The 117,184-nt window shown below is 37.3% G+C and overlaps 2 protein-coding genes and 1 pseudogene across 5 annotated transcripts; 1 reads left to right on the plus strand and 2 right to left on the minus strand.

Annotated features, from left to right (window-relative positions):
* Window positions 1-3,776: 3,776 nt before the first annotated feature.
* On the minus strand, window positions 3,777-111,477 carry Fife (regulating synaptic membrane exocytosis protein fife). Of its 4 annotated transcripts, none has more exons than XM_028321983.1 (22): window positions 111,370-111,477; window positions 96,054-96,087; window positions 40,971-41,191; window positions 23,479-23,593; window positions 20,351-20,459; window positions 19,932-20,085; window positions 17,781-18,014; window positions 16,879-17,048; window positions 16,453-16,602; window positions 15,978-16,222; window positions 15,698-15,822; window positions 15,174-15,342; window positions 14,431-14,496; window positions 14,200-14,258; window positions 10,830-11,020; window positions 10,383-10,557; window positions 9,361-9,463; window positions 7,528-7,701; window positions 4,602-4,795; window positions 4,360-4,518; window positions 3,951-4,213; window positions 3,777-3,869 (listed from the first exon to the last, which is right to left on the minus strand). In XM_028321983.1, the coding sequence occupies exons 3-21, from the start codon at window positions 41,004-41,006 to the stop codon at window positions 4,028-4,030; spliced, it is 2,814 nt and encodes a 937-aa protein (XP_028177784.1). In that variant the 5' UTR covers window positions 41,007-41,191; window positions 96,054-96,087; window positions 111,370-111,477; the 3' UTR covers window positions 3,777-3,869; window positions 3,951-4,027. The 4 variants fall into 4 exon arrangements, with proteins under 4 accessions (XP_028177784.1, XP_028177709.1, XP_028177635.1 ...); XM_028321908.1 differs by having other exon boundaries at window positions 7,528-7,710; XM_028321834.1 differs by having other exon boundaries at window positions 9,310-9,463.
* TfIIA-L (transcription factor IIA L) lies at window positions 46,349-48,827 on the minus strand. Its single transcript, XM_028322156.1, has one exon. It carries the CDS (start codon window positions 48,454-48,456, stop codon window positions 47,464-47,466), a length of 993 nt encoding a protein of 330 aa, XP_028177957.1. The 5' UTR covers window positions 48,457-48,827; the 3' UTR covers window positions 46,349-47,463.
* Window positions 105,278-106,697, plus strand: LOC114365612 (uncharacterized; annotated as a pseudogene).
* Window positions 111,478-117,184: the final 5,707 nt, after the last annotated feature.

The raw sequence follows: 117,184 nt of genomic DNA on the forward strand, positions 1-117,184 counted from the left end.
ATTTTATGCGCACATTGAATGCGCACGAACCTATCCTGTTTTCAATTATATTTTGCTATTAAAACAAAATATATTATTATCTATTTACTTCTTTAAAATTCTACATTTTCATTAGGAATCTAAGGTTTTCAATAATAAAACGACCAGTGAATGTTAGTATCGCTATAATAAACTCATTTATTATCACATTTATTTAATAATATACTTTGACACAGACATTTTTTACGTACTAGGATTTGTAGAGTTCTACTCCATTTTATTGACAAATACCAAGACTATATCTTTAAAATATATTTTTATAGATTATTGGATAGGAAAAATATGTTTATGTTTAGTATTTATTGGATTATCCACAAATTGCTGATACGATTCTAAAAATATATTCTGATACTATTGAATATTTTATTGCAAGGTAAAGATATCGTTACTTTCTCAGTATTCACCAATAAAAGGAAATTTAGAAATTTGTAACTAGGAAGAAACGACGTTAGTAACACTAAGGTAAGAAAATTTAGGTACATATTATGATATCCGATACCATTATCACATTGATTCGTCATTCACGCTACAGAGTGAAGGTTCGTAGGCGCGGGACGCTCAGCGGTCACCGACGACAGATATGTGTAGGCTAAGTCGTATATCATACTGCTACAGACACCGATATGTTTATAAATGTCTGCTTCGTACAGATAAATATTAATTTGAATCGAATTCAGATATGTGTAAAGAGTAGGTATGCGTGTGAATGACAGTGAGAGACTCGCGAGTCGGAGTGGATGAAGGCTGCGTGGGTAGTTAGCGGTATCGGGGGTCATCGAGGCACAATATGTTAATATACGAGTAATAAATGGATTTACATTTGTCACTTACGTAAGAATATTATTTTTGTTTATACTAATATATCAAGATAATAAGCGTAAGTTAGACAATTTCCACCGTTCGGTTGGAAATGTCATATTTTACATTATCAAATATCTATAATAGAATTCATTGATAAATATATACTTGAATTTATTATGTATAATTTGTTTTCAACGTAATAAATAAAAATTATAGTGTAAAAGTACACTCAACACCAGATATATATTTTGGCATTGGAAAATATGAGTATTTTAATATAATTGTAAAATCTAATAATGGAATATTATAGATTTAGATAAGTATTAAAATTTCTCTCTCTTAGGAAATATACAACCATTTGAAATGATCTACTAGAGTCGCTCGAGCGACGCACTAGTGCAGGTGACGCGAGCGAGCGAGTGGTCGACGAGTGAAGTATTGTCAGGTGAGCCACTAAGCTATGAGAGCGATTGGAAGAACACAGATTTTGATGAGGCATTATATTACAATACAATTGCGTAAGATATGTAATTTGTATCTAAACATCGACAGTCAAAATATCATTCATTCCACAAATATTATTTAATCTACTTAAGTTCGAAATTGTATGCTACATGTGAGCTACGTAGGCCGGCGGGCGCGCTCTCGGCCGTCTATTCTATGATCTTCTACTGAAGGTATACAAGTTCTGCTGTGACTGAGTGTTTCAATGCAATATTTAGATAACTAAACACATCAATGAGTATTCTATTGTATTCAAGTAACTTATTTATCTATTACATGTCTATAATCGGAATACTATCAAATATTGTATTTGTCAGAGAGTGAACATTCATGTGTCTACAGATTATAAAAAGTTTTAATTATAATACCGCTATTACGAAGGTAGTTGTGCGTAGAATATTTTGAAAAATAATATTACCATATTATGTACAGTTTATAAAGAGCTACATGAAAGGAAGGAATTCCCATGACATGGGAGAATTTATGCGATGTATGTATACAAATGAATTAGTGGGTATACGTTAGGGGAAATTCACTAAAGCACAACCTTGGAAGAATAGTACCTAGATGCACTTACTCACTAGAATATCTTTAGAAGTTTATTAATCATATAAGGCAAAGTGTCAAAGTTGGGGTTATTTTGAGACGAAATATATCTTAAGTGTTATTTATAGAGTCGGTACAAATACCCTAGTTAGTTACGTTAGGAATGTATACAAGTTCACTACTATTGAAATTGTCTCAAAACGACAAACTAGGTACGAGTAAATGCTATAAATATGGCAAATGTAGTGAATGAGTAACTTATGAAACTCAAGGTAATCTATAAATATTATAAAATTAAAAGTAAATAGCTACCAACAAAATGTTACAAATGTCTATTAAATGTAAAAAAGTTATTTATGTAATATTTTCGGCTACAAAATTTTGAAGAGTAGAGTACAATATTTTCTGCCTAATACGCAATACTTATTCTTACATAAATATACATTACACAACATACAAAATCGCTACAGTTAAATACATAGGTAGACGTAAACATAAATCGCTCGTAAAAGGCTTTTCATTACGTAATGATCAGTAGTACTCGACAAAGTATCTATGGGCAAGTACTTCATTTATGAGCGATTCAAAGTTTACGTCTGACGCGAGAGTAGTTTTAAGAATCGAAGCAATCTTCTATAAGCTCCTCTTCTACTTCCTATATAATGGTGTTTCCGGCAATACGCGGGTCCTGCCCTCATACTAACATCAATAACATCAATGGATATAACGAGTGAATGTAATATTTACAAATCTTTGAATTAATTCAAAATGTCAATGCTCAAAAAGAAAACTACAATCGGAGGGTTGACATTAGAGATGAAACGGATAGTTGTTTGGCCGGATACCGGATACCGGATATCCGGCGAGCTGCTAGGCCGGATAGCCGGATATCCGGCGGCCGGATAGTTGTCCCATTGTCATGTTGCATGTCGTAACGAGTTTAGCGCTGCACAGGTGCTTCGAACGCGATCAGTAGGTCTAGTAGACTAGACAAGTCACACTTTTCGAAAATCGAATTCGTTCGAATAGGATGTCAGATTTTGCCACTCGTCTAAGGGGCAGATCAATTCGGGCGATTTCGGTTGCCATCGTGAGCATGTGATTGAATAGCGAAAATTCAATTAGTTTACTTGCTGCGTAATCTGAATGAACTGCATTATACAGGGTGACTTTGAAATCGTTGGCATTCTTTTTAAAATAAGACTCTACTCATGATTCCCCAAATATGAGTCATATCAAATGAATTAAAATTTAAATATTTGAATTTGAATCAATCTTCATATTGTGGCATCTTATTTCAATGTATTAAGTGTTATTTTGCAACAAAATGTATAGGATGATGTGCTGTTGACTGTACAATAGTTTTAAACTCTTTTTAAGAGCACTAATACAAATACATAGTTAAAATAATGACAAAAAATCTCATTAAAGTTGTCTCATATTTGGGGAATGCACCATGTATCATGAGTAGTCTTATATTAAAAGGATGCCAACGATTTCAAAGTCTCCCTGTATGTCATCAGACAATCAGTGAAAAAAAAGCTCGCCTATTTTATTTGGCAATATTTCGACATTAAAATATATTTACTATTTATGTTCGTCATTAGAGTGAATAGCCCAGAAAATAAATTAGTTTTTTGAAAGGCCCTAATATGGCTTTTTTGTAACTTTTTGGACTTTAGATAAAAACCGTCATTATTTTAAGCCATTTTATTGATATTTGACTCAAAGATTAATGTGTTTCATTTTATTATAGGAAATTTTCGTAGTTTTTTTAATATCCGGTATCCGGCCGGATAGTAAGCTACTATCCGGTATCCGGCCGGATAGTAAATTTAGGCCGGATATCCGGCCTACCGGATAGTTGCCGGATATCCGTTTCATCTCTAGTTGACATCTAGTATTAAAATTATTTACAATCATTACGTTGGGACTGATGACGGAGCGCAGTGCAGCATCGTGGGCGCAAAACGAGTTAGCTGAAACAAAATTTATAGTAATAATAGGTAAGCTGTGCGTTTAAAATTTTACTTATTTGTAAAATATGTTTGGAGCCTTACGGTATAGGGGCAGCATCGCATCGTGAGCCGTCGTGGAGGCGCTAGTATTCGCGGCGCTCCGGCGACGGCTCGCGCGATCAGTCGGGCGACTCGTCGGCCGCCAGAGACGTGGCGGGGAACAGCGGGTACCAGCCGTACGTGCGCTGCGGCAGCGTCAGGTTGTCGAGGCAGATCTCCGCGCCGCCCAGAGCGAGGTTGTGCTCGAAGCCGCCGCAGCGCTGCCACAGCATCACGACTAGCGTGCGGCCGAGTGCTTCACTCGCCTGGAATCACAAAGACGAAATTAGTATGTAGCCACTAAATAAATAAATATCCTTGGACATTTTACACTACGCTTCTAGTCCCAAACTAAGCAAAGCTTGAGATGATTTACTATAAAAAATAAATCATCCTATCGAACTCTATTTACCTGGTACTTCAGTGTTTGCTTAAAGTGTGGCTCCGTAGTGCGACGCACCACGCGCGTCTTGCGCTTGTGGAGCCACTTATCGCCGTCCCGCAGGTAGCACTTCACGTACGAATCTGGGACCTCGCCGTTGACCCCGTACACGCGTCGCGCATGTGATACCTAACGATCATAGGGGGTTGAGGTGTGAATTTTATTACATGATGGTTTAAAATCTACAAAAAGGTGTAACGTTAATGACTGACCTCTAGTTCGAGCTGCCCCTTGATCATGAGGATGCTGATGTTGATCTCGGCGTGCAGCGGCGGCAGGCTGGCGTTGCGCGGCGGCAGCTGGCCGGGCCCCAGCGGCACCTGGTCCTCCTCGTCCGCCGTCATGGCCTCGTGGCCCGCCGCCGGCACGGCCGCCCACATGCTGCCCTTGCGCCCCGTCGCCGTCCCTGCGCACGTCACCACAGATACCACCCGCACGGACCTCACCCTCACATTCACTACGAACACTACTCAAATTTCAAAGACTCATTAGACAATAACAGTGACAACAAAAAACGTTCATTTCGTCTGTGGTCAAAATCTAAATTTTCTCTTTTAAAAACATTCATATAAAAAATAACACAAAGTATAAAATAGTAAACCATTCAATCGAACACTGAGAAATGATCAAAATAAACATTACATAAAATAAGCACGTCAAACAGCTTCGTGCTAATGTATACAGTTTGTTAAACATAGACTCGGATCGTCCCGTTCCTAAATACACAAATGGAAGAGAAAGCGTCTCAACGTGTGCAGCCAAGAGTGTAGTCGAGATTCTAATAGTTGCCTGAAGCATTCTTGAACTTGTTAGTATGGTAAGCATTCCGTGTTATGAACAGCCATTAGTAGTCGGAGTGAACGCGTCTGCGCAGGTGGCACATGCGCCCGCGGCGCGCTCGCATGCGACCGCGACCTACTCGAGTGCGATTCACTCGATTGCATTAATTTACATTCAGTCATTCCCTACTCAGAAAATTGAAATTAAACGTATTCGGTAAAACTGTAAAATATTCAACTACGGCCTAGTTTAAATATAATTATGTACAAGAAATCTAATAGAATGCGCATCGTAACAATGAGTGACATTCGCAGAGATAATGAAGTCCATAACATCCTAGGCGACACAATGCCATCGAGATGAACGTAGACGGGCAGCCGAACAGACTTTTACACAGAGACAGATGAAGTGAGCGTGATCGCCCGCGGCCGGGCATGCGTCAGGACAGTACAGTACAGACACAGTGAAGTGATGAGAAGCGTCGGGCGCAGCCACATTCAACGGTGCGTGCGCGCGGCCGCCGCGCAAGCGATGTATGACCCATGCTACTACGTGGCCTTCCCTCCGCCGGTCCTCGGCTCACCATCTCTGCGACTGGCATTCCAACTCGTATGTGCAGCACACATTATGAGGAGAAGTGCGCGGTATCGCAGCGATTTGTGAGCGAGAATCAGAGGAGAGGGGCTGGCGGCCGTCGGACGTCACAAGGGATCGTACACCGACACCGCGCACGAACCAACCCTGTAGGGGAGCACGCGCGGGTGCGGGCACTGGTAGTCGCTTACCGAGGGTCTAACGGTCCGTCGCTGCTGACCAAACAAGCACAACACAGTACAAGTCAGTACTACCCATAATGTTCGTCAAGTTTTATGGTTGCTGGTAGACACGGTTAGGGCTCAATCTGGAGGCAGTGATTACGGTTACTTGGATAGCGTTAGGTTTTCGCTATGAATATAAGGTATCAGTGGAATGTGGTCAATAACATAATATTTACCAGGGATCAGTGATCTTAAAAGGCTTAATTGAACAAGAAATAATTGTGCTGATTGTGAAACTGAAGAAAAATTCGATAACTTGGTAAAATAATGTTTAAAAGACGTGATTACTTACTCTCCTTAAGTTTATCGACTGAAAATAATTTAATTATACCTACTCCTAACGCACGTTTTAAGGACAGTATCTATTCAATACCTAGATTACATAAATGGTAAATATGATACAGGGTTTCTTGTTATTGATGCATAACTGCCTATTTAGTAGGAATGCATTGTTTGTATTATTTCGATTGAGTAAGTAGTCTTCAAATAATATCAAGTTGAAATGACTAAAAAGGGGCATGTTTGTTAATTTGATCGCCTCCTGCAATAAAGTCGTTCTACGAGTATATCTAGTCTAGTTACCCTGTATATTATTTTTATTTAACTTTATCAAACATTATTATGATGCTTATTTTGTACTTGAATCAAGATTTCAGTATCTCGATTTCCAGCATCGATGTTCATAAACAATGATAACTAAACGGCGAAGGCCTGCCTACCTATCGTAAACGCGACATAAGTGTAGTGAGTACAGAAAAAGAAGTGAAAGAGAGACAGAGACGGAGTGAGAGCAACACTTACGCCTGGCGGTGGAGCCGGACAGCGAGAGCGTCCGCCCGAGCTCGCCTTTGACCGCTCGCAGCGAGCGCAGGATGTCGTCGGGGTCGCGGCGCACGCACGACGAGCGGCGGCGCTCGTTGCGGCGCCCGCCCGCCGCGCTGCCGGCCGCCGCCTCGCCGCCGCCCTCTGCGTACACCACATGCACACTACATCTACGCAGTGTTGCCAACTCGGATTTTGAAAAAGTCGTAGAACAGATTAGAAAATTACGTAGAAATGTTACAATTTCCATAGAGAAAATACGTAGATCTACGTAAAAATACGTAGAGTTGGCAACCCTGCATCTATGCGCGCCAGTCGCAGTGACGCTACAAACCTTGCCGCAGTCACACTGGTGAGTAGTACAACTTGTTAGTACAGTTTGCTTTTATGTGATTACTTACCTGATTTTCCTTGGCATGAAAAGATAACCCTTTTAACGTTAAAATGAATCGCCTAGTCTATTCGTGAGTGATTAGGAGAACATAAAGTGAATGGTGTTTCGTGATTTGTTTTGGGTGACACTGATATTAGTGTGAAAGGAAGTTAGTTTAGAGTTTCTGTGGCAGGTTCTAATAGGTTTGCGTGTAAAATAATCATAATGGGAAATTTTGCTTCAGTGCAAGTGACGTAACACTTGTATAGTTATTGTAACAAATTCAAAAACATAAATCGACACATCACATATTTACACATAGGGCGTGTGTTCGCTGGTAGTTACCCTTCTCCTGCTGCTGGAAGGAGGAGCGGCGGGAGCCGGGCAGCGAGCGCGAGAAGTCCTTGCCGAGCTGGTACACCTCGACCTCCAGGGTCTCGGACTGCGAGGAGCCGCGGCGCGAGCCCCCCACCCACGCGTGGTCCGGGTGCAGCAGCGACGCACACTCCCCGATTGAATCTACGTCATCTGATTGAGAACATATCTGTTACACAAATTGAGACGAGACATGGAACAACGACGGGGTTCTAACAGATTCTCTGCCAGCAGCCGCATTATTATAATAACGGACTAAAGTTAATAATTTCCACTCGCTATCAGTCTGATCTGCAATTGTTTTCAATATTTAGTTCAAAATTGTATGTGCGGCTGAGAATTTGTTAAAACAACAGATTTCTTATAACATTTAATTCTAAAACATTTAAAATGTGATAATGGAATATAAAGTAGGTATGTCATATGAATACTTTTTGTATTTACCTGGCAATCCAGGATATTATTAAAGACCTGGAAACTTTGTTATGTCTCACAAAGTTACACAAAATAGCATTTAGGTTTAGACTTATTATAAGCAGTTAACCATGGGTTGATATTTAATTTGAATGGGTTTTATAAATTTTGATTTGGGACAAAATTTTGACTAGGGAAATAATTTAATTATTAGCTATTTAATCATATGTATTAGTTAAATGTATTATTAATTCTATTCAACTACTTTAATTATCGTGAGCTACTCTCACACGTCCGCTCACCTTGTACGGTCAGCAACGAAAACTCCTATATGGCTACAAATATTTGAAATTTAGTAATAGTTTCCAATTCTGGGAATATAAAAAGATCACAACACCAATTAAGTCAATTAAATAAGAGGAAGCCGAGACAAGGTACACTATTTAGTTCTTTTTCGGATTAAATTCCATGTGTCACCAATATTTAGCCAACATCTTTTAAAATAAGTGTTTATTTTCATCATATTGATTAACCGATCATCTTTTTTCATACAGTAGCATCTCGATGACTATCCAAGTAGATTGCTACAAAAATAATGTAAGTACATAGAACATTTACACATAGCATACATTTATCGCATGAGTTCGAGAAGTGAGTGAAGTAGCACATGAAAACACAATACCGGTAACAAGTAATCGTATAATCCAGAAAAAGCTACACCAGTGCTCTATCCATCGACATGTTGACCACTGATTATGTTTCAGCCCTCCTTCTGTTAACACCTCAATCTTAAGAGAACCAGAATCATCTGAATTCATCCTCTACCACCAGAGTTTTAATAAAGCTCACTATACAGGGTGTTAGCTAAATGGGTTTATAAGCCGACACTAGCCCACGTTGACATATAAATGGTATGGTGAAGTCAGTTTGATATCATCATTTTTTTTAAATTATTTTCATACAAAATAAAATTTATAAAATCAGATTTGTATGAAAATTAAAATAATTAAAATGATGATATCAATTTCCTGACTTCTCCATACCATTTATATGCACATGTTAACATGTCGGCTTATTTATAAACTCATTTACCTAACACCCTGTATAATTATTCAATTGCGAACAATGACGTGATCATTATGTAGAATGAAATGAATTAACAGCCTGAGTTGCTTTAAGCTTCTCCTATTGAAGCTATAAATAATTCTCACTTGCGGATAAAGGTAGAACAGAAATGGAGCTGACAATCACCCAGGGTTCAACACGCCAAACTACAAGCTGACAGAGAGTCTGCGAAGACACGAACAGAGAGTGGGAGTTATCCGTTGCTGGCCGTACCAGAGACGGAGCGCTGCGAGGCGAAGTCGCCGCGGCGCAGCGCGCGCGCACCCGTGAGCGAGCCGCGCGGCGACGCGCTGGCCGAGCGAGTGCCGCGCTCCTCTAGCGTCCACCACACCGCGCGTTCTTCTGCGAATGCCTTTTCTAGCTCCATCTGCAATTGAAAAATGTACATTAGGCATTTATAAATAAATACTACTAAATATCTCTGTTTTGCTCAAGGTCAGCTGGTAGAGAATGACGTATGGCATTAAGCTCGCCTTTTTGTACAGAACATTGTTGTGTGTGCAATAAAGTCTTTAAATAAATAAATAAACAATTTATAATATGGGTGTTTTCTATGTATAATATGTATGTATTTACAAAAAAATATATTTAGTATGTTTATATCCGTTGTCTAGTACCCATAGTACAAGCTTTGCTTAGTTTGGGACTAGAAGCGCAGTGTAAAATGTAAAAAAAAAAAACTCTTAGAGTAGGCGCACACCGTTGATTTTTAGTTGGCCGTCAGTTGTGCCCGATTTTAAATTGTATGAAAAATCGGCCAAATCGGCCCATACATGCCCATACTGATCAACTGCCCGACTAAACTATCGGCCGACGAAAAATCAACGGTGTACGCCTACTCTTAACTTTCAAGATTTGCATTGACATTCGCAGTTTGGTTATTGAGTTTAGTTCACTAATGTCGCAGCTTTTATGAGCTTTCGTAGCACCAGTAGGGTTGCCAGATGTCCGGCATTTAAACGTACAGTCCGGTATTTTTGAGGCCTGTCTGGTAAAAAAATAAATGGTCATACCGGAAAGAACAATTTCCGGTATTTTGAAGTAAGTCGGTACTACTGGTCACAAGCGCCTGGCAACCCTAAGCACGAGGGTGGGCGTTAACTTTGCTTATAACTTTGCAAGTATATTTTCTGTTATTTAATCCGTTCTCATTAAAAACACTTTACGATCTTTTTTGAACCATACAAGTTCAGGGAGAGATCCTAAAGTTCCAAGGCGTTACAGAAATTGTGCAGGGCAGGATTCGACAGTACGATAATTATCCATTGAGTTATTTCTGTACATACAGTGCATTCGCCAATGAGCACGGGGTCGATGCCCGGGCAGGCGTCCCACAGCGTGAGCTCGAGCGCGCGGCCCGCCAGCAGGTCGGCCGTCAGCCCGCCGAAGCCCAGCGTGGCGTTCCACACCGGGCTGCACGACGCCGACGCCGGGTCCGTCTCCACTGGGGGGCAGCTCTCACTGAAACAATTATTAAAACACGTTTCAAATATACCAGTATCTTTACTTATCCGGGCCTTTTCAAGGCGAGAGTGAATAGGCACTTACAGGGCAGATATGCACCATCCTAGACTGCATCTCACTTAACACCGGGTGCTATTGCGGTCAAATACCTGCCTTGTCAGGCATAAAAAATTACCAGCTCCCTGACAGTTTACTTGTCAAGTGTTATTTTTTGCTTTATTTAGTTAAGTCATTAACAACCAAGAAGATTTGGAGTAGTTAATAATTACAGAGAGGGCAGCAGGCGTATCCTCGCGAAGGCCTCCGGCTCGTCGCCGTAGCCGAGCGTGTGGTCGCGCGGCGGCAGGTCGTCGGCGGCGATGAGCACCACCACGAGCTTGCGCAGCTCGCCCTCGAACCACACTTGAAGCTGCGCGCGCGCCGCCGGCCTCTCCCGCGCCCGCTCCGCGCGCTCCTGCTCCTACACACACCCGCCGTCTCAACAAAAACCCCGCCACCCACGCACAACTATCAAGCAAATGCAGTGCCAATAGTGAATCGACTAATCAACTCTAAACATCGTCCGTTCTACTAGTGGCATTGCAAACATTAAGATTCCCATCACACATCTCTACAGAAACAGTAACATGTCGTGTGAACGGTAGGCCAAACAAAAAAATACGAAATATACTTTAAAAATCGCCGAATGCAATGTCTAATTCGGTGTATACGTCCGGGGAATGCATCGTACGTCATCGAGTAACATGCAGCAACCATCAGCTATTCCATTTCTTTATCAAATATAGAAATAAATTGTTACGACTCTCATTCAAGTGTGCAAGTTACAGCAATGCATTGACATCGCCATCGAATAAAACTTAGTCACGTGTTCATCGTCAAGTTGACTTGCAAAATATTTCATTAAAGTAACATGCTTCGGGCTGAGGCATTTCTATTCAAAACACAAATCAAGAATGAAAAATCGGACGCTGTCATCCGCCATGCAGTAAGCGGTATCATGCTGATACTGGTCGAGAAGCTGCATGTACCTAGAGTCCTAGGATGTAACTGGAGCTTAGGTTAGACAAACTCTAGAGGATTGTGTTTTATTAAATCGCCTATTCGTATTAGGTACCTAAGGTTTTTCTAATTGTAGTTGTTACATTGCAAGAAAATTTTAACAAAACTGACTGGCTATCATTATAATCTACATTTAGCGTAGGAAAAACTTACAGGTGTGTCTACATTGTCTCTATTTGCATTTGATACTGAGTGTTAAAGGTAACTTTGGAACAATAGGTGTTTTATTAAAGGTTACCTAGAGTAAAGCAATACAACATTTGTATGAAGCGATTTACAACTTACTTGAGGATGATTTTTTACGAAACTTCAAAGTTTCTTTGATTGAGATGTAGAGTGTACCTATTGTGGAGCATGATGGTATGTTTAGCTTTTATATCACATCAATATATTAATAAATCCTATAATGTGCCTAAATATACAATAATATTATGAAGCAGTAACGATACACATTTAATATAACTTCACCATAACAAAAACTGCATACATTACAGTAAAACATTTCATTTGTTTAAAACACATTATAATCAAAAGTCGTGTTACACTCAGATGCTTCACGTCCTATAGGGTGCTTGCATTAACCAATATGCACATATCCATATTGTGCAACTTCATGCAGATCTTAACGACTCGGAACAATCAACTACTTGAACAAGAGCGGAGCAGTTATGTACATCGTGTCTGTGTGGTGTCGGTCGCATCACGTGACGGAAGCTTCGTGCGCGCCTGTCGCTCAAGGTGTTCCGCGGGCGGCGGCCGGGCTGCCACCGCTCCAAGCCCTAGGGACTATCGCTGCGAGCGCCTCGATACAAGTGCGGCATCACACTACGCTAATCAACAGCAATATCGGTAACAGACACTCGATGCGCAAGACATGAGACGGTACAAACGGTGCGTCCGGCGCCTCCTCACCTCGCCGGCTGCCTGCAGACGCTGCTCCGAGTCGGCTCACGTCATTGCTCCAATCGTCACTTATATAACCACTTGTGTCTTCCCTTTATGTCGTGTATGAAGTGAACTGTTTGTGCCGGTAAGTATTGCTAGCGCACTTGTGAATTTACAGAGGTACTGAAACTGACGTCTTTTGCTAAGCTTAAAGCGGCGGCGGTTCTAGCTGACTACGTCTTTAACGGTACTGTCTGCTGTTAATCAACTAGTCATCCACGGGTATCCTATAGATGAAAACAATCGATATCGGGACTTTTCCCCTAATCTACCAACGAACACTAGGACTTTGATTAGCGTCTCTCTAAACTTACTTAGGCTTAGGATTCGTCATTATTGTGACTATGCCGATCGGTCCCTAACAGACAACTCCGCCCGGCGCCGTTGGCGACTTTACGAAATTGGTCAGGTGATAGAAAAAATAAAAATCTGAAAATAAGTAGGTAGCATTTTTTCACACACTTCACTTAGGATAATCATTATATAAACGATAACGTATATAACGAATATAGATAACAAATAAAGTTAAAATGTACGTAGGTATATAAATATATCGAGTAAACAAACAGAGTATCCCTTTCTCTATATAGTAAAGGTTAACAAAGTTAATAGTACATCTACGATCGTAAATAGAAATACTAATCTTACAAGTCTATTCTAACGTGGAAGATGTTCGACTGATTAGTGCTACATTATCACAGCAGATCAACGGAGACCAGCATCTGCGCTCCATTTCTTTATCCAACCGTAAATGGTTACTTAAATTTTTAATGCTTTTTTTAGCTGTCCTTTAACTTTAAATCTACAATTAGAGGCCTATTTCTGCCTATATACGAAAATGGCTCGTGTCTATGTTGGACAAAGAACTGAACCGTGTCAGAGCTGTTAGGTACCGCGCCAGGGTAACACGGTCGTAGATATGACTATGGCATGAGAATTAGAAGAGATGACACCAAAAAGACACCAATATCTCTTCTCAATAATTTAAGATACACTAAAGATGTGGTCAGTACCTCGATCAAACATCGTGCGGATTACACACAAAAAATTTAAACAACAGTCTTGATGTCGATGATGCTGGCCCCTCTTTAGTTGTCCTCACATAAATCAACATCTATCAAATAATGAATTTCACTTCAAGCTAGTTAGTGGATCATACTTCATCAATTCAATTACGCGGCGAGGAGAATCGAGCACAACAATCTGTGATCTATTTACGGATGTAATCAGATGGATAGAAGGTAATTGTATTAAAGTTTCGCTCTGAAGTTGCGATAAGTTGGTAAACACAAAGATGTTATTGAGTTGTAGAGCAAACGTACAATGTACCTACATAAATGTTATTGTTACACAATAAGTAGGTTTGAAACTGTATTTTGTCACGCAATTTTATGAAAAATATTTGTAAGCGTTTATTAAGGTAACCATGAGAATGATCCAGTAACTATGCGTTTGACAAAGGATGTTTGTTAAGACCACAACATGTATCAGATGGGTGATCCAAGAAGCGCGGAGGAATAGGCACCGAGGGACAGTCTCTACGAGAGTTTATGAAGAGCGACGAGTGTCGGCTCAGTGTCTCATGGGTTCACAACACATATCGTTACAATTAAAGCCTATGTATGGATATTATACCGGGGTTTTCGGCAATTTCCGTCGGGTCGGCGACGATGGCGATTTGTCGGTATCCGGTTCTGTGAACCAAAATAATGTGCATTACACTACTACAAATCCTAGTGGTTGATGTTGGATGACGTTCAACTAAATTGTGAAAAGAATATTAAAAGCCTGACTTATATCATGTGTAAATAGACTTAAATAATATAAGATATACCTAGGTAATAGTAGTAAAATAAAATATACTACCGTCGTATCGTAGGTCTTGATGAAGAGAAAGACTTGAAAGAATGATGGTGCAGCAGGTAATTAATACTTGAAAGTGTCATATAAACAAAGCATAATATCATAAATAAGTAGAATAGGAAGATTTAATAAATTAAAATCAAAGTAGTGCGAAGTCAACAGCGTCGGTCATTTACAATAATAGAGGAAGTATGTGAACGAGAGAGAAGAAAACATAAGTGTGTTTGTAAATTCTAAGAAGACACCAGAATAAAATGCTAAGTAATATAATACAGGTTACATAATATATTATATAGAAATAGCCAGTTTGATCACTTGGCTAAATAAGTTATTAGACTAACAATTACGCGTTAAATACGGAAGTATGTAGTTAAAATTGAAGGCAATCAAAAATAGTTAAAGGTCAATTTTAAATGAAATCAGTGAATATTAGTTCAGTCTCATATTGAACATTCATCACTATCAATCCTGATTTACTTTTCAATCTTTCCCTCAGCATTGATGAGCTTTTAGTAAGTGCTGTATAAAGCCTCGTATTGACTATAAGACAGGATATAATTTCCCGTGAAAATCGCGGAATAGTTCCACGATTTTCTTGTAACACGTTACATGACTGAAAGTTCGGTAAACGTTGCACGATTAGTGAATATGAGGCTTAAGTCTAAAAATACACCAGTTCTAGAGCTAGTGTACTTATATAGATGGGAGTTTAGATCTAATGTACACAGACACTAGGGCTATATTACCGTAGAGCGCGTGGTGGTGGTGCTGCGTGGGCGCGGGCGGCGCGGGCGCGTCGTCGTGCGCCGGCGCCGGCTCCACGAGCAGCTCCACGCTGTCGCCGCCGCGCTCCAGCACCGCGCAAACCTCTTCGAAGCTGCGCTCTGTTAGGGGGACCCCGCCCCATTCTAAAACCTGGAGTATAATATAGGTGTCAGTATGAAAACTGTTTCTGTAGAGCTCACAGAGCACATGTCATGCCGTTTACGCAAGTCTTTTCATACAATGCAAAGAAAAAAGAAAGCAGTTACTGTACTGCGGACTGTCCTCAAAACATTAAACTTTGTGGTAAGAATCACGTTCAAATAGCAAGCAAGCTCTATTAAAATCTGTGACTGAAATTCAAACAATCACAGACATAATATTCGAGTTTCAGTCTGTAGTGGTTCAGAAGTCTTTGCTTCTATTTAGATGTATGGGTTTTTAATCAAAATTGTCAGACGTAAACTATGATAGTACATTCATTTGAGTCCCTTTAAAAAGATTTTACCTTGTCTCCCTGTTGTAATCCGGCAATATCGGCGGGTCCCCCAGGCACAGTCCACACTATAACAGCCTCACGACGGCCGCTGGCGTCTGGTTTGCCGCCTACCACTCTCATTCCAAAACCTCTAGCTACATTCAAAACAAAGGTTAATGAAACAATTTTCACAATTAGATTAATAGAAATAAACTCGTGAATCATGGTTGAGCAAAACAAAAAGAAGAAAACATTTCAAGATGTAGAGTATAAAATGATTTTTCAATCATTGATCAATGAAAATACATACATCTGTGACCCTTATCATTAGGATCGCGTCGTAGCGACACGCGCCTGGGCGAGCGGTCATCTACGTCATGGATGACGATCTTGATCGCTTCGGCGTCGACGGACATCTGCCGGGCGGCGGCGGCGGCAGCAGCGGCGGCAGCGGCTGCAGCGGCGGAAGGCTCGGAGCTGTCGGAACCGCGCGATGCTAGAGCCGCCATGGCACTTAGAGCACCCGTACGTTGTTGTAATGCGGCTATATCTGGCCTAAATTAGACATAACCATAGTTTTAACATAGCATTGCTAAGTACTAAAACTTTTTCTGCAAGATGTACAAAAGCCGGAATAAGCGATAGATTTGTATAAAATGACGCAATTTCACTAACGCGATTTCGGGGTCTCAATAAAACTTGTTGTATATGAGCATCTAAAGCTGGGTAAAGCCCTAAGGGTCGCTCCGTTTTCTTGAATAACATTGTAATAAATCAGGACTTACAATTGACTGCCCCTACGCCTGATAGGCCGATCTTCGTCGACGCTGAGGCCAGTGATTTGTGGCGCCGAGCCGTCCTTTTTCTCGGCGTCATCTGTCCTGTATGATCCGCGCCGCGACTGTGCTCCGGCTACAACGTCTACAGCAGACGCTCTGTAGAAACATGTCATAGAGGTAATTTATGGTTAGTAGAGTAACACCATACGGCAAATCAGTATAACAACTCCAAATATTTATTATAGCATTTTAGTGAGGTAGTTAATGGGAACCAAATACATACATATTATATAGGTACCTACATAACGAGGCCTCATGACCGACGGTTAATGATCTTTCCTAGATATAGTATGGATGAAATAAAGGAGAATAAAGGTGATGTTTGGAACAGTGCTCATATCAAGCGCGTACTTTTTATCAGTTTATGATTACCTCCTAGAGATGGGTGGCGGAGCAGCAGCCAGGCCCTGCTGGCCGGGCGCAGGCTGGTCCTCGTCGCAGGAGCGCTGGCGCGGCGCGCGCACGGAGCGCCTTCGCGCCGGCGTCACCGTGCTGGGCCGCCGTGAACCGACCTCTGGCGTCGTGCTGCCACCGCCCTTTAACTGCCGCCGCGGGCAGCGTGGTTACAAACAATGAAGTTAGGAACATTTACATGCAAAGCGTCCGACGTGCACATTGTGGAAACAGCATACGGTCACTAGGTAGACGGCACAGGTGATGTTACACAAGTTGCAATGAGTATTTTCATTCGCAGGCATGTTTCGTTACTCTGGAAAAGGCTGCAGAAAAGATCAAGGTGTATCGATGTTTATAGTCACACATTTTTTATGACACAATTAGGTACTCATCTATGTTAATGAAATGATTCGGAAATTCAGACATATCAAAGCATGGTAGGGCTTGGATCATGACACAGAAAATGGATGGCTACAGATGTAATTTAGTGCCCAGCAATAACAACATAAGCATGACCTGTCGATGCGAGGGCAGCCATTAATTTTCCAACCCAACAAAATAACAAGGACCCCCCGAGTACCCAGTTATTTGTTCACTATGTTCGGGCGAAGCGTGTCGGGATTATTGCTAAAACAGTTCGGGCTTTGTGTACACTAAAAGCTGCCTATGTATGTAGCACATCCAACATCATTATGTTATTTTACGAAGCGGGAACTACATTTTTATTTTTCTAAACAATTCAGGATTGTGATCGCTCTTAGGTACTTATTTGGTGTTCATAACCCATTTTCCAGGTTTGGTTTTCATGCCATGCTTTGCCTTTACCCGTCCAGTGGGTTGCAGCGTAGCCTCTATGTTGCAACCGAGACAAACATTACCTTTTCTAGTTCTTTTAGTGACGCGGGCGACACGTCAGAGTGCCTACGGAGCTCGGGCGAGCGAGGCGGCGCGAGGCCGGCGCTGGAGCCCCCGCTGCCGAGCCGGGCCTCCGAGTGCCGCCTCTGCAGTGCGTCCAGCACCGGCACCTCGAGCAGAGAGTCCGTGCTGTCCTGCGCCGCCGGAGGCAGCCGTGGTCCCGCTTTGCGGCGGCAGACGGAGCATCGCCATGAACTCTGATTCAATTATAACGGTGTATTGAGATTCTTCACCAAGATTCGTATGGTTATTCCTATTTGATACTCGAGATGACAATTAGACACATAAAATAAGTCAATATACAATTTTATAATAACAAAATGTCTCTTCGTGGACTTGTTTTCGAATGACACGCTGCGGTTTAAAGTTAAAACTAAGGTTTAAACTTATTTTATGATGACTCACTGCACTGGTTTATGATTTTGATTAAACAAGTTTGGAATAACGACTTTTCCAAGCGATGGTAGAAGTGAACGTGATCAACTAAAAAGCTTGTCGAATATCAGCCCAAGATGGTCCAAGATCGTAAGATGTGAAGGTAGGTAATAGGTAGGTACAGCACGCAAAAGAGCTATTCGCTCGGCAGCACGTAGATGCACAGTAAGCAAAAGTAGTCGAATGACTTGCCGGGAAACTCCAATTTACTATCATACTCGTAGCTTTCCTACAAATATAGGTACACATGCTCGTACTAAAGTAAGTAAGCATGTTAGGTATATTATATACATATTATTATACATGGTTATCTTCCTTTATGTACACTGTAACGACACATTCGAATACATTTTATGTTACTGATAAAAACTGCATATCTGGATATATTCAAGAACTATGTATACTTACTTATGCGGTTCCCAAGTTATTAAACTTAATTATTATGAAACCATCGTTAATGAATAAGAATTTCAGTTGCAAACGAAGGCTAGTTAGTGATGGAATACCTTCATCATTTAACAAAGCTTTATTTGTTAATTGAAATGCTTTTAAGCCATGATTGATTGATTGTTGACGTGTCCTACTCTAGACCTACACGTCCATTCTAGTTTTGTCATTATGCTCGTAAATTGTTGTTTCACTATAAGTTATTTTTCATTTCCTAAGCTATTTTATTTAGAAGAATAATAATATAGTGCTTCGAAAGTAACCAAGGGTTTGTGACAGAAAGATCGTGAAATAGGTATCTTGAGATTTGATGAACTTTGAAATAAGGGAAGTACTCGTATCTACGAGTATTTTAAATGCACAGCTTCAATATTTGTCGATTGTGTGAATCGACCTTGGGTATCAAATAGAGGACAAAAAGAAGTAACTGTTAAATCTTTGATTAAACTTTGTGCATAATACAAAATAATAGTCTGCCATTACCATTACCAACTCTTTATGATCATATAATGACGTTTTATATAATTTCTCTAACTTAATAATGAGTAAGTTTGCCTGGGTGGGAGCGCTGTCTTCTCAACTTTAATGATAAAACTCACCTCCATAAATCAGAGAAAATCTGCAATTAATTACGACACTAATGTGGGGGCTTAACGAAACGATTTATGTTTTGCACCCGCGGGCGTGTAAAGTCGGTTAACTCAACCTTCCATCTTAAATTCGTTTTGAAAATTAGTTGTGACTGCTGTAACGTAAGTAATACATTATTCAACGTAAGATATCATTTCAGTTTTAGTTGCGCAAAAGAAATAGCAGGTGCTCATGTGATATATTACACTTATAAAAGCCGTGACTAGTTCGCTTGTAGAGAGCCTTTTGCATATCTGTTTAGGAGTAAAATGAAAAATATTTTTACATGAGAATGACTTCACATAGCCGAGTTCTATTCAGTTAATTCGATTATATCATTCGATTAAACCGATTCTGACTGAATAATTTTTCGATAGATAGTATTATTGATAGAGCCGCGCGAAGACCGCTGCCGCGGCGCCGCCGCTCCGCAGTCGCGCCACCGCTGCGCCGCTGGCGAAATTATGCTTTGACGGCGCGGTGGCGGCGCGGCGGCGGTTTTACTCGGCGCGTATGAACAGTGTAAGGGCGCGGTAGCGGCGCGGTGGCGGCGTCGTGTGCAGGAGCGCTAACTAATGCTAGTAGATGGTGAGGCGACTCACCGCCTCCTCGTCACTGGCCGGCTTGGAGTAGGAGGAGCAGTCCTCGCAGACGCGGTGCTGGCAGCCGTTGCAGGTGTGGAACACCTCGCCCGGCTTCAATGCCTTCAGGCACACGCGGCATGCTCCAGCCCTCGACGGGGCTTTGCCTGCTTCTCTGTAATAGTATGCATTATAGAGGATCACATGAAGATTCTGACATTTTAAGCTTAACATGGGCTGATCGTTGCTTGGTGTACCTTCTTTTTTATGGAAATGACTTAGATTTTGGAAACCATGATTTCCTTGTATAGCAAAAACGGCTTGTTGGAGAAGCAATTAAAAGTATTTGACATGCCTCTCACTTGTAGACAGATGACAGCAAGAGCTACAATTAAGATCTAAGTCCTACTTATATTTATAGGTACAGAAATTCTAAATACCGTTCAGTCTTTGCTGGTTGTGTGGGGGGTGGCGGTTGCGCGGGTGGCGGCGCCGGCGCGGGCTCCGGGGCGTTCTCTGTCGCCCCCTGCCTTGGCCCAAGCTTTGTGACTATAAAAAAGATACTCTTGAATTCTTAATATTTCTTAAAATATAGCTAGTCAACTAGCAGCATACCTACTAAACTTTACCGGTTGAAATTCATAAAAGATTTTAAATGATAAAAGTATTGAAATAATTACCAATGTAACAAATGGGTTACCTACACTCAAAGTTAAAAGAAAATGAAGAAAGTGAAGCATAATTTAATAAATGGTTGGCGTGAAAGAATGAGTTGTACGAATAAAGAAAAACAATAAGCCAAGTATAAGACTGGCCTTTTACTCGAGATGTAATTGTTTTTGAGTTATGAAGAAATTTTTCTTTCTCGGTAGCAAGGATCCACCTTACCTATTAGTTATAATACTGAAAATATTCCTTCTGATAATATTTTGATCACCAGTGATTCAAAGTAGATAATTACTACGCATTCCCAATCCGGATTTGGAATAACGCTAATAAAAGGATCTCATAAAATTACATTGAAGTTGAGAGTGCGAATGGAATTATTGATCGCTTATGAAATAAACCCGAAGCTATTCAGACTCAAATTACATTCAGTTCATTGTTATGAGATACTGAATTGGAACGAAACGAAGGGAATTCAAATAAGTCCGCAGTTTGTGTCTACCTCCAGAGAGGAATCCACTAACAATGCGTGCCAGACGTTCGCGTGGCTTCCCTAACTTCTGATATTTCGCTATGAATATTGAGAAATGATCATGGATGCCTTTGCGAACTTCACAGCTTCCATCAAATACTTCGGCGCCTACTTCACATTTTTGTCAGACATAAGTCACTAGATTATTACTGCACGAACTGGTTTTAGACCAAACAAAATAAATAAAATTGTTTATAAACTGATACTATCAAACTTTTATTTTAATGAAAAAGGATATATTTCCTAACTTTACGACTTCCATTTTACGTCGACGACGTACGTGCAGACATAAAATGATAAATCGGTAGCTTCACTAGCAATTACCACTAGTCAATAAAACTGCGATTAGTGTTTAACTTTATTTTCCGAACAAGTAGGTTAGGTAAGTTAGGTACCTAAGCTTTACTGCTTTTAATACTGAAGAAGATTTTTGACATTATTTATAACTAAATCCACAACTTGGTAAATGAAACCGCACTCTGCGATCTCCAAACTCGGAGATACACAGATAGTTCGCGAAGTGGAGAATGATTGCGCCTTATCTTGATACACCAACGTACAAAATTATTTTACACGTGTGGGCGTGTTTTATCTCTCGAAACTTTGTTGTGGTCATACAAAGTTTCTCCCAGCGTAATCATGACTACGTGATATTTTGGCTTTTTCACGTTGAAGGGTGGAATTCGGTCTGTGATAAATGTGTATAGTGTAGCTTTTTTAAGGGTAAAATGCGTAAATGCGTTGTTTAAGTCTGCCGGAGTGTGCTGCTGGAATGTTGATTTTCCGCCGCGTGCTTTCTGGTATGCGGCTCCCTTACCCTCGACTTTTAATAATGTATTGTTAAAAGATCGATAGGAGTTATTTACAGTTGAGAACACGTTTATGTAAAAGTTGCTTATGTGAGCTAAAATCAATAATCCGCGATGTTGCTTCGTTTATTAAGCTTCAAATTACCGTAAATATGCCTTGTGCCAATTTTGCAGTAGCTAAGTTCATACACGCAACTTTGTTCGTGTTTGAGTTAATAAGCAACACAAAGAGCGGGCAACAATGCGCGGCAGGGCGCCATCCACTCCAGTGGTAAATAGTTTGTCAGCTTAATAAGTCTGTTACCTAACAAATGAATTGGAAACAAACGATTTACTCAGAAACATAATTTTGTTTTAGAGCAATAACAAAGTTTGTGCGGGTTTAATTAAGAGTGAGATTAACATAATTGCACGGTCAAGTTTCAGATGGAGACGCTTTACAAACGTTGAATTGATGGAGTTAGTGAATCCGCTCTCGGGATCCACTACTCAATTAAAGAGTATTTACGAGCCATTGAGCGGTGGGATCCTTTGAAAATTAATATTTATCTTTGCTTCATAAATCACTGGCTATGAAAATGGTTCTAGAGCTTTGAAAATGAATGATTTGCCTATCTAAGATCTCTGAGTTTGCTCTGAAATTAACTTAGTTTAACGTTCGGTAGGTAACAACTTCATATCTGTACAAATATGTAGGTATACTATTGATTAAATCTTTAGATTTCAAAACATTGACTTATAAAATGCGTAAATTTTGCACGTAATATTATGTAGTATAATATTTAGCACGCGCTACGGCGCCGTGATGATAAGCTATTATTACAAACCCACGGCCCTCCGCGGAACTTCGCGTGAACTCCTGCCATTACCCGCCATTTATTACGTTTACTACAATGTTAATAAGCCTTATACTGTGTAATTGTTACAAGTGAGCTTTTCCGCTAATTAAACCCTGTTTAAGCATGTTTAATGGTGTGAAAAACGCCGTTAAGTTACCCTTAACATTCAAGGAAATGGTTTAATCTTACTTTATAGATTAAAAGCAATTATAGTTCCAATGTACGAGTTTATAATTTATTTCCGACCAAGCCTATCTCAAAAGTCAAAACCTATAATTCAAGCTCGTTATTATAACAAAAATATTGGTAAGAAATTCAAAGCTTAAAAAAGTACCTCAGTAGTAATCAAGAGTTCTGTACCTCCAGCATGAACAACTTTCGTCTTCGAATCGTTTGCGTATTCGACAAAATTCGATACTCAACTTTCGAATTAAACGTTAACGTGACAGTTTTGATTGACAAAATAAGTTTCGTGCAACCATTTATCAACTAAGTTCACTTTACGACACGTTCACAAGGGCGCTGTTTTAGTTTTCGTACTAAATCTTTAAATGGCGATTCTAATACGCAAACGATTCGTAATCGAAAGTTTTTCGTGCTAGAGGTAGGTACTGAATAGGTATTTACTAATAATGAAAATAATATTTTTAGCAACATCTACAAAAGTATTGTTTGGTTTAACTGTGATATATCAACCAGTTTAAGTTATTATAAGAGTATACCTTTGTCTTGAGCGGTGAGTAGCGACGAGGAGAGGGTCTGGCGCAGCTTCCCGAATGTTCCCGGCGTGTCTATTTGTCCCGTGACGGCGTTCGGGGTCTCATCCGTCGCCACCATCTAAAAACACGAGTATGTTATACTACGAATATCAACATCCCATAAACCACACAATACAACGTATAAAAAGAAAAACACACTAAAGTTTAGTAAGTAGAGGATCACGATGTGTTGTTATAACGATAAAACGAATTAGTGATCTCAATAAAAATATTTGGCGCTAAAGAAAAACTCATGTTGTGGAAAGCGACGGTGCGGGGCGATAAAACTCTTCATACAAAAATAACGACTCAGTAATACTGTCGTAAATTTTATGGAGAGCAACAGATGGAGAATGAAATACATCAGAGCCGGGAAAATCAATATTCTCGTCTCCCGAACTCGACAGAGGAGCGTTTTTATTGCTTTGCTCGCGAGTCATCTCAAACTTTTTGTTCAATATCATTGCGGCGAAATCTTATTGCTACTCAAAAACACGGAATATGGAACGTATTGGCTGTTCCTAAAAGGAGGTCCATATCCATCATACTCGTATACGATATAGGTATGTTGGCACATAGTACAGTTCTGAATCTCGTTCTATTTAATATCATAGAAAAGTAACCCCTAATGACGGCCCGTCGTAACGGCCAGCTCGCTGTACAAAATAAGCGCTCGAAGATGTGGCACAGGAAAGTCAGGAAGGAAGGCGCTCGTAGCGCCGTAGATCTATAAGCTGCTTTAGGAAGCCGCCGGGAAACACGAAATTATCGTTTATCCGCAATTTTTATGCTCAGCGCTGTTTGGTGGGAAAATGTAAAAGGAATACTCGGAACTTGTTTGAATGAATGGAGGTTAATTTTATGTGTGACCTTTCCAGTAAACAATGACGTTTGTTATAGTGGGTTCATGAATATTAAATCAACCGTGTAGCGGTTGCCTCTGCCAGGCCCTGTGGGACGGCCTGTTAGGCAGCGGGACGCGCTGACCTCAGGAGCCTTCCCTATCTGACGTTATTGGGTTTGTCAGCCATGTTCTTGCATTGGGTATTTCCGACCTAAATTACAATAAAGTTTGAAATAGCAATTAGGCACAACATTTTGCGAAAGGACACGCTCGTTCAGTCTTTGTGCAATTTTTTATCAGAGTTCTTTGGAAGAAACATGATCAGCCTCTCGCAAAACAATTACACCATTTGAAATAGGTACGTATGTTTATAACCGTTACGTGCGAAGGTAAAAAGTTACGCGACTTTGAGCAAACATTTTGTTACGTGAGTAATTAACGAATGTTGTTTAACTTCGCCTAAGTTTTGTTTTATCACTTTTGTATCTTCATTATTTGTGCTTGAAAACTTTTGCTTTAACAACTTGTAGGTATTTTTTTAACAACTTCCTACGTACGTAACAGCTACTACAATAAATGTTTTCAGTTCAACGACACGCAAAAAAGATGTTACGTACGAGATTGGCAATTACTTTTTTAGACAATTACTCTTAGATGCTTACTTAGGTATATCAGAAATATTATTTAAAAGAAGGAATGCTTTTACTAACTGGGATTCCATCCAAGACAATGAAAGAAAACTTTTTAGGGGAAAATAATATCTAGTATCTACCTATCCTTTTTTACATACTTAAACTGTACAGCTTTCGTATTTAGCTATGTTTCCTCTTTAAGACCAAGATTCTTAGATTATACGAATACGAGTCACTGGCTGTGTCCGCACTTCGTACCTACACGTGGAAATCGATTTCACGTGTAGAAGACCAATATTGACGTTAACATTGCCAGTCAACCAGACCTTTCATTTATATAGGACTGTGTATCGTAATAAAATAATTACACTGATAATATCAAACATATAAGCGATATAAAAAAAAACATAATAATACCTAGACCTACAATTAGTATTGTACTTATTAAGCTTTCCAGCTGAAAAGCTCAAAATGTGCGAGTATGTTTGTAATTATGAAATCACAAACTTACATGCTCAAAACATATTGTTGTGGTTCACTGACCCGAAATAAAACCCCGACTCTATTTTTTATTCTTCTCAATTACCTACTGAATCACACTTTCTTAAGTTTAACTTTAATAGAAGACAGTCACGCAACGCTAGTGTGTAACGTCACATATTTAGAAATGTTGAACACGAAATGTTTTCTGATATTAATTAAGTACATAATAATGATTTTCATGAAATTGCTATCAAAGTATTCAATGTTTTAGGCAGATAATGAATGTAGAGTTATAGAGCGCGAATAAGGTTCCAAATGTTATTTAGTCAGTCACATTATTGACTGTCATTAAAATCTAGCACACGATCGCGAGGCCGGCCGCGCATTTCGATTAACCTGTACCGGTAGAGATTTTTGAGATAAAGTAGGTCATGAACACCGCTTGTTCATGACCCACTACGGGGTAGCGGGGCGGGGGCGGCCCTGTTTGACCCACTTGTTGCCTCGGCTCGCTATTTACATTACAACTCTAATTGCTGTTGGCACACGGCAGGTGTAGGCCTTTACTTTATTACCACCTTAGGGTCAACCTTTCTTAATTTCGTAGTCAGTGCTACGAAGATTGAGAATGACGACATTATTAATTTAGGGCCGCTCGACACGATTAAGCTTTTGTGGCGGTCGGCCATTATTCTCTAGAGAGTTTTATCGCAATTTAACGTTCGCTTTAAAAAGTAATAAAATCAAATTTCATTCGAATTCAATAAATATTTATTACATAAATATAAAGGACATAAATATTAAACAATATACGCTTTTAATATGAGTTCCCACGAACTGCTTTGGGGTTCCTGGTATTCATTATTAAAATCAAATATTGCATTATTAGTACAGTTAACGGTACTAAATGCTGGTTTTAAGACGTGTACTAAAAATATAACAACATTAATTGGCATTTCAATTAACTCTTTCTAGAAATAGAAAACGTTGTACAGAAATAAATGCAACGTTGTTGTACAAACTAAAGGGGCTGTCATTTTATAATGAAGGCCTCTCCGCTCACGTGTGGGCCGCGCGACGCCCACGAGAGGGCTGAGGGCTCGGGCGGCACAACAAAGGAATGTAATTACGCGTCTCCGACATGCAACATGATTGCTCTTCTTTGCTTGTTTCATACCAACTAAAAAAGTTATTTCAGTCACTCGAAGCAATATTTACTCGAGCAAACAGTTTCTCTCTCACAAATAAGACTAAGAGCATGTCTAACGTTTTTAAATAAATAAGGAGACTAATTTGATTCTATGAAAACAATATTATGTCGGCGCGGTATAATATTTGCAAAGCATTTATGGATGACAAACATAATCGAAGAGGATTGATATTCGGCCATATATTTGGGTTGTTTATGGCATTGTAGTTTTACTTTAGTGTGGGCAGTTTCGATCTTGTATTTCATTGCTCTAATATAACCTTCTGAAAGTACTAGGGAGTTTAGTATACGAGGGTTGAGCCATGTAGAGTCAACACGCGTCGTGACATATTTCTATATAGGCCAGTAGAATTAAACACAAAAATTGATTAAATCGGAAATAATTCCTACAAAAGATTTTTTTGCTTTAATGGCTTCATTGGTTGCCCATTAAGACTCTCCTAAGTTTTCGACTTCGACGGAGCTGTGCTTAAGTGGTGGGGGCCCCCGAAAGGGGCGTTTTTTCGGTTTTCCGGTTATACCGCGTAAAGGACTTACCCTATCAAAAAGTGGTCTTCATGACGGTTAAAGGGCACTTAATCCTGCATTGAATAAGACCAAATTCATATGTTTTGGACAAACCGTTCTCGCGCTAAAGTTCGGCAAAGTAGAAGATATACGTATAATTAATGACCCTCTCCACGTCCAAGGCTTGTTACCCACATGCTTCCAAGCCTTGTAAAGGGTCGCCTTAACCAGTGTAACCCTAACAAGGCTCACGAATTTGATTCGCTTCTCCTTGTTCGTCCCAGCCGTTCCTTAACTGCGGTTGCTGCACCTCTTCCTGGCACTCTCCTGAACGACTCTGTGTTACCTAATGTGGCTGCCCCTCTTCCTTGTACCCTCCTGTACGATTTCATTGCTTAGCCATGTGCCTGGTCCAAGGTTCGACGCCACAAAATCAACTTCGTACGAGTGAAAATAGTTTAAATACTATTTCCCGTGCTTGCAACATTTTTCTTTACTGCTTCGCCTCTATTAGTCGTAGAGTGATTGTATATATCCTATAGCCTTCCTCAATGTATGAGCTATTCAACACAAAAATAATGATTTCAATCAAACTAGTAATTCTTAAGATTAGCGCGTTCAAACAAACAAACAAAAAACTCTTCAGCGTTTTAATATGAACTTGTTGTTGTTGATTTTTGGCGTCGAACCTTAGACCAGGCATACGGCTAGGCAACGTAGTCATGCAGGAGGATACAAGGAAGAGGGGCAGCCACAGTAGGTAACACAGAGTCGTTCAGGTGAGTGCCAGGAAGAGGTGCAGCAACCGCAGTTAAGGAACGGCTGGGACGAACAAGGATAGGCGCATCAAGCTCGTAAGCCTTGATAGGGTTACACTGGTTGAGGTGGCCCTTTTCAAGACTTGGAAGCCTGTGGGTAACAAACCATTGGACATGGAGAGGGTCATTAATTATACGTATATTTTCTACTTTGCCCAACTTTAGCGCGAGATCGGTTTGTCCAAAACATATGAATTTGGTCTTATTCAATGCAGGATTAAGTGCCCTTCAACCGTCATGAAGACCACTTTTTGATAGGGTAAGTCCTTTACGCGGTATAACCGGACAACCGAAAAAATGCCCCTTTCGGGGGCCCCCACCACTTAAGCACAACTCCGTCGAAGTCGAAAACTTACGAGAGTCTTAATGGGCAACCAATGAAGCCATTAAAAAAATAAAATCTTTTGTTGGAATTATTTTCGATTTAAAAGCTAATTCTACTGGACTAATACATATACATACATATTGTGATATTGACATATCTAACACGCTACGATAACGCGGAACAACAGGCGTTTTCGAGCGTGGCTTAAGTATGTGAATGTCACTGACATCGTTTTGTCTGGAAACATCTTGTAGGTTTACTCGAAACTACTATGTAAGTGTTATTTAAGTAATTAATCACGCTGTATTTCAATATCATCTAAAATCATGATGCACTTATAGCAGACACTAAGCAAATTATCTATACTCTATACTAATATTATAAATGCGAAAGTAACTCTGTCTGTCTGTCTGTCTTGCCTAAACCACTGAAGCGATTTTGATAAAATTTGGCATAGAGATAGTTTGAGTCCCGGGAAAGGACATAGGATAGTTTAATCCCGGTTTTTGAAACAGCGATGCGCACGATAAAGTTTTTCTGTGACAGACCAAATTCCACGCGGGCGAAGCCGCTGGCGGAAAGCTCGTTATCTATAAAATTAATTTGAAAATAGGGTGTTGTGACGTCACTGTTTTTCTATTTCAACTGAATAACATACTCGTAGTATAGGATCAACGGACGCAATTGAAATAAATCGAGAAAATTGAAATAAGTCCTGAGGGCTACTCCCAACAAAGTTTTATGAAACTATCCACCCTTTTCATTAAAAGCGAGATGCCAACGTGAGCGGTAGCGACAGTTACACAGAAAATACGGGAACACCATTAAGGGATGACCTTTTCGAGCTTGGTACGGCTGTGGGGTGACCCACTAAAACACGAAAACATCATTTAATCAGATAATCGGATCGATTCGATAGAGGTGTACAATTGTACTTACCTACTAATCAAACTGTGAATCAACACAAAGTGTGTTTATGCTGAGTGCATCGCTATTGCGACAAGGTGGCACTGCTCAGTACTTACATTCTTTTCTCTTTTTAATATTATCTTATGTAGAAAACCAAAACTGGACAAAATCCATTATAATAAATGTTTCCTTCATTCTTTCTTTGATTTCGATACGAAACGCAAATGCAAAAACAAGGTACTCGTACCTTATACCTAGTAAGAAAAATACAGGATTCAGAAGTTTTTACTCCTTGAAGCTTACTAACTTCAGTCTAAGTAAATATCCATTATCTTATAGCTCCACTCCAAATTAACTGGGATTTGAAATGGCGCAGACTTAATTGATATCGCCTTTGATTAGCTGGTTTAGTACCGAGCGGTCTTTTCAATTGATCGTAAGTACTTCGAGATGCGTTGCCGTCGGTATATTTAAAGGTAACAATTATAAATTATCATTACCATTATGTAGAAATTGTAAAACTGCTTAAATATGAAAAAAAAATTGTGACAGTGCATTTGTTGAAATAAAAAGTAAAAAAAATAACGTAAAATAAAGACTAGAAGTAATAAATTGATACTTATATTTGAAAGATGCTTGCATAAATTGGATTTACTTTGTGAAAACCTATACATTATGTTAAGCAACTTAGAATATGATGAAGCTTATAAAACTCATAAAAAACTCATTTATGTGCTTTAAAAAAACACTTTTACACTTAGCTTTAATTTTTGATGTACAAAAAAGAAATTAAATGAGACATGTACAAATAAAGAAAAGGTGTCGAATACACAAAGAGAAAAACTAATTTCAGAGATTTACTGCTTGGCGGAGGTTTTCATCCGAGACTTACGGGGCGCCCTTCAGAAATCACATTAAGGTAGTTTGAGCGCGGCCGGCCGGAACTACATTCGAATAAATCTAAATCAGCAGAGGTCCGAATGGCTGAGTCTACTTTAATCCGCCTCCTCACGCCCTAGAGCTCACGCGACATAACAGAGGCGGGCTGACGCTGCGACCGCTTACAATAAACTTAAGGTTTGACATGATCCGTGCACTGCCAACCCAATTACTCGGACCGTATTACACGGAGCGCCTGAACTCGCCTTTATAGCGTGGCTTGCTCAGGCAGCAATTTGCGAAGGCTTTCATTGAAGACTGTCGAGTGTCCTCTGCAGCCATTCACAATAGAGGAAATTATGTATTATTTTATTCAAGTTCAATTATAATAGAATATCAGCTAGAATAATAAGCTTTCATAATGTGAATATTAGCTCTTAATAACTCTATTGAAAAGATTATAACTTGTAGATTCGGCTATGTGTTACCAAGAATATATAAACATGCTAAGAAGTATCAATGTCATATCTTTTGTATTTTCATGATACCCTCTGATTGTGGGTAGATAAGTATTGGCCATAAATATCTTACTATCGCGGGGCCTTCTAGACCCACAAACTAGTCACGTAGGAAACTAAAATAGTAAGAAATCCGACTCAAGGATGGCTAAGAATATTATAGGAAGAAGCTAAATTGACTGGGACAACCATGACACTTACGTAATTTAGGAATCGGATCCGAGGAACGTGGATTCGTCCCCTGGACTATCGTGGTGAACCGACTCGTAACAAAACCATATAATTATCTTACCACGAGGGATTATAAAACCTTCCTTTAATAAATAATTCCTTTAGGCTAGGTATGCATTATCTTATAATAGGCCATTCATTGTCGAACAGGTGGCGTGAAAATAAAATTAGGACTAATAAAAACAATGTGTTACCCTTAAGGTCGGCCTCTACATACGAGTATGACTTTCACTTGTAACTTTACGGTCTTATAAGTTTATAGGCAATTCCAGTGCGTATTTTCTTTTATGCCGCTACTGTACCTAAAGGCAAATCTTTAGCCTGTGTTTGAGAGGCCTTCTATGTGAAATTGGATGTTTTGTTTGACGCCGGCCGCGGGCGCACGCCACATTGTGTACGACTACACGCGGAACACGTGCTCTCATAACAATGGACGCAGCTATATTTGGTTTAAGCAAGCTTTTGTTGCAGAGCGAATAAAACATTTGGGTTTTCCAGCAAAACATTCGACTGTTATGAACCTGCGACGATTTTCTTTGTTTTTCTTCATCAATGTACTAAGTACTATGTTTGTCTATATTACAAAACTTAAACATAACGTAGGTTTATGATAATGTGAGAAAGGAATAATATGATAATGAGCTGAGCACATAACACATCCTGTACCTAATATAAGATTTCATAACATCATCGTAGCTGCTCCCTAATGATGGTTGGTTTCCAAAGGAATACTGGTCGTATTTTCCTCGGTATTTAACATTAGGTATTCTTTATACCAGACAAAAATTCCCGGCGTAATCCTTTATAGCGGGGCGGGGAAGCCATAACGTCGGTAAGCCTTTCATCTGCCGGCGCCGACCACACGCCTCAAACGCATAATTTCACTCGGATACGCCGCCTCAGCTATATCTTCCCATCTAAACCCTTAACGCCCTAGTATTAAGCATGGAAATAACCTCGAATATCCTATGTCAGTAATGAGGGTATTACTGAGAAATATACGCACACATTTTTAACCGTTTCTCTTTTCAAAACATTCGTTTGTTTTGAGAATGATAAATCACTAAAAATTTGCTAGGCTGTGAAAGCCTGACGCTTTTATGGCTAACATTTGCGAACTCGTCGAAATTAGGTACTTAGGAAGTTTGGCCATTTAATATACCTACTCGTATTCAATAATAAAACAATGAAGTTGTAATTAGATGAATAAATTAAAAGAAAACTGTAAAATAAAAAATAATGGTACATAATGCGACGTCTCATATTAACGTAACTATGTATGTATAATCAGAGCATAAAGCTCGTAAAATTATAGCAAGTTCCCAAAATGTAGTTACTTAGTATTTTAACGTAAATTAGAGAATTGTGTCGAGGACTGCATAAATATTCACCGCTGCACACTGTGCGATGATGCAAATTGAAAAAGTTCCGGTAAAAGTTGAGAATGAACGGAATTAATTACGGACTGCGCGTTTGTTTACCTTTCCGAGTTTAGGATGCTTCCAAATGAGGTAAATTTATTGCACAGTCAGTAAAGTACACTGACAAAGTGTCAACATGGTTTTTGATGGGGTGTTCTTAATTGATATTCATTGAAAGATCTTTGGATAATATAATAAATAATAAAATAGGTACCATGTCTGAATTATTATTTATTGTAAAAGTATTACTTAAGCAGACATAAGTTAAGTACCTATATTAGTAAGATTGTAAGATTGTCAATGCGGTGGGTTAGTATATGTATAAAAAAGTATAATCATTAAAATTTCCACCTATTATAATGTTTCAATCTGATCTTAGTTGAGGGTAAATATCCATACTCTTATTCCTCGACATTTATTACATTAAATACTCAGGTATTTTCTGAGCTTAAAACACCTGTTTTCTTCTGTTTTCTATCGTTTTCTAAAAAATGCAACTTAGCTGAGCTGTAACGTACCAGTGTTTAAGTATAACATCCGGCGAGTATATACATAATTCTACAGCTTGTGTATACCGGACGCAATAACGCTTTGGCGGAGCTGTCGGTGGCCGGAGACTATTAAATTGTATTGAATCTGGACACGCAAATATAAAATACCACACCACTTTACTTTATTGAAAACGGTAATACCATTTTTAACACCAAGCGTGAAGAAACTCTTCTCCTTTATCTATAAAAACAGCGTACGATATCTTAACGATGTCATTAGGGGGCGTCCATTAATTACGTGAGACAATTTTGGCAATTTTTCAACCCCCCCGCCCCCCTTGGTGAGATTTGGTGAGATTTTTCTAGACCCCCTCCCCCTCCCCACAATCTCACGTGAGATTTCTTTAAATACATATTTGCAATGTAAGGGTTAGCTTCGATTAGGATTTAATTATAAAAAAATCGTTTCTTCTAATTTTTATATTGTTTAGACGACTCAGAATAAAAAAAAAAATTATCATTATCATCTTAAAATTATTTATTTTTTAATTAAAAATAACCCAGTTTTCTGACAATTTGACGCTTTTTCTTGCTGAAAAAAATTACGTGTTATTTGTTGAGACCCCCCTCTCCCCTACGTGAGATTTGGTGAGGTTTTTCTTGACCCCCTCCCTCCCCTAAACGCCTCACGTAATTAATGGACGCCCCCTTAGACGAATTCCCCCCTATTACAAAAAGTTAGACTCTGGTTGAACTCTGGTTTAAATTGATATTTAGCAAGGAAATGTCGTTTTAAGCCAGTGTTCGTCCCAGGTTTAACTTTTTTGTAATAAGGGGGATTCAGTTTAACTTTTTGCATTCGCATGATAGCTAGCTCTATAATAAGTAAGTATCTATTAATAAGTCAGCCAGTTGCAATAAAATCATCCGATTCCGAGGAGACAATGAGATAAGTATACCGTATGACTGTAGACTAGCAGAATTAATATTAATTTACTCGGAAACGGCACGAGAACGAGCCGAAACCGAATCAATACTCGTGCACGCCGGTTTATTATGAGGAGTATAATTTGTCGGAATCTGTGCCATCAGAAGAATCAAATACTCCACTTTGACACTAAGGTAGTTATAATAATACTTCTTCAATAAACATATTAGATTCACACAAGAGGAGATATCATGGTTCTATAGAGTTTTTATATAATGGAAAACATAGATGTGATAACCTCTATAATCGAACGACTATTTAAAAAAATGCAAGGATTTAGATGCTTTGAAGTAAATTAAAGACTTAAAATATCAATTTATATGTAATTGATCTTTTATGTTGTCTTTGCAAAGCTTGAAGCCTCAACCGAGTTATTACATACCTATTCTTTTATGTTTCAATGACATAATATAAAACATGAAACAATACGTTGATCAACAACCAGTTACATGGCGACCCAATTTTCTGCTCCGTGGAAACGAGAGTATACACGTAGGTATCGTATGAGTGACAAAGCCGTATTTATTTATACGCGACCATTTTATTCGCAGACGTGAAAGAACAATATCGTATTTAAAACGAATACAATAACAGATATACACCTATATTTTTATTTACAGCTTAACCTTTACAATTTTTTAAAAGTATTATTCAAGTTCATAACATCTATGAAATTGTATATAGCTTCGAAATGGGCCCCAAACGTAAATTATATTTGGAGTTTATAACAAAACTTGCAAATTAATGCTCGTGGTGCGCCGATGTTGCGCTGGGCGAGAAGCGGCGCGCAGTTCGTGCTGCGTGGGAAGATTCTATTTATGGATACCAAAGTTACAAATAGGACCCACAGACCCCACTACTTATCAATTTCACTATTGATAAGTATCTTAAAGGCATTATAATGTCTATTTATTAATGTTCTTGAATATATTTTTAGCGTAGAATCCGGCTGACCCAATAGTCAATCATTTAACCTTCGATGGCTTTAAGTGCCATTCGATGTCGATCTATTATGAAACTATTTTTAAAGAGAAAAAACACGAAATTGCATTTGGGTTTAGCTCTGAAATAGGCACAGTTATTAATATTATCGTGAAAGTCAATTTTGAACTTATTTTCAAAGGTTTGTTTGCATAGCTGGGCATTAACTCGTTAATCCGTTAATCGTTAATTAACGAAGTTAACATTTCTATTAACGGATTAACTTTGAAGTTAACTTTTAAAAATGTTAACGGACTCGTTAACTTCCGTTAAATTATCCTAAGTCCGTTAATCGTTAATCCAGTACCTACTATTTACCAAAAAGATACAGCAGGCACGCTGAAAAACGCTAGAAAAACGCGTTCTGACAACTACGCTCGGGCTTCCAGAACTTTCAGAACCCAAAACAACAGTTTTTGTAACCAGATCACTAACGCAACGATGCCAACGATATAAAAAATGCTATTTTTTTATTTATTTACAAGCTTTATATTGACTTCACTTGTGAGTATGTATGGGACAAATCTTGCAACTGAATATAAGAATTCCCTCAACCGATTGAGCTGAAAACAAGCTTTTATTCTGAAATGCAGTTGTCCTAAAACAAAAAAATAATTGTACTTATGCAAGGTTCAAATAATTTCGGAAGCTGGTAGCGCAAACATAAAAGAGGAATAAATTCCATGCGCGATACAAGCCTTCAAAATTATTTGAACCTTGCATACAATTATTTTTTTCGTTTTATTATCACCTGTTAACGGATTAACGATTAACGTTAACTTGCGTTAAATCTTCCGAAATATAACGTTTTAACGTTTAACGAAGTTAATTTTTTTAGTAACGGTTTAACGATTAACGAAGTTAACTATTTGATTAACGGTGCCCAGCTATGTTTGTTTGTTTATGTATATTAACAAAGTAGCTTACGATTTCGTAGCTAAGTTTTATTAAAACAAGCGTTAAATTGCTGTAGAATGTCTCTACATGTCAGTGAGAAGTTTCATTTGATGAGGGTTAAAATATCAATTACGGCGACGAGAGGCAACTGGGTCACGTGGATTGTGAGTTTATCCACTATAACGGCCGCTTAATATCATGATAATCTTGTTTGATGACGATTTAAACACTAACGATGGTTCATAAATGATCAATATAGCCAAAGGCAATCCAGCTGACGGGACGACCATTTAATAAGTCACCTTTTTCTTTAACGAAGCCAATTTTAGGAAATATTATCATTTTGGTAAAAGAAATTATGCGCAATAACTTTATCAAGTATGGAATTAAGCCCATAGGTATAATTAATAAAGTATGGTACCGATTTCTGTCACCAGAAAGTTTTAATGCGTGTTCTTGGCACTTTCGGAGGTAGGTAAGTGAACTTATATCGTTATTTTTAAGTATTTCCACTTTTAGTTTGTGGGGTGGTCCGGATAAGGCGGGTAGAGCCAGTTAGAGCACCTACAACAGGTTAAATATCTACGTTTGAAAAACATCTCTAATTTGAGTATAATCGTTCATCGATCTTCGGTTATCGACTACAAGTCGCGCCAAGTTCGTGCTTCGGTGTTTTTTGTGTATGTCACCTTGTCACGCACATCTTGTGGACAAAATAAGATAAAGTATCATTCGTTTCTAAGTATTGAAGTAAAACTTTAATCAAGCTGGCTAATCTTTATGAACCAGGCTTGTTGGTATTTTAAAATTCTAATCAGGAAAGGGGAAAAAGTTCTCCATCATAAAATATTCTATTAATAAAGTTGAAAACAAAGAGTTGGAAATGAAATAAAATGATTTCGCTTATTTAAATGCTTTTTTGTCGAAGGCGCAGGTCTCACCTTACATGAAATTGCCGCTCAAAAAAAAAAGAAATACCCATGAAACATTTATTTAGCAAGCGTTCCGTTCATTTCGAGTCCTTTGTTTTCTCTCGGTGCCGAGGAACGAAGTGAAATTGGTTTTAAAAAGTTCTTAAAGCTCAGAGTAAACATTTTTGCTCGATGATTCATTTTAGTCGGATAAATTACAACGGCATTTCTATTTCTACAGCTTTACTTTAGCCATCTTTGCAGTGCTTACACGAAAGACTTTGTAATAGCTTCAATTTTCTTTTAACATTTCTAAGACTAAGTTTAAGAATAAACAGTCTAAGTAAAGTCTAAATACAACTACAATTCTCAGACATTTTTTGTTCAGTTATTTTTGGTATCACGAATATTATTTGATTGCCATTTGGACAGCTATTAAAAATAAACCATTTCCATCAGCTAAAGAAAAAAAAGCGTATACTTATCTGGAAGTGAATTTTGTGAAAGTTGAAAACCGTAGCTTTAATATGCGCGCTTTGATAAAGCTGCACCTTTATACAGCCACTGTGCTAATAGAGCCCGCAGCGGAGCAGCTTTTCACTGGACCAAGCACTCGATTTTCTCTTGCTCCACACCATTTCTCGTTTTCAAAGACTATATTCAGATATGTTGCGACAAAATTTGTATATGCACAGGTCAGATGTTTCTATTTAGTTTTTTTAATACTTAATATGCGTGCGGTATTATTGGATCTAGAATATGCAAAATAGTCATGATTTTCATGTTAAAATCAATTGAAAAAAGATTTTTGTATAAGGTATCCCCATAGACTTAAATGAACATAAGGATGTCCCACAAATTCCCATAAAAATTTTCGTTAGCAAAATGATGTAATGGTAAATGGTTCGTAAATCGATCGTATTTAAAGTTGACTAATACCAACTAAAACATTAAACTTATTCATTATACTAGCGGCCGCCCGCGACTTCGTACGCGTGGATCCCGTTTTACCCCCTTCATCTATCTTACACGGTTTAGATTTTTTCATACAAATGTTTTTTCCGCTAACTCCCGTTCCCGTAGCAATTTTGCAATATCCTGTTGTAACTAAGCATTAAGTTTACTAAGGTACCTGCATGCCAAATTTCAAGCGTCTAACTTAAGCGGTTTAGATTTTTCATACAAAAGGATTTTCCCGCTAATTCCTGTTCCCGTGGGAATTCCTAAGTGTATACTTAGGAATTCCTTATAGAAACAAAAACTACTATAACCTGCCCGAGAGAGAATAAGAATAATTGTACCAAGTTTCGTTAAAATCGAGTAGTTTTTGTTTCTATAAGGAACATACAGACAGACAGACAGACAAAAAATTTACTGATTGCATTTTTGGCATCAGTATCGATCACTCATTACCCCCTGATAGTTACTTTGAAAATATATTTCATGTACAGAATTGACCTCTCTACAGATTTATTATAATTTAAGTATAGACAATAAATAGACAGCGGCAGCGTTGTATAGCCGTAACTCGTAGTATGAGTTGCTACGAAGCCTCGTAGTTCTCGTAGCAGGTGAAACCGCTACGAGCTATCGTTCCGTCCGACTACGACGCTGAACGTACGAGTGTGAAGGGGAGAATTCAAATGTACGTAAACGATGATATCGAGCTACTTCTATCTAAATTATGTATTTAATTTTGCAATTTGGATGGAAATTCCCCAAATCCCAACCATCAGATAGGATTTTTGTGTAATTCGAATTCTTAACGATCTCCATTACCAATAAACATCACTGTTATCGTTGAAAATCACCGTGAACGGGTCTAATCTAAGCATCCGATCCAAATTGTTCGTAATTATTAAGCTGATACTCGCTTGATGTACGTTTCACTTCTCCCTATAATTCATATCGCGGGTTTCATTTTCATGCCGTTTATTGTTGTTAAATATTATTAGCGTTTTATTCCTGACGATTGCTCGTAATTACTCAGATTTATCGTGTAGTATTCAATGAAAGTCAACAATTTGTTAATACGAACGGAATCTGCATAAATGTTATTCTCATTAAATGCATCTTTGTGTGATATTAAAGCAACTTGTACAAAGGAGTTGCCGCGAATATAGTTGCAGGTGAAGACAGACTTTTCCGCTTAGCGGAGCGTTAATTCATCAGCAGGAAGCCTCGCTGCCTCACTGGCTTGCGTATAAGGTGACGTCACACTCTGTGACGGATTCTTGTAAGAGGAAAATTATCCGTAGCTGTTTTCCCCTTACATGTAATATGATGAGACTACGATAAAAAGCTCTACTCTATTCATGAAATGTCATGAGATGACCTTTCAGAGATAGATACCTGTTCTGACCTTCGAAGAACGAACCTATATTTACTTTTGTGTGCTGTCAGGTCAATGTAAACAATTCAATGTTCTAAACAAGCTTTAATTTCTATAAATATCGTCCTTAATACCACATCTACCATACCTTACACATGAGTATAGGTACTATACATATGTGGCAAGTCCAACTCCCTACCTAACCAAAGCTATAGGCGGTAATATTCGACATTCGCAAATACCATTCCATACAACATAGTTAAGTAGGTACGAGCTTACCTCGAAATAGCACAATGGATCAAATAATGCTTTGTGCTAAAATATTTTGGGGCTTGCTATTTTAAGGGCTGATTTTTCAATCGTTGGTTAAGTTTTAACTGAAGAATAGAACTGTCATTTTGACTTATTTCCCATACTAAAACTGTCAATATGCCAAACTTATTCTTCAGTTAAAAGTTATCCAGCTATTGAAAAATCAGGCCTAAGCATAATAAAGAACGTTGGATATGGAATAACGGGAATAATGTAGGTTTTCGTTTAATACACATGTCTCAAATAATGTGATATTTTCGTTAATATTTTTGTAAAACTATGCTTCTATAAATAATGTCGTTCTGAGGGTGTAAACTTATTTTATAGTTTAATGAAGCTAATCTAGAAAGAGCACACAATGGGCTCTGGCAAAGCTCTCGTGGCGCTATTAACTCGTCTGTTTGCGGCTGTACCGTGCAATGAGCATTGCTTTGATGGCAGTCGGGTAGCCTGGAAATCAATAGTGAGTACGACAAATTGGCAGGCCAGCTGATGTTATAGATCTGTGGGATATTCAGTCGTGTTAATGGAAGCCGAAACAGTGGTAATTAAAAATATCGTTAGCAATACATTGAGTTCTTTAAGTCAGATTTTAGACTTTTTAGGCCTAATGAGATTAATAAATAAAGCAATTTATTCTTAGAATATGACTTTTTTTTAACCAAATTACAAATATAAGAAGGTACTATTTTACGTCAGATAAGAACCATTTCATTGGACACTTTGAATTTGTAAAGAAGAGAAAATGAATGTTTTATGTAGCGCTAAAATTTCATTTGAGAGCGGCGTCAACCACAAGGAATTTTAATTACGACGTAATAGCAATAAAATCATGGCAGCTCACCCCACGTCCAACCTCTTCATTGTGTCAACACACATTCCTTTCCTTTCGCTGGTTACGAACATAATAAAATAACTAATATAAGAAAAAGAAGCAACAATTGAAAGCTCAGTGCTCGCTTTGATTTATAGCTAAGTCAGTAAAAATGAATTTAGTATTAAGTAGTCATGGATCACCTCAAACTTGAATGGTAGTTGGTAGGTAACAATTCACTACTACTTCTCCGTATTCTATTTCCTTAAAATTTTGGCAATAATTTCACATTTGTTTGTACTTTTGGGGAGCAAGGGTGTGTTATTTTAAACAGTTACCATGACAATTAAAAGTTACTAGAAATAATAGTTTTTACTTTTTTCAATGACCTTACAAATAAACAATTATTCTATTCTATTCTATTCTATACAATCTGCAAATAGTGTGTTGGTTTCGAACTCGTAGCAGTTCTACGCAAATATCTTCAATTCAGAAAGACTACATCTAAATATTTAATTCGTAAGAAACATTTTTGAAACGAATCTAAAATTTCTTTCTTCGTTGGCAATCTCTTTGTGCCTGTTGGGTCTCAAAAGGTTTAAAAAGCTTTTCGTGTTGTCTCCATTTAGACGTTTGTACATCTTTATTTTTGACTTGAGTGGTCTTCAGGGCCTACCTGTGAAAGTGTTTTAATGTGTCTGCAGGTATACACTATTAAAAACAAATGTAGCTACCCAAATAACGTAGAAAGGATTCTAAAGTTGTAAAGTGCGCGTCGATTTAAAGTACGGGAAGAAAATTTACAACTTCAGATATATTTGAGATATACCTAAGTACCTACTACTAATTGGTATTCCTTTTTAACATTGCTTGCAATAACTAGGTAATACTTAATAACATAGCTATAACTTACACAGTAATAGACCACACGGGCTCTATTAAAGAGGACTTACCTTTTTCATGAAGGACATCACATTTGTAGGCAGCATGGTGGCGCTTTGTCTGTGTCCGCTGCACTTGCACTCACATCACTGCACCGCACACTACCGCTCTCCGCCGCGGATCAGTCCGGAATCAACACGCTGCCTCCGAAACACGACATTTGCACACTAAACTAGCACTTATGTTTTTGAAACCGCGACTGCACTGATTTTACACACGCGCCGTTACGGACCTGAAACAAACGAAAAACATTGATTAAGTTGTATAATTAAGACATCGCGATTGAGCTTGGAGGCAAAGGCTAAAAATAGCTGTATGTCGTGTAGACTAAAGTACGTGGTACCTCAAAGCCGACCGCCCCGGAGCACCGCCGAGACCGAATGAACGGGCGAGGACGATATAAGTGTTCAACAGGTCCCAGTTTGTTCATAGAGCTTCGTCTTCTGTAGATCACTTACCTATCTGCCTACTCCTAATTACATTTTGTGGAGCGTAGAGGGTTGAAAGGATGCGTAATTGTAGCTTATGAGGTGCCATTGCACAAAGATTAAAGAAGCTAGGACGTGACCTCATTTTTAATAGAGGTTGTGATGTTATTCGAGATATTTAATAAAGTGAAGGAGATACGAGACTAAACTACAAAAGAGATTACTGGGCCTATACTCGTAGTAAATGCCTATCCTCCTAAAGGTGCATGCATATGGGGGTTATTGTTTTTGTATAATTATGTAAGGTAAGATATGAATAAAGCCTATAATGTATACGTTTGGAATATATTTTGATTCTGAATAAATCTGCCGCCCCTTAAAATTTGCCGCTCTAGGCTTTAGCCTATTCAGCCTGCTGGTAAATCCACTGTAAACATATTTCAAAGTGTACAATATTTATCTTAATTGATTTATGTCGGCATAGATTTTGAGTTCTGGAGGAATGATACCTAGTCAAGTCTTTGAGCAGTGTGTGTTGCCAGTGATGGTATACGGATCTGAGACGTTGTCGCTTAGGTACTATGGGCCTCATAAGAAGGCTCAAGGTCACCCAAAGAGCGATGGAGCGTGCTATGCTCGGAGTTTCCCTGCGTGATCGAATCAGAAATGAGGAGATCCGTAGAAAAACCAGAGTGACTGACATAGCCCGCAGAATCGCTAAAATCAAGTGGCCTTTGTCCAGGACGTCTTTCGGCTGAAACGAACGAACGAACGATACCTACAGTTGTCACAAAAAATACCCTATGTATTAAATGAGTGAACATGTATTTTACAAGTCATACAAATGCCTACCCTTCAAAATTCGTACCACGGTCGACGGTCTGTACCTACATTGCTTGTCATCGAGAGAGCTAAGGCTATAAAATAGGCATTTACACTTTTTATGTTGGTGCTGTAACTGTAGTAAGACGCTACTAACGTGCCACACGCGTTGTAGTAAGTACTTACTACTTATCACAAAGTGTGTAGCACTAAGCCACTGTTAGTTCTACTACCTATACATAGGTACTACTAAGTGAATTTTGCGGTCTAGTATTTTGCGATTCAGACAAAACCTACGGGTGCGGGTTTGAATCCTTTGACCGCAATGAGTAAATGCAAAAGTTAATTATTGGAAATACATTAACAACATGTGGGATATGATGCTCAACCACAATAAGGAAGCTAGATGTTAGTGCTTCCTTCCGAGCGGGTGTTATGCTCGGGGACCAAGATCCAATTTACACCATCTTGGTTTGTCTATATATACTTGGCAGGATCTAAAACTCCGTCACCGCGATGCAGGTTTGTATGAGCGGCGGAGTGTGCCATAGTGTAGTAGTGACAGCGCCATCTGTTGGTCACTAGTTTGTAGTGGCGTCGCCACAAACATATTACTTATTTAAATAATAAATAATTAAAAACCCAACTAAAAACGTTAACAGTTTCACGAGTATTTTTTTTAAATAAAACTATTAAACGCAGCTACCTATTTTATCATTTTTAACTTGCATTCATATTCCTACTTTCTAAACTATGATAAAACTTTTAACCTACTAGTATTATTAACTTAAGTAAGTTCTGAATAGAAGTTATAAATAAATAAACTAAACGATAGCTTGCGACTTGCAACTGGATTTCCAGCACTGCTGTGACAGTTCGCAACTCTGATAAAATTCCAATCTGCTCTATTATGTAAAGCTTAGTATAAGCTTCCGCAAACGGTGCAAATTGAAAATTCATAGAACAAGTTGGAGGAAGGTTAGCTTCAGCTAACCTATGCTATAATAAACTGCTGGGTTTCTGTGGCACGTAAAGTATGTCGCCCGAAATGAGCCGGTCCGCCTGCCGCTACCTGGGAAGATTGCATCGTCGGATAAATCGATGATCGCTATCTCCAGTCGCCAATCCACCTAGATTTAGATGACATTTTAATAAAATACACCCTATTACGGAACGGTAGCATTTACATAATACGTTTTCATTACAGATTATTAAGAAGAAAAAAACTGGATTTTAGTAGATTTCAGCATTTTTTTTAGAAAATTAAATTTTATGAGACGATTTTTAGGTGGTTGGTTTTATTATAAAATATGTCATTGTAGTAAATAAATACAAAAAAAATAATAAATGAAGGAAAAAAGAGGCGGGCTTACTGCTCAAAAGAGATCTCTTCTTGATAAATGCGGTACCTAGGTATAGTTGTTTGAAAGGAGAAGCAGGTAGGTACGTACTTAAAATGTCTGCAACGGGTTAAAAATATATGTTCAGAATAGTATAAAATAAATAGTAGTCTTCTTTTACACGTAGGTACGCGTTGTAAGTTGTTTAACTAATCACTACACTAAGCTTACAAGCTTAATGAATGTTTGTGTATAAATACAAAATTATAAATCGAAAACCTGCGAATGGCAGCTGTAGAAACAAACCGGGTCGTATTTCCTATACACGAGGCGAAGCGGACGCGAGCTCGCGGATAAATTAAGCCGCTCTAGGCTGACCTCAAACGGCAGCAATTCTACGCCGATAGTTGCGGTTTCCTTCATTTCAATTTCGTTTGTACGCGGCACAACACAGCTGAAATCAATCAATACCATGCATTTTACTTGCACAAAACATACCTGCACAAAGAGTTTCTTTGTTTTAGTATATCTGTTACGGTTAATGTGATAAATTGAAAATTATTAATAATAACCGGTTATTATGAATAATTACCGACAGTCGCGGTAAAAGTGATAAATTAATGACATTTAACAGTGATTATTTAATAATTCAACCTTAGTAAGTACTAACAAATTTCTTAAAAGAGAACAACATCTTGTGTACGTGCTCGTGTACAGCCAAACTTTTGAACGTTTTGATATCATATATTAATATAATTTGGCATAATGAGTTTGGAATGTTTCTTGCATAATATTACTTTTCCATGATGCCTATAACATGTTTTGATTTAAAGTGAAAAATAGGTTAAGGTGCGGCGGGGGTGGCCCTTGGGCCACCCCTAAGCCGCCTATTTAGTTTTATACACACATAAACGACCTCATATTAATCACATTAACCAAATCATGCGGTAATTATTCATAATAACCGGCGATTATTCATAATTTTCACATTTATCACTTTGACCGTAACATATCGACAAAAATATCACACGCATTTGAGCTTAGATAGTGTAATTGCCACTTCGTAGTTCAAATAGAAATAGTTTTTTAAATAGACTAGAAATTCTCGGCACTGTAATGTGTAATAAGTACTTAATAATTACAAGTAGCTACTCACTACTGCTATATGTATATCTGAAATGTACCTACTTATTGAAAATGTGCCTGGAAGTCAGACTGACTTCAAGTCGGTTCAAGACCGGAGTCAACGAATATCTACCATTGCATTATTCCCTGAAAAACGTTTTTTTACTGACTCGATTGCCCTACTTAGTTCCCAACTATATGTATGTATTAGAGCTAAACTTAGATTAATTGGAAAGTTTAAGACTAATCGAAGGATTAGTGTTTATATCGGTTGTGTGGAAACATTCAAACTAATATGAAATGTGTAGATGTTATTGTCTTGACTGTTAGTTAGCTACAATGTGTACCTGATTATAATTAACGAAGTTTCTAGGTCTGGAAATAGGTACAGCAACATCAGTCGAGTAGTGGTATACAAAACAAAATGTCCTTCTATTATTTATTTTATTAAAAAACAACATAATGCAACATATTTATTATTACCATTTTCGTCATACTTTTTATTTAGGTGATTAAAACAAAACATAATGTAACTTACATTTAAATTTGAGAAGTAGCTAAATATAATTTACTGTTGTTTTATCAAAGAAAAAAATAGTTGGTATGCCTTATTTTAGATATTGGAAATTTTTTTTTTACAAATAAACATAATTACTACTAAGTATTCATATCACAATATTTTAATAACTTAGTGACGGAAGAAACAGATTTAAATAGCAACAATTAGCTTTTGAGCAAATAAGAAGACGAAAATACACTAAACAAGGCTCCTGCTGCCAATTGCTTCGGAGCAATGATATTATATAAAAACAAAAGCAGATATGTTATAAGCGCTCGCGCTGTGAATACTCAAATACGTCCCAATTGGGACGTCTTGTGTTTAGTTTAGTCTTCGTGTGGCCTGCGTCGTGCGCAATCGCGTGCGTACCACACCGTAAGTTCCTGTTCTTACCAAAATAAATAAAAAATGCCATCGTGTGTGTTTCGAAAGTGTACCAATTATGACTCTAAAGTAAACAAAATACAAGGGATCTCTTACCACATGTGATTATGCAAAATTATTTAGTATTTATATTTTCAATTATTTATGCAAACAATCAAGACGCCATGCGCCATGTTCAAGTTAAGAAAGAGAAAGCGATCTTGTTTTGACGTTAGAGCGATAAGGATGCGTGCGCTGCGGACATAGATTAGTTAGTGCAGAATCGTTAAAACTATAGCTATCTCTTTCATTTGCGTGCTATTTCGTATCTTTTGTTTCACTTATCAGTTACATTTGTCAATGTGTGCAATTTGGAATAGCTCGGCACGGATTCAAATCGTAATTTCTATGAACGTAACATATCTATAGTTCTTTAATATCATTGCTTCGGAGTAATTATGTCAAATAGTAATAAGCAGATTTGCTAAAATGAAAAAGGATTGTGAATGTTATTTAAAACTAAAATGCTTCAATTAAATTACAGATAGGTATCTATATCAATTGTATACTAAGAATGATAATTAATCAATTAATAATCTGATAAACCTACGAAAATATTCCATACACAACTAAATATTTCAGCAACAAAATTAATTAAAGTAGATGCAAATTAAATCTTAAAAGGACCGGGAAAATAGAATAAATTGTCTTGACAGATTCAGACTTACGACAATCACCAACACTTTGTTATATGCTATTCAGCTTCACCAAGTAACTATACAGATAACAGTTTGTTTCATGCTTCAGCTTACAATAGGGTAGTATGAATATGCAAGAATCATAAAGTGTTAACTCATCCTGTTAACATACATCATAGGCACAGAATAAATGAATAGATCATATTAATTAAACATGATAACTTATCATTCCAAAATTTCTTAGTTATTTTTGGGGTTTGGCATATGGCACAAGGTTCTATTTGTAGTTCCATTATTGGATAGTGAATGTCAGATAATACATTTAATATCAACTTAAGTGAAGCTAAAATAGCAAATCACATCAATACATACAGCAATTACACATACCCAATGATTTGTTATATCTAATATCAAAGGTTACAATATTTAACCATCACCAAAGTATGGTATTGTAAATAATTTTCTAGATGAAGCAATCCATATGTTGATTAAAGGCAGTTTTATCCATAAGGGAAAGCACAGGTAAATTCAACAACATAAATTGTTTCATATTTGTTACTACAAAACAATATTTTTGTTACTAATATGTTTCAATGGTATTATGTATTAGGTGCTATCATATGAAATTGCTGTTTTGTATACAAAGAAAGTTAAATAAAATCCATCAATTTAGAGTTTTTACTTGTTTTGTTTTTAAAATTAATTTAATACTTTGAGTTTGAATTTATCTGTAAACCAAAGACTAAAATCATCGAATACCTAGAAAAAGTTATCTTAAAAATGTGTATTTAATATTTGTGAATTCTGTAAAAAACACAGCAGTTAAATAGGTAGCACCTGATATCGCAAAATTGTTTGCATTACACAATTACGTAATTGAAAAATAAAAGTAAATGAACAATTTCTTTGTGTAAAAGATATTGTTAAAGCCTATTTTGAGTTCCATTACAATTGAATCACACAGTGTTCCATACCAATAATAATTCGTCTCTACATGTAAATTTGGTCAATGGGGACCAGGTGTAATTAATAACATAGATATAAGATAACATCATCTTTATGAATCTCTTTTAATTACACTCTAAATAACAGGCAAGAGACGTAATAACAAATTAATTACACCATTGATAGAAAAATACACACAATCGGTCTTTCATTTTGAGAAATATTCACCACTCTGCGTCGCCGTTTGCTTTTTGAAAGACATAGTCTTTCCCAGCTAAATTCATAATGCCATCTTTTAGGTAGAATTTCCACTTGTTACGACTACGAGTTATCTTGTCATATTGGCAGACAACCACATTATCAGTGTCAAACATGTCACCGGGTTCTTCATCTGACACGTCGTCACCAGAGTTGAGAGGCTCCTCCTCCGCGCCCCCGCTCTCGTCGCGCTCCTCCTCCTCCTCCTCCGCCCGCTCCTCCGCAGACTCCTCGTCCTCGTCATCGTCACCTGCACCATCTTCTGAACCATCCCCAACATTGGATCCTTCATCATCTGATGAATCCAGGGCTCCGTCTAATGAGAACGGAGCAGCACCACTACGACCACCCCCACCACCATCAAATTCGTTTTGCTGTCCGGCTAGCGCAGAGTTTATATGTTGTTGCAGAAGAGTGGCCGCTAGTGTTTGCGGCAAACTAATAGTTGCATTGATGATAGGTCCTGTGAGTACTTGATGTAGCTTGTTACCGTTGAGGGCCGAAGCTGGTATTTGAATTGTAAAGGAACGAGGCTGCGAGCCTGGCACTCCAGGCTGAGCGGGTAGCGTGAGCTGCACGGGCACTTTATTGTTCGGATCGAGTATGTGATGTGGATGTGTACCAGCGATGTTGGAGGATGGAGCACCATGTTCAACACCAGAGTTCTGACTTGTGCCTTGGGCCATATGAGAGTCGATGCTTCGTTTAGGAATAATATTACTTCCGTTAGCTTTTTGGAAATTTTGTAACACTGGCGGCGGAGGCATAGTTGGTTCTAGCGCCGGGGGGTCCATCGCGCCGCTGGCTTGTAATTTGGTTTTCCATAGTTGCTTTAGTTCCTGAAGCACCTGTTCATCTACACCATCATCCAAGAAACAGTCTCGAACGCCAGCTATCACGTCGTCCACTACTGTGTTGTACAGTTTCAACACTGATAACTGACTCATAGTACCAGTCATTTTGTGCTTTTGGTAAACTCTTTTGACAAACAGATACACAAATTTCTTTGAAGTCCAGTACGCTATTTTGCGTATCGGATAACTTTGGAAACGAGCAATGCGTATTGACTTCGTAGTTTCGTGTTCACATTTCAATTCAATGTCAAGTGACACTCGAGATTACACAGCCATTTAGTAGGAAATAATCTGCGCTTATTCGCGATCTCACTTCTCATTCACTGAACGACAACTTCACGTCCACTCCATGTCTAAGAACAATGAATAAATTCCAGGAAAATATTCAACATAAATTTTGACAATTTACCATTTTATAACATAACCTACAAACAAAAAAGATTTTGCCAGATTACAAAAATTGTCTTTGGTCACAGACCACAGTAAGTAATTGACAGGCAGACGACGCATGCGCGATATCAGCGCCACTCCAACTGGTGGGCGATAGCCTGCTTATTCCGCCTCGCGCGTATTGAGTTTGCGCTGTACGTTCAATGAAAATTGATTTTAAAAGACCAAAAATAACTTATTTTGCGCGTAAAAATATTCCGCAACAATTAAAATTTGTTTTTATTTACAATATTTTTTATTACGGCTAGCAACATTAAGTTGTCTATGGTTTTATCAAAGAAAATATTTTTCTACGTTCCATTTTACTCAACATTCAAATTAAACGTGAAAAAATAACTTGCAATCGTGAAGTTTAACAACTATAGAGTGGTCACTCAACTTAATTTTATTAGTTCGTGTTTTGTAAATTACCTGTAGTTACTATTTTATATGATTTTTTTTTAGATGTCTTGGGTCTCTACTGAGTTCAAGGTTCAAGTTCCTATTTTCTGTTGCGTTCGCGAGCGACACAGGGCAATACTTAGATTAATAAAATAATCTAAGGGGCAATACCAATACGATAGCCATAAATAAAAACCGGCCAAGTGCGAGTCGCACTCGCGCACAAAGGGTTCAGTTCAGTACAACTGTAAAGGTTAAAAATATTAATTTTATTATTTTCAACCGACTTCAAAAAAAAGGAGGAGGTTCTCAATTCGACCCATAAAGTTAATATTCCTTCGGAAGAATATTTACTTTATGATTCGACCCGTATGTTTTTTTTTCTATGTTTGTTACGCGGTAACTCCGCCAATTATGAACCGATTTGAACAAATTTTTTTTCGGCGTATAGGTAATACCTCAAGGGTGGTCCCATTTAAATTTAATAATAGAAAAAACAACCCCCAAGGGTGGAAAATTGGGGATGAACTTTTTTATACGCAATATTTTTAATTTTTAGATTTTTTTTGTGTTCACGCATTTGAAGTCGGTTTTATTTTTAAAAAAAGTTAATTATTAAGTAAATATACAACTACACTACACTGGGCACGGCTAACAAACGGTAATTTGATTAACATCGTTAATTCAAATAATTTATTTTAAACAACACACATAATCCATTGTTTTACTTTCACAGAAAATACCAATATTACAAGTATAATCGGAATAAGTACGAAGTTAACCTGTCGATCACCAAAGGTCGCACAGACTTCAAGTTTGTTAGAATGTAATACATGCAGCGAGCCCCGCTGGACTGACGGGAATTTGCGCTCGATCGATGCCAGGATGTCACTACCTCACCTGGCGGACGAACAAACTGTACATTCCACCAATTCCACTTTAGAATGAAATTGTTATGTAGGTATGTGTAAGGAAGAACTAAATAAAGATAGATACTAAGTATTAAGCCTAACACTTGTTTTTATTGTAGTTTATAGTAGGTAAATTATTATAAATTATAAAAAAATAAAGTAAAATATAGTAAAAAACAATCAAACAGTTTAGATATCCCATCAAAGAATTAAATTTTCTTTTATCATATTGTATATCCGAAATGGATAACTGTTGAAACCACTAAATTACATAATGTTACCACCTTTTGTACACAGCATTGACAATAAAATTATTATGATTATAATTATGGAGGCTGGTGGTGGAGGAATCGGAGCGGAATCGGATATAAGTAGCTAAGCTGTCAAGTCCCCGGGATCCGATAATTGTGTTCCATGACTTTTTATAAGAAAAAAGTAAAAGATAGAAACAAAGTAAGAGATACAACCAGGATTCTCTTCTTTAAAATATAATAAATAATTATTTTAATTTAGAGGCAGGACGAATAATCTTCCCTTAGGTACTGAAAATCTTGTCGAAGACTGACAGATTTGCTCATGAATGTCAAATTGCGTACCGTACCTACTAGGTACCTACATAACGTATTTCTACACCACACTTAAGCCCAAGTGTTTTGCTATTAGGGCGCACGCAATTTTGGAATATTACAAGTAGGTAGTATAATAATAATGATGCTGCCTAAATCACATTTTAATTATTTATGGAATAATAAATCTTACACAAAATAACAAGAAGCAAAACTTTTGGCTGAAAACTGAATCTACAAGATAAAGAGGCAAGGAGTTTGGATTTTATGAGCAAATCGTGTTAATTAATATAAATTAAAATAGTGTCAAAATCAGCTGTACCTACGTTTAATATTCTGTCAAAATTCACTGATTGTAATATTTTTTTTTATGAAAAACAAAACCCGCTACTAGTACCACCAGTTCTATGGTTGTAAAAGGAATCCGATTAGGTTCTAGATTACGAGAGTTATTCGTGCTCAGGGTACTGAATACGTTTTATAGTCCCATTGAGTCTTTGCCAGCGCTGCTTTGCGGCTAGTGGAGCTACTCATGCGCCGGACAAATAATCGCTAGCCTTAGGGCTATAATATGTATAGCTCGCTTAAATTTCTATTAGGTAAGTGCGGTGTAATTACACTGGCAGTCTAGCAAGTTACAGCGAAAATGTGTGAAATTTTTGTTGGTAATTAGTAGGTAACATTTGTGATGTGATGATGATAGGTACTTAAATTAAATTAGCACGGTAACTTGAACACAAGTTGGTTGTACCTACCTGAAGTAAAATGTGTTTTCTTTGTAAATACACTTTTTACAAGAACTTAAATTTAAGTAAGCATTGGAAGGATACGATCTTTGCGTAGTACCTATTGAAATACGCAACATGGACTGAATTCCCGATATTTCATTTTTTCAAGGTAACTGAAAGTAGATCGTGTAATGTCGAGGAATCCAGGGTGGCTTTGCGGAGGGTGCCGCGTCGCTCGAGCCACACCTGGGACGCTCGGCCTCCGCGTTGTGTACTCAGTAACCCCACACAAACTTATCTAGCTCTAAAAGGCTTTGGATTCGTGTTTGTTTTATCCAAAGGATAGATCGACTTTGCATCCTTTCCGTAACACGGAACCTTTTCAGTTACAAATTTTTCATTCGTTTGAATTTCATTATGACGTATAAAAACCCTTAATAAATTCGGGTTTTCCACGGCGGACGAAATTATAACGGTCATTTTATTATTCTTCTTATATCTGAGCGAACCATTATTCTGCGATGTGCTCTTTGTCTTTAAAGCCAACTAACTTTTTTGTGAACAATGAAATTGTAAATGGAACGTCTCACTCATTTTATAGTCAGAGCACTTTTAAGTATTTTAGGTCGGTTCATTCCTTACAAAAGATATGTTAAATTAAACCCATACTAACATTTCAATGCAAAAGTAACTCTGTTTGTCCATTTGTATATTACCTACGTTTCATAAAAAAAACACTAAACTATTAGTAGGCTAGGTACCTAATTCGGTATTCGGTACCTATTATTACGGTAGGTGGGATCGAGAAGGAAGGACATAAGTATTTCTCTTGAAAACTTTATGGGGTTGAAAGAGGTGGATGTGAAAGCTTGAATAGGAACTCATCATTGTTAAGTTTGTTAATCTACGCTTTTGGTAAAAACAGTGTTTGTGAACAACTAACGTAACGAAGTACTTACAGACTACTCGTAGTACTTATTAAAGAATATTTTATTTACTTTTTGATTGATCTCGGTCTTAAATTGACGTCGAGGAATAAGATAGGTATTGTTAAAATGTTAACTTTAACACAATAGATTAATTAATTTACTTGGGATTAAGTAAATCAGTAATTTGAATTGATAAATAAGTGATACTTAATGCAAATAGATACCGATTGTTAGGTAGGTATTCATTATTTTTGCTTCAGGGAAAACGCGAAATAATGATTCGCCTCGTTAAACACAATAATTTTATTATAAGTAGGTAGGTACCTAAGTCTTATCTCGATTACTGAAGTAGGTATTTATTAATTGGACGCATAAATTGTATTTTATCACTGTCCTGAATTTTATTGCTGCTAAGCAGAAATACCTACTACAGCTGCCGAGCTTGTCGTATAGGTAAGTAGGTAACGGACAGTTAGGAAAATCTTACAAGTGTCCAATTATGAATATTGTATTCTAGTTGTTACGATCATAATTAATTAACCTATTAATGATATGATTAATCTAATAACTATACCTAGGGTGACGGCACCAGTAATGGACACGGCACCAATTATGGACATTTTTTTCGTTGATCGAATTTATTAAGCAACTGTCGCAACATTTTGAACTGGCAACACTAAAATCACAATCAACAGACGTTTGGGCTATCATATTGACACACGTCACCAAAATCGGCCACTTTGTTTTAAGATAGCTGCGAAGTGAAATCTCGTTGCGCGCGGTGGTCATGAAAATCCGTTTTTACTATTGAAAACGTTAAGGAAGTGAGTACATATTTGTGCATGGTGCTATCTTGTGTTGTGTTATAATGAGATTTGATGTTATTTTCACTGAATAATAATAAATACCAAGTAAATTGAGCTAAGTTAAAAATGTCTTATCACAGCCATAAGTTTTTTCTGGGGTTTGTTCATTACTGGATTCGATATTTTATGAAATTCAGTAATGGACAAGTGTCCATGCTTAAGTTTTTAATTTATTTTTTAGTTTATTGTATTAAATTATTTAATTTGATGCACTAAACATTTGGGTTGAGTTGATTTTGTAATTGCTGTTTATTTTCCAATGATGGACGATGTCCATAACTGGGTATTTTTAGTTGTCCATAATTGGGTTCTTTGTTTTGTCTTAGATGGCACCAANATGAACCCAGCCGGATATTTAGTACCGACGGAAGCGCATTTTGTCACCAGATGGTTGATTGAAAGTCTGATACTTGAAAATCGAAGACTGATCATGTTGAAAGTTCAAATAGTAGTAATAAAAGTTGATTTGTGACATTATTTGTTTCATTCATGTGTTCAATACAAAAGTGTCCATTAATGGATGTTCATAATTGGGTCCATGTCCATGACTGGGTGTCCATTACTGGATTTTTGATGTCCATCAATGGTGATTTCGTAAATTTCAATATATATATTTTTTATTAATTATCTATTAAACATACATGATATTTGGTTTTGTTTAAATGTTCCTCATGTATTTGAGTGCCGAAAAAAAAATCACCACTTTTGTATCGTCAAAAAACATCCCCTTTTTAAACGAAATTCGAATTTAGTGCGCTTAACATGTCCATGATTGGTTCCGTCACCCTAGTTTCCTTTTATTTCAACGACAAAACCTTATAATCATTACCAAATAAAGTGGTAAGATGAAAATACCAATTTCAAGGAGAGTTTCACAATAATAATAACAAAAACCTTGTAAATGTAATGCGCTACGTGAGCATTTTGAGCGGAGAGGTAGAGAGATTGTTGTTTGTAAAATATTCTGATATTGTTTCTTACATTAAAGCATAACCATAATGGTTTTGGGTTAGGTAACAAATATTGAACAACTGTGCTATTTATGTGTTTGTACCTAAGCTGTACGAGTAGGTATGTTTTCAACAAATAACACAATGCTAACATTAGCGTAGTGTAATGAAACGAAATCCTTATCATGGCGGTGTTGACGGATACACATACGCACATAGAGATATCCCTCACGCGGTTTCATCACTTCGCAGTATTCCAGATGCGATCCGAGCGCCCGACCCGGGGGAGCTCCGCGTAAGTCCCATCATTCATCTTTACGCCCCAGTCCCTATTAAAATAAAAAGTCGTCGTATGTGATTTTCTTCACTACTAAATCCACCCTTCGACGGGAAACAACCAAAAATATGACGCCTACGAGCACTTTAGCAACGAAATGCAGATCTCAAGACAGAATGTAGCATAAATATTTTATTATAAGCTATTAACTTTCTGTTATCTTTCCATCTTCATATTTCTAGAAGAAGTTTTCCAATTAATAAGTTTTTAGTCTACAGAAACCTATAATTGACGGCATTTAATCCTAAATTCATGGCTTAGACCTTAGATAGGTAGGTAAAGAAAAACTAACGGTGTTTTCTTTCATCATTAATTCTAGACATTAAGCCGTAGTTTTTAAGTAAGTATTATTTAATGGTCTGGTAGATAACAGTGTTACGACACAGTCAAAGTAGAGAAGAAGATTAATTTTAGAAGCTTATTCATTAACGCTATTATAAATACACGAGCAAATCATTTATAATAATATTCTGTGTAAGTATAACAGTTAGGTAAACCAAACCGCACGTCAGTTGAAACTGTTGGCACAATACACAACGCTGGCAGCGCCCGGGTGGCTGATGTCGGTAGTGTAGTGATGCTCTCGTATCATTATTTTAAGACCTTAATGAAGTTAGAGCAAAATTAACAATCTTAGACTAGTAGACTAACTTAAACTAGTATGTATTTTTGTCCTAAAATTGCCTATACATACTAAATTTCATTTTCATTTAACCTGAGTCTCTACCTAAGCCTATAAGTCCTAAATTACTCGCGTACCTACCTAATTAATAACTATGTAGAAGTAAACTTGAACTTTTAAAGCTAGAGTCCTTTTGAAAAAAAAAACAAGTCTTTTAGTTTAGTAACGATAACGAACAAGAGAGCAGTATTTTCCTATAAGTATTTTTTATATTTTAAATTCTACCAATAACTAGCTTTTCGCCCGCGGCTTCGCCCGCGTGGAATTTTGTCTGTCACAGAAAAACAATATCGCGCGCGTATTTGCTCACCGTTTAGACCTACCCTGGACTACGACAAACATTTTAAAACCAAAATCAGCTCAATCGGCACAGCCGTTCTCGAGTTTTAATCAGACTAACGAACATCAATTCATTTTTATTTATATAGATAGATTAGGGAATTAAGTCCTTTTCAAAGGTTTAGGCTACCTAAATCTCTAGGCTGGCATCACTGATAGAGGTTGAAACTTCACGCCGCGTCAGCGAGGGACCACACAATGGAGCAGCCGTGTTGGCAGCGCGCGTTTAATGAGTCCGCCCGACGCCCGTCCGGCATCGTATAGCGTGAGTATGCGGGTGACGTACGGATACGAATATCCATTCACTAATGCCACACCCTCAGACATCGCCGTAATAGCCCTTGCCTCGAGCTTACTTCATTTGCACCAGGTCTACCGCGTATCGATCCGGGTACGCCATTGGAACTGGAATCCCTTAACTTTATAATTGATATACCTACATGGCCAGTTCTAGCAATAGTTAATAATTGCTTACTTGTTTAATACTTATTATAATCATAAACATAAGTACGGCAATTTACAAAATGTTTGAACTTACACCTGTGTGAAAGAACATTTAAATTACAAGAGTGGCATATAGATAAGTTTAATTAATTCCTTTGAACGCCTGTATTAGTAATTAGATGCAGAGTAGACACTTCGTTTTAGTTACGGGACGTTTTACGGGGCGCCTAATGATGTTTGCCTAACCGTTTGTCCCGCAACGTGGCAATCTTTGCAATTACGTACGCAACTAAAACAAATTGAACGAGCTCCGTTGTTTATTTATACGTAAGTAGTTTGAAAGTGGTAGGAACACGTATCAGTCCTGAATAAACTCAGTAATGGAGCTATTTAAGTCCTTCCACGTAGCGAAGCTTGGGCATGCCTTGAAGGTGCCTTAGATGCCAACTAATGCCAGCTACAGGTGGGGGAAGCCTCATCACACATAAACCGAGTGGGGCCATTTTACGACTGGCACATTTTCAACTTTATTTTCTCTGAGCTCAGAAGTTTTTCCTGCTTAAAGGTTAAGTAATTAATCCACGGGGAACTATAACACCTGTGTTATCTGAAATTAAATACTAAATTGATGCCGTTTTATTTTCCTCAATCTAGCGGAGAAAAATTGCGGTTGGGCATTTTCCTTTAAAATAGGAACAGTTAAGTAAAGGAAAATTGAACGAAATCTAACAGATTTCTTATCTGCTGAACGAAACACTGCTCTTTTAAAATAACATTTGCCTGCCGCTACAGACAGACTTTTTAACTGTGGTGATTCTTCGACTGGAAAAGTTTCAGCTTTTTCCTTCCAGGTAAAAAACTTTGAGATTACTTAAGTATTCATGAATCAACTGGGTAGCGCTGTTATTTTAATATCTCATTAAGTCTAATTGAATACTTACAATAAAAGCAATTTTGTTATTAATCGGTATCCAAACATAAAGTTAATGCCCGGATACCTCTACCCTTTGTCCGGAGCAGGTTGGCGATCTCAAACTGACATCCGCAACAATGTTTAATTTGAAGGTTGAAAGGTTCGCTAGAGGCTCGGAGACGGGTCGCAATTAACGCGATAAAGACATTCCGTATCCCCCGGATACCTGACAAACAAACCCTTCCCTAACAAAATTAATATTACATCATTAACAACGTAGACTGGGGGGTTCAGCTCGCTAGATATTCTTTTACAAAAGATAGAGGAATATATTATTCGATCAGCGAGCAATACTCTCAACGAGTTGGCACAGTGAGAGGGGAATAAATGACTTCATTAAATTGAGCTCTTTATATTCACCGTCTTTGGCGTGTAGTCTTGCTACGCAAATTGGCTGTTTATCGCGCTACGGGTGCGGAGGTTACGCAAAATGCGCTTGTTCACGACCCAATTTAAGCCGTTCTCCAGCAGTCCCGCTCCCGGACAAAGCTTTCGGCAAAACAAGAAATAAAATCGGTGTTGTGACGCTCCCTTTACGTTTATGGCACACACACTTATTATGCTCGAGCGCTGTATTTACATATTAGGTGACCCGAAAATCATTACAGCCCTGAAAGTGTTGTATAACTGCTATGATTTAATAAATAATAAATAATAATAATAAATAATGTCATGTTTCGGGTGAGAGCTATGATCTAGAGCCAAATCATTCAATATTTTAATAAAGAACAATTAAAATAATGAGCTATCGTTCCATGACATCGATTCGATCATACTGTATTTATCATGTCCATAAGGCACGATTGAGAGCAAGAAGCTTACTCAGATTGCCGTTACATTAACTAAAGTTCGGCGTGGAATACCAAAATAGCTGGCAATATGGGTCGAGCGAGGTGTCGCGTGGAGACAGAAGATGAGCGGAGGAAATGAAAGCCCGAGCACGTTAATTGCGCGCAATCGGGCGCGAGTAATTGCTAATCTGCCGGCGACACACTCGCTCATCTTTGTGCACCATCTGGAGGCGTATTTTTGAAACATTAGAATTTTAATTCGCATACGAATGCGACATTGTTTCAGAATTTGTCCAATTCGTAATCCTTCCATAATTCGTATTTTTAAACCATTTGATCGCGAAATTTTCTGACTTTACATGAAATAGCACGACCGTACATAGGAATTTCCAAAATATTTCAGTAAATTCTTTCCGTGAATTATGCAATGAGTCCCGCTAATTCTGTAAATTATCTCTAGCTGAAACTCGGAGCATTTATTTAGTCACGATAGAATTTCGTGCACGAATTTCACTTCCACGTTTCAAAAATACCTCACCTGTATGGGCGACTGACAACGCCCCGCGAATGCCGTGATGCACCGTTAAATTAGGTTTACTAATCAATGCCGCCATCCCACTTGTATGTGTGTATGCGCGGGCAAAATCCGCAGGGTAGTCGGCGTTGAATGCGAACTGTGCTCGGACACAATGGACTAATCTGGTTCATTGTTATAATAGGGTTGGGTCAGTCGTATTTTATCCGGTTTCTTTAATAATCGCATTAGTGCAATTGCAACTGTGCAGAGAAACCTAGGTCAAATGTTATTATACTCGACTCGTACATAAAGCCGTTAAAGTCTGTTTAGGTAAATCACAAAATTCGTAAATATTTACTTAACTGCTAAACAAAAAAGTATTGTCTAATATTTTATTTAAAATTCATAGAGATTTTAGAGCCTCTCAAATTTTATGTTGTTTGAATCTCCTAAAATATAGAACCCCTTCCCAAAATATTTCGTAACAACGGCGATCGAACCGCGATGAAATCTTTCAAGAAAATAAATAAAGTGCCAGTGGGATTTAGTACGATCTCTGAAGTTTAATTCTATTTTGGGTTATACAAAACTGTGACAAGGCGACCGGTAGGGGGCTTCAGTTAAGGATGTCGTTAAAGAAAAAGCCTGTCAGTCTGGGGCTTTTCATTGCAAAAATTCCTTTGTCGTTAGACAAAATTGTTCATCGCTTTGTAGCAGTGAAGCTGAATTAAATTGAGCTATTTTTCACACTTCAAATAACATTATTTAAATCTTTTACATATTGCCTCTTTGTAGAATGATAATGACAACGAGCTTTTATAACAGGCTTCGCTTTTAAACCATTTAAACAACTCAAAAATGTAAAGATGTTCACTTATTTTTTTTTTAAACTTCACATTTCATTATAACACGATAATGAACACACATAACAATGTGGTGTGAAAATGGATCCTTTTGTAAATTACGTTATATGGTATTTAGTTTAAAAAGTACGTTCAATTGCGCTTAAATTTCATCTAAGTATCTATTTGTACCTACTCACTCAATCACGCTGTGATGTGATACGACGTAGTGTAAATTCACTCTGCCTAACGCGAAGGATCACATTTCGAGACTGTAAATTACACAGAAGTCAGCGAGTCTACTTCAAAAATAGTCACGGTAAACCCAAACGTAATCATAATAAAATAAGATACCTTCCAAACGTGGATAAGAAAATACACCTCGTAATATTGGAAAAATATTTTCATCTTACAGGTTCATTGAAGCTTGATAGCTTCTACTTTTCAGCGTCCAGCAAATTGGATGCGTTAAACCTATTTTTATTTTAGCTTTCAAATGCTAACAAGATCATCAAAACCGGGATTATTCTAATCCCAACTAAAATGGATTTTAATAACTTAACAATGAACTTTATAAAAAAATGGAATATGGAGTTTGCTAATTTTATTTTTAAAACTTGATTTAATTTTTAACTTTGGACTTCTCAGTCACTTTCTGTTCAAAGCTTTTTATTGATCCTACTCGTACATTAGTTTAGTTGCTGTTATCCCTTGTACATGGGTTCTACTTAAGTATATGTAGGTACTTAAATATTTCCTTAACGAGTTCTCCTCATTTAAATTATGTCTGGCTAACACCTCCTATAGCTAAAAGCAAAATGTAATTGTAAATTTAAATAGGTACTATAACCATACACGTCCTCTCTGTTTTCCTTGAACGAAGCCTGGCCATTTTGTTGAGTAGAGTGATGTAGTACCCACGTTATTAGATTGTTATGTTAACGTTAAATGGGGTGTGGTGATGGATCCTGGCTAACTGACGAGAAAAATAACTCATCTTTTCATATCCCCTGTGATGTATTTACTGTGACAATGTCTGGTTTTGTGTTCTTTGCATCTTCACAATACCTTATTTTATTACTTAAGGCACTAATAGTTTAACCATTACGATAACAATAGAAAGTGGTGTACTTAAGATGTTTTTGAATAAAGCTTGTAAAAACCGCTCTTACCTACATAACCATAAAGAGAAAAAAATCTGTTAAGGCTGGGGCTGAAGAGCTTATCCGTTTAAGGTAAAATGAAAAGCTCAGATACCTAAGTCAAACCTCTAAAGGTCGTAACATTGTTGAGCGAAGGTCTAGTCTAAAGGGAATTCATTATGCATTAGTCTCAAAGTTCTAAACCTTCGATTAAGCCCACGTCATTAAGGTATAACAACAGTAGCCTCCAATGAAGGTCGAAGGTAGTATTTTATTAAGTCATTAAAACGAGGCTTCCATTTATTATGTAAAAACTTCCTTGAGGTAAAGCGGGTCACAAATCGTACTGAAAGATAACGGTTCGTTGCGCCGGGGCACGCGGCAGCGAGTGAACGAGCTGGCCAGGCCGTAACTTCCAGTCGCGATCGGAGATAAGTTTTTAGTGCTCGGTCGCGGGCAGTGGCAGTAGCCGCAGTGAAGGGTGGCTTCCGGGTCCACTTCTTAATTTTTAAATATGGTTGACAAAGGTTGTAAGAATCAGGTCATGGGGACCTTATCGTTCGCGCTGAAAAGGTTGTATGTTTAGTTAACCATATAAAAATAGCCACGATAGCCGAACGGTGAAGGGGTCGGAGTGGCCGACTCGAGATCCGAGGAACGCAGGTTCGAATCCCACCGCAGCTCGACTATTGTGGTGAGCCCACTCGTAACACAAGCTTATTAGTTTAAAAACGAGGGGCTAATGGGACTAGTAGTAATTTGGGCAATACAAATTGCTAATAATCTTTTTAAAAAAAAATCAACTACGAAAAAGGCTACCTTGATATTTCTTTTATATGAGCCTCGATCTGTCAATATTAATTAATGACCTACCTACAAAGAGATGTCTGTCAGAAGTTTTAAGTGACAATGTTAGCCCACTCTGAAGTGCACTGCCCTAGTGGCACAAAAAAACCTGGATGTCCTCGTTTCGTTGGAAACGAGTTCAGTTCCCGCTTTCAAACTAAACCTTTTCCTTTTGCACAGCCTCAGTTAAAACCGTAAGTTCTAAAACAGTGTTTCATGCATTGTTTGAGATTTATCTCCTCAGCGATCTGTTACAAGCCGAAACGCTAGAGAATTGCAATGGATCAGCTATACTGCGGGCCCTTTGTATGCGCGCTGTTGGCTGCACTCTTTGTTCCGGCCATTAATGCACTTCACAAATGTTTTCTACCTTAACAGAGCATGCTCGGTAGAGAGTACTATTGTAGTCTAGGGTTTAATTATGCAGCTAAATCCATTGAATCGGTATTGCTTTCGCTTAGCTTTTGTATCGAGAAAAGTAATTGTTACATGTGTTTTTTTTATTATTCTAGCTAGTTATTAAAATAATTTATTAAAAGAATTCTAATTTAGCGCTCGAGAAGCAATAGGTGCACTTAGTAGATGTCTATTAGATACTCGTATAACCTCAAAAATGAGTATAGAAATAGCGATACGGTAACAAGCTCCGGCATTATTTACCAGATGTACTTCTAAATTAATTAGTTTCCGTAATGATATAAGTCGTGCGTGGCCCATTATCGGTTTCTGATAAACGACAATACCATTATTATCATGAGATCGGGTAAATAATATCAGGTGGGTAATAATGACACTCATCACTGAGGAGCATGGACTCTTCTTTGATTTATTGTTATAGATTATAGTACTCTAGCTAAGCTTCTGAGAATATTTTGTCATTAAAGCTGAAGTTTATTGCTTTGCACTTGACGAACTACAAGCGATACAATTTCTTAGTACCTACCTAACAAATTCGATCCGGGAGCGTTGTAGCAAAAAGTTGGCGTTCGAATTTTAGGTTTTTATTGCTTGACGTCGCGTAGTGAGTGCGCAAACTCCATTTATCTGTACAATTTCAACGCTGCGTCGACTAAACGATCTTAATCCGTAGTTGTATCGTACCTAAGACAGTACAGCATACATAATAATAAAGAAATAATGTTTATTTTACCTATTTGATTTTTTCTCAGATCAGACTTTTAGCAAAATCAAGTTACGTAATTAATGTATTTTTTACACTAGTAAATCCCGCGACAAGTTTTTAATCTTTAAATTGAGTAAACTAATAAGTTGATGGGTTTGAAAGAATTTATGTTTTATTTTATTCTTTTTACAGCATCAAAAGCTTGTTTATGAAAAATATTTACTCAGAGGTAACTTTAAGATTTTTATCCATAGAGCAAAATTTATCTAATCGTGTTTTTAAACAGTTATCATATTAGGTACACATGCGTTCTGTAATACAAACCCATCAAAAACAATACTTGTCAAAAAACCAAGTCTCACTACTCAGTTGTTCTATGGTAAAAAGTTATGAGATCCATGTAATACCAAGTCCAGTCCAGGAAATCATTAACGTTTTACATAAATATATTGACTTGGCCATCGCATGAAAACACGTGTAAATTAAATTATTTAGTGCGAAATGAAACGAAATTTTGCATGCCTGTGTAGACATGCAAAATTTCAGCTCAATGGGAAAACGGGAAGTAAGTAAATTTTAAGTTGCAAGATTTTACAACTCCAGATGTCAAAGAAAATAAAAGCTTGTAGATAGCTTTACAAAGAAAAGAAAGATTTATGAAGAAAATAAAAAGTACTGTCTACGATACATTTGTTAGGCCGTGTTGCACCGTCTTACTTTAACATTGACATCAAAATTTTGGATGTCAAAAATCTGTCTAACATAAAACACCGGTTATTGTCAGTTAGGGTCAAAGTTAGGTGGTGCATCTCAGCCTTAGTGTATTTTAATTAAATTTAATACAAATAAGGATGACGAAAATAATCGATAAGTGATCTCACTCGAATATTTCTTATAGTAGGTATACAAGATGTCGAACAAATGGTTACTTACTGAAAAAGTGCTTCATGAGACCTAGCAAACGGCATCAATAATATGTTTAAGAACGAACTGAATCTATTCAAAAAACCTATATTTCCAGCTTTCATACATTTAATACAGTTACAAACAAACACGAAATCAATGGTTTCTGAGAATTCTGAGTGCCTTAATGCCGTCCCCTTTATCTGTTTATTTAGTATTTATTAATTAGTATCTCTTGATGATATTGTAGCAAGTTAAACCTAAAATCATGTTTTCCGTAAATAATTTAAATAAGAATGCAATTTACGAGTTTGTTGTTTGATTATTATATATTACTCAATTAAAAATTTAAATTTAAAAAATTAACACTTCTAATATGGTAGGTATGGCTGGCGGCATACATTTAGTATGAAATTCGGAAACATTGAATTTTCGCATAGATCCAGTTTATTCTTTGACCTATTTATTGTTATTGTTTTAAAGAGCTCATGAAGCACTTACAGGAACAGTAAACAGTTTCTCGATATCTTGTATAATTAAAAATCAAGTGAAATCACTTATCGTTTCCACCCTGTACCTATACTTTTAAAAATAAACTCATTTTATACGTTCATTTGTATAAGTATCTACAATACAAATACCTAACCAACTTAGTTGACGTTTTATAAAACTATTTGTCTAAGTGTCATCGAGCGACCGCTGGTGGATTTGCCATTTACCTGACCTACCCCTTTATTACTAAACGTTTAATATCAGATGAATAGTTACGCACCAATTTCTTTCATTCAGTCGTCAGTAATTGAACTTTCGGAAAAACATGACGAAGCGTTGTGTGACCATACAGACGCTATTCAACTTTTATTAGTAAGGAAGAGTATATTTTATGTTGGTAGAAACACAATAGCATAGACTAATGTTTTGACACCCTGTTAAAATTTTTATTAGTCATTTATTTTTTCCTGACCAAACAGATACCATAATAATATCTTTTATCTATTCTACCCATATTCTGTAAGTAAAATAATAAAAAGTTTGAAAAGAAAGAAATTACAAGTCCGATTTACCTAAACAAATAAATTAAAAATACTTGCGGATCAAAAGTACTCAATCATACTACAATTTACGAAAAAATCACGCGTGACGCATATACGTCAGTGGGCAGTCAACTGACATAGACCCGGCGTCTACGAGTGCCAAAGCACGACTGATTTATGCCATTTGATGCACCCGATTTTATAGTATTTTCAAATTAATTTTTCATTTGAAGATTGAAGATAGATATTTTTTCTTTTTCACACAATAATAGTACTATGTTTCTTCTTAAGTATAAAGTAGTTTATGTTGCCAAATGACTTTTAGATTATGAGATGTGACCTGTTTTCTTGCAGTAATTTTCTCGAATTTTGACTATCTTAGACATGATAAAAATGCATTTTAATGAATTAAACATCAAAATTTTCTCAATACACTTTCTTCTTCAGGGTATGCTTATTCTAATGAATACATTCTATCTTCTTACTTAGAAATAAATTTGTTGTAATATTAGTTCAAAGTTGTGCCTTCGCGAGTTACCTGGAAATCGGGCTTTCGAAATTCGCTGTTTTCGTAGGCAAAAATCCAATTTGAACGAGATTTTGTCAATAGACATTCCGTAAAAACGTATGATAATTACGATGATATAAGTCAAAAGAAGTTATAACAATAAATTATATGACTAAAATCATTTCGAAATCTGCCAAATTCTCGATTTCTGCATGAAAAATGTGACAACGCTCTTAAGTCAACAGGTTTGGTTGGGTATACAAAATTATATGCATACGGGACCAAACCTACATTTTTCACCAGGCAGTAATATCACTAAAATGACGCATGGAAACCGTGAAATAGAGCGAGGTGTCACGTCACCTAAGGAACAATTTCCGGGCATCAGTGGCAGCCACTCGCAAGTCACAAATTACATGGAAAACCCTAACTCATGAGGTGACTATCAGCTTAGCGTCAGCAAGAAATACAAATAATACTTATTCGCTTAGTACATGTTTACTAGTAGGTAATATAAAGTTATACCTGCTCGTATGACAAGTCGTAATTATGTCGATATTACGACTTGTCATACGAGCAGGTACTATGTATGTATGTAGCTATTCTTACTGTTAAAGAAGGCCGGCATCGGCAGGATGATCAGAAAGACTGACGACCAGGATATTTAATTTGTTTAACAAAACCTTTTAGCAATCAAATTAATACTTTATCGTAAAATAATATTGGAGAAATAATAACTACCCGGTAAATTTGGAATTTTATTTAATTTGCTTGTTAAAAGTAGATTCAATAAACCCTTCCCACGCGAGTAAAATCAGAGTGGGTGTTTATTTTTTGTGACCTGAAAAAGGAAAAACAACAACGAAATTTCAATATTGTTTTACAAATAAATATTAAATCTTTTGAAAGCTTTAAGCCTCCGAAAATAGAGGTAAACGAAACGAATTGTCCAATATAGCTACTCTAATCTTGTACATAAAAACTACAAGACTGCCCCAACGGTCCATAATATAGAGTAGTTGCACATATTTATGGATAAAGTGAAAGGGAAAACAGGTAAGTTTCTCATTTCCCTTGCCATTGTAGGTGTGAACCGCGCCTCGCCGCGTGGCGCGCGACGTGCGTCGATATCGAGCGCCGCCCGCTCTGCACAACTCTCCCGATTCCAAACGATTTTTACGTTATGATGTCGAATTTACATGTCCATTCACTCGCGTCGAGTTTGATGATAATAGCCAAAACTGAATTGGGCTTCATTCTCGGACAAAACTGTCGTAGAATTACAATATAGAATTACAGTATATCGGGATGAAATGTAGGTACAGTGCCTAAAGTCTTTTTAAGCATACATTATTGATTGATATGTTAATAGATGGAAATTATAGCATGGAATAAATCTTAAGAGGGATCATAATATGCGATTTAATAATCCACGGCCTTAAAAACTCCTCACTTCGCTAATTTGAAAGTGAACTTCAAATATAATCCTTTCAAATGAGAATGCATAAGACTTTAAGAGCTCAAAGCTTATTTAAACCTCAATTTATCAAAATGTTTCTTCTGAAAACATGGAGATTAGCAACATGTCAGTATCGCGGGATCGCTTAAATTGGAGACAGCAACATTCGTAAACATCGATTAGGAGGCAAGGAGGAGTGACGGAGGGTAACAAGTTAATTAAGAGGGCTGTCGTGTGGTAATCCGGCGGTCCTGCGCGAGTGCCATCGCTGCCGACGGATTTCACACCCACCCCTCAAATCCACATCTCGCAATATTTAACTGTATTTCATAAAATTATGTCATCCCTCGAAACGAATACTTTTTTACCCCGTGAAAAGGGATTGGTGTGATGTTTTTGTATTTATAAACGAGTAATAAACATCCATTCCCTCATTTTCATGTTTCTAATATTAGTAAGGTTACCTACCTACTCTACTCGTACTTACTACCTAGATAATCTTCTAACAAATGCGCGTGTATTACTCTTACTAGCCTATTTTGATTTCGACGAGGAACATCGGGTTAGTCATTGATTTTACCGTAGCCGTCTAGTCTATTAAACAATTACCTAAAGCACACTTTTATGTTACTGTTCTTAATCCGCTCACGGAAATTAAATTTCGAAGCTATCCAAAAATAGGGTTAGTCCCAACGACCCCGGTGGATCTGCCCCGTCAACGGGGTGGATGGGAAAAGGTGTTTCAACGACCCCGGTAGTCATAGCTATAGAGTATAGCTAAGACTATGACTACCGGGGTCGTTGAAACACTTTTTCCCATCCACCCCGTTGACGGGGCAGATCCACCGGGGCCGTTGGGACTAACCCCAAAAAGGAAATACGTTCACTGCTGTGGAAAATTAAGCATCATATTCCTAGTAAACATTTAGAGCGAACTGCTAGCATCTTGTATAATATACAGCAAGAAGAACAGCCAAGTGTGAGCCGCCTCTACGAATTAATTTTTTAAATGTTTGTTATTTATATTATTTTTAACAGCCATGCTTATATAGAGCATACATTTTATGGCTGATCTTTGATTTTGAACTTAATATTTTGGTCTTTACCCCTTACACGGGACCTCAAAAATGTGGCATACTGGCGCTAAGAACAGCGCCGTAAGTCAATAGCCATCTAACGGAATAATTTCTCATATTCAGCAGTTTATGCCCAAACGCGCTCGTAACCGTAAATGAAGCTGCTCTATAGAACTTCCTCCGGGGGCTCTTACAGCTGCTATAAAACAGCATCGAATCTCCATTGTACTTTTGTAGAGCGCTATTTGAAAAATAATGTAGATTGAACTCAAATCAAATGTAGCAACTAGGTTTATGTATACCGCTTAATTTTAATATTGCAATAGAAAAATGTTCATTTAATAGGTAATTATTATTCAATCACATCTAAATTATCTGAGTTGAGTTAGTTAACCTGTGCTTTCCTTTTTGGTTATATTTCATAAACAGTTTACATTTTCATCGTATTGCCATACAAAATACCAGCTATAAAATTCCCAATACACTTATGTTACAAGAAAAGAACAAAACAGTTTTGTTGAACGAATATTTGGGTAAGCGTGGCAACAACAGCGTTGTATTCTGAGAGTTTTAAAGCATTTTAAAAATAGTCCGTGCTACGTTCTTGTTACTGAAGCAGTTTGGGTATTTGCTTTGCTGTAAATAGCTGTAATTTCCATTTAAATACTAGAGCTTCTACAAAAGCAAAAAGAAAAAAAAGATGAATAAATTTCCTATTAATTAATCAACGCTAATAGATTTAAGAAACTTTGTAAACGAAGAACGATAGTAATGCTATTTAAACAGAAACTGTTTCAATGATCATGAAATTATTTGTCTTTGTAATCTAAGTTAGTTTCATGCATATCACTTACTGTCTGTCTACGCTAAACTGTTTTGTGATAATATTCTCAGATGTTACCTACCTACTCAGGTTTACATAAATGCAGAATGTGTTTGCTTTCATATCAAGATATTGAACAAATGGAAACAAAACTAGATATAGCGAGCGCATCAGAGTGCTGTGTAAAGTTGACACTCTACATTCAAAATAAAGGAGAAATAAGTATGCGTAATAATACAAACGCGAGAGAAGCGAACAGAAAAAGAATAAGTTTAGCTTGGCACCTTGAGCGACCTAAGAAACTCAACCCTAAAAGCTCACTCCGCAAACAAAGACAAAAAGTAGTGCAAGCAAGAACTTATGCACGTGCAACAAATAAGTTAGGGAAAGTCCCAAAGCGAGTTGGTAGAGTGGTTCCGGCTGATAAATATCTTCAAAATAGATATTTTATAATTTCTTGCTTTTCTGGATAACTTGCAATATTAACGCCCGTATTCACAAACATTACTATGAAGTCTCACAGTGCGCGTAGAAGCTCAGGGTCACACACGAACCAATCACAGAGCTCTATTCAACGCTGTGCGTTCGATTTGCTGCTTCACTTAAGCAAGCATTGTTTGTGAATACGGCTCTAAATCTATAACGTGGGTAAATGTAAATCGCCTGTATTAGATAAATGGAATTATCTAGGTCCAACCACAGCCGTTTATGGCGTTAAATTAAATTTTGCGGTGTTGCAATAACATATTGTGTTAAGTGCAGGAATGTTAACAAACCGCGACCACCAGAATGATCGCATGCTATTATCATAGTCAAAATTAGAGCGCTAAAACGAACTCCGAATAACGATGTTAATGGAAAAGCCTTAAGTAATTATAATACTCTGATATTTTTTGTTTGTGTTTTCTTTGTTATAAAATCACTTAAATTTTTATGTGATTTAAGTACTGGTGTTAAGATTTACTAGTGTTAGCTACGTCTCTAATTGATACAACACTTAAACCAAATATATGTATAGAACATATAATTCGAATGCATGTAAAACTTTATAATGGTTGGCAGTCAAGCACTGCATGCGAGGGAGGCAAGGGGGTGGGAGTCTCCAGCCCTCAGGTCGAACTCAAATTGCAACTCTTCACTCAGCTCGACCAGCATTGCCAAGTTATAAGCTGTACTATGTTGCGTAATTAAGAGTTCTAGTACCTTCCAAGTAATACCTACTTCGTTTACATAAGTATAATGTAATATAAAATATGGTTAAGAGACTATGCATCTTATTACAAGGCGCTTATTTATTTATTTGAGAACTACGTGGAAAATACTGCGCATAGATTTCGAGATCACGTTAAGTTTTATGGAATGAATACGAGAGCACCATAAACCGGAACGCTACACGTGGCTTAAACGTGTGTGTATTAAAAATTCCTGTAGTGCAACATTGCAAACGTTTTTGGCTAGGCATATTGGAATAGTTCGCGGCCCCACGCAGAGGATTTAACTTTTGAACATTATATTGTAGCCGAATAACACACCCTCGTGTTTGGAGTTATAAGGAAGTTTTATTAGGGTACGACGATATTTGATGTTATGGCATTTAACGCCTTTAGAAGTATTAGGTATTATTACCATTTTCAAGCTCAATTAGGAGGCATATTGGTTCGTTAAACTTAGTCCCATTGGGTATCTCAAATTAGACCTAACTAGATACTTATTAATGTTTTTGAATATACATATTAATAGTGTTTAACTGTGAGGACTCTATATTTAGTAGAGATATTTCACTCGTTAACAGTAGTTTATTAATTTATTAACACCAACAACAATAAATGAATAATTTTAATCAGTTACGTTATTCGAATTAAGATATAAGGAATATCAGATTTTGAATTCAACAGACAGATAAATCACCACCACGAAGCGTAGGTAGAGCTGTGAACTAACAAACTTGATCAACAATATCAAGTATCACATTTAGGTATTTGGTCGCTTCCTACTATTCTCAGAACAACCTAAAAAGGTAATAATTCTTAGCGAAACTTGCTGCCCTTAGCATTCTATTAGAAACCCATCTGGCGCCAGAATATCTAACTAGATATGATAATATGCACTATACATACAATACAAAGATTTGCTTCCTAAGATTGCGTGTTCTTTCAAAATTAACCGTGTCCGTAAGTGGCCGCTATACAAAGTTATCGCCAATATTACCCCAGCCCTTTTACGGGCTGTTCCTTTCCAATAGATGTTCTTATACGTAACTATACCTTATTAGCTTCTCTACACTCGTCAATAACAATAACGTCGAGCTCTTTTTAGTACGAGTGACTTGGCCCGAAGTGCCTTTTCCAGCATATAAATTCAATGCAGTTGACATCACGAATCGCCTCGTTGAAAATAAATAAGGCTCTCGTACTGGTTCTACAATTCTTGATACATGACTTCTGGTTTTATATTTCACCTTTACCTTTCCTTTCGTTAAAGTATTGTCTTTCTTTCACAGTGGATTCAGTACCTGAGGAGACTGTCACATTCGTTATAGATTGCGCATTGGAGGTAGCAGTTTTACTCTATTTGTTATATTTTATAGTGGCCTAGTTTGTTCACTTTTTTAACCTAGTTTTACTTATATTGATATTATAATACTTGTAATAATTTTAACATAAATTAAAGATAACGAGTGCCCCTTGTTAATTGAATAACCTGGAAAAAAATTAGGTATTATTTACCTCATCAACGTGGTTAGACTAGATAGTCCCCGTTGCCAAACATACTTTAAAACATTACATGCTTATAAGAACACATAAGTACCTCAGATTTGTTGTACTCGTATGGAAAATTCTTTATTCTATACCCAGTCGCAAGCTTAGCGCGAGATGTTCCGTATAATCTCTAAGCCGCGTCTTACATAGCGGAGGTAGTACAGTCAACAGCACATCGGAATATACAATTTTATTGCAAAACAGCACTTACTACCACTACATAAGAAGAAACATTGTTTATAGGTTTATGTGTCGTCTGTATTCTTGGCGCATATCTCCGGAGGGTGGCGCGAGGCGGCTCACATATCGCACAGTGCTGTCGCGGCCTTTGTTACATCCTCACCGAGCACAACGGCCCGTCTTCAATCGACGTCGCTGACAGACAGTAAACATCACAATGTAGCTGTATAGAGCCGTATTACAAATTAGAGCGCCCAACATCTGTGTAACTTAATTAGAGACAAACAAACCCCCATCGCCAGTCCAAAGGGTTATAATTTTACCCATTTCACAGCATTAAGTTTTTGGCAAAGCTTACCTAGGTAGGTACTCTGATATAGATAATAGGCAACTCTATCTATGAGTACATCACAAATTACAATATTCACACACAGTTTGAAGAAAAGTTAGTAGGTAGTCTATTAAATCAATCAGCTTTTCACTTCTGCTGAACACTGAACTGGACCAAGCTTCCCGTTATTTTGCAAAAATGTTGTGAATTTTTCTCCATAAAGCCGCTCCATTAACGAAAACAGACGCTGTTTTTCATTCGACATAAAATTTTATTCCGGAACTGTGAGCGACGCGGGGCTCCGAGAGCGCGTCAAGTGGATAGTCGGGACATAATTTAGCGATGACGGGCGCACTAAAGTGTACAGCCACGAGTGCCCGCCGGCCGCCGGCGCGCGTCGTGCCTAATCGCGGCAGGCTAAGTAAAAGTAATAAAACACACAGAGAGACATCTGGAGAATTCCCTCCCGAGTAAAGGAAATATTTTTTACGACAAAGTTCGTCAAAGAAATTCCGTTACTCAGAAATTGGGAGTGTAAAATGTGTCATCCCAAAAGTTTTCACTCCAGTCTTAAAACGAATTTTATTCGTTGCCTCGACGTAATGCGCCCTCGGCAAATACTGAAGCAATCGCGGGAGCCTATAGATAAACATTTATCCGTCCCACCCCTTAGTACGCTAAGGTGATTTGACGGGTAATCCCTCCTGTACATTAAAACAAAAGGGCTAGGGTTGAACGGACGCGTATCTACGCTATTTCAGTCAGTATGAGTAAGCCCGCTACCAAAATACATTATGCTATCTTGACATGAGTGTTAACAGCTGACCCAACCGCCATCCCAACGAGCTAGCTCAGTGACGTGCCGAACAAAATACTCGAGAAAAACATGAAAAAATAATGAGCCTAACTTTGCGCATGCTACTTAGGAATTTATGACACGAAATATCGCGATAACTCAGTCCTCGTTCCGTCTGGCTTGAAGTAAAGTTTCCCTCCATTTTCAACAAAAGCAAACTGTATGTTAAACTCCATTGAAAAATCTGCTTTAGAAAGTAAGTAGGTACTCGTATTTGAGCACTAGAAGATGGGTCATGTCAATACGAATACATGATTTATGAAAAGAATCTATTTCTGCTTTGTTTAAATAAATTTAAAACTTTGGTTAGATAGGTACATAACATAATGAGTTATAGTGAAGTAAGTAACTCGCTATCACAGCCAAGGTTTTCCGTGTTTCCTTGTTTTTTTTTACCATCTGTTATTATATTAACCACAGATACAATAAACACAGAACACTTCGCTGATTCCGTTGTGAGAGTCTGAAAACGTCCGCTCATACCCAACACAATCAGAGGTCCTTTGTATCGGTCGCACTCGGAATAATCGCATTAAAACTGAATTGATACAGCGGAGCAGTAGCGGCAGCGGGATATCTAATCTTGGCGGAGCCTCTTCATTCGTAAGCCGTGTCTAGTCCCAAGAACATTTAGGTTTCTATTATTACACACAAACCCAACGAAGGATTGCGTGAAGGGTTTGCTTCTCTGTATTTAGATTTAGGGACTTATACAATAATACAAGTATCTTTAAGTAAGCGGAGAATATTTACTCTTGATAGCTTGATATCTATATCTATATCTATTGTATAAAAGAAAGTCGTGTTAGTTACTCCACTTATAACTCAAGAACGGCTGAACCGATTTAGCTGAAAATTGTCAGGGAAGTAGTTTAGAGCCAGGAGAAGGACATAGGATATACTTTTTATCCCGTTATTTATTGCCATTAAGGCGGAACAAAGTTCGCCGGGTCAGCTAGTTTTATATATGTATAAAGAAGTTATAATGTAATATGTATAACTGAGGCAAAGGATCAAACTTGTTTTATTGTTAGCTTTTTCTATTCCTGCGCACCGTGACAATCCGGGTGTCAGGCGAAACGGTTTTTCCATTAGCTGACAGGGTAAATGGTAGCGGCGGGCAAAGTTGGATACAATTTATGAAATGCACCGTAATTCCAAGCGCTGACGACGGTTACTGTGCGGCGATGACCATACCGTTTTTTGTCAACGTTCGATTTTAAACCCATTAGAGCTTTTGTGAAGTCTTTTTCTATTGTGTCATCTGAAGTACGGAACTTCAGTAAATATGAATAGGTACCTACCTACCACGTAAAATAGATTATTTCATTACTCGGTCCTTCCTTGTCAATGATATTCCTGCAAATAATTAAGTCGAATCAATATGTCCGACGATCGATATTGACTTAATTCTTAATGAGTAGTTATCGTAATTGATGAGCTCGTGATAAAGATAGAAACAAGATAATCTAGCTACCTATTGAACGCAGTTCACTATGGATCACTCTCTCTAGAGACCGATCGGAAAAGCCTGTGTCAGTTTGAGCTTATTTTAGTAGGTTTATTATAGTTTCGTTCCAATTACATAATGGAGATGGATAGTTTGCTGAGAAAATAGGTCTCGTGTGATTCATTGCGCATTCATTTGACTATTTACTTACACTAAATGGCTTGGATTAAAAAAAAGGTAATGTGACTACTTAAATGTGTGTAGACAATGAAAACAAGACTTCGTTTATAAATACCTCTCTTCATGAGGGCCTTTTCGACCCTGAATACGGGATGAGCATCAATTAAGCAGCTTCCTCGACGCGACCACGCAAGGGTCAGAACCACGGCTATTTCTGTCCGCGGCCGACGGACCAACCGTCGATTTATATATTAATAATTGCTAGCCTCATACGTAATGCCTTGTTTTCCATTTTTGTAGCCGCTCTGGACCCTTTTTGCTTGACTACCTAAGATAAGCATCAAAAATGAAGGGTTACGATTTTATTATATTTGAAGCTACTTACAAAACAAATTCCCTCGCGATAAAGAGCGCTCAGTGGGAAAAGAAAAAACCGGCCAAGTGCGAGTCGGGCTCGCGCACAAAGGGTTCCGTAGCAGCAAATATAATAAACTTATTATGTCAATTTAATCAACCTATCTCAAAAACTATAAGAGATACTTTGATCAAACCAAAAATCGTTGAAAGAGTTAATTAGCATGCATCACCTCTATTTTTTTTAGAATTTTATACCCCGTAGTTATAAAAATAGAGGGGGGGGGACATACTTTTTACGACTTTGAGAGCTGATATCTCAAAAACCGTTCACTTTAAGAAAAATGTTTTTTAGAAAACTTTATATCATTTTAAAAGACCTTTCCATTGATACCCCACACGGGTATGTACATCGAAAAAAAATTTTCATCCCTCAGTTACATGTATGGGGGGCCCCACCCCCAATTCTTTTTTTTACTATTTAGTGTCATAATTTTGTAGCGGTTCATACAACACATATTCCCATCAAATTTCATCACTGTAGTACTTATAGTTTCCGAGTAAATCGGCTGTGACAGACGGACAGACGGACAGACGGACAGACGGACAGACGGACATGACGAAACTATAAGGGTTCCGTTTTTGCCATTTTGGCTACGGAACCCTAAAAAGGTGTATTGAAACGTTTGTTTGGTTTATAACGGTTTTACGATAGCTTATTAAATGTACTTTGTAAAACATTGTTGTTTAGCCTAACACAACATAGCCTAATAAACTTAGTTCTTTATTGAAAAAATGGGATCAATTTTGCGGAAATCATTTTACATTAACCACAATGCGAGTTTAATTTCTTTCTCTGCGGCACGATTAAAGAGGTTCTCTTCAGTTTCTTATGAATATGCATAAAGTTACCTCCGCACTTTCAGATATGAAAATCGTATTAAGGTTCGGTCAAACCAACGCGATCACACGCGATCAGCCGGCGTACAGCGATGGCGACCAATGAATTTAAGTCTGATCGCCATCGCTGCACGTCGATCGCGATCGCGTTGGTTTGGCTGAACCTTTATACCTACCTAACAGGCCATCATGTATTTTATTATTATCTACTGTTACATAGCTGCTGTGTTACGTAAGCCTCAACTCTTGTCAGAAAATACAAAATCTGAATTGATTGCGGATTTCAGGAGTTATTATTAGAGATTTCGCTTGCTGTAAAGTCGGTTTTATAGAATGGGCTAATAACTTGAGAAATAGGTTGCGAGTAGAATTTAGGCCGTTGTTAAATTTTAACAAGTTGGAAAAGGCAAAAGTGGCTCTAGCGAGAGGTTACCGTTCAGCGCCGATCCAACCCTCTTTATGGCCGGGTATTCCCAGGACGGCGGTACCACAACCAAATCGGAACATCCGCATATTATTATCCTGTTATTTCACACAATATGGACTGAATCTGCAGCCTGTTGAGTCGAGAGGAAGTGCTGGAAGTGTTCGATAAACATTTCAATGTGATAACGGAAACAATTTCGGGAACTGCTGTTTTGGGCTGATAATATTGGGCTATTTGATTCTTGATACATGCTTGAATTTATGTGCTCTGTAAATACTGAGCCAGTATCTGAACTTATCAACAATAGATAACTTCGGACGCAGGTTGGCCGTAGTAAGGACAATCTGGCCAGGTGGGGATTCTTGGATGGCTTGAACATGGAGTGCAGATGCGGTTTTGTTCCCCAGTCGATGAGGCACCTGATGTCATGCCCTGAGTGCCCAAGCAACTGCACTCAGGAGGATTTGATGAGTGCTACTGACAACGCCACTCTTGTGGCGGAGTTTTGGGCTGACACTGTGTAGGTTTGTTGTCGACACGAAAAGAAGAAGAACAATAGATACTGGCTCAGTATTTAGTCTTACTACCTAAGGCTGTCATTGTATTGATAGAGGTACCTGAATATTTTATTTTGATATGTAGGCACGCCTACAGGCCGTTGGTTAGGTAACATTTAAAGGAGTAAAACAGTTTCTATTCCACGAATGAGTAATTTGAATCAAAAATCCTTCAAAATCTAAACCTTATAAGCGAAATCTGAGATGAGTAATGTCTAAAATAGCTTTTCGCGATCCATTCTATAATTTACACTAGAGCTGAGTAAGATTGACGTATCTCAGAGAGATCAGATAAGTTGTAAGTGACGCGCCGAGGTGCTTGATGGATGGATTATGTGGATGAAAGGGCGCCGTGCTTGGCGACACGGGAAACTTGATAGCACCTTTATGTCACACCTGTAGCGAATCCCGAAACCAACTGCCAAAGTAGGTACCTAGGTAGGCGACTAAAAGTAGGCGCACACCGTTGATTTTTTATCAGCCGATAGTTTAGTCGGGCAGTTGATCGGTATGGGCATGTTTGGGAGTGCGCACACTACGCCGATTTGATTTGGCCGATTCTTTATACAATTTTAAATCGGGCACAACTATCGGCCAACTAAAAATCAACGGTGTGCGCCTACTCTAAATGGTGTAGGTGTGTGTAATAAATTAAAATCAGGCAATCCGTGTGACGCAATTGGGTATTGCAGCCAATAGCTAGGATCGAGAGAATAATAAAAAACAATGAAAAATCTCTATTCAATTTAGACCAATTTTTGACAATTATGAACCTCAAAATAATGATAAAAAGATAGACTTTAACGACTTAACCACAGAGACGTCACTCAAGCTATTAAAATCCACTCTATAAAAGATAAAAAGTAACGAATGTCCATTAATTAAGCAATAACAATCTTGCAAGATGAATAGCTTAAAAACAAATTGTGTCTAGGTACTTCTTAGCAAATGGGTTCTTTGTCATCGCTATCCCTTTGAGCAAATTATTAAGTTTTCAGAAAAGAAAAAACATTTTTAATTGTCACATTCTGTATGCCTATTTTGATGAAATAAACTTATGTATTTACAGAAGTGGGTCTCTTCTACCTACCTTCTTGTTCTATCCGTAGGACAATGTCAGACAAACAAAAACAAGTCCTGAAAGCCACGTTGAATTTAATAGCCTTAAACACGTACGCTGTAGGGCAGTACCTAATGGCCGTCCATTTGTAATGGTCTCTAATGCTGGTTTTCTATTTAATCCTAATCAAATCCGACCGTCAACTGTCAAATTTTAATATGTTTTTGGTCAAAATATATACGGTTTTCGATGTTTTAACATTTACTTATTGTTTATAAGTCTAAACAATATTAACCCTATACTTGGCAAAGACGGTTTTGGTTAATATTTGTGATTTACACTATAAATATTGGATTTAGGACGAGTAAAAATCATGTAAAAAATACGAAAAAAAATCTTAGGTATGTAGTTTAGGAAATATAGTATGTATCTTTAAGTGCACATTGCCAGCTTTGTAGTAAATTAAAACATGCTTTATTTGTTAGTAAAAAATAGTTATTTAAATGAAAATTACTACAAAACCTTAAGCTATTTCTTATTTGAGAAATAAAAAATAAGTATCTTCTACAAAAAACTTAAAACAAAGTAAAAAACCCACTTCAAAGTCTGTAACGCCTTGCAAGTATAGCTGCATTTGGATGTATGAGAACCACTCCATCAGCGTCGTTGGAGTACCTCCTGAACCTCACACCCCTCTTACCATCCAGGAGAAGCAAATGCAGATAGGACACATAGGAATCCTGCAAGAGCATTAAAAAAATACGAGGGGTATTGACACCAAAAGGTACCGAACTGTGTTCACGTCTTCGATTGAAGATAATTTGATACCCAACTTACAGTGGAAACCCAAGATAGCGGAAATGGATCTCTGGAACTCTCTGGGAAATTATGCAGCAGTCGAACTGGCTGAAATTCTTCAATCACCAGCTTTATAACCAGAAGCATGCAGCAGCCTGGATAGGCTGCTCGCTTTTTGGGGGTGATCTGGGTTGTTTGGAGTAGGAAGATAACCACCCAAGAGAATCAGGAGGCTAAGTGCGGCTTCTAATTCATCAGCTGAAGTGTCACCGCCACTAACTTTCGACCTGGTTCCAGATTTTGGAACCAGAACCAGCATTTTGCGCGCCTGATTTTGTTGCTGCAGCACAAAGTTGTCCAAAAAACAACATTCTTTATTACATGAATTAAAACTCACATCGGCATATAATTTACAGCTTTAAATATTACTAACTAATAACATGATCCCTTTTTTATGCGATAAAATCTATGAAAAAAATCATAAAATAAAGTCAACGAGAACCTGGCAATGTGTCTTTAAAGATACATTCAAAATTGAAAGTAAATTATTACGTATCTGACAGTGTGCATTTAGAGATACATTCGGACAATCCGCATCGTAAAAGAATAATTATACAAGTTTTGGGATGAAAAAACAGCACTATCATCAAGAAACCTTTATTTACTATCCATATTACTACAAATAATCACCAATATTCTTTAAAAAAAACACCGAAAATAATAAAAAATTTTAGCCGGTGCGTAGACGCCTGTCAATGGTCTGACATTTTGCATATTACTGATAAATCTGTGCAGCCTGTAGCGATTCTATACTGCGTAATACAATCTGTAGTATTTGGGCTAATGTTATATTAAAAAAACAATTAAAAATAGTTTTTGGTTTTTCGCCCATATTTTTGTTTTGGTCAACGTATCTTTAAATGCACAATGCCAAGAAAAGGGTTAAAGTGTAACCGCATCAAAAATTATGGATATTTGATCGAAAACAGATTCAAAGACAATTGAAATCCGGATTTGGACAAGGATTGATTAAGGGAAACGGGCGTAAGAGGAAACACATCGCCTACAGCGCTATGAAACATATGAGGTACTAGACAACGAAATTGTTCTGGGGTCATCACAACATTCAGTGTCAATTCAAGGTATGAGATTAATCATTTCGTATAAGACGATGATTTAGCATCTAACTGATCTTTTAATATTACTAAAGCGCACAAAATTTATATGAATAAGCAGTCAAATCAAAATTTATTTCGATTCTTTGAATTTGCATACATTTTGTGCGTAACTTTGTGTAAAGATAATCACGACCTCTATCAAGGTCAAAATACTTATGATACATTATCTAGACTGAAGGGACTTATCGTTCTAGAGGTATACACAGGGTATCCCAAAAAATAGAGTCAAGCCGAAGCCCAGATGTAGAGCATCACTAGGGCTACCCCAATCACCGCGACTTTTGATAGTTTTCGAGTTATATTTTTTTTACAACATTCAGGATTTTTTATGTTTTTAGTGTTATGGATGTAAATACTTCTGAAGCAGCTAGCTAGTATTGATCTAATTATAATTAAAAAAATCAGGCATGTACCTTAACTATTCGCGTCACAGTAACCAAAAAGTACCTAAGAATAGAAATTTAAAACAATCATAACTCGAAAACTATCAAAAATCGGGGAACATCATAAAATGTACATGGGGGTGATACGGTTAGCTCTAGTGATGCTCTACCTCTGGGCTTCGGCTTGACACTACTTTTTGGGACACCCTGTACATATGTGACCGTAATAAAAACCTCATATTTATGGGGTCTTTATTTTGCCTGTGGTAATTGAGCCATCAGTGGAAACTGTAAGCTCTTTAACCAAAAGCACCAGTCTCACGACACAAAGGAGGTCAATCTGAGGCAGCAACGCTCCACCTTTGTTGAAGGTAAGCTGTCATTGAATAGATAATGTAGCACACAATTTCCAAAGAAAATAACTTCATAAAGGGAATTCATGAGCTAGAAATTTTTCATACTACTTCCACTTCAAATACTTTTAAAATACGAGTAGAATATAATGTTTTCAATGTATAATATATGTATGTGCTTGTAAGCTACAGAAATTTACAAAGGACATCATCCATTTTGGTCCAAAATCAAAAGTGCCGGCCAAAAAATTAAAGTGCTGTATTCTGATAGAATACGTCCGCCTTAGCATTTATTACTATGGCACCAAAGCTGTAGCACCACTGTGCTTCGTAGTATTTGAGTTCTAAAAATATATGAAACGACTGACTTTGATCTCAAATACTACGACGCACAGTGGTGCTACAGCTTTGGTGTCATAGTAACAAATGCTAAGGCGGATGTATTCTGTCAGAATACAGCACTTTATTTTTTATTGGCCGACATTTTTGATTTTGAACAAAAAATGTATGAATCGTCGATGAATTTTAGATCTCAAATACTCGACGCACAGTGGTGCTAGCTTTGGTGCCATAATAACAATTGCTAAGGCGGACGTATTCTGTCTGAAAACAGCACTTTTTTTTTATTGGCCGACACTTTTGATTTTGAACAAAAAATGTAGGGTAATTCCAGGATACATGCCCCAGTGGGATAGGTGCCGCGATTTTAAGTACACTATGTTACAAGCAACTTAGCCTAAAGTTATAGTACGTATAATAGAAAGGGACCTCCCCGTACCACTTGTCGCCTCGCAAACCATCAAAGAGTGCATTCGTTTAGCCAGTGAGAGCAAAAATCTTCCGCGGCCAGACCTTAGCAAGCGTCGAAATGATATTGGTAAGTATTTTTTAATGGATAATTTTTTTGGCAGCTGTAAAATGAAGCAGATTTTTATATAATTTGATAGACTATCTTATAAATTATACGGGATAGATATGTTTAATTCGATTTTTAGTGTTATTATATTTTTTATTAAAAACGGCACCTATCCTATGCTAAAAGGATAGTTGCCTAATTTTTTTTGGGTATAGATGCCCTTAGGGCCATGTCTCATGCACCTAGGGGCATCTATCCTAACCTGCTCTTTTTGTCACAGGTAGCAAGTAAGAAAAAAAAAAGAATGTAGTACGGCTAACCTTAGGAAAGTAATAAATAGGGTGCCCTTCTGATCGAATTACCTTTTTACCTGATTGCGCTAGAAGGAGTAGTATTATTTTTAATAAAAAATATGAAATTTCATTTTTAATTCATTTAATAACAAACATTCTTAAATAATGATACTTGGCTTGTTTGATTTCAAAATGCATTTGATCCTTAGAATTCAAAAACTGTATTAACGAGTCATCTATCCCTGCATCAGGCATCTATCCTTTGAAGCAATCATACAGTGAGTCTTCTATCCCCCACATTAGGCGTCTATCCCACTTTTTAGAGGTCACTTAAAATGGTATTTACTCAGAATCGGTATAACTTAAACTAAAATAATTATAGTAATATCATAGACGAAAGACCAAAGTTTACAGATACTAAGGTCAAATCGTTGATAAAAACTTACTGACTGAGTTACAGAGCTGTTTCAAAAAGTGGGGCATCTATCCTGGACTTACCCTATGAATAGTCGATGACTTTTAGATCTCAAATACTCGACGCACAGTGGAGCTACGGCTTTGGTGCCATAGTAACAAATGCTAAGGCAGACGTATTCTGTCAGAATACAGCACTTTTTTTTGTTGGCCGGCACTTTTGATTTTGGACCAAAAATATATGAAACGTGGATGATGTCCTTTACTTCCGAAATCGGAATAAATAACAATGATTCCAATTATCTAACTAAGAGAAAAACAGCAACGAAATCCTTGGTGAAATCTTCGTATTTTTAATACGTGACGCGATTACAGACGGGTTAGACACAATCCTCTAATTTTAATATTTTTTAGAAGACCATGGCATACAAATTAAATTCATAAAATATTTTGGGGGAGGGTGTAATCGCAGCGGAACGTGATTTATCAGTATCAAGCGATAAAGACGCTAAATAGAGATGAATTTGGGCGTATCGTTCACACCATTCCACCCACTCCGGAGGCGCAAGGACAAAAAGCTGTCATCAAATTATGAGGAGAAATTCCTCATGAACGAGCCCTGATACCGAGAAAATGTAATAAAGTGACGTCTTTAGTTCCGCTTAAGGATCATCTGGGCGGCAATATCTGCTCCATTACTGACATATAATAATCTTAACGCTCTTTTATGTAAATAAGGGATATTGTTGCATTTTTATCGTATAAGGAAACTATTATTAACTTGAAATAATAATAGCTATTTGTTACATTTCCACTTATCTATTCACATTCGTCCTACTTTCTATTTGAGTAAGCCTAGCTTTTTCTGAGAGAAAAGACTAAAAATATTTGTACCATGAATAATTTAGTTACGAAAAGCATATTTTAGGATCCTATTCTCTGAACCCGTGTCCTGATCCTGAAAATATCACGTATTGTTTAAGTTTGGGCCATTGTATACACCGCCAGCGATCTCATATGGTTATCGGTTGGAATCTTTAACTAAGGGACCGGTTATTCACAGTTCATTAGAGATTCGGAAGGCAGCCCGCACACTTACGCGATTACATCTCGCTGATTGAACTTCTCGACCCTTGCTTCCCGTTCCAGCTGAGATAACGGAGACCCATAAATACTTTCGAATGTCGATGCAAATCGAAATCCTAGACTGCGATCGCTTTTCGTCTTTATTCTTTTTATACCGTCCAATAAAAATCTAAATAACAATTTAGAAATAAAAGAGACATCACTTAACTGGAAAGGTTTCTATTGAAAATGTATTCTTAGTTTTATTTTCAAAGGTCCCTTAGCAGAACATTACCTACGCTCACCCACGAGCGCCTACGAATTTTTGAGACACGTTCTCTCACTTCAGTGATTGACAAAAGTAACTAAAGTTATGTGACTAGTGGGTAATTTATGTAATTAGAATTATTTCTGTTACTAGCCATGATGGTGCTTTCGGCGAATCACCCAAATCACTCAAATTAAGTGCTCCTCTACCAATACGTTAAGCAAACGTGACCCTTTTCTGTACATTTGATGAATGTAATTTAGCTAATTGCGTGGGCCGTGGAGAGTTTTATTGATTGATAGTGGGCGTTGAATACTTAATTATAGACCGTAATTATATCTAACTAATACTTATGTCATTGGACAACTTTGAATTTACGTCGAGATTGACTTCAATTTAATTAAATCATTAAGGTTGTAGCTCATTTTAATTTAGGTACGCTTCGCCACGTGTCGCGTCGACAAGTTACGTGGACTATATTTAATCGAAATATTTATTTCCGATAACTTGAGATCAATTAAAATCTGTTTACATATTTATTTCAGTCTTATTAAGTATCTACTTGAAATTCAGTCCAAGCTCTGTGATCCAGTATCTATCCATAGTATTTATTAGAGTTCCATGGAATGAAACTGATTTAACAAAATCCAACGTGCAATACAATAGTGACCGATTGAATTAAATTCGCAATTCTCATTAGTGGTCACAGTCATTAATATTAGTGATTGTTATGGAACATTAATAACTCATTTTGTTATGTTATAGGCACACGTCCATATTGTTTGGACAGCCGTAGTAGGTAACTAGTACGATTTTATGTGTTTGAACTCTGTTAGCTACGGCAAGTTATATTGTTTAATTATTAAAGTGTCCCTTTGTGACATTATGAAGTCACCGTGCCCAATTATTTATTACTGCTTTAAGTACAGTCGACAGCTCGAAAGACTAAGTATACCTTTTTGTTTTAAAATAGCTTTTAATACAACTGCATAAAGTGCCACGGTGTTGGGTTTATTTGGCATCTGTAACTAAATACTAAGTAATTTCAAACTCTATATTAGAACACTCGTGTGACTTTTAAATATGATTTAAAAAGTATCTCTACGAATAATATAATCGTAAAATTTAATTTTATGAAACAGTCAACCTGAGATGTGTCTCAACAAGATGAGACGTCTCGCGTTCTCTAATAGTTACGAACTCATTGATGTTAAATTATTTGTGCCTTTATATTCAGTTGACTGACATTAAATTACGCCTACAAAGTACTGGCCCGATGTGTCAAAGAAGGACAGTAAAAGCCCTAATTAAAAGTTTGAAACAAATGAGGCGGTATTAGCGATGAGTTACAGTTGTTTTTCTTAGACACTATTGACACTTCTAAACATCTAATGCCTTTGTGAAATTGGTAGAATTATTAATTAAAAGTTCTTTCTTTCTTTGTAATATCTTTAGTCTTAGTCTATTTTTTGTGCAGTACAGAGACAAAGTAATACTAAGTTCCTTACCTTACTTGAGTGCAAAATGAAGTCCAATGGTAATATTATTTCTAGCACATTTCTTAGAACGACTTAGTTCGATATGAAGAGGACCCCTCAAAGGAAACTCTTAATAAAGTTTAGTCGAGTTTCCCAATACGCGGCGAAGTAAACGATATTAGCCTTCAAAGCAGTTACACTGCAAAATATTTATCGGAAAACATAGCAACATCAGTAATACTGCTCGTTACTACTGTCTAGAGACTATCGCCGAGTATTTTATGTTGTTTCTGTACGTGCCACGTTATCATAATGCCTTATACAGAGTTCTAACTCTGCAAAAAACAAAACGAAAATAAGAAAACCTTCCATTTAATATTTTTCTTGTGCTTACAAATGTTCTTTAACATATATCTACAGGTAAAATTTGCGCATTTTTCAGAACCCATTCAAAGAAGTATCAAACATTTTAGTTAGGTATTAAATTGTATAAGTTTTTTTTTAATATGTAGAAACCTCAGTTAAATGTATGTAAGTACATTGTACTTTCTTTTATAACAACATCGACAACAATAGATTGAAGCATGACGTGATCTATGCTTATAAGCTTTAAACTAACTATACTTTTACGTCCAGAAATATGAAACACGTACATGGTTTTATAAAACATTCATTATTTTTTAATCCCGGCAACTATACTATCCCTAGTACGTTTCCCAATTTAATGTTTAACACCTTTGCTGCGGCAGTATCTTTCTAATACTTTCCATTCCTTCGGTACAAGGTCAATAAACCTGGTATTAAAACTTACATTGTGGCGGCACAAGGCTTAAAGACCTTGTAATATTTAAGATATATTAATTTCATTTTTGGCTTCATGTTAATAGATATTGTGTTTTTTTTCTTTGAATATCAATAATAATGCATTTATTAACATACACCTGAAGGCGTTCGTGAATAACTTGTTTAGTATAAAAATTATAGCTATATTCAAAATACAAGGCTTATGCACCCTGTGCCGCACTGAAGTAGGGAAGTCTGGTGGGTATTCTAGGGATGTGAAATACAAATATCGATAGTTTAAATTAAGTTTTAATAAAAATTTAAAAAAGTAACAAACAAAGCTGTTTTAATAATTTAGTCTAAATATTTTACAAATATGGCATACGTGCATAAATACTTAAATAAGCTATATTTAAAGAAAACATATTATTTAATAACATTTAGTTACAACTTCAAATGTTTGTCATGAAAAACATTACTTAAATTAGCAATAAATCGTGTAGCAAATTAAATTATAATCAATTTGCAGTTTTGATTTTGATTGTTTCTCTTGACGCCATGTCGACATGTGCGTTTCTTACGAATGCGAGGCAACACTGGCTGCACGAAGCTAGCGTGGGGTGCGGTACCAGGTGCGCAGGGTACAAGGTGCTTCGACCTGGTTTCGCATTGTGAAGACATTTTATTACTTCCGTGCGGTACCAGGTCTAAAAACCTGGTATTAAGGTAGGTACATCATTACATTCTATTTTAAGAATACATCATAGATATATATTCATCACTTTCCTACACCGGACCCAATTGAAGTTATGCCTTTCGCACGACAAGGAAGACTATAATTTTCTTAGCCGCACGGTAAGCGAGACGTACACAAGGTCTATAGACCTGGTTTCGCACTCAACGTGTTAATGGTTACGTGATGTTTACAGAACACTGAATTCAATTAAGGCGCCGACGGCCGTGACCCGCGGCACATACGAGTACGGCCGTGTCCAAATGACGCGTTTCGAAACGCGCGATCGTGAGTTCTTAGAGGTTCACACATTCTGTCCACATGCAATCGCGCGTTTTAAAACGCGAGCGGCGAAACGCTCGAGGGACAGAATGTATGAACCTCTAGCAAGCGAGGTACCTTACGAACGGATTTTCAATCAACAAGACTGAGCCATAATATCTTTTGCCAAATTTACAACATCGACCCATTCAATTTCCAACAAATTATAACCAAACAAGATTCCATAACAACATTTACCACCCACATTGAAAACATAGTTAGCAACCTAAAATCTTTCAACAATTAAAATTCTAAATCACGTAGGAGAGAGCAACGCGTAAACCGATAGCGCCGCGCTCTCTCTGAAATTAAAAATGCCCAAATAAAAAAAAAATAAAAAAGGGTGATTCAAAACGCGCAAGTAAAAACGCGTCATCGCGTCATCTGGACACGGCCTACAGCTGTGCACGTGTGCCCGGAGGCATTGTCTCGCCTCATCGCGGCTTTAGCGGGACATCAGTTTTTATGCAAGCGGTAATCTGCGGGAAGTGCGCAGGTGCTACGGCTACGAGCTACGAGAACACTACACGGCTACGAAGCTACGGCACTCTACGACACAATGCAACGTTTTAACCGTTACGAGATTCGGGGAGACTTTTTAGGGTTATTTATAGTACCTACTTAACGCTTTTGCTGTAACTTTTGTGTTAAGTATAGCAGTTTTGGTTGAATCCGAAATATTCTACATTGTAATTCATGGTAGTGTTGAAAAGAAACAGTATGTTTCTTTTACGAGTAAATTCACTATCGTTGTTAATTTAATATCTACAATTTCTAGATATCGTGAGAATTATCAGTACATAAGCTCGTAAATCTTTCGAAAGAAGGGTTCTAATAGATTTAGGATGCAAACTTCCAAGTTATATCTTGTTTAACCTTGCGAGGATAACTGAACTTGCGAACTTTGCTAAATCATAGTTCAAAGAAAGTACTTTGCGATGTTCAAAACCGCGGAAGGAGTAGTCCCGAGGCTGCTTATAAGAAGCATATTACGAATTCAGGCCGGTAGCTCGTGCCCGAGTTACGGGCTCGAATTATTGTAGCATTCCTTTTAAAATTCATTATGTAAATATTGAGAGCGGAGTTATAGCTCTATTTGGTCTCAAACTCGGATTCATTTGAGAGCGCTAAATTCAAATTTTCTCGTCTTCACACTCGAATTCACGGCAGATTAATAAATTATGAGATTGTGCATGGAGACGGAATATACCTTAATTATTTGTATTAATAGAATATCATCGCATGGCACGGGGCAAGTTTCTTACAAACTTTGAAATTGATACTTGAAAAAGATCTCTGTGGACTTTAAAATTGTTACCGCTATCAAAAATGATACGCATACCTAATTCTGGTTGTAATTTATCTTGTGGAAAATTTCGTTATTTTCCTAAAGCAATTTCCAGAAAAGCGAATATTCCGCTAACAAAGTTTAATAGGACTTTAGATCACCGCCGCGACCGCCATCTATTTGCTCTGCGACTTAACCGACTCTTCGACAGCGTGAAGAATTATATCTCGAGCCTGCGGAGCCAGCTCCTGCGAATCCCGCGGCGCGCTCCGAGATATCGAGACTTCTTTGTATTAAAATAACTCATTTGCTTTATAAACAACTTTGATTATAAATCTTAAATAATCTAACTGCGCAGTCTACTCAATCCCCAAGGTTTGTGTTATGATGTGAAAATATTTAAGATTCTGCTCTTTACTCTACTTTAAAGTATATTTTCAGTCTAATTTTTCCAAGATATTCAAGATTACAGGCGTTTACTACAGGCGAATACCTACCAAGTTTATAGATGAAGTATAGTTAGTAGAGAAAGTGATCAAAAATGACAAGTATGCATATTATTATGACTGTGTCCTATTTAATTGTTCATTATTGTGCTAACCTCTACCTACAATAGGTAACATTTTTAAGTAAATACTTACAAGTAAGTAGAACATCGTGTATCGAGTTACGTCCTTCGTTAAACCAGTCATTTCAGTACCTAATTTATTACTTTTAAAAGCACTCGAAACGAATTTGAAACATACCCCTGGTTAAGGTTATACATACACTCGGAATATTGAAATAGAAAAACACACAAACCTTTTAAACGAGAATGTCTACAATGATTTTTTACTCTTAAAAGAAGTTAAAATAACTTTTAATTTCGCAAGAATGTTTTTACCGAATATTGCCGTAATTTTTGGGGTTAACTTGCTAGCAAAGCCTTATAAAGATTCTTTGACTTGAAAAAAGACGTTAGGTAAAATTTAATCATTTCGATTGTTGTCAAGTCAAGTGTAATGCTAAGGTAAAATCCAAAAGGTTTATTACTAAAGCGTGAGTCACGGACCAGGCTTTAGAGGAAGAATATTAATCGGCTGTGGTTTAAAGTTAATACGTTTTTTCTTGAATGTTCATTAATCGTAATTGTCATAAGAAGCTGAATAAATTCTCTCCGCTCTGTGGCAGCAAAATGAAACGCTCTTAAATAAAAGATGGCCCTCGTAAGGCGCATCTCCGAGCCAAGCAAATGCGGGCAGTAACGGCGGCCACTCCGGGCCTGCTCCGTTTAGAATAACTCCCATTTGAATATTTAATATCGGTTTCTTTGTTTATTTATGTCGCCTGGACTATTCTCATAACGATTACGTTATCTACTTTTAGGCCAGCCTTCTTTCTTTCCTTATTAGTTAGTAGGCATCTAACAAAATATTTTGCCAAAAATAACTTCACAGCGGCAGCATATGGTGTACAGTTGTAGAATCAACATTATTCAAAAGATGCCATATCATAAGCCGTGACTGTGTGGGTGTGGGCCTAAGATGTTTTTATATGTCATTGGTGTGGGCTTCACTATTTTCAAACAACGGTGTGTAGTTTTTTATAAGGCACAAATACAAGGTCAACTTCTAAGTATGATCAAAGGCTTTGAGCTAAATATAATATCAGAAGAATTTTATTAACTCATGAATATTAAGTTGGGTCTCCTAACGAACCGTCGTATACTCAGGCCACGTTCGCGTATCCCAGACAATGTCCTCGAATATGGCACAAATATTTATATTAAACGTGAGTGAACACGTCATGGCTTTATTGATTTGCATTTGTGCAATACGAATAGCGGTCGCGGGCGCTACATGCTGGAGGCACGACCCTGACCGAGTTCGCCTGACCGATATCTGGCGCAGCGAGCGTCCCGGATCCTAGATGCCTAGGTCTCAGTAATTATACTAATTACAACGGCCGTGCTACGTTTCCGACCTACAGTAATTAAAGCGAACTGTATCCAATCTTGATTTGATGTCAACAGATGAGTAACATAGGTTCAAAAACAACTTATTCATCAATACTTCACCGTAATTAGGGTTGCCAGGTCCAAAATCACAAAAGCCGGACTTTGTTGCTTCATTTGGCCGGACATTTTACCCTAAAAGCCGGACATGTGACGGGGGGGGGGGGTGCAATTAGTGTCAGCTCATGAGTGAGTACTATCATCATCGGTTGCTAACGAACATCCTGATGCGTGCGCTTCATATGATTCTGTGGCTCGACTTTCGCCTGGCGCGGCAACCAAATAAAAAGCCTAACAAAAGCCGGACAGGCCGGACAAGGCAATATTTGGCCGGACAAGTCCCTAAAAAGCCAAACATGTCCGGCTAAAGGCGGACGCCTGGCAACCCTAACCGTAATACACCCAATGACATAGGCAGGTACTCGCACTCAATTGGATGAATTCCTGGAATGCTCGAATGTACTACGCTATCGTGACCCGACGATTTATTTCGTTCCGTGATCAAAATAAGCGTCGCTCCGTCAATATCCGTTATTTTTTCCACATGAACGAATCAGTTGATCAGTATCAATAGTTTGGTTTTATTGAAGTTTGTTTGATACTAGAGCTCTCGTAAAATCAAAGTTAACGTCTTGTTAGTAAACCTATTTAATTGCTTGTTGTTGTTTTTGAAATCACTGAAATACGTTCTAAAACTTATTGTTAGTAACTTTCAAATAACATTCAACAACTCGTTTAAAGGAATCTAGTAAGAGTAAACGAATTCTTTTTTAAGCCTTGTTACCTAAACAGTCGAAGTAGGTATATGCTCCACCACATTTATTTACTAATTAAGCACAACCCGACTCCGTCCTTAGCGCTAACCACACGTATTAAAGAGACGAACGCCGGTCCGGATCGACAATGATTAAGTTACTATGTCATACGACGATTCATCACGATCTATTTAATTATTACGCCGAAAGGGCCCGGCCCATAATTTACGACTCTGCTTTATCAGTTCAGGGTATACGATAACATATATTACTAAAATATCATTTATTAACAAGCGTTAAGCAAACGTTACTATGAAAATCGTTTCAACGTTGATGCTGACATTGATTCGATTTTATTAAAAGAAACATACCTACTACCTACCTATTGCTGAATTCAGTTGTTATTTTAAATACAGACTGACCTGCATCTGTCAATATCTATCAGCGCTTCTCTCATGCCGTTTCACTCAATAATTCAGTTTTCAGCTTCAGCCTGGTGTATTTTAAAGAAAAATAGATTATTCATTGGCTGACCTGTCAATTTTAATCTAGCAGTGTTATGGCTCGGGAATTACTTTTTTCCAGCTTGGAAATAACTTTGAATAGTTTTATCCTGTTTTAGTCTTACCTTTTATTTATAGTTAAGAGTACTATTGTTATGTAACTGTAAATATAGGTATTACCAGGCCTGTCCATCTCCGCGAGTTTACATCGAAAACAAAACACGCACGATGGCCCACCTACAGGATACTATTCGACAAGGCCTCACATACGAGCGAACATTGACTCACGCACGCGTATTCTTGTGTATGATGGAAGAAAATAAAGAAAATGGTGTACTAAATACTGTGCAGTATTTAACTGCCTAAATAATAATAAAAACACAGAATGTACTTTTTTAAGTTGCCTCAAGACACTGAGAGGTAAATAATTAGTTAATATTATTCATGATAATTCATGCTAAATCATGTATTTCCTCCGCCATTTTCCGCAGTTTGGCACCTCACGTCACATCATTTTACCGAAGTCAGCCCTATAGCTTCGGCGCAGTGCCGATCACTGACGTTTGTCAACAAAATGGTGCTTGACTCTTGAGACAGGCTAAATTACACCATATTGTTAATGACATTGAGCATACATTTTTTTAAATACCTTCGCGAAGTAAAACTTCTGTACGTAGTACTTATTATTATTCTGTGGTATTACATAAATCTTGCCAAGATAAGTTACTTTACTAAACATGTTCATTAGTACGCAATAGGTAATTAATCAATTGCCTCGAGCAGTCATTGCGAACCGAAAGTATAAGCTAAAAGAAAACAAGTACCTAATAAACTTACTAAAAAAGACCTGTGAATGTACCTCATACCATTATGTTATCATAAAATAGTGTAGCTCTTACCACACAGCGTCTACGAAATTACATTATGTACGAGGAGCTATACCGTCCAGTAAACTTGGCAAAGACAAGTTACAAATGACCGCTGTGATCCCGGGACCGACGACACGCCGGAAGAAAAGTGTGTACTTCGCTTTTAGTAATTCAGCTAAAGAAAGGACGTTAGTGCCCCAGCAAAGTACACAATTCTTGTAACATTATTCATTATGTCGCTGTCAACTCTCACTCAAGGGATTACTCCACTTAGCTAAATTATTTACGTGACTACTGGAGTAACTTGAAATTTAACTAGGTATGTAAAGTTATAGTTTTCAAAAAATGCGCCTATAAAGTCTCCACTAAATTCGACCATCAAGAAAGTAATGCATACTTATTTTGGCTGAAAATTGTAACAAAACTCAGGTCATTAATTTATTTCTCGTAATCAAAACATAGGATTATTAGTCATCAGTTAATGTCGTAAAGCATAACGACTAGAATTTAATAGCAATAAGAAAAAAATGGGTTCAACTGCGAAGCACAGTCTGAGCTCTCTGTTTAAAAAGTGTTCGCCAACCTGTCCCTTACACTGTAGGGATCGACGGCACCGCTATTTATCGGAAAATACTTGAACCACTTCTAGCCTGATTCGCTGAACCAAATTCTGCAGCGAAAACAGCAAGCTCTCGTAAAAAAAACCAATGTGAGTCTTACTAAAAATGTAAGTGAGATGAATTTTTTACTGTTCATACCTTTAAAACAAGTCGTATCGTCAGTGTTATTACAGCCAGTGTACCTATTCATCATAAAGTACTGAAATGTGTCGCCATCCACGCCGAGGTCAACAACGCGACAGATTTTAATGATACCACGTGAACAGTCGACACCAATTTGCATAATTTCTATAACCCTCCTCTAATTTGGTACCTGACGGACTGCGAAGGATTCCAAAGTACGAATGTTATTTCGTTATTCATATGATCTGCTTCTGCACTCTCAGTTAAAAATCACGTCACAGTAACTGTCCCGGGTAATTTCATCAATTATGTACTGTTATTTAGTTCTCTTACTTTATACAATGACCCTCTAAAATAATGTATGAAATCAACAGTCCAGACGGACTAATGAATGTGTTGATACACATTAGCACGGTAAAATGCTTAAATCTATATATATAAAAATGAAACCCGTTTCGCGTTGTCACGGCATCACGTGTGAACGGCTGAACCGATTTCGATAATTCTTTTTTTTAATGTTTGTGGAAGTCCAAGGATGGTTCTTACGGAAAAAAATATTAAGAAAATCTCTACGCTAAGGCGGTACGAAGTTCGCCGGGTCAGCTAGTAGAAAATATAAACACCCACTTTTTAATTTTGATTAATAATAGACTACCTACCAAGTTAAATTAGAAAACTTACTATTGTTATTTGCCTCTAGCCAGCTTGTTTTTCTGAACATAAACTCAACTTCATATGAGTAAACATGTTTTTATAAGTATCTAGCTGTGACGAGGGATAAAACATTATGTGAAAAAAGCTTAATGGGAAAAGTTAAATAGGAGATCGCGGAACAATTCTGGGCGCAAACAAAAATATTATCCTGTTCCTGAGTGAATGATAAACACACACAACGTACATTGCTCACGACCGGTGTAGGCATAAATGTTGTTTTAAGCTTTTCCAATCTAAAATGTATTTTGAGTTCTGTCATAACAGCGTTTGTCTGGAATAAGAGTAGGTAACAAAGCAAAGTTACCAGCTATCAAGTTTATTTGCAATTAGGTTAAAATCGCATACCATTATCAACTTTAATGTTAGATGAAAGCATTTTTACCAAAAGTGAAATGCTTAATGGAAAAAGTTTTAATGGGATTTGATGAACGAAACGCTCTAAATACAAATTTCTTAAAAGCAATTTTCTCCGTTAGAGAGCTCGTTTCGACGAATGTGACGTTCGAAGACATTTCGACGTGGTGGCACCCACATCTGTCCGAATCAATAATGCTCATCCAAGGCAGATACTTACTGACGTCTCGGGCCTAAACTCCGCTTTAATTGTTAATTGTACCGCGCCGTACGAATGAATTTCATTAACACCATATCACGTTTTGCTCTGTAATATAATTAATATACAGATACCTCTCTCATTCCAACGCTTTGAATCGTTACTGAATGTAATAAGTAAAAACCTTCGGTACAGACTACAGACACACAAATGAATTGATGAAGCGGTTTCAACTGTTTCGTAAATGGCTAGTTTAATAAAGCCTATTAGACTCGCAATATTCGAGACCTAAGAATAAAACGTAAAGGTAAATTGAAACCATAGCTTTACATGGATTAAACATATTTTTCATAATATATTATGTACGGCCCGACCCTTTCATTCTTTTTTTCGGCAAATATTAAATACACGCACAAAGGCTTTTATGTGGTTTCGGGTTCCAGAAGATGGCTTCTGTTATATGAATACTTACTTAGGTATACAGTGTTTGAGTGACTGACATTATTTTAAAACATTTTATATCGAAAACGTTATAAAACCTTGTGTTCATCCAAATTGGAGGTAGAGTTCAGAAATATAATAATGTACTTTTATGTATGACAAAGTGATATGAAAAACGCTCAGGCCAAAAATTAATTGTATGGTCAGTTAATTAGTTGGTCAATGGTGCTTTCTAACAAACCACGCACAAATAAGGAATTATGATGCTATGATAGGTAACTAATGGATGCGGTTAAACGTGTGCAAACACCAACACTCATAAAGGTAGGTATAAATAAAGCCGGGCGGGTCACACTGAGCCGTAATGCTAAGCTGAGCCAACATAAATTACGAATGAATGGCCCAACTTGCGACTCTAATGCGAGATTGAACAGATTAAACATCTATAAGAGGAAAATGCGACAAACTGAGGCGAATACTTTTTGCCTTCCGAAACAGCTTTCCTTGCGACTACTGAATAAATTGGGTATAGAAATCGAAGGTAACTTTTCCAAACTGCTTTTAGTGGTCTGCTCCATCGCGTTGTTGTTCTATAAAGTAATCAATCAATGCCTAACAGGAAATCATTAACAAAATGTCTACTTTGTAAAAAAAATATTTTCTATTTTATTTCCAATTAATTTTCGCTGCCCTTGTTTCGTCAAACGTGAAGAAATGGTACAATTTAATTAAAATGAGACGTTTATGTAACTTCGTCCTCTTGCTTTTGGAACTGGGTGTGTTTTAATTTCATAATTCTCCGTTTTTACAAATGTCAGCTTATTAAAAGACAAATGAATCATGTTCCTACCCGTGGCTCTTCGTGAGATAAAAGCCTTTCGCGTATTACTTGGACGGTATAAGTTTTCAGAACAAAAAGGAACTTAGAGCCTACTCTATTGAGGAAGCTCTGTTAAATTCGATTCGGTACTTCTGAAGATTAGCCAGATAAACAAAAACTATTAACACGTTCCAATTTCATATCTTATTCCAAAATAACTTAGTACTTAGTCAACATTTAAAAAAGATGCCTACTACCTACTTTATAACTACGAGATTTACTATTTAAAACAACCTGAAAAATTTAACATATCTTATTGCAGGAGTTGCCAACCATTTTCCTTATAAAATAACATGATATTCTTTATCACGGTTTAACATTTTATCGAAAAGTAAGCCGTAGAGGCCTTTTAATTTTAAATGGTCACCATTTTCGGGTCGTTCACGAGTTATTGTGCTTTAACATCGTTTACATCCTATACCTCGACTGTGATTCACAGTATGATTCTAAAATAAACTTTAACGACTTTACTCAAACAAAATGTACAAATGACGTATTTTTCAGGCCCATATTAGTTACAATAATATAAGTACCTTATCTAATATAGAAAAATGGGTCTATTATCATCAAGTATGCATATCGTATCAAGACAAGCTTAAACAAACTTCTTCTATTATTATTCATGACACTATCAATCTTTTCCTATGCGACACCTCATATAGCACCTATAGGCTTGGCATCCTCCGTCCGGTTCGCATTGAAATATTAAACAGAACCTTGCAAGGTGATGGATAACTCTTTGTTACGTACAACAAAGCAAACCTGCATCGAAGAGCTTACTGAGAAAAATGAGACGTTAAAATATAATAATTATTATTGACGGGATTGGTACCATGTAAGTGACCATGAAAGTTTAAAACAATATATTGTATTTGTGACCTTAAAACTTTAGGTCCTACGTTTGTATTACTCGTATAGCCATTTTGCTCGAGAATCCAAATGTTCAAGGGCGCTACTAATCTAGAGCTCTTTGCATTGAGAAAAGAATTAGTCACGAAGTAAATAGTTTAGGCAAAACAGCTTTCACTCAAGACGAGAGACTAAGTGCTGTTTGTCACTCTCCCTCTTTGTCACCATGCCTAGGATTGTATATCGACGCTATTTCTGCTAGAAAGGGATAGACCGTTTTAACTTATATCGTTCTGCGAACTGTACCGGCCTAAACACACTAACACACGTTTTAATTTAATGTCTACACCACCTGGCCAGATTAATCGAAACTATGTTACGTTGTGCTCTGGACGGTCTCGACGTAGAGGTTCTTTTCTTAGAAACAGTTTCAGAAATCTTTAATATACCTAATATGTAACATTTTAATCTTATATTACAATAGGTATTAAGTACATTATAATGTAAAAGTACTTACCAATTGAAGTGTCACTGCTCGAACACACGGTTACCTGAAAAGTTAAATTACGTAGCTAAATTATTTAAGTACATATTCATTCATTTCTAAAAACACAATCGGCACCTTTTTAATACAACTTTTATAGAAAAATCCTCCTGAAAAGTGCTACTTTTACAAGTGGAAAAAGGCTCTCAGGGCGAAGACAGTGCTGACCCTGATAATATTGTGTGTCGACTCGCGCGTCAAATACGATAACACACAATGCAAGCTGGAAATATCTTATATTAGGTACTTGTTGCGATAAATGTGTAGGTACATAAAACGTAATTGTATAAATACAGTGCCTACTGTCTGACTTTACATGACTTTAGTTAAGCACATTTTCCCATTTTGGTCCGTTCTCGCAGCAAACGGAGCCAATTAACCTTTATAAAGTCTGTCCATTTGGAAAGATTCTATTTTGTTTCAAAATGTTGAATTGGGGACTGCGGCAAAATACCAGGCAGGCGGCGTCGTGAAAATTGCACTTAAGTGAAGCATTGGGAAAGATTTCATAAAGGAGGAATGTAGAAGGAAATGAAATTTCATTTCGTTCCGTGCCGTGGCCACTCGAAGGTTCCGCTTGACACGGCAGCCGCGCGCGCGCCGCCCAGCCGCCCGGACCGGGTAACCGAACACTTTTGTTTCACTTTAATAAAACTTCCGCCAACTTCCAAAACAATTGAAATTATTCAGCGAGTTCTTGAAACAATTTCGCAAATTGCGTAAGACTAATACATTTTTCGGTGATTTTTTTGCTATTTAAATATTTTTGCCTATTGCTACGGGTTTTAGTAACGTTGCAAAGCTTTTTTTATTAGCCGTAACTATGTGCTTTTGAAGTATAATTTACGATGCGCAGGAAGTTTTAGAACTTATCATCTCCTATCATACTTACAAAACGTAAGGACTGTTAACTGTTGTGCTTTACGTTCTTACGAACTTCGGCAGAGATAAAAATTGTGTACTTACTACGAGTATAAAACTCATAAACATGTGTCATCATAATAAAAATATGATCCATTTAATATTGTTTATACGTTAATATTTATTCAGATAAAATATTACGAGTATTATGACTGAAAAAATATTGCTAAAAGAATACACCCAAAGTCTGAAAGATCTCTTGAAGTCGTTATGTATTCTGTATTCTTTATTATTTTATCACAATTTAGGGCAAAATATTAACCAAGACATATCGTATTACGCATCAATACACGAACAAATATTGATGATACAAACATATCGAAAACAAAACACCCAACCTAAACGGTCCACGAGAAGCGCGAGCAAAGAATAAACAGAATGCTTTTATAGTAACTTGCCGTGACACTTGTTACTTTTGTTATACTCTTCTCTACTGGCTGGATTTTCAGCTTGTTACTTTGCAACATAAATTTTAAGTGTATCAATTTTGTTAGGATTTGTATTCAGTTAGAAATATAATGCAAACATAATCTATTTTCTACTTATCTCAGCACAAAGATTAAATCAAAACAAATGGCAAAACATTTTCGCTACGGGATTGCTAAAAAAAGAGACGTAACAATCAAGTCGCTACTCGATGGCTCTCGATTCGAGAGCACCGGCGAACTAATCAAATAAAGCGATGGAGAAAACATTTGTTATTGGATAGTTGAGTAGATCGGGCAATTAGTCGACAGGAGTCGTAATCTGTTACAGACCGCTGCGACGACTCTAGTAGATTGATAGAGCCACGCGAATGGTTCCATTGCAGTTACAGCCCGCGCCCTCTGTCGAACAGATTTGGTTTTTCAGACATCGATTTATGTAATTGAATGAAATCATACTTCATTTCGCGTCTATACGATATTCGATACAGCCATCGGTCGCATGTGCCTGGCTATATCGAATCACTAGAAATATCACCACCATTGAGTTTTACGATTCCAAACGTTATTTGCATACCAACCTACTTACTGGAAATAGTGTATGAACAGTTGAACGATAGATATGTGCCGTCAATTATTCCTATCAACCTACTTTGATGAAGTAGGTAGTAGTTGAGGTAGTTTAAGAGATTTCGCGAGAAAATATTTAATTGGTATTTATTGATTAATAATATATTTTAACAGCAAAGTAAAGCAAACTACCTACTTTGCAGCTCTACTTCGTATGTCAACCAAAAAGTACATGATTATCAATTTCTCGTACATCAAAGGATACAGAATATTTGCATTTAATGAGTGCTTATTTCGGATCCTCTAATTAAGCTAGCAAAACATTTGTACGTAGTACCCAAATACCGTAATTTACACGTACTTAAATAGGATCGAATAAACAAAAGTCTAATATTCTGTACACGATTTTATTATTGCTTGTGTTTGAACAGTTCAATTGGTTTGGCGTCAATAACCGGATACTTTGATCGAGCCTAAAGCAATTAGAACAGGCATCAAATCAAAGCGACTGAGACGAACGAGACCCAGTTAATAGGTATAATGTAAATACCATTCGAATAAATTAGTAAGCCAATTATAGATTGGGCTTAGTTTGATGATATTTTCCACCTTTTCCTTAATAGGTCACTAATTTTGACTAAGACTAAGTTTTTTGATCAAACAAAGGGCCTAAATCATTTTTCATTTTGATACCTACTCAACGATACAAAGATAGCGCAATTACCTACCCACATAATTATTTATCTACAAATAGTAACCTTAAAGAGGTAACATGTTTTTTCTCTAAGGTTACCAAGTAATATGGAAAATCAATTCTGTGTCAGCTCTCGTGGCAGGCCGACCGTTGTTTGTTTTCAATTCGCTTCACTTTCGCTAAACGCGCGTATCGTATCGTCGTATTGTGCTCGATAGCGATTGTCTCCTTGCGTGCTAGCGATGACCTGATTCGCTTTGTTTATATGCTCCAGAAGGCACACCTGGACGTAACTGGCTCATCCTACTTTGCGTGTTGGAAGGAAGCGCCGAAAATGATATTTCGATGATAAAGAAGCTTTTTAAAATGTTTACGACCTGTTTGTTTGTTTGTTTGTTGTAAATTATGTTGGTTATTTTTTACCTTCGTAAACACATTGTAAAGTTAAAAAAATACAATACAGGTACATGTTGGCTAAGTAGGTAAGTAGGTACTTAACTTGAGTTTTACCCAACATTTCACGGAGACGTTTTGAGTAGGTATTCATTCGCTTTAAAAATAAAGCAATCTAGATCGTAAACTGGACCGAAAAAAGATTCACTAAAGCTGCAATTGGATGGTTTTCGATAAAAATAACTACTGCAAACCTAAAGCAGTGCGCGATCGAAAATCCATTACAATATCCACCAACGTTTTTAAAGTGTCCGGTTCAGCCAACCGATATTTGAATTTCACTTTAACTCGAATCGCGACAGCTCTGCGAGTTAATATAAACTCCTTCAGGAATTAAGTGTCTCAAATTTAACTAGACCTGTCAATCTCTAACTTCTGGATTAGTAGTTCCGAATCACGCCTTACGTCAAACAGCTTAACTTCGAATGTTAAAGTTGGCGGCAGACAAAACTTGCAAGTCGCTGAGGTCAGGGCTTACTCGGCAAAGGGTTTGCTACCCCATTAGTTTCGTAAGTGAGTCTGGCCGACCATCTGTCACCACATGTACAATTAACGTTACGGAATGCTGGACATTTTCACTTCCATTGAGCTAATAAAGTTACGTATTAGCTAATTAGCATCTTGAAAATAAGTTGTGAAAAAAATGGGTTATTCCTATTTGGATGTCTATCGATTAGACCACCTAAATTGGGCTTTTCAATTTTAATTTCTTTTGTAAGTAGTTGTCAGTTCATGGGGGCAATAAAAACTTTGTTTTTCAATATTAAAAAGACTATTAAGTGATTGACTATTCCTGATGATAACTTTAAAAAAAAAATAACAGACTTCAAATGCGTGAACACAAAAAAAAATGAAAACATAAAAAATTTTGATAATACCTACCTATTCAACAAAAAAATAATCGTTCAAATTGATTCATAATCGATAATCGGCGGAGATATTGCGTATAAAAAAGTTCATCCCCAATTTTCCACCCTTGGGGGAGAAATATTTTCTTAAAATTCGCATGAAACCACCCTATTGATAATACCTATTCAACAAAAAAATTATCGTTCAAATTGGTTTATAATCGGCGGAGATATTGCGTATAAAAAAGTTCATTCTCAATTTTCCACCCTTGGGGGTTGTTTTTTTTTATTATTAAATTTAAATGGGACCACCCTTGAGGTATTACCTATACGCCGAAAAAAGATTTGTTCAAATCGGTTCATAATTGACGGAGTTATCGCGTAACAAACCTAGAAAAAAAAACATACGGGTCGAATTGAGAACCTCCTCCTTTTTGAAGTCAGTTGAAAATGAGTTTTATAAGTAGACGTGTGACAACAGAATTTAACGTTTAATTTGAATCTACTTCAGCAAGAAGAAATGGAAGCAAGAAGCGATTCTGACATAACGATAATCTCGATTCAGGCTGTTAAACCACACTTGCCCCGCAGGTGCAACGAAAGGCCGATATTCGGCGATAATAATAAATAACGTACATAAAATATACGAAGGCAAAAGCGACAGTTAGCCAGTTACGAGGCAACAGCTGCTTTCGCCGATATTGCCCCGCACGAGACGTCCAATGCTTACAAATACACTATGTCCCGATAGATCGATACTGCGGCCATCACCGCGCCGCTACACCCTTTGCAACAACGGGTTTCCCAAATCGTGCCCACTCAACAATGTGCACGTTTTATAGAATACTTTATGACACAATTTCTTTAAAATATGCGTAATGCTAATGCATGGGCTTTGAGAAGATACTTTTTATGAGCTGTCAAGACACTGTTTCTCCATCGAGATTTTTGAAGTTACATACTCGGTAGGGGTGTACTACACCTAGGCCTACTTCTGTAGGTATCTTTTTAAAGTTAACTGCTTAGTTATTACTCATTCATTAACCGTCAAAACCGTAAATAATCTATAATTAAAAATGAATCACAAAATGTGTTGGTAAGCGCATAACTCAACAACGCCTGGACCAATTTTACCAATACTTTTTTTTAATGTACGTTGAAGTCCAAGGATGATTTTTACAGCGAGAAAAATTCGAATATTTAACTAAACAGCCCTTCTTTATGCGGGCGAAGCCGCGGGCAGAAAGCTAGTATTTAATACAAACCTTCTTATAAGAAGAAACTTTTGAGGATTCTTGCTCTTAAAATAAATAATGATTCTGTCTTACAAACTAGATCATGGTACGCTACAAGATCAACAATTACAAACTTTGCAAACGCTCACTCGCTTTGTATATTGAGTAACGGATTAGGCATAGGCATTGTAAACTATTTAAATCCACTCATTATTTGATAGGGCAGATGTCAAACTCGCCCATCAGGATTATTGGATTCCAGACACTGATAATAATTTGACCTATTTCAGTACAAACGTTTGACAGGATATAACCACTTAGCCTAAGTGTTTGATAAAATCAATCCATTTCTACGATTGGTTCCAATAATGTTCGTTGTTTTGCTTCTATTGTGTGCTTATGATTTCCATCGACCTGAACACTAATAAACAACTGAATTTCAATAAAATTCGAAATCTCGTATGTTTTATGAACATCAATTAGTTCTTCATAAAAATTTATCGTATGTTGAAAGTTGGAAGTACTCGTGAGTGTTAATTAACCTTTACTATGGCCGATCGATGTTGCCATAGAACACAGGTGTTTGAACTGCAAACATTACAGGCATACAATTTCGTAGAGCATGTAACAACGTACATTAATGATTACAATTGTACTACGATATTCGTAGCAACACCCCGCGGCGTAGCAAACTTTTATTGCGTAGATTGTAGGCATTGTAGCATAGATAATAAATTTACAGTTATTCAGTTATTCACCCATGGGTTAAAAGTTTATTATCTCCAATTTCAAGGTCCAGTACATTTCCAGTGTCGCCGGGGATCAGCTGGATGATTAAGAAATCCCAGGAGCGTGGTACTCATTGATTACACGATTGTCAAGCTCACGCGCCGACTTAAATCTTCTTCTTCAATGAATAAATTATTTTATTTTATCAAAATGTTTTTGTACAAATGTAACAAAAGAAATCGAAGTGCGATTAATATTAATTATGGGGTCTGTCTACCTACTTTTGTAAGTTACACAAAACTCTCGGAATTTGTTTCTACGTAATTGGTATCGAGGGACCATGGGCTCTATTATTCCTTCTAATTTATCAGGTTACGTTCGATAAACGTGAGTAATAAAGAAAATAAGTAATTTGGGTTCCAATCAAATAAATTATAATAAACGAATGGTTAGCATTACTCAATTGTTTCCAGTTCGATAAATTGTCAATTGCATTTTTGACGAAGACAATCATTACAAAAATAGTAATAATAAAAGGTGACTAACAGTAGAACATGCATATTGTAGAAAGAAAGAATTGATTTTGGTAATTAACCTACCTGTGTCAAAATTTATGATAATACATACAGATTAAGTTTTATATTTTGTATTAAAAATTGTTACATAAACCTATCATTACCCAAAACTGACCAAAACCAATTTTGTGTATCGATAACACAATTACATAGCGTAGTGACTTTTCAAGCATTCATTACCCGCGGCACCGAGCCCGCAGTCATGTGTGATCCGGTATATAACACAAGTTATGTGGCCCAAGACGCCAGTTCCCCTTTATTTCTATCGGCAAGCTCTCATTTACATACACTTTGCTGACCCAACGCCGATAAAACCCTTTTTATCGCAGTAAAAAAAGATTTTGAGGCTTAACAAAGAATTCTTTGACCTGATATTTATAGAATAGAAATTGGTAACGTTCAAATATAGATACTGAATCAACAAAACCTAGATGTTTAGACATTTCGGATATTTCAACAATTTGCATGCTTTCAGTAAGTTATGAAAGTTACCAATGGAAACTGTCTAGACTCAACATAAGTAATTTAAAAGGCGCTTTAGTATCATAATTATTCATTATTCTTGTTGCCGAGTTTCACCTGGATCTATAACAAAGCGTTAAGACATGCAAATGGCTAATGGTTGCTGTAAGTAGGTACACGATAATTCGATAGAATGCCTACACTCAAACATTACCTAAGCATAGTAAATAAATAGATAAAGTTTTTACTATTTTTAACTACCTACAATACAATATTTAAATTTTTAAATCTTTTTAATAAAATAAAACTTTTTCAAAGTTATTTCATCTCTAGAGCTTTTGCTTTATAACAATAATAACTTTACAAGCTTACAGTCCCTTTTCTCAGAAAACTTTTTGCAATGGACAAAAAAGAAGCTAAAGTTCTCGAAACGAACATTTACAATGGAAGTTTGGAACAATTTGCATAGAAAACTCTCGGATATGCAATACGGGTTGATATAAATGCAGAATTAAATTGATGTTATGGAATATTTTAGAAAAAAAAGCTAATCCTAAGAAATTAATGCAAAGATAAAATTGCGCACGCCTTTATTTGCACAAAGAAGCATCATGGCCAGTTAACTTGACTTATACAATGTATTTAATAACAAGCGCTTACCAGTGGGCAATACCCCTTCAATAGCCTCTCTGCTGTTAAAAGTTTCAGCGTGGTGGGCCCACGTGAATCATATTTTACGTCATGCCCAGCAGCCCACACAATACGTTATACTTATACATATAAAGCACCAATTCACCAAAAAGAGGCGCCGGCCGTTATCTATCTTCTACTATAGGTACTTATAATAAATCTGTAGAGAGGTCAATTCTGTACATGTATTATGCATCGATACTGATGCCAAAAATGCAATCAGTAAAATTTTTGTCTCTCTGTCTGTCTGTCTGTATGTTCCTTATACATAGAAACAAAAACTACTAAACGGATTTTAACGAAACTTGGTACAATTATTCTTCATACTCCTGGGCAGGTTATAATATACTTAGGAATTCCCACGGGAACAGGAATTAGCGGGAAAATCCTTTTGTATGATAAATCTAAACCGCTTAAGTTAGACGCTTGAAATTTTGCATGTAGGTACCTTAGTAAACTTAAAGCTTAGTTACAACAAGGAATTCCCGAAATTCCTACGGGAACGGGAATTAGCGGGAAAATCCTTTTGCATGAAAAATCTAAACCGCTTAAGTTAGACGCTTGGGCATGTAGGTACCTTAGTAAACTTAAAGCTTAGTTATAACAAGGAATTCCCAAAATTCCCACGGGAACGGGAGTTAGCGGGAAAAAACATTTGTATGAAAAAATCTAAACCGCGTAAGATAGATGAAGGGGGTACGAGTAAAAAGGGATCCACGCGTACGAAGTCGCGGGCGGCTGCTAGTCTAATAATAAATATGACACCACATTTTGATGGAAGTTCATAAAAACTTAATTTTTTGATTATTCTATGCAAATCCAAGCACCGCACAGTTCCTAATTATTTGAATGTAATTTCACGTACCTACAACAACGGCTGATTGATATTTTTGTTACTCGTGTGTTTCTTTGGATCAGCCTACAATACAAAGTAAGTAATTTACTAAATGCGTAGTTAATCGTTTTCTCGCTTAATAAATACGATTATGACATCACGTGTATGATATACTTACTGATAAAGAGAACAGTGCAGAGTATAAAGTATTCAAAATATTTGTCGCATCTATAAGAAAACGACAATGGAAAGATACAACTTCACACTAGTGAGCTGAAGTGGCAGTAAGCAGCCATTTCCTATCGCAGAACCGCAGAAAGATGGAGTAAACAGGTTCTCGAGGAGAGACTACTATTCGGAAACGGCTCGATGAACTGACGACCTCAGGGAGGTAGCTGGTAGTGGCTGAAAGAAATATGAAATGAGTACCTAGGTACTAGCGAAACAACTAGTCTACCATCACGTTTCTATTATTCTAATATTATACATATCAAATTGATCGAAATTGCATGCATGAACGGAATGATTATAAGCATGGTTGAACAAATGGCTCTCGCCATTAATTGTCAATTAATTGCAACTGCAATCCCAAATGATGAGGCCGATCAGAATCTAATAGCACGTCCAAATTGATAGACTCCCAAAATAATCGCCGTCGCGCCGTGTGGGGACGGCCATAAAGAATACTCTTCCCCACCGCCAACAGGAGGCGTGTCGTAAGAGGCGACAAAATCCCTGCAGCACCGGACGGGCAGCAGCGTCTGCGTGCGAAACCTTATAAAAAACTGCGATCGCCAACCCGCCTGCCAAGCGTGGCGATTAAGGCAAATCCCCCCCATGGAGAGGAACAAAAAAACACGGCCCCTAGTCCCCGGCGGTCCCACTATCCCGGGCCACGGTAGCGGTCACGGTAACGGTGGGGCGAGGGGTGCTAAGAATCACCGGGTACCGACAGGCTACCAACCCCGACGACCTCTGGCCCTGGCAACATTTAACACTCGCACGCTGCGGACTGACGTGAGGCTCGCCGAACTCGAGGAAGAACTGAGCAGGTTGCGGTGGGATATCGTAGGATTATGCGAAGTCCGAAGAGAGGGGGAGGACACCATAATCCTGAAATCCGGAAACCTGCTCTATTTCCGGGAGGGCGACCAGCAGTCCCAGGGTGGTGTCGGGTTTATCGTCCACAAGTCCCTTGTCAACAACGTGGTCCAGATCGAGAGTGTTTCGGCGAGGGTAGCGTACCTTATACTCAGAATCACCAAACGGTATTCGCTGAAGGTCATACAGGTATACGCACCGACCACGGAACACCCCGACGACGAAGTGGAGACTATGTATGAGGATATTTCCAGAGCCATACATAGCTCCCGGTCCCATTTTACCGTTGTGATGGGGGACTTCAACGCGAAGCTGGGTAGACGAAGCGATAATGAGCTGAAAGTGGGGCAATTTGGGTATGGAGAGAGGAACGCACGTGGCCAACTGCTGGCTGGCTTTATGGAGAGGGAGGGCCTCTTTATGATGAACTCCTTCTTCAGGAAGCCAAAACAGCGAAAGTGGACATGGCTGCATCCCAATGGCGCTATAAAAAATGAGATTATGTATACCTGGGACAAACAGTCCAGTTAGGTAGGTCCAACTTCGAGAAAGAGGTTAATCGTCGAATCCAACTCGGCTGGGCAGCGTTCGGGAAGCTTCGCGAAATTCTCACGTCCGAAATACCGCAGTGTCTCAAGTCAAAAGTATTTGACCAGTGTGTGTTGCCAGTGATGGTGTATGGCTCTGAGACGTGGTCGCTTACTATGGGCCTCATAAGAAGGCTCAAGGTCACCCAAAGAGCGATGGAGCGTGCTATGCTCGGAGTTTCCCTGCGTGATCGAATCAGAAATGAGGAGATCCGTAGGAGAACCAGAGTGACTGACATAGCCCGCAGAATCGCTAAAATCAAGTGGCAGTGGGCGGGGCACATAGCTCGAAGAGATGATGGCCGCTGGGGCAGAAAAGTTCTTGAGTGGCGACCACGAGCTGGAAGACGTAGCGTGGGCAGGCCTCCCACTAGGTGGACCGACGATCTGGTGAAGGTCGCGGGAAGTACCTGGATGCAAGCGGCGCAGGACCGGTCTTTGTGGAAATCCTTGGGGGAGGCCTTTGTCCAGCAGTGGACGTCTTTCGGCTGAAACGAACGAAACGAACAAAATAATCGCCACTATGATCGTGTAAAGCTATTACTATTGATGACATTTACTGATAGTAATAAATATTTATTTTATAGTTAAAAATAAAATAAACGTTTTCCACACAAAAGCTAAGAGGACACGTAGCAAATGCACAATTCTCCGTTCGGATTGAGGCGATAAAAATTCGCTGATCATCTAGTTCGGCGGACGGCAGGCAGGCTTGGAGCGAAGGGGCGTGCGCTATAATAACCATTTATTCTCGATTCTTCCAGATTTTTCCTCAAAAAAGCTATCTAACTGCCTACGTGAACGTGTAATGTCAGGCTTATCGGGACAGTGGCAGTCATGCACTAAGAATAAAGAATGAGTCTGGCAGATTATTAAGAGCTTCTTGAAATTTTCGCTACCTAAAACATGTTTTAAGCTACAATAATATTTTCATTTCATTTCATCTTAATTTACTTGTATTTACTGGAAAATCAAGGAAAGGGACCAAAATAAATCTCCTAGACATAAACAATTGCCTAATTCTAAGTAAATCGAACCACCCGAAAAACAAAGGGAGGAAACAGTAATCCAAAACTGTTTCTTGCTGTTTTGTTGTCAAAATAACGGTACCCAGTGGACGTTTGTTTGGTAAGTTTATTTTTAATTTCATTAACAACTTTGTAGCGACCGGCTAGAGTTGCTGCGATTTACGACGGCTTCATTTAACTTACGAACTTCCTTCGAGATTCGATGGTTAGAGGTTTCTGTACCTACTACAAACTTTTTCCATGCTTAGCTACATCATTATTTTTATGTCCGACTTATTTACTTTCTCGTCGGATATTCAGTGTCAGGATACCTTTCAAACAAACGATATTCTTAAATAAAGGCAAACAAAATGAAGTTAGACGTGCATTTATGTATGTATCTTCTTTGTGCTTTTTAATGAATTCATACGGTAACCCATTGTTTTTTTAATGTGAACGGTTGAAGTCAAGTTCAGGTCAAGGCTGAATTGGAATTAAGACAGTTAATTGTTCAAAAACAATCTCCCAATCAATTTATCATATTGCATTCGCGTAACGTTGACTCATTGACTCACACTATTTAATAACATTCTGATACTTGATAATTAAAAATACTTCTTTTAAACAATAGGAACGTAATTAATAAAAGAAGCCTGCTGTTCATGTTATTGCCAACCGTTACACAAGTGTAGAACCAGATGCGCAGTTTTAAAGTAACTAAACATGGATACAATCTTTAATATAAAATGTATATTTTACAATGAAAATATTCCTCATTATTCAAAAAAGAACAGAGCAATAAATGAATCGTTAAAATCTTATTCCCCACTCCAACACATAATTATGCGAGCTCTCCAATGACCCTCATTGGAGGTAATGACCACGTGGACTGGAAGAGACTACAGGAGTACCTATTGTATTGTTCGGCTCCAATCTTGTCACTTTAATTAACCAATTAAAACGCACAGCCTCAATGATTACGTATTATTCTCTGCTTGCTTTTAATTCGACGCTGTATTTTGTTTCGTTGATCAAATGGGATAAGTAGAGTTTTTTTACGATTTAGTCATACGACAGGTATTTGTCTTTCGGTCCTAAATAGGGCAAAAGGGAGGAAATAAGAGACGAAAGAAATGATGGGCACGATTCATTCATCATTATGAAGGCACCCATTTTAGAAGAACACAAATTATGAACATGAATGTTGAATTGTTGATAACACTAAAAATGTTGTAATAAGAAAATAAATCCGTAAATAAAACGCCCAAAAACATACATGAGCTTGCGAGTTTTGAATTTTAATAAGTACTTATGAATACACTCACGAGATTAAGGAAATTTAACGACAGACGTTTGTGGGTCACACACACCTTTGTGGGTCACAATAAAACAGACTCACACAATCTACATCTACTTGAAACACAGATTCAGGTTAATATAGGTAGGTACTTGTAATAGTTAGCTACCTGGCTCTGAAACTAACTAGATTAAGTTTAATTCCCCTCTACGAGTATAACGATTTCATAATTCGACTTTATCCCTTTCTTTCATTCTAGCGAGTGAAATACATATTTAAAAAATATGTTGTCTTTTCTCACAAACTCCCTGTAAATAACATATCTGAAGGGTTGCAAATGTTTTCTGAGTAGAAGCCTAACCGGCGCCGACAGTTGCACAGAACAATCTCGATTTATTGTCAAAGGTAGTGCGCCTATCGCGAAGCGTCTTTATCTCGAATAAAATAATAGCGCACCCTCGTCTGTAACTCGACGACTGTCGAAACAATCACAGCGTAAAGTTCAGATAGAACGCAATTAGATTTGGCGTGTACAAGGAGCGTTTCAGGTGGAGTACAGCCCCTTGAAACGATAAGCCTTCTTTATTGTCTTCGTAGCCCCGTGGCCGTGTTTTTATCTTTTTATTGCCGGTCCGGGTGGGCATTAGCAATATGCGCCACCAAGTTATGGCCTAAACGAAAACTGGAAGGGAACAATTACTTTTTTACTGAACTCGCCACGCCGCGTTACGGTCCGAGCTCAAAAATGACTACCCTTAACTCTGGTCATAAAAAACAATGGGGCTCTTTGTCAGACTCGAATTTAATTGCATTGATTTGAATCGTTTGAAATTAATTCATGAAAAGAGCTTTTAGGTGTTTCATTACCTACACCTTTTTTATATCACATCAAAACATATTACCTAATTGAACTAATCGCAAATGATTATTTTATGACATGTAAAATTATATTATACAAGTTATCTCATTTTGATGCGAATTACGTTTTCAAAAAAGTCAATACCAACCTGCCATGTGCCGTACCAGGGCTAATAAACTTATTATACCTAAATCAAATTAAAAATTTAAACCCATGATTTGGGGGTAATTGCGTCAGAATAGGCTTTATGTACATCTACGAGTATAATCTTGATAGTCAGTGCTTTGTAGCGTAGATAGTTACCTACACAAAAACCTTAACTTCAAAAGAATATGATTCTGTCTTTACGAGTAGGTACACCTATGTAGGTATATGAAATTAATAGTAGTATTGTAGTATTTTAATAATGTAAGACTATTTGTGGAGCTCCTGCTTAGAATATACAAAAAGGGGTTTTATTTACAAATTCGACTTGGTGTCGCGTATGGCTCTACACGACTTTAGCAAATAATAGCAATCCACCCACTTATTTATTCGAGATATGCCGCTGGGTTTGCTTCATCCACAAACGTCCTCAATCCTCTGTATTAAATACGCCTAGGGACATATTTCGTCGTTAAACTGTATAATTTGGCTAACAACCAGTATTTTTGGAGTATAATCCCTGACAATATAGTTATTATCGTAATACAAGGTTAATATTGTTAGTACAAAAGGCATTTACAAGAATCTCGCCCTTTGTAGAACAACTTGGAAGATTGTAAGTGGACTTATGTCCACTTTCGAAGTATTTAATGTAAGTTACGTAAATCATATCACTTATACATACCTACATAATAAAGTCACTTCAATTTATATTAAGTAAAGTATGGGTACAGTACCTACCACTATTTTTAAGATATGAGGGAAAAACTAGTAGCAAGAAAAACGTCTCACAACTTTTCACTCATGATTGGAGAAATACCTATGTCATGACAACTTGATCCATTACAGAGAACTTCTAATATTTTGTAAATAAGTGTATTGGTTGAGAACTGTTGTAAATGAACAGAATGCATGTCGTTTTTATAAACCCTTAAAATTGTTTTCAGGAATTTAATGACGTAGATTTAATTAATATCTTTTAAAGGAATTATAATGCTGGATGATGATGATAATGAAAACTAACGAAATGAAATGAATCCCGTGTGCACGGCACAGGCCTCACACAAAGAGAGATTGCGAGCATTTAATTCAACGGTAAGCAGCTTATAGAACTGAGGCTCTATATTCCATAATTAAGTCATTGTTTAACATTAGCCGCACGCAAAACTTTTCGAATGCTTAATTATGCGATCCATAACGACTGTTGTTGGATTTCAGAAATTAATACAGGTACACGTTCTTAACTTTAATACGATGTTTTATGATAAGTTAAGTCGAAGCGATGGTAATACAATCTAAGCAAAGCTTCGCAGCTTTTCGTGTTTATGAATATGAGATTAACACAATTATCAATGCTTTCATTTAGTTCTTATTTATTCTAGGACGTTAAGGTTTGTTGTGCTTTGTTTCTGGTTGTGACGTCACAAAATAATTGGAATCGTCTAAAAATAACACACGCAAGTTAATTTCGCCCAGGCGCGATCAGGGTTCGTTTGACGCCATCGTTTTACCTCACCCTTAATGGCGACCATCAACCCTGACGATCTTAGTCATTACGTAGAATGAAATTCACTATTGTACATAGGAATATAGCTATGAACGGAAGGATGTTATAACAATAATGTTTTATAAGTTAGCTAGGGGTTTGTAATTTAAGAGTTTGATATTGAACCCAGACAATCCATTGTACTGTATTTTAAAGGTTCAACAGGTAAGATATTGACACTTATCCATCAGTCTGGATAGTTGTTGGGGTCGCGCTCGGGCGCGCGGTCGGCGGCGGCCGGCGGCGGCGGGNGCGGCCGGCCGCGCGGACCTCCTCGCGGACTACAAGGTGAGCAATTAAGGCCTACTTACGCGGTCAGCACGATCCGAACCGGGGCGCGACACTTGTTGTGGTGTGTGAGGCCGCGTGGCCGGGCTGCGGCAGACTGTTGCTCCCGGGCCCGCTTCACTTGTTACGTGCCACCCGCCGCCCTGCGCGGCTCCGACCCGCGCCCCGCGCGCTCTCCGCGCCTCCGCCCGCCCTGCCAACCCCGCCCCGCTCACCAATATCGCAGGGTCCTCCACTTAGCAGCATCCTTACACCTACCTAGATACCTCCGAGCGGCCATCCAACATCGTTTTTCTCAGATGTCACCTGGATGCGACGGCTTGGGCGTTTGAGGAGACACGTAATTCATTCAAGTTTTATCTATGACGAAAAACAAGTCAGACTAACACAGCTTACAATTTATCAAATCTGCGTTTTAAGATCAAAGCCCAGCTCTTGAAAGATTTTAATAAAACGGAAAATTAATTCAGTCTAAGTATCTGGATTAATATCATAAAATCCAGACAAGTTGTCTGGATTGGATTTTAGACAACTAAAATATTATTATATTAAGTTACGTGCATGTGTTTCAAATTCAAAATCAAGACTACTATGTAAACTTTCTATTGATTGTTACTGAAATATGTATACTGGACCTTAATTTTTCCTTGTCGAGCCCTACCTACTTAAAATTCAGTATCGTCGTCTTGGTGACAGCGTTACCTGGATATAATCCGCTCGGAGGCTATGAATAAATACGTGAACGCATCTCAGCCCCCGGCTATCGTCACGCTGAGCGCTATTTTTTAATAAACATAATAAAACATTCCCGCCCATATACTGCGAGGGCGGGCGGTGTGATCATTACGACAGCTACAAGAAAAGAAATAATAACTCGCTAAAAATACACACAAGATAACGTCTCCATTATTCGCCCTAGAGGACTTGTCAAACAGGGTGTAGTGGTCACAACACTTCACGACATAATAAGCTCTGGCAGACCTTTGTTTACGCGTATATTCATTTATTTTGTTCTACCTAATATACAAGGACAGATCTCTCATTAAATCATCACGAAGTGTGCTACCACCACCACCACCAATCTACAAGTCAATTCCGGCTGGGATTAAAAGAATGTATAAATTTTACAACTGTTGTGACCTAGAGCATTGATTTAATTTAAAAGGCAATAGCATACTTATTGTGTTTCATTCACATACAAATTGGCTAGTTGATCTACCACTGGTAAATATATTAAGACTATTAAATATTACACTTTTACTTATTTAACAGTTCTAAAATAAGCTTGTTTTATTAAGGATCCATAACAAAAAATGTTAGTACGAGTATGTCACTTTTATATCATCAAGATAAAACTTACGCAGTAGTAACTTGGCAGTAAGTGCTACGAATATAGCTCGGTGCTACGAAGACCATGGTATTTCTGTTGTTTGGGTTCAATCCCACCAGAACCTGAAACAGTAGTTTTTTTAAATGAACAATCATGTTTGAAATTCCAATTAATAAAATAATTAATTAAGTGAATAGCCACAAATTAATGACTAATAACTTAAAGAATTTAATAAAGTAAATTAATCAAAAATTAACAACCCATCATTAAAAACTCAGCGTTTAATTCGTGACACGTGACAATGTAGCATTAAACACGAAGCATGTTGGGCTTGTTGACGTCACGCGAGGGTCGAGCCATCAGCTTATCGGAGGGCGGGCAACTTCGCCGTACTTCCGTGGGCGGAAGCTTCAATCACAATACCCATACAGTACGCTCAGACGTTGATGTCGTAATCGATAACATCAAAGAAAGCTGAACCTCTCTAATTAGTCGTGCCCGTAAACATCTATATGTAGACTAAAGCGCTCTTTTGTAAAAGATGCCAAGATGTTAATAGGTAATTACCTATACAGATACAGTACATTACACAGATACAAAACAATTTGGTTGTACAAGCGATACTTACAAACATAAATTACCTTCATTTAATAATGCCGTGATTCCGTACCTCATTAATTTGCTCGCTCAATGCTTTTTGCAACAATATAACATCTGATCTCCATTATCAAAATCAAATCTTACAAAGCGCATAGAGATTCAATTTTCCTTCACTTCTGTATGTTTTTGGCACCGAGGTAAGCCTGACCTAAATAGAGTTGTGTGCCTAGGCAGAGCACACAACGGGCTAGTTTATATGTATTTTTCTTCTTTAAGCTTAATTGCAACAACTGACGAAAAATGCAACTGATGCAACATGTAAAATTGTAAAGAAACTAAGGGGAGTAAGCTCAAAATCCAAAAAAAAAGTAGAGTCAATATACAACGTATTTTCCCACTTTGTGTGGCACATGAGGGAATTGAAACTAGGACCTCTGGGTCATGTCGAGCTCTCTAAATACTTAGCAAGTGGGAATTGGATTAATAGATAGACGAGGCAAATAAAATGCAACAAAAACTTACTTAATTGTCACTATGAAAAAGTTATTTGTCAAATAAATTGAATTATTCAGTAGGTAATTAATTATTGCACCTAATTAATTATTTAGCTTATATAACCTGTACCAACCAGACCTCGCAGCATTATTAATAATAACTCACAACATTATTGTTAAGTGTATGCAAATATTTATGCATGAGCCCAGTTCATAATTTATTCGAACGTAGCTAATAATCGTGACAGAATTGTATTAATTTCGCATTGTATTTGTCTCACTGTAAATTCAATTTGTTACGCATTGTGTTTGATTGCGTACCGTGAAAAAATAATGTGAGTAATTTAAACGTGATAAACAACGTCGGTAGCCATAATAATGTATGAAAAATATTCATTTTACAAAACGCAGGCAAGTATTATGAAACGATTCGCTCAAAACTCAATTCTGTCTCTACTAGCATACATTGAATTCGTCATTGGCCAAAATATTGAAATTCAACCAATGACGACTTGAACCTATGATTGAGTTTGAATCGAGTTTTGGGACTCGTTTCATAATACCGACCAAACTCTATTCACATTGTAATGTGGTTCAGAAACTGGACAAATAATTTGCTTGTGCTAGGAAGCACCGCTCTTTTATAGACAACGTCGCGTCTCATTTTTTAAAAATTGATCCTTTTAGTTACACATCGTCATGTGTGAAGTGAAGAATTCTCCAGAATCAAACTGAACATACAAAGAATTGTTGTGAGGATATGAAAATATAAATAAATGAATAAATAAATAATAAATAAATCTTTGGACAATTTCACACAGCGCCAGCTAGCCCCAAAGTAAGCAACTTAATGCTTGTGTTATGGGTGCTAGCTTAACGGATATACTACTTACATAGTCACACCCAGACCCGTCACAGAAATTAAAATTCATCATTTCAATTTCTGCCCGGCCGGGAATCGAACCCGGGACCTCTCGGCATAGTAGTCCGTTCTGAACCACTAGGTACACCAAACGGCCGACAAAATATAACACCATGAAACTAATGAAGGCCTATCGATCGCTAGGTATTTCCTATCAATCTACCGACATCAAGCAGCGTTGGTGATGGGTATGTAATCGATTGGTTGAGTGCAGAGGTGACATCAATCGCCAGTCACCGAAGAACGCTTCTCTAATCCGCGCAATTAGGCTCTCTGCACGCGCGGCGGACTTCGTCGGTGACCACACTAGTTCACGCTGCTACGAACGAGTATCATCTACTTACTGAAAACTTATAATATTAAAATCACTAAATCAAGACAGTTACAATGTTTAATTTAAAATACACTTACTTTGACGCAACGCATACTAATACACGATAATTATCATGTTAATTGGTAAACAAACACATAAAAAATATGTTGTAATGGATGTTATCACAGTCAATATTAAAGTAGGTACTTAAGTACTTACACAAATACTCGTAGTGAGTTATGTTACCTATAGTAAAAATCATGCTAACTTTATTGTAAAAACTGTACCTATTGATTTTCGATTGAATTGATTCAGAAATGTAGATTGAAAACGTAATTATCAACCGACCGGTAACATTAGTGTATCGGCGGTAGCGGTGTGTAATTATTTTCCCCTTAGTGATTTACCCAGCAAGATAAATCGTTTATTGACTACCCAACACGTTATTGCATTGAAGGCAAACATTGATTTCTATTTAACTACTTAATAGCGTTGTGTAATTATTTTTGTAAAATTCCACGTACAGTTATAATTAGATACCTACTTAACTAAATATAAATGTATTCTAATCTAAAATGTCTCTATCTTTAGTTTGCTTGTTTAATACGTCAACGTTTACTTTAACATCAAACTGAGATAAAGCAAAAACTAAAATTGTTACCAAGCTGTATTTAGAGATGAATGCTAATAACATTTTGTGACAATAATAATAACAAACATGTGTTATCCTTTGTAGTAGACGTGGTTTTACGTTTTTTGGGGAATTATCATAAAAAAGTAAGAACACGTCAAATCGCCGTGAAAGTGGGCAAATAAAGCAGAAGGTTCTTTGAACCCAAATAGTTTCGTATGTGGAATATAAAACAATTTGTTAGAAAGGATGGCGGGGGCTGCCTCCGGGCCGCCTCGGGGGGCTCGTAGATCCAATGGCCTCGGGCCTTCTGGTCTCAACGCATCTGGGAAATACACCAACAAACACCGATTGACTGCGCGCTATTATTTTCAAAACTTGTGATCTAGACATGGATTTACAAATAAAATTATTTATGACACAATGATGACCAAAATATAGAGCACACAATGAAAAGTTACAAATAAAGAAAGATCTTACGAGTACCAGGTACCCTTGTGCTGTGTTGTGTTGTAATAGTTAAGTAACTCCGCATTAGACAAATATAAAAATAGCTTAGGCAGGCATATTAAACAAAATACAATAGATACAGCACAATTTAGGCGTTCTTATCGCAAGTACTTACCTAAATCTCATTTCTATTGCATGATGCTAAAGTGAAAGAATATGATAGAACTCTATGATACTAGATATAAGTAGAACTTACACTCTATGTTTTCCATATTTGCAGAAATCGTCTTGAAAACCAATCTGTATGTACCTACCTACCTGGATCCGTTTCATTTATTTGTAGAGTTATTTATGGATTTGGAGCACCCCGCGGTCCTTTCTCAGTTCAAGTGGGGTAAAGAGACGGTTCCTTGGTCACAAGTATCGATGTCTTTCGCAAATATAATAACTCGTCACGTCAACCAAATGTCCAGTGGCACTTTGGAACAGAAATAGTACCTATTCGCTGAATACTTATTATAAAAAATACTTTGCATAATACATAAGTAATTATCATATATTAATACTTATGCAAGTTTTAGCTGTAGCTGTAAAATTAGTTCAAATAGTACTTACTTTATAATAGTTAATAAATTTTTGAAAGGGGGGGGGTTTAATGTTCATTACTTACATAGGTATAATAAAATCAAATAAAGTGATTTTGAACTTAAGCATGAAACAGTTTCGAATAAATATTAATCTAGGTACTATTTAACAAACTCTCGCGTACAGTAAGACAAAGACTAGCAAGTAGTCCGATATTTGTAGAGATCGATTATATCCTTAGATTAATTATATCTTAATTTATTTTTGTAGATAAAACTACTTTTTAACTTAATTTTTAAAGCACTTTCGCCGATTTTGTGACCTGTAACCCACGACTGCAACTGGCTGAAATACCTACAGCTATGTTCTTACAATACAGGAATATTATGTCGATGTAGGTTTATAAAATACAAGTAATGTAGAAAACGTGAAGTTGATGAAAACATCGATTAAACTACTATTATACAATTAAAAGAATATTAGGTAGGTAATCAAGTTAAAGATTCTTATGTT

The sequence above is a fragment of the Ostrinia furnacalis genome, unplaced genomic scaffold (genome assembly GCF_004193835.3).
Source record: "Ostrinia furnacalis isolate ACB-3 unplaced genomic scaffold, ASM419383v2 OfSCF0069, whole genome shotgun sequence".
Taxonomy (NCBI): Eukaryota; Metazoa; Arthropoda; class Insecta; order Lepidoptera; family Crambidae; genus Ostrinia; species Ostrinia furnacalis.

Excerpts from the sequence above, each read along its gene's own strand:
- Fife (XM_028321834.1), bottom strand. The coding sequence starts at position 41,006 with ATGCTGCCTACAAATGTGATGTCCTTCATGAAAAAG. Across the intron at positions 16,603-16,878 it reads CCGCCACCCATCTCTAGGAG|AGCGTCTGCTGTAGACGTTG; the intron begins GTAATCATAAAC and ends ATGTTTCTACAG. Across the intron at positions 10,558-10,829 it reads ATACGCCTGCTGCCCTCTCT|TGAGAGCTGCCCCCCAGTGG; the intron begins GTAATTATTAAC and ends TAATTGTTTCAG.
- TfIIA-L (XM_028322156.1), bottom strand. The coding sequence starts at position 48,456 with ATGACTGGTACTATGAGTCAGTTATCAGTGTTGAAACTGTACAACACA.